The 135440-nt window shown below is 43.2% G+C and overlaps 3 protein-coding genes and 1 long non-coding RNA gene across 8 annotated transcripts; 3 read left to right on the top strand and 1 right to left on the bottom strand.

The window, feature by feature from the left end:
* Positions 1 to 27582: 27582 nt before the first annotated feature.
* On the top strand, positions 27583 to 34627 carry PVALB (parvalbumin). Its single transcript, XM_013947213.2, has 5 exons — positions 27583 to 27622; positions 27930 to 27997; positions 29968 to 30100; positions 30510 to 30619; positions 34461 to 34627. Exons 2-5 carry the CDS (start codon positions 27937 to 27939, stop codon positions 34487 to 34489), a joined length of 333 nt encoding a protein of 110 aa, XP_013802667.1. The 5' UTR covers positions 27583 to 27622; positions 27930 to 27936; the 3' UTR covers positions 34490 to 34627.
* Positions 34628 to 43153: 8526 nt separating this feature from the next.
* LOC106488853 (uncharacterized) lies at positions 43154 to 48300 on the bottom strand. 2 transcript variants are annotated; one of them, XR_010886157.1, is made up of 4 exons: positions 48279 to 48300; positions 46074 to 46241; positions 43632 to 43793; positions 43154 to 43284 (listed from the first exon to the last, which is right to left on the bottom strand). It is a non-coding gene; the product is annotated as an uncharacterized lncRNA (long non-coding RNA). The 2 variants fall into 2 exon arrangements; XR_001293300.2 differs by lacking the exon at positions 48279 to 48300 and adding an exon at positions 48006 to 48090.
* Positions 48159 to 62286, top strand: IFT27 (intraflagellar transport 27). Of its 4 annotated transcripts, none has more exons than XM_013947928.2 (7): positions 48159 to 48251; positions 51913 to 51992; positions 53089 to 53148; positions 53832 to 53891; positions 54846 to 54963; positions 56356 to 56559; positions 62056 to 62286. In XM_013947928.2, exons 2-7 carry the CDS (start codon positions 51948 to 51950, stop codon positions 62112 to 62114), a joined length of 546 nt encoding a protein of 181 aa, XP_013803382.1. In that variant the 5' UTR covers positions 48159 to 48251; positions 51913 to 51947; the 3' UTR covers positions 62115 to 62286. The 4 variants fall into 4 exon arrangements, with proteins under 4 accessions (XP_013803382.1, XP_067165450.1, XP_067165457.1 ...); XM_067309349.1 differs by lacking the exon at positions 48159 to 48251 and adding an exon at positions 48509 to 48660; XM_067309356.1 differs by lacking the exons at positions 48159 to 48251; positions 62056 to 62286 and adding exons at positions 48509 to 48660; positions 57153 to 57492.
* Positions 62287 to 74701: 12415 nt separating this feature from the next.
* CACNG2 (calcium voltage-gated channel auxiliary subunit gamma 2) lies at positions 74702 to 128162 on the top strand. The gene is made up of 4 exons (XM_013947372.2): positions 74702 to 74912; positions 122634 to 122717; positions 126842 to 126982; positions 127590 to 128162. Exons 1-4 carry the CDS (start codon positions 74702 to 74704, stop codon positions 128123 to 128125), a joined length of 972 nt encoding a protein of 323 aa, XP_013802826.1. The 3' UTR covers positions 128126 to 128162.
* Positions 128163 to 135440: the final 7278 nt, after the last annotated feature.

Here is a 135440-nt window from a genome sequence, read left to right as displayed (position 1 = left end):
AGCAACCTGTTCCAATGCTCAGTTACCCTCACACTAAAAGAAGTTTTTCAGTACCCATATTAAGAGATATGTGTGCACTAGGAAAGTATCCAACTCCCTCAGCTGAAATGGTCAGCTCTCAGTTTTGAGAAAACCCACCCATATACCATGTGTGGCAGGGTCATGGTCATTACAGCACCATGCACCAATTCTTATCCATATGCAAGAAAAAGCAGGCATCCAGGTGCAAAAAATGCTAATAATAAATAAATTAAATGAGACTACTAAAAAAAAAAACCCTCAGATGAATGTATGCTGATGTCATTACATACATTCTCCCACTATAGCACCTGCCATATTATTTTGGCTGCATATGCCTGTGAGTTCTGATGTTGCAGCCTTCTGTCTAATGCATATGTTGTTAGAAAATACTTGTAAATGTGTACCTAAGCACCTTGGAAAGCTGATAGTATCAGTAAAACCAAACAGCCAGAGCAAACATGGAATGTGAATGGAAAATGGGAATGTAGTCCCAGACCACTAAAGTTACACAAACCTCTAATAAAAGATAAATAAAAGGAACTTAGCAAAAATACTCAGCTGATTCAATTATGATGACAACACTACATACTATGTCTATTAGTGCAGTAGCTGCCATATCCTTTTGGCTGTGCATGCCTGTGAGCTCTAGAATAATGGCTTCTTTCTGATGCAACTGTTAGAAAAGTACTGTGTGGTTATTATATTCAATCACTGGCTATAGAATGAATGTGCAAAATGACAGAATAAAGTGAACAAAAATAATATTCCTAGAATATAACTAGTCTCATCATGGATTAATCTGTAATGGAAATAATATTTCAACAATCACTGCAGTGAATCTGAACACAAAATAGAAACACATACAGCCTATTTGGCTTGCAGAATATTTTCTTTCAACCTATTGTCTTCAAAGAATATGTAGAATATTTGTTTCTGTAGTATACACAGCACTAGCAGTTGAGTGTCTTTCCTTCTGCAACAGTAGTGACTTGAGGTTGAGCTGCAACTGATAAGCTCGTTTGGAAAAGTGATTTGGGCTGGCTATATTCCATTTTCCATTCATAATACATTCTTTCACAGATTTTGCTTTTATGGCTATTGTCAGCTTTAAAGAGTGTTTTGGTACATATTTACAATGTTTTTTCAAATATAGTCATACTTAGACTCATTATTATTATTATAGCACACGAACACTGAATTATGGCTCTGTAAAACTTCTGGACAGAAGCTGCATAAGACAAACTACTCATGTCTTCCCAGTAATTCTTTGTGAAATACTCAGTGAACTTTTGCATGTAGTGCTACAAAAGCTTAGGAGGCAGTTGGTCCAATGATAAGTACAAGACTCTCTTTCTTGGAAATATTCTTTGAGGATAGCTGAAAATAAATCCATGGGGGGAAAAAAAATCAATGCTTTTGAAGTTGCCCTATCTTTGGAACTTCTCAAAAATAAACAAAGAAGTGATAAGTTGATCTGACTTTTTTATTATTATTACTCATTATAAAATGGCTCAATCTATATTGGCTGAGTGCATAGACATTATCCCTGTCACACTTTGTGTTGGGGAGAGAATAAAAGGCACAGGAATACAGATAAAGAGAACTTTGGAAATTTGTTTTGATTCAAACCTGGGCACAGTTTACGTGACTTCTTGTTTGACTTTTCTCTTTAAAAGTAGGAATACTAGTAGGAATTTGTAGAAAAGGACTATGATCATGTTCTGCTGACATAACCACAACTAAACAATCCATCTTGAATGAAAGAAAATATAAAGGTCAGTATCTGTCACTGTTCCTGACAGTGAATCTGATGATATTATTTATAGAATAATATACTACTCAACATGAATAGGCTTTACAGAATCATATACTAAAGAAACAGTAGCATTTTTTTTTAATAGCACTATTGGAACAACAAACTAAATCACACCACTAAATATTGGCTTTTGCTGTTTTATTGCTTGAACAAAACAATTCATGAGGAGAACAATATTGCAGGAAAAATACCTCTAAAAGTGAGATTCAGGTTTTTCTTTAGTCATTATCAACTATTTTGAAAATTTGCATATTGCATCATCATTCTGTGTTTTGTTAGTTCAGAGTTTTACAGACAGATTTTACCAGCTTTTCTCAGCTTGCCAGCTGAACAACATCATAAGCAGTATTATGATCCTCCTTTTTGTGGAAAACAATTCTGCCTTTACAATATATCTGCCCTCCTTTAAAAACTTAAGAAAGATACAGGATTTCTATCTGATATAGTAGGATTGTTCAAGATAGGAAGATAAAGAAGTCCTACCATAAGAATAGTAACTTCTACTCAATGAGCAATGGTTTTTGGTTTTGTTCTTGCAGAGCTCAGATGGGTACTTATGCCCAAGACTAGGCTAAGTGAGAAAAACGGAAGCACAAAAACAGCAGCAGAAAATTTCTTTAACCAGATAGCCTATCACTTCCAGAATAAAAGAGGCAAATAGGGAAGAAGTGGTGATATAGGCAGGTAGCTGATGGAAAGTAGCTCAAAAACAGGGAAGCGTTTTGAAATACCCTAACAAGGAAGCAAACAACAACTAATATTATTGATTTACTTAGGTCAGTCCTGTCAGAAAGTAGTGCAGAGCCTGCTACTGCTATTGCATATGACTGAGTTGTCGGCTGGATGAGTACCCAAATACTCCAGTCAAATACCAATGTCAAAATCTGGCCGTTGCAGTAACAGAAGTAGGACATCTCCATCAAAGAACTCATGAGAGAGCTATATGCCTACAACCATTCCTCCAGAAACTTAAAAATCTAGTTCCAAGTGCATAGCAGCATGACCCTTTGTGGCAGGAGATCCTCTGTATTTCAGTCTCCTAATCATCTCTTGAGAGATGAAAATCTGTCAGTCACAGTTTACTATTCAAGACAAAGACAATTGTGCTTCATCTGTTTCACAGGTTTACAGACCTGACAAAATGACTCAAAAAGTGTTCACTGAACTTTTCCAAATCTCGAAACAGGGTTGGGATTTGCTAAAATTTGTGCAGTGCTGCATTCAAATTATCCTATGCTGTTCCTAATAGTTTAATTTCCCCATCTATTTGATAAAAGCCTGTGTTGAAATTTCTTCCACTTAAATTAAGGCATTTATCTGTAGCTCCTATATTAACTGGAAGTTCTCTGAACCAGCAGTGAAGAAAGACAAGCACTTCCAGTCAGTAATTCAGACATCAAGTGAGCTGACTTCCCCACTGAAGGTTTTATGTGTCTCCTTGCACTCTACATGAAATATAAAGTATCTGTGTTCCCATATTTGTCACCTCAGGTTCCTAAAGTTAGGGGAATAAATCTGTGCCTTACTGTGGACCTAGTTATTACTGGTATAAATGCACCTTCCCATTTGGGATGTAGCTATATTCGGATATGCACTTTTACACTGGTATAATTGTCTTTACCATAGGGGAGTTGTACTACTTTAGCTACTCTGCTATAGTCAAAGAAGCACAATTTTCTGGTGCAGACACACCCTGTCTGTTCATCACAAAGACTTTATGGTTCATTTTCTAGCGGTTCGTAAATTGGGACAATCTTCCCCAATAAGACTAGGAGGCAAGGGGATTTGAGATTAGGATAGGAAGGCAAGTGGCATATGTAGAGATGATAAGCATCAACCTCCCATAAATTTCAAAGTTCTGTTCCATCAGTGTTCCTCTTAGTTTACACTTACAGCCTGCCTAACCAACTGTTTTTTCATTACTCCAGTCTTTAGTCTTTAAAAGATAAAACTGTGGATTGAGCCAGCCAATGAATATACCAATAAGCAATCTGATCCCAAGCCAGCTGCTAGTCTGTCCATTCCAAGTGTACTAGGTGGCAGGCTAGAGTTTGTTTGTGTCACCTGTGTCTCAGCAGGCAGAAGGCTGCCTTCTTATGTGAGGCCTGGTCTAAATAAGAGATGTCTCAATCAGCTGCACTCAGTTCAGCCACTGGCTTGCTATGTGATTCCTTATGCCTCAGCTTTACCATCTATAAAATGGGTCTGACAGTAATACTTTTTTCATGAGGGCAGAATGAGGATAAAAGACTTAGAGGTACAGTTATTTGGGAATATCAAGTGAAAAATGAGAAACTACAATGATCATCCTTAGGAATCCACCTGCACTCAAAATCATCTAGGGCATGAACTGAAAACAATATAAAACCTTAGCTCTTTAAAAATGTGGCAGTCATGCATGCTCTGATAACAAGTCTTAGAACTGATTCCCAATCCCTTAGAAAAGGGTGCGATTACTAAATTACCAAGTATGTTAAACAGCAGTGGACAATGAGCCTGCTATACTACAGAATAGGAGAACAGGGAAATTAGATGAAGAACAGCTTTCTGTCTAGAAGCACTAATCTGGGAATATAACACCCTGCTTCTGGATGGCATCAGTAAAGTGAACCCAACAAAAGTGCTGGGATACTCTGAAGCTGCGGTTTCATGAAACAAGTATATAGTGACAATATCAGCTTAGAAATTTCCTCTTCTCATATACTGCTGCTCTTTCCTGCCTCACACTAATGCATGCACATGAGGCTGTGCTGCAAAACAGATCAGTTAACTCAGTGTAAAGAACACCCCAAAAACTTTTTTAAGTCATGGATCAATTTCTCAGGCCAGTTCACAGCACAGACACCAATCTGGAGAACAAATGGGGAGGAATACATTAAACTGCCATTGCTGACAGATACTTTGTCTTATGAAACCACAGTCTGACTATGGAGCAAATGTATGTACATATACATCCCCAAACAATTCAGACACATGTACATTTATGTCTCTTGGCAATCCATCTCTACATACAGATGCTAATGCAGTCTTTCTCTCACACATATGCTTCAGGGCAATGTAACACTGGCACTCGAAGGATTTTACTGCTTTTATGATGTAAGGAAGGAGCCAACACCTAACCTCAAACCGTGATTGTTTTGTAATAGTTTTTGTGAATGAGATATCTGCTACTGAGACAGTATCTGAAGAATCCAGACCCTGAATAGCTGCTTCTATCTGCTTCAGTGCCTTTGTCCTGTTTCCCAGTGCTTTACTTAGTTTTCCAAATTTCACCACAGACAGCTTGTAGAATCTATTGTAGAATCTGAATGTAGTGCCACTGTAATGGGTTTCTCACTAGGAATTAGAACATAATAGGGTGGAAAGGAATTAAGAACAATGTGTGTTAAAAGCCCTTCTTCATGAGTAAAGAGGGATTTCCTTGTGAGAAGGCAGGAAGCAAGAAATTTTCAGAATGAAGGAAAAAGAGTAAGTGAAGGAATAAATGAAAGAAAGAAATCACACAATCCTATTTCCAAGACGTATGATAAAATTCCTCTACTGCCAAAACAATCTTTATTCCAAGCCGGGTGGTTAAGACACCCTCAGATATGTCTGCCGCAAAACAGTCAGAAGTGGAGGGGGCAGGACTAACGTCCCGTTCCAGTTCTTTCTGTTCCACCTCTTGCCTTAGAGTTCTGCTGAATGTGACATTTTTCCCTGGTGCCGAATACACAGAACTCCGCTGCTAATTTTATGCACAGAGTTCTCATGCTGTGTAATTTGAGGCCAGAGACTTCTCCAACAGCCTGCCAGCCACAGAGTACACACCCTCCAACACTGCTTCTGCGGTGGAGAAGTGGGGGAAGGGAGAAGGAAATAAGCCAAACAAGAAACAACCTTCTAAACTTGTAGGAGATGTCTGGCTGATTTTTGGCTCTCAGATCTACTGGGGATCTTTCTCTATCTCTCCTTGCCCTGTTTGTCAACAGACTGGTCCAATAGATCTGCCAGCAGTTACACAGACACAGACAACTTCTCTCCTTTTTTGCATATTAAATTCTATCTGGCTGCTGTAATACTAAATCAGGCTGTTGGTCACAATTTCTGCAAAATTATAGTCAGGGATTAAAAGACAGGCTGGCATCTCTTTTTCCCCACCTTAGTTGATATCTATGCACCTCAGAGAGATAGCCTGCACTGTATTAGTTTCTACTAGAATAAGAATGGTCAAGTAACTTTCAAAACCTGGCCAGATTATACTCAAAAGAGGATTGGACTAGCTGTACACCCATTTAACTGATAAGAAAAACTTTTGTGTCAAATACCCTCTTCGCTACCAGCTAAGTGGACCAATTTTTCTTGAAGCTTTTTAGTGGAATCATCACTTTCCACAGCAGTGGAGAAAGTATGGAATTTAACCCATTTTATATAGTAGTTACTTCTACCCAAGTGATGATTATGTCAAAAGGAGACCATTCCATACTACTATCTTCTTCCAACGCCATATTTTCTTTCTCTTGACTGTGTCAACCTACACACAGGTGAGGGAACTACAAGTTAAAAGAAAGAAAAAAAAAAGAACCTTGATAACAGATTTATATCAATAACTTCTTCTGGTACAAACAGTTTATACCAAAACAAAATAAGCTATATTGCCCAAAGACTTCTTTGGACAGTACAACTACATCCTAACTAATGTGTCTTCTGGTATAATTATGTTGACCAGTATTATTAAGTATAGACGTGGTTTTAGAAAATGGATCTCAGACCTTGCTGTACAGCAGGTGATATTATAGCCCAGAGGCCTAACTGTGACTAAATAAAAATCTCTCTTGAGAATTTGGAAAGAAAGAGCTGGGGCATTTATTAGTGTTCAGCTGCAACAAAAGATAATGACTTTTGATGTTCAGGGAAATTTCTCTGCATTTCCTCTCATCACGAAATATGTGCCTATGTAAAGAGAAAAGGGAGGAAAGGCCACACAGAGGAGCGTGGTCCTTTAGTCCTTATCTCGGGTGTAGGATAAACAAAAGATTAGGCATAAAAGTCAGATAAGTTCACATAATGACCTGGTATTGTCATTACCATGTTCACTGGAGAAAAAAAAGAGAATTAGAGGAAAGTTAGGGACAAGGGACAGTGGACAAAAAGAGGAACATAAATTAGTGACATAAAGGGGAGAAACAGGGATGTGTGGGAAGAACCAAAGATACAGAAGGACTGGAAGAATCCATGCCTCCTCCAAAGACATGTATTGCATTTCCAAACTTGACCCACATATGTCTGGCTTTCTAATTTATGAGAGACGTGAAGCTGACCAGCCAGTAAGCTGCCCATAAATTATTTCTCTTGGCTAAGCCAGTATGATTCACATTAGGAGAGAGGAAGGGAAAACTGAGGAATAAGAATCTAGCCCTTGCCCTTCCTCGATGATCACTGCCTCGATGATCACTGCCCTGATGGCACCTAAAAAACTTCAGGTATCCTGAGGTGACAATACTCCTTGCCAAGACCTCTCAGATGTAAGAGCTTAGAGACCAAAGCCTTTTTCTATTGCCTGACTATGTGGCTGCCTAGCACAATTACACTTTCAACTCCCTGATACTTGCAATTTTGCTGACCAAAGCTTTGCTCAGAACATTGTTTTTTTTTCCTTCTCTTTCATTTACTTCCATTGTTTACCTTCTTTATTTCTCTCTTTCTATACTTCTTTTTTTCCTCTTTTTTTTCTCTTTAGAGAAATTGTATCATAAGACTAGCAGACATTAGAACTTCACCTTGCAAAACCTACTGCAAACACAGTACAGTACAGGACAATGCCTGCCCTAAACAGCAGAGAGTCTAAAAACAATGTTGAATTACTTAATCTCTGTCCTTCTCCATATGTTTGCTGCCATTCTTCTCACTATTCTACACTTTTCTTTCCTGCATTTTTTTTCATATTCTTCATTGGAGAAAGGCTATTTGAAAATGCTAAGAGGAGTATTGCTAGGAAAAAAAGAATTATTATGAGGGAATTTGATCAGCTGACAAAAAAGTATTTGCCAGGACAAGAGGATGTCAGAGATGACTGCAGAGATTGTACGTTTATATGCCTGCCCTTGTGTTTGGTTGGTTTAATGTTTCTCCAAGTTATTAAAATAGATTCAATAGCTTGTTGCCTGCCTGGGTGGAAGTAGCTTTTGACAGTATCTAATTGATCTACTGGAGGGTAGGGCTGCCATTCAAAGAGATCTTGGCAAGCTGGAGAAATAGGCCTACAGGAAAATCATGGAATTCAGCAAATCTAAACGCGAAGTCCTGCACCTGGGATAGAACGCAGGTTAGGGGATTGATAACTACATAGGAGCTCTGCAAAACAGGACCTGTGGGGGGGGTCCTGATGTACAACAGGTTGAACATAAGTCAGCAGTGCACCTTTGAGGTGATGAAGGCTAACAATAAGCTGAACTGTATTAGCAAGAGAGTAGCCAGAAAGTCAAGAGAAGTGATTCTTCTCCTCTACTGAGCACTTGTGAGACTGCATCTAGAATACAGTCTCCAGCTTTGGAGCCCCCAAAACATGAGAAATATTGACTACCTGGAGAGAGTTCAATGGAAAACAAGTAAATCAGATACAAGGCTGGAGCATATGACATATGAAGAAAATTAGGGAAATGGGTTTGTTTAGCTTGGAGAAGAGAAGGCTAGGATGGAGATCCCAGCTAATTCCACTAAATAAAGTGGGTTTAAAGAGAAGAGAGAACTAGACTCTTCTCCTAGGTGCTCAGTGAAAAGACAAGAGGCAACAACCACAGGTAGCAACAAGGGAAAAATCTCATTGTACATAAGGAAAAAATTATTCAATGCGACACTGGAACAAGGGCTAAGAGAGACTGTGAGATCTCCATCCTGGGAGATTTTCAAATCTGGACTAGATGGAGCTTGATCTAACTTGGACGTTATCCCTGCTTTGAGCAAAGCGTCGGACTAGATGACATCAAGAGACACCTTCCAATCTAAATTATTCTCTTCAGATATCAGATGCTCTCTTCAGCTAACCAAAGTCTCCACTGGAGTGTACTGGCCACCTTATCCATAACAATCTGCTTGACCTAAATTAAAATCTCACATTTATTTGGGATATGTAGAGATTTCAGACCAAGTCTGCAGCACAGTGCTAGAAAGTCAAATTTCCTACACAAAAAGAAGAATAGAAGGGAACAGGAGGAAACACAAGTAAAGTTCTAAAAGCAAAACTTTAAAAAGCATTACCTTTAATAACTTCATAGCAAAACATTGATGGATATTTTGGGATTGGATTTCCAGTAAGAAACACTCAACTGACTTCTGTGCTTTGCTTATATCACCTCATGCATCTGTAAATTCTTTCCTCTTCCAAGACCAATTTTTCCCTCTTCACCATTTCCCCTTGTGCCACTCAGCCTTCTCCCAGCCCACCTGCTTCCTCAGCTTACTTTCCTCTCCCCATTACATTTTTTTTTTATCCTCTCCTCTGCTCCCCAACTCCCCTTTGTTCGTCTACTCCTAAATCTCTGATCCTGAGACAGAACAGAATTCCTCAAGGCACCTCCCACAATACCAACTAATTATTTGGCTTTGGGCCAGGTTCTACCTTGTCAGCTCTTCCCTGTGAAATTCGTATATGGATTGTGGGAGGAAGTTTTGGAACGAGGATCAAGAAATCCATACACTGATGCGGTAATCCCAGGAAAAGCTAAGGCTGCATTACTGATTCTTGTAAAATAAATAGGAGTTTAATGCCTAAAGCACCTTGGAGCAGCCTTCCTGAAATGTTACCTGACAGATCAAGCAATCAGTACTTGAAATGGGGGGAGAAGAGGAAAATAACCACCATGAATGTTAATATAGACACTAAACTTACGTGCCACACAAGCTCTAGACCTGCACTAATTTTATTAGCAATAAATGTAGTTCTTTAGGTTTTGTTTTGTCTTAGTAGCTTGGCTCACCTTATACTCAGTCTCTATTTATACTTGCTAGTGACATGGCCTTTAGACATCAAGAGTCTCATTATAAGAAATAAAATGGTTTATAGAAGCTTAGTATGTCCAGCTATAGGTCTGATACAGAAGGAAAAAAAAAAAGATGATGAAAAATTTACACACTTTGAAATTGGACTCTTATGGCTGGTGACTAGTGAGCAACTAGAGAGGGTGCAGAGGTTTACATATACAGCTGGTTCAGCAAACAAGAATCACAAGAGATTAACACATTCACCACATAGCTACCTGAGTATTGATGTTGGTATTGAAATTGGTATTTTGGAGATATTATTTGAAAATTCAGTGTAATTTTGTTCTCAGTTACAGAGAAGTCACTGTTCACATACATTAAACAGCAGAGATAATGATGACCAGTGCACCTATGTCATGATGTAATTATACAAAGAGTTTATAAACATCAGAAATTTTCATATTGGAAAATGTTTTTGTTTCTTTTTCCCTTGAATCCATCTTTTTGATTCATCAGAGCAGGCCTGTAATCCCAGTCTAAATACTTTATTTCCAATAGTGCTTTAATCTATATGTTTCAGCAAAAATTGAACACTAAACACATTTGTGTGCTTCAGAAATACAGTTCAAATTCTTACCCCTATTGATGATTGCCTTGTGCTTTCAAAGGCTAACAGATTTAGCCAGAATAACAGCAGATATTCTGCTTTTACATATAATCCTTCTTCAAATCTCAATAAACTATTTGCTGAAGTAATAGCATGCAGCTGTGAAACCCACAAGATAATTAATCACTGTGTGAAGGGACATTTCTTTCTAAGCAGATTTAAATTTTATCAAATGATTAGTCTATCTTAATTTGAATAATAATTATTCAAGGTTTTTTTAGCCTTTTCTCACCTAAGGCCTTTCCTGGGCTCTTAGGCAACAGAGAAACTCAAAATTTAACTGTAAGTTAGCAGAAGAAGAAAAAAATCACAGCATGAAATAGTTCTTGATTTCTTATTTGAGTCACAAGTCTGCCTTCAGAAAGATTATTCATGGTTAAAAAGCTAAGCATATGCATAAGTCTGTGCAAGAGTGTCTTTGGCACAAAAATTGTCTCTCACTATGTGAGACACAGAAGTGCAAAACTTATTATGAAAGGTCCCAGTTAATGGTTAGTTCTACAAAAAATTGATGCAGTATGAAAACGTGCGAAAGAAAACTCTAGGAAAAGAACTTCTAATCATTTCTAATAAGTCTATTCTCCAAACAAATATCTGTCTGAGTTTCCTTCTGTTGATTTGGTTTGAGTCTTTATGTTTGATTGCACATACAAAACACTGGTCAACACTCAACACCTCTTCTTTACTATTCACATGAACTGTTAAGGAGACATGGTAGCCATGCCTAAGAATTCACACTTGAATTAATGCTGCCACAGAAGTGCAAAGACTTTACTTAAACATGACAGTCTGTATAAAAGATGCGATGGGCAAAAACAGAAAGATCAGTCCAGACAGAAGTTAACAATAGCTACTTTTGCTGTTATAGCAGACTTTCTAGAACTACAGGACAAGGGTATTTGCTACATGCTATTGATTCCAATCAGAATACCCTTTGGTTATCTTCGTAAAGAAACTACGGTTTTAAATACATCTGTGGGCATCTTCTTCAGAGTTTTCATCTACAAAAATCACTATCCCTCACAAAACAACCTATTTATTTCTGCAAGCTACAGCTGTACAGTGTACCACCATCCCAGGGGAGGTTTTTAGCAGATGATTGTGTTTTGCTCTCTCATCTTCAGGGTCCTTTAAGGAGCTACTATTCTTCCAGGTTTCCCGATCCCCCAACTAAATTCATCAGCTGTTGATTGCAGCTAAGAGTTAAGCTAAATTAAACTTTGAAACTCCCTGTACAATGCATCAGATGTACTTCTGGTAGCAGAGGTGGAGCAGCAAGCCTCAAATGTTCTACTTTCCAACAATTAGGAGAACCATGCTTTTCTCTAAAGTTTTCTCAGAGCTTCTTTTTTTTTTTTCTAGACCACCACAATTTCACTGATTTTATGGCAGCAAAAGCTGAACTATTGAAACAACTTTTCATTTGACTCCCTATCAGGTGTGTGCATGCGTGTATGTGTGTAAATCGGCACACATGTACATGCATACCTCTGCAGCTGTGTACATTATATATGGAGAAGGTACACATACATGCACACATAAGTTTAGGATGCATGTGTGCTTAAGACATCTGTTTCAACCTATGCACACATCATGGAAAGATATATGTCTACATTTATATGTCTGTTTCCCAGTCCTTGTCCTCAGCCAATCAGTCATTCCCTTGCTTGCTCCTTCTTTCACTCATACTATCTCTCAATACTGATACCCCTCCTGCTCTCATCCTTGCTCTTAGTTGAGTAGTAAAACACAAAGTCTTAAACAATTTGCATGGCAACATCAACAGTTGGTTAGCTTTGATGAAAATATATCGTATTCCCCTATTATTCCAGGACTGTGCACTTCTACGCTATTTCTATGTCAGAAAAGAGAAAATTATGTATCTTTATATGGAAAAACAAAACAAAACAAAACATAAAGGAGTAAGTCCTGGATTGTCCCTTTCTAAAAAGCACATGGAAAAAAATATGTATGCTTAAAAGGAGATGGCATAGGATACAGGTTTTTCACCTGTAGGCCAGGAATTGTCATCTAAACCATCAGCTTTTGAAAGTGACTGGTAACTAACACATGATCAACACCCATATAGACTGATGGTCTCAATTAAATTCCTAACAGACAGGTTTTCTCTCCACAAAATGATTATTCAGTGGTACTAATTGATTTCTACCTCTTGGCAATTTCTGCAAAAAACTCTAGAACAGAGGCCTTGCCAAATTTCCATTAAAAACAACAGAAAGAGTCCCAGTGATATCCATGGAAGATGGCTCAGGTTCTAAAAAGGCAACTGAGTTCACTCAACTCTCTGATGTAAAAGAGGTTTTGCAAACCAGGTTATAATACACCGGCGAAATAAAGACAAACTTCCTCTCCCCAAACTACATAGCATTTACTCTGAGAGATCAGAGTAAATCAGAGATCTCTCTCAGAGATCTCTCTTTCCAAAATCATTTGTCTATCATTTTCACCAGCATTTTTTCAGTAGAGAAAGAAAAGGGAAGGTGTGAGAAGTGTGATTTTTGCTGTCTGTATTCCCATGGCTACTAGAAATAACTAGAAAGGGAATGGGGCACATCACAGCATACAAAGTATTGGGTTAACAAATTCCAGCATAACAACTCAGAGAAACATGCTAGCTTTCTCTCACCTTCATCCTCCCCTAACACACCAAAAGAGGAAAAAAAAAAAAAAACAGAAAACCAGCCAAAGGCATGTAAGAGGATCAAATATGTCCTTCAGAAATGTAAACCTCACTAGAAATAGGATGAACAGCTAAGGAAGTTTTTGTTTTGTTTTGTTTTTTGTTTTTTTACTCATAGAAATAATAAAGGATCTTTATAAAGGATTCACACAAGCTCTGTGCTGTTCCAGTGGAATCTATTGCCCCATTACAGAATCACAGAATCACAGAATTGCTGAGGTTGGAAGGGACCTCTGGAAATCATCTAGTCCAACCCCCCTGCTCAAGCAGGGTCACCTAGAGCACATTGCACAGGATTGCATCCAGGTGGCTTTTGAATATCTCCAGAGAAGGAGACTCCACAACCTCTCTGGGCAACCTGTTCCAGTGCTCTGTCACCCTCACAGTGAAAAAGTTTTTCCTCATGTTCAGATGGAAGTGTCTGTGTTTCAGTTTGTGCCCATTGCCTCGCGTCCTGTCGCTGGGCACCACTGAAAAGAGTCTGGCTCCATCCTCTTGACACCCTCCCTTCAGATACTTGTACACATTGATAAGATCTCCTCTCAGCCTTCTCTTCTCCAGGCTAAACAGGCCCAGCTCTCTCAGCCTTTCCTCATAAGAGAGATGCTCCAGTCCCCTAATCATCTTTGTAGCCCTTCGCTGGACTTGTTCCAGTAGTGCCATATCCCTCTTGTACTGGGGAGCCCAGAACTGGACACAGTACTCCAGATGTGGCCTCACCAGGGCTGAGTAGAGGGGGAGGATCACCTCCCTCGACCTGCTGGCAACACTCTTCCTGATGCACCCCAGGATACCATTGGCCTTCTTGGCCACAAGGGCACATTGCTGCCTCATGCTTAACTTGGTGTCCACCAGCACTCCCAGGTCCTTCTCAGCAGAGCTGCTTTCCAGCAGGTCAACCCCCAACCTGTACTGGCACATGGGGTTATTCCTCCCTAGGTGCAGGACCCTGCACTTGCTTTTGTTGAACATCATGAGGTTCCTCTCCGCCCACCTCTCCAGCCTGTCCAGGTCTCTCTGAATGGCAGCACAGCCCTCTGGTGTATCAGCCACTCCTCCCAGTTTTGTATCAGCAGCAAACTTGCTGAGGGTGCGCTCTGTCCCTTCATCCAGCTCATTGATGAAGAAGTTGAACAAGACTGGACCCAGTACTGACCCCTGGGGGACACCGCTAGCTACAGGCCTCCAACTAGACTCTGCACCGCTGATCACAACCCTCTGAGCTCTGCCATTCAGCCAGTTCTCAATCCACCTCACTGTCCACTGATCTAGCCCACACTTCCTGAGCTTGTCTATGAGGATGCTATGGGAGACAGTGTCAAAAGCCTTGCTGAAGTCAAGGTAGACAACATCCACTGCTCTCCCCTCATCTACCCAGCCAGTCATTCCATCATAGAAGGCTATCAGATTGGTTAGGCATGATTTCCCCTTGGTGAAGCCATGCTGACTACTCCTGATCACCTTCTTGTCCTCCACATGCTTGGAGATGGCCTCCAGGATGAGTTGCTCCATCACCTTTCCAGGGATGCAGGTGAGGCTGACTGGCCGGTAGTTTGCCGGGTCCTCCTTCTTGCCCTTTTTGAAGACTGGAGTGACATTGGCTTTCTTCCAGGTCTCAGGCATCTCTCCTGTTCTCCATGACCTTTCAAAGATGATGGAGAGTGGCCTAGCAATGACATCCACCAGCTCCCTCAGCACTCGTGGGTGCATCCCATCAGGGCCCATGGATTTGTGGGTGTCAAGTTTGCTTAAATGATCTCTAACCCACTCCTCCTCCACCAAGGGAAAGTCTTCCTTTCTCCAGACTTTCTCTCTTGCCTCCAGGGTCTGGGGTTCCTGAGGGCTGGCCTGAGCAGTAAAGATTGAAGCAAAGAAGGCATTCAGTAACTCTGCCTTCTCTGCATCCTTCATCACCAGGGCACCCACCCCATTCAGCAAAGGGCCCACATTTTCCCTAGTCTTCCTCTTGCTACTGATGTATTTGAAGAAGCCCTTCTTGCTGTCCTTGACATCTCTAGCCAGATTTAATTCCAAACGGGCCTTAGCCTTCCTCGTCGCATCCCTGCATACTCTAACAACGTTCCTATATTCCTCCCAAGTTGCCTGTCCCCCTTTCCACATTCTGTATACTTCCTTCTTCTGTTTGAGTTTTGCCAGGAGCTGCTTGCTCATCCATGCAGGTCTCCTACCTCCTTTGCTTGACTTCCTACTCATAGGGATGCACTGATCTTGAGCCTGGAGGAGGTGATGTTTGAATATTAACCAGCTCTCTTGAATGCCCCTTCCTTCTAGGGCCCTAACCCATGGGATTCCTCCAAGTAGGTCCCTGAAGAGGCCAAAGTTTGCTCTCCTGAAGTCCAGGGTTGCGATCCTACTTGGTGCCCTGCTGCCTCCTCGCAGGATCCTGAATTTCACCATCTCATGGTCACTGCAGCCAAGGCTGCCCCCGACCTTCACATTTTCAACCAGTCCTTCTTTGTTTGTTAGTACAAGGTCCAGCAGCACACCTCTCCTTGTTGGCTCCTCCACCACCTGTGTCAAGAAGTTGTCACCAATGCTCTGCAGGAACCTCCAGGACTGTTTGTGCCTAGCTGTGTTGTCTTTCCAGCAGATATCAGGGTGGTTGAAGTCCCCCATGAGAACCAGGGCCTGGGATCGTGAGGCTACTTCCAGCTGTCTGTAGAAGGCCTCATCGACTTCCTCTTCCTGATCAGGTGGCCTGTAGTAAACACCCACAACAGTGTCACCCATGCTAGCCTGCCCTTTGATCCTTACCCATAAGCTCTCGACTCGCTCTTCATCCACCCCTAGGCACAGCTCAATACATTCCAGTTGCTCTCTCACATAAAGAGCAACTCCACCACCTCGCTTTCCTGGCCTGTCTTTCCTAAAAAGCACATAGCCATCCATGACAGCACTCCAGTCATGCGCACTATCCCACGATGTCTCTGTAATGGCAATGAGATCGTGGCCCTGCGACCGCACACAGATCTCTAGTTCTTCCTGTTTGTTCCCCATGCTGCGTGCATTGGTGTACAGGCATTTCAGGGAGGTGATCGAGCATGCAGGTTTCCCAGGAGGGATACAAGAGGGTCCTCCATAGCCACATCCCATGCGCACTTCCCTGGCCGCATTCACCTGCTGGAGGCATCCCGACTTGAGCTGTCTTTTGCCAACTACCCTGGCACTATAACTCTCCCCTTCCCCTGTCTTTCCTAGTTTAAAGCCCTCCTTACCAGGTTGGCCAACCTGTTGGCAAAGACCCACGTGCTCCGCCTCGTGAGGTGGATCCCATCTCTCTCCATCAGTTGTCGATCTTCAAACAGGGTCCCATGGTCATAGAAACCAAAACCCTGTTGCCAACACCAGTGGCGCAGCCAGTCGTTAACTTGGAAAGTCCGTCTCCTCCTCCTCTCATCCATCCCCCTCACTGGCAGGATTGAGGAGAAGATGACCTGGGCTCCCAGACCCTTGCTGAAAAGGAAGGGTGAAGAGGATTTAGAGTGTACCTGAAAGAGAAATCATGTATCATTCCCTCACAAGGCATTAGCAAACTTTCTCCCTTCTGAGACAAGAAAGAACCACTCTCCTTCCCCTGTCTCTTGTCATTACAGTTTTGGGCAGTATTATAATATACACGCTTATGAATATAATTAATAATTAGGAAAAAAAAATCTAGCTCTATTAAGAAAAGGCAAGAAAAACCCAACTGAAAAGAGACCATATTCTGTGCAATACACAGGATGAACTTGGTAGCACAGAAGCGGTCAAGTAGTGAACAGATCCTCTCTGTGAAAAGGAGGATCCCCTTCCTTCACCCAGGTGAAACTTCTATCACAGGCTGTACTTATCAGAAGTAAACTCTAGAGCAACAGAAAAGGATGGTACATTGTTGAATATATTTTGCCTGGACAGGATGCAACATGCAATTTCTTGCATCACTACATCACATGGTCTCATGCAAATCATTGAATCTGTTCGTGTTTCAGTTCTCTGCCCTTTAACAGGAGTTAAGTGCTGTTGGAAAGATAAATTCCAAAACAATTAGACAACAGAATGGAGGATATGGATGTACGCTCAGGGAGCTCAGAGATCAACAAGCTTTCTTGTATGGCCTGCTACATTGTTTTTTCTTTCCAAAATTAGAGGTTAAGACATTAGAAACATCAACAGAAGCACAGAAAGATAGCAGAGATGATACATTTCAGTGAGGCAGAATGCTGCAAATCAGCATGGCACTTGTGTATTGTGAGTCTCTGCTTCATACAAAAGCAAGATAATAACAATCATTTTTCTGAAAGTATCTCACTCTTCTTTAAGACATCAGCTTCTGTGTCCCACTGATATCAAAACTCAAGGGGCCTGGGAGCTACTGCCTCTTACAAATAACTGTCAAAATACTATAACACCAAGCTCCAAGTGTTGTTGCGTATCATTCAGATCTGTATCACACGCTACGTTTGATGCTCCACTTCTAGGTTATATTTCCACTACCTAGACATGGGATATTCACAAAGTTTTGAAAGGAAAAGTACAAAAAGGCCCTGCAATAAGATCATTTATGTAAGAGATATGGTCACAATGAAACTTTCTGGGAATGGGAAACATCCAAGAGAAAATGTAGGTCTATCCAGAACAACAGTTCAAATGGGCAGAATCCAAAAAATGTATGTAAATATCTCTGAGATTGCTTAGTCTAGTAATACTATTTCAAATATTGCAAATAACGTTGTAAATCTTTGGAGCAAAAGTGAACTACTTCCCAGTTGCCTGGGAAAAAATGAAATCCCCATACACAAGGTTATGAATGAGGTGATAAAATGATTATAAAAAGGAATGTTTAAAATGGAATTGTAAGTGAAAGTTGTGGTACACTGGTAATGACAGGGAAGATTTACTTCTCCTAGGAGGATAACAGTGAGTCCCTCTTTAATAAACTTTCTCCACAGAAGAGCAGAGGATGAGGTTGTTACAGAAGATAAACTCAAATTTCCCATATGAGATTTACCTGAGGGAATCACAGATGCAGCCAAAGACAATGCTGCTGGACATCCAATGCTGGAATTTGGGTCCATTCTCATTACAAGAGGTTTAATATAGCTAGCAATAGTATAGATTTCCTTCCTGCAGTCCTTCTTCTACACTACCTAAAGAGATAAAGGAGAGAAAGCACAGGACAATTCAGTGTATGGGTCTGATTCCATCCATGAACCCTACAGAGACTCTCTTTTAGTACCAGCCAGTTTATGTTTTGTGTGGATCTGCCTATCAATAACTGGACTGGGGCCCTTCAACTCATTTTGCTGGGGTGACTGAAATAATACTACAGAATAAAGACTAAGATTTGTTAGCTAATGGATTACCAATAAATTAACAGTTGACACAATGCCGCTCCTTTTCTGATGCTAGTTACAGACCTTCTTAGCCAGCACTTTCCATTTGGGATATTGACAGGGAAAGACCCAACTCGCCATTTCAGCATCACAACTATGGAATTCTTCCCACTCTCTGTTTACTCAGAAACATATGATTCCTGTACAAACCTCTGACTATTGAATTCATCTGACTGTGCACTAACAGCTCTGAGATAAATTGCAAAACCTTAAGAAAAAAAAACAGATTTGTGAAAGAATAACTATCAAAATTTGGGTTAGCACAAGACTCCAATTGCTAAAAATGAAGCCAAGTTTCCCCAAAAAGCTGTTTATGCTGATCTAAATGCTATGAATCCTCTCCTACCACCAGCCTTGTATAAATAGGAATAAGCAATGAAACCACTCTTCTGTTGTGCTGGTTTATCCTGAAATATAACTCCTGTGGTAATAACTATATAGGCTTGTCCATCCCAGTGTGAATAACACCAGAGTGGCAAATGAGACAAATGTTTGATATCCACAAGTGTCTGTTGTAAAGAAAATGACTGTTTCCATTCCCTTAACCTAGTGTCAGGGATTCCCACTGGGCCTAACAGCTTTTCATCCTGCTGTTAGTATCCATTTGAGAGTGGCTAGGAGGTGTTATGATACATAGATCTACTCTTTCAGGACTACCTTCTTCCTTGTTTGGCAATCAGAGCCAAACTCTCACCAGGAATTTATACAGAAACACCTATCACTGTTTTCATTTGTATTATCTGCTTTGGGTGATATTGCTCAAGACATTTCACTTACTTTTCCACATCATTTACAATGCAAGCCGGAGAGTCTCAAAAACCCACTGGTGGAATGGACTATTAGTGACCTACTTCTAGCCTCTTGGGTATCTCTTGCAGCCATTTGCTATTTACAGCTTTTGAGTCAATCATCAGAAGAGTCTTATGTAAAAATGGAACACCTAAACTTTGATTCAAGAAATACAGACCTCCCAGGCAAATCAAATAAACTATTTCATGGACTATTAATAAGTAACAGAACCTAAAAAGCCTTATTCAATCTGATATATTCCATCTGGCAAGAAGAAAATAATTAGTATACACAAAACAACTGACATTTTCAGTTACTAGTGTGTAAAATGTACACGTAGCTGAATAAGTATGCTCATTTGCAGCTTAATGAAAGCATATATAAACTCAAGAACAGCATATCAGCAAAGAGTCACAGTAAACAAGAACTAATTTTTTCTGATTTGTGTTAGGGAGAAAAAGAATTTTCCCCTGTGGGTATTATGAGCCATTCCTCTTAATCGAAATATCTTTCACATACATTCTGCCCATTTGATCCTTCCACTTTTCACACACACATAGTATCATAAACTACACTGAAGAAAATAAGAAATTAAGAACTGCCACACTGGATCAAAGAAAAGTTCCCTCTAGCCCAGTACCCTGTCTCTAACAGTGGTCATAGACAAAATGCCGTAGAAGTAATGTAAGAGCAAGGCAAGCATATATGATACTTTCTTCTAATCTCATCTCAAATCCCAACCACTTCAGCTCAGGAACTTCCTAAGCTGGATGTGGCCCATACAAATTTGGTAACCCTCCGTGAATCTCTCTTCCATGAATTTGCCCATTCTCCTCTCCAACCCACAAAAGCTCTCAGTATCACAACATACCTTGGCAAAGAGTTTGGCAGGCTAAATTTGATAGGTGCTACATTCTATATTATGTAAATGTATCTTTTGAAAAAGATACAAATTGCGCTCACCAACAGGAAAGGTTTAGCTGTACTTTTTCCAGGAAAGGTCTGCCATAAAATTCTAGCCAACTTCTAATGTATTTACATTTGATCTTCATACTTATACTCATATTTGCTCCCACTACTCCAAAAGACTTTTGGTACAGGGTTTCTGGAATCCTGAATCCCAGTATTGTATGGTTTATGGTTATATGGGACACCTCTTTGTAAGGCAGCTCATTTCAGTTAAGAAGAATAGTAATATGATATTTCTTCAGGTTTTTTGGAAGTAATATGGAAGAGGACAATATAACTAGGACCTTGTGAGAAGGGGTATGTTTGTTAGCTTCACTAGAGGCAGGAAGAAGAAACAAACACTTAGTTCATAATTCACATGAAAAACACCAAAGGAAAAAATGTTCTTGTAAGGATTTCTATCCTGCTTCTAAACATACGTGAGACCAGCACTGAGCTTTGCCCTAAATGAAAGTGAATGGGTCCCTATGTAATGTATGTGGTCTATAAAATGCTTCAGAATGTTTTTAACTGAAATATGCTGCAGGCATACAAGATATTTTTTAAAGTTTTAGAATTTCTGTGGGAACTGTTTCCAAATCTAAATGCAATGTGGATGGGCACTAGTTCCTATAAAAGACTCGTACTGCGGTAACTTCAGCCTGATTTATCTTTCTTGGCTTATATTCTAGGAACAGGTTGGAGGCTATCACAGATACTTTAGGATATTCTACAAGCTCAAGTAGCAAAGTAACTCTATACTATGCTGGACACCACAAAACCATTAAGATGCCAACAAAATTGGAGGAACATCAAAAACAAGCAAGAAGAAAATGATTAGAGGTCTAGAGAGGCTGATTCATGAGGAAGATTTAAAATAAATAATTCTGTATAGCTTGGCTAACCAAGGCCTGGAGGATATTATAACAGTAAAACCAAACAAAAGGCATAAACGTCACAGAAACAGCAAAAAAGAAGGCTGATAGAAGGAGTTATATGTGAAAGTAATGAGATAAAAATATATAACAGAAATGTAAACTGGCAACCAAGAAACATATTAACGAAACCTCTACATTTTAGAGTATGTTTCCAAATAAAGGAAGTCATATTATTTATTCAACAAATGAGTAAGAAAAGAAAGGCAGGGTGGGTGAAAGTTGTCAGGCTGGTATCCCTGAAGACTGTAGTTTCTTGTTAAACACACACACTAGACAAAAGGCAGCAGCAGGACAGGCTTCCTTAAAGTGCTAGTTATACATTATGATCCTAACATCAAATATTTCAGGTACATTGGCTTGTATGGACTTGGAGCAGCTTATGACTCGGGTTATAGTTGTTTATGTGTAGCAAGAAAGTGAACAAGGAGTGAAAATGGATGAGAACCCCAATTAACTCTACAATGGATGTATAATTTAAAGGGGAAGCCCGGTCCTAATCTTTTCTTGAATGAATCTGAGATGATAGTTTCAGTAATGTGGTTATATATTTACTGATGAGTGCAGTAACACAAACTTCCTACCCAAATTCTATCATTTCACACAGATGAAATCTCAGTGATCAGATGCCATGTTGCCACAACTCTCCATGTCTTTCAGCTCCAGCCAGACTTGTATTAATGACCTAGAAGGGTCAGAATTTGTATTGTATTCCTCTTACCACCAAAAAAAATCCCTCTTAGTTAATGAAATAACTGACAAGCAACAAAGACCTCACTCTCTGCCTGGTGAGGTCATAAATCTGCTTCTCTCTTTGTAAATAAGCCTTATTAAGAACCAGGTAAAAGGATAAGAAAAGATTTCCACTAATCAGGATGGCTTTCACATCACACAGAGAAATGATAATGACCAGCCCTCCACTTGCTCTTCTTTCACCAGTGCACAAATGCACTCATTCCTATGCATCAGACATGAATGAAGTCACACTCCAGTAGCCAAAAACACAGTCTTACAATTCTTATCCTCTCTAAACTTTCAAAAAAAGGTAAGAGGTAAAAGCTGTCCTGCCAGCTACCAAATGGAAATAGAGGCTCCAGCTAACAACCACAAGATGCTGATATCTCTAAACCAGAATCTAATCGTGGTACTTCATCAAGGGTATACAGTATGTGAAAGTATAATGCAAACTCCACATCAGTCAATTTAGCAAATGACATACTATGAATCATACTGCTCCAAAGGCAACCCACCGGTTGGTTGAAACACTTGGACCCACAAAAGTCAGCTACCTCACAACATAATTAAATACAAAGTCTCACCTGTTCTGAGCTACTGCAGAGAGTCAGTGCTTGTCAAAGCGAGGAATAAAGGAGGCTGCCTAAAATGCAATATTGCTTCCCCTACTACTGTAGAACACAGAAAACTCAAAGACCACTACAGGAAATGTAATGCAAATAAATAAGACAGAGAACATTAAACTGATTGAATTAATCTTTGTCATATTTGATTCAATAAAGCTTCCACTTTTGAAATTACCTCAAGTTGCTGGAGAATTTCCAATTTATCACAGAACTTGGCATCAAAATGATACCGACAACAGAGAAACATAGTTAAATGTTCTTACCCCATCTATACCTCAATTGTCTTTCCTCCTTTCTAGGATCAATTAATCAAGGTAGAAAAATCAAATCTCACTTTTGCAGCACCTGCCTTTCCCAAAGGATAATTTCAGATGCATTACAAATGTGTATTACCATTTCATTACAGTCTGGGTTGCTTTTTAACATAAGAACTGTTCATTCTGAGCCCTGAAACAGGGAAGATTTTTTACTAACAAATATACTTCAGATAGATGTGACTTACAGTCCTTTATAAAATATTTCCCTTTCCCAGAAAAACATTAAAGATCAAGAGAAGTGTTCCCAGTCAGATTGCAGAATAGAAGTGGGTCTCAGTGGCATTGTTGTTGTTGTTGTTATTGCTTGATAGAGTAAAAATGAAGGTGTGTTCAAAGGTGTCTTCATCCTGAACAAACAACTTTGTAGTAGATTGACATGAGAATTCATAACTGAAAAGGTTACAGTCAATATATTATGACTGCACATTTTGTAGCTCTCCATTTACAACCTTCCACCTCTCTTAAGTAAGCTCAGGTTTAAAATTTTTTAGACTTCTACAGCACCTTACCCAGTGGAACCCCAACTGGCGATTTTGGATGCCGCTTTAAGTAAGAACAGACATAATCACACAATTTGGGTTTGCTGTTGCCCGCAGAGAGCACCTTCCTGAGTATCTGTGTTAAAGATGACCACATCTAGACTGTGGTCTGTATGAAAATGTATTTCTGCCTTCCTTCAAGACCAACAGATAAACCAAGTGTTGCAGCTTTAAGTGCAGGAATACGGCTTAGGGCTGTTCCCTCTTGTTTCGAGTAGTATCTTCCAGGGCTAAAGAGATGAAAAGACGGATTCTGACCGTAAGCCTTTGCTTTCCCTCACTCTGCTGAGGAGGTTGCATCTTCCTGTTCCCTTCCTTCCCAACATCCTGCTTCATCGTGACAGATCTCTCCAATGCCACCTTTATCTGATGGAGGATGAAGCACCCATTTGCCCCCAGATAGTTAATTCATACTCCTCTGCTCTTCCCCTTACCAATAAAACATCAAGCAGACCATCAGTTTGCCTATGTAATCGGCTTTTACAGCTAAGGGAAGGTGGGTGCCAAGGATTATTAATAGTGTTCCTTGATTAGTTAAGGGAAAGATAAATGTGACACCACCACCAAAATCCCTGAATATCTGATACCAGTGAGGAGTGGGTATCACCTGCCGAAAATAGAAAGAGCAAGAGAGATTATATAAGTGGGGTTCCTACCCCGAGTTCCACCTTTCTTTAGCTGCCTCCAAAACTAACCCTTTCCAGCGTGCTTGAGAGAGATCCAAAAGGTAAGTAGCAAGAAATGTTAACACTTCCACAGCAAGCGTGGATTCACCCGCTCCCAGAAGAAACTCAGGACCTTCGTCTGAGGAAAAGTAGATGCGAGATTCTTCTAACACTCCGACCCGTCCCTCTTCCCACAAATAAAAGTCAAGAGAGACAAAGAGGTGCAAATCTTCAAAACACAGAGGAAAGGCTTCCCGCAGAGACGACTTCAAGAGAGAAGAAAGGGCCATGTAAAAGGAGGAAATAGCTGAACATATTGAGAGAGAATGAGGAGAAAAAAGGGGGGGAAAGTGAGAAAATGGAAATGAGAAGATAGGGGAGGAGAGAAAGTGAAAAAAGCCGCGAGCAAAGACTTGGTAAACAGAATTTACTGAAGTGCTTGGTAGTAAACCAAAACAAAACAAAAACTGTCTCAGGAATTAAATGCGTGTTTATGCACAGATGATGGTAAGCGATGAGATCTAGTTGTTCTCCTTGGCGTGGTCATTAGGAATATACAGGAAATGTGTCTCCCTTTTTGCAAAGGTCTCCCAGTTTCTGCTTGTCTGCAACTGCAGCTTGAATGTTTGGTGTGGGGGCTTCTTGCTGTTCATTAGGTTCTCCCTAAATCGTTTGCTTTTGACAGCGGTGGTTTGATTTCTATTTAATTTATTTAATCGTTTACTTAGTAAGAATATCATCATTCTGTCGCTAACCGAAGGAAGAGTTGATCTACACGAAAGCTTCTTTGCAGTAAACTTGGAAATCCACGATATAGATTTTGCAAAGAGTTCGGGCAGTAAAATTGGCAAAATCTCAGAAATAAAGAAAAACACGTCATCCTTCTCTGAGAGACGATGAGAAAAGGGTGAAGGGCCGAGTGTGAAACTGCCAGTTCGTGAAACGCCTTTTTTTATTAGAATAACATAACATTTTTAACTAAAGTTTGGTGGCTAAAAGCTTCTAGAATTTTGCTAGCTGTCCTTAAAACGGAGGTACTGCTGAGATTACAGATGGGCCTCAGCAATCTATCCACTTTTGATCCAAATTGCCTGTTTCGCAAACCTACATCTCGTTGCTTTCAGTTTCCTGATTATAATCGGTACGGCCTCTCGATTTCTGAATCTGGGACGTGAAACTAGGGGAAATGTTATTTATACCATACAAATGACTCCACCTAATCTGAAGCCTCATTCGCAACTATTTCCTATCACTTTATATCTTCACAGCAAGTTTAGGCCTTAGCGGCCTGATAGATGCGATTAAGAAGGAAAGTGTGGGGGAGATGGCGGGAGAGGCGATGCGAGGGAGACATCGTTAGGGATTCGAGGGAGCTCCTGGGCTCCCATTCCTGAGACACGAGCAGTGAATGAGCCTGAAACGCCAGCTAACTACGCGCATCTGTCTGGTTTGCTTGGCATGAGGCTGTTTAACTCGATTCACGCCTGCCAGCAGAGCGGGCAATGCTGTGCATCACCTCTGCCAGCTACCGGGCTTGAGTTACGCGCGAGGGCAGCCCTCCAAATGCGCTCCTGCGCTGTCAGCAGAGTGGAGCTGACACCGAAATACGAGTCATCTGCAACAAGAGCATCTTCACTGGCTGATGGTCAGGAACTTTCCTGTTTGTAGGGACATAAAAAGAGGCTCTTTGACTCGAAGTGTGAGTAAAGCTCAGCAATGAGTTTGCAAAGGTTTGTAAGAAAGAAAAGAAACTGTGGTGAATGAGGCCCAGCTCCTTTGCGGATTGCACCACTGCTGCATTTAGCGAAGAAGGAAAGTAGATGAATGTCATTTTAGACTGGTGACTTCTCCATTGGAAACAAGAAGGGACTTTTCCCTCTTCGCCCACTTAAGAAAAAATAAGGAGACACCAATTACAGAAGATTATGCAATAGGCACATTGATTTTTCTTGTAAGTAGTTGTATATCGACGGGACTACATTTCAACTAAGTGTAAAATGGACTAAAAATTGATGGATTTTAACCTGTGCTACATGAGGCAACGTTAGTGAGTACTTTTTCAGCTCCATTCTCCAAACTGAACTCCGCTGAAGCAAGGGACCTGAGTACTGTCTTCGTTGCACCCTCTCACCTACCCTCTCCGAAAAAGCTGTGGGGAACAGCGGGGAGAAGCTGAGCGAGAGCTATCTATGTTGGAGAGCGAGCGAAGCTCTTTTGTGGGGTTGCAGTTTATCTTGGGCAAACACCCTACTGCACAGCTCCTCTTTTGCTATAGATCAGGGAAAGTACGTTCAAACTGGAGAGATGGAGTGGGCTCCCGTATCCGTCACCGTTGTTTGTCCTTGGAGAAAACAAATCCTCTCCCGTATTTCAGGAAATACGGAAACATGGAGAAAAAGTTCCAACGGGAGAAAAACGGCAGTCCCTCCCACAGCGAAGAGTCGCAAAGAAAAAAGAAAAGAAAAGGACCCCAATGTCACCTCCTCCTCCGTCCTTCTGCGCTCAGTGGCACACTAATGACTCAACCGTTAGAGCTGAACTTGGGCCGCGGGGAAGAAGGGGGGAGGAGGGGAGGGTCGTACTTTTAAGAAACGCTGAAGAATTACCGAAAGAGCGAATTGAGTTTTTTTGCGCATCCTCCTCCTTTTCTAAGGCCGCTCTCCCACAGTCTCTCTCAGGACAACGGTGCAATTGCGTCAGCGGGAAGGAGCGGCGGCATCGGATTGCATCTGCTGATACTAGTGTAGGGATTCTGCAGCCACCGCGCTTCCCTCCCCCGCCTTTCTTTACCTGGAGATGCCAATATTCCTGCAGAGATTTGCCCTACTACTGGGCCCTAACGTTGGCTATCTCAACCTAATGGCTCCTGCCCAAACTCTGAAAATAAGTTGGACTATTTGCCGTATTTTATGTGAAAAATGGGCACAGCTTATTAGAGAAAACAAACCTAGAAAATACATTAGAATTCCTAAATGTTTTAGCGGCTCTTTTGACAATTTCGGAAAGTGCCCAGTCCCGGCTAAGAACCCTACCATTGCACAAGAACTACATCTAAGCGTGCTATCACCTCGCATCTCGTTCACCATATTATATCATGAAATATTCTGCAGCATATTGTGCATTACAAATGGGATCTGTAGGATTCGCAGGGATGTGTTAATTAATTCAGCGAGGATGATGCTTAATATGGACTGGCCCAAAAGAAATGAGGTCTAAAAGGAATGTGTGTGAAGGGGAGGGGGGAGGAAGAAGGGGGAGATGTTTGAAGTGTTTGAATGTTAAGGCAAATGTTCAAAAACTACATTTGCTTCCTGACCTCAAGAGCTTCTTGAAGCTTGGCATATGCTGCAGTTCCTTACTCATCACCGAATATAACTGGTAAAGCTCATCCTGACTCACTAAACGAAAAGGATCTGCTCTGCATCGCTAGTCCTTCCACTGCACCTGAAAACTTGACCTTGGCACAACTCTTTCTCCAGTCGGTATTACAACAGACTCTGGCACTGCTCCAGTAAGGCTTAGGCTCCAGTCTTTCCGTGGCTGACCCCCACTTGCATCCTCCCCCCAACCCGGTCCCCACAAATACATCCCCGCACCCTCTCTTCAGCAGAACGCCTGCTTCTGTGGACTGATTGGTGCTTTGCAAAACGGAGAGCGAAAGTCCATGGCACGCATCCACACAGAGCTATATAGCTGGCACAGGTCCAGCCTTTCCCGGTGTGCCATCCCCACACAGCACTGCAGCTTTGGTCATATGAGCAGAAATGATGAGGAAAGCACTTTTTAATCTTTTCGCACTTGCTTCCCTGTTCAAACAGTTGCAGGATGGCTATGACTGACGTGCTCAGCGCTGAGGATATCAAGAAGGCTGTGGGAGCCTTTTCAGGTGAGTGCTTTCCCCCCACCCCCTTCCTCTCCTCAGCATAGGACAGTAGTGCATTTGTTTCAGCTGAGGGAAGATTAGAGGACCTAGCTAGATAAAATATCAAATGAGGATGTGTACAGAAGTGCAGCGAAAGCATGATGGGATTATCAAGTGCAGGGCTGCATCCTCTGCAAAGTTGCCCTGTACATTAGAGAGATTAAATGCTCATTCATTTTAAAGGAAAGCAAGCGGTAACTGCAGACAGACTTTGCTTCTAGCAAGGGGATACGTACAAAGGGAGAAAAGCCCTAGGCAACCCAGGGTGGGTTATGTCCTGATGTGAAATAGAGTAATCAGCCGTGGACGTCGGCAGCTTCCCAGTCTCCCGAAATTCAGTTTCAAGTATTACATAACTACTATTTCTCGTTTCAAGGAAGTAAGAAACAGCTCTTATCTTTCTTCCTATGGGGAACCCCCAAGTGGTTTTTGTTTTTCGGAATGGAGTAGGGGGCAACAGTAAAGCAAGTTAGTGCACTGCTCGACTACAGAAGCTTTCTGCAGGTCAAATGGCTGCAGTAGTCACTAACAGACTCTTCCAGGTTTCAGATATTTCTTACCCTTCTTCATTCGCGACCCCCAAACTGACGGAAACCCCTCTCCATGCTGAGAGATTCAAATAATTATTAAGGTTGCTCTCAGAGAAATGTCAGAAATTGTGCTCTGTTGCACACTCCCCGCTCCCCAAACCCCAACCCACACCCCGCTAAAACTACCTGGCTGGTCACACCACCCGGGATAGTAGCCTCTTTCTCTCCTTGTCTGTGCGATGACCTTCCCAAACAGACAAAAGCGCAAAGTCAGCTGAGCCCGAAGAAACTCAGCAGCCCGAGAGTCAAAGGGACCAACAAACTGCTCTGCTCGATCCAGCAGCTTTTTTCCTCATTAGCTTCCATTGTTCTAGGGCCATCTCGAAGTCCCGGAGCAGATGCAATTAGCAGCAGCTAATGACAGAACTCAGTCAAGCAGATCCCGAATGACTGAGTCGTCTTAGTTTTATGTAATAGGAAAAGCTACGGCGGGAATAAGGAGGTATCGAGAAAAAAAAAAAAAAAAAGTCCACAGCACGTCTTGGAGGTCACTGCACTGGATTTCGCTAACACCTTTCCAAATCTACATCACAGTCGTTAACAAGCCTAGGTGGGTGGGGACAAAAGCGGGTGCGATTAAAGGACAGGAGAGGTGGAGCAGGTAAACTAATTTATCTCCCCTCCAGTTTCAAGGGCTCTTGTTTCTCCCCGGTAATTGTGCCTCACAAGGTCTTACAGGCAGCATACAGCACTCCATTGCAGTGTCCGAGCTTACAAACCACTATTGCACATACCTTTAGCGGTAGAAATGCAATACTGATTTCTAGTAAGCCTTCAGGAAAAACGGAACAGAACTGAAATACCCATGTGCTCCAAAACAGTTCTCGTCAACGTTAGGCTCCGTGGTCGAGCAAGAGTGTTTTTTTTTCACGAGTGGAAATGTCAGGAAATGTTACATATAATCTAATAGCTAGGGTTCACCTTTAGAAGAATGTTTTAGCATAAAAAACATTTCATTAACTTGGCAAAAAAAAAAAAAAAAAAGTCTTGCAGTTAAGGCACTGCAATGAGATGGTGGAGGTTAAACTTTAGTTCCCAACTCTGTCACAGACTTCCTGTGTGACCTTGGGCAAGTGCCCTCATCCCTCTGTAGCTCAGCTCTTCATCCGCAAAAGGGAGACAGTACCTCTCTCATCATTTGTTCATTTAAATTACAGTGTCTTTGGGGCACGGGCTATTACAGTGTGGACGTCTAGCTCCTACCACAGCTAAGCTTCAGAATGTGGTTTTGCCTTTCAGGGTAGGACATGCAGCAATAAGGAAGAAAACTATGGGTACGTGTGTTTATGTATATATGTTTCAATAATTTTTCTAAACAGTTGTCTGCATTTTCATTTCTTGTAGCTGCTGAATCTTTCAACTACAAGAAGTTTTTTGAGATGGTGGGATTGAAAAACAAGAGCCCAGAAGATGTGAAGAAGGTTTTCCGCATTCTTGATAAGGATCGAAGTGGCTTCATCGAAGAGGACGAATTAAAGTAAGTAAAGATAAATCCTTCTCAAATAATCTTACCTTGAGAGTCTAATTTCCTATTTTCTTTTTATAAAAGGCTGTAGATAATAGCACACAATTCAGTCTTCTGACTGGTATTTTTGTGCTATAATCAGTTGTTTGCTGGTTGTATAACCTAAAGTGTGTTGGAGGTAACTAGGTGTAGCTTTTATGGCAGGATGCCTGAAACACACGAATGATCTATACTTTACTGATAGTACTTCAGTCAAATGAAGTTTCAGAGTAGACCACTCTTCCTGAATGTTAAAGAAGGTCAACAACAGAGGAGAGGATCAACCCTAGATTCCATTTCAAACATCAAAACAGTGGTACAAATAAATACAAAGTGAAACTGTTCTGAACAAACCTTTCCTTTTTCCACACCTTTTCTCTAGGTTTGTACTGAAGGGCTTTAATCCAAATGGCAGAGACTTATCAGACAAAGAAACGAAGGCTCTTATGGCCGCAGGAGATAAGGATGGTGATGGTAAAATTGGCGTTGATGGTATGTAACTAAAGGAAAAAAGCTTTGATAGTAAAAATCTAATGTTATTCTTACATGCAAGAATAGAGTGAACCTAAGACTCTCACTGAGGGCTGTGACCTTCTGAAGGGCACAATTTGGACTTAATGAAATGTCAAGTCTTGCTGCGTTTCCTGTACCTTACAAACTTCATGGGAAACAGGAGCCGAGTTCCGACACTAGAGGGGGCAAGAGTTTACAAAACCCCAAACCTAGTTAAGGCACACTACAGCATAGGAGGAAGTACCCAATCCCACTTATATTTAAATCAGTTAAATTGATCTATTGATTTCAGTAGAGTGAGGATCAGGGCACTGGGAGTTCATGGACGCCAAGATTTACTATAAATCCCAATAGGGAAAAAAAGGGGAAAAAAAAAAAAAAAGCTGAGTACCAGCATTTCTCCTTGATTGTTAAATAGGAAAATAATGCAAGACTTCAGATGACTTAGCAAGCAAGTTCTTAAAATTCAAAGTACAGCCAGTCTGCTAAGGAACCTCTCTACAACAACTGTGTATCCAGCTTCTGCTAGTGTTTATACAGGTCATAGCATCACTCATAGCATTGCTAAAAAAATATTGCTGTTTTCTATTATCCCTTAGGATGAATCAAATTAGCCCACATACAGGGAAAAAAGAGGGAAAGGGAGAAATGTATCACTGAAACACACTGGAAGAGACACCAAGAGATGCATTTCTGAATTCAATCTTTCCCCATTGCAGGAGATAGTAGCAGACATTTGTGGCCGGAGTACAAAATCAGCTAGACATCATTAAACAATGACAGATTCCTAAGTTTCCACCATATTGAAAGGCCATATGGTAGGTTAAAATCTAAAAACATCTAAAAATCCCAGAGATCAGGCAACACAGAGATATGAGATTTATAAAAATGTCTCCAAATAAAGGGAATAAAAGGCAAAATGAGGTTAAGTAACAGTCTCCTAGTTTAGAAGCTGAAGAAATGATATACCAAATCATCCATTGACATATTAGTCAGGCGATACATTAGCTAAATTGCCTGTTTATAGCACACTGGCATACCAGTTACTATGATCCTATTTCTAATCTAAAGCTTCTTAAGTTCTCAGAACATGATGATATAGCAGTGGCAGATGAGAAATTGTGAAGCATCCAGGGAAGTTCCTGCTGAACTTTAGCAGCATTATTGAACCTAGGAGGGTGTCTTTATTTGAGATACTTTCACATGCTTTATTGTATTGGTCCTTCTTATTCCCATTAAAATTAGTGGAATATTAATGGGCAAGATTTTTGGAAGAAAACTTGATTCAGGTAAGTAAGCTTACGGCAGCCAACATGACATCAGATACTTTTTCAGTAATCCCCTAGAGGATGCAAAATGAGTAAAAGTCATGATAAAAATGAAAAATCTTTTGGAAGTCCTTCTTCTCTTATCCCTCTTTTTGCTTTTGTATCTTATAAAATAGATTAGTGTAAATCATTATTTACAAAGTTTCCAAAATAGATTTGCTATTGTAGGAGATAACGTAGAAAACAAAATCTGATGAGAGAAATCACTAGCCTACAACATATTCTTTGTAATTATATTTGGCGTTTCAGTAAAATACTACAAGGTATGCATTAGGCTGAAATATGCTAGTAAGCTATACTAAGCACAATGAAATAATCCTCTCCTTTTAAGTCAGAGCTTTGATGTAAGACAGCTAGTAAATTATTTCGGATGCCAAAACAGCCCAAATCCTTGTAACTGGAAACTATAGTTTGTGCAAAGGAAGATGTAACTTAGTTTAGTTTGGAAGGGGAATTACAACTGAAAAAAAGGATGCAATCAATCAAAAGGATTATTTCACTAACAGGTGATTCAGAGGCAATAAACATTTATAAGAATGACCAATAGACAGGCAGTAATATAGTGTTTTTTATATCAGAAGCTTTTCATATATCAGTAAAGTTTGTAACAATATTCCCACAAGCCATCTGCAGTTGGGCTTACCTTTATATGAAGACAAACAGCGAACAAATTTTACAAAGCTATTCACTTCATACGTATTTGAAATATCTAAATCTGTCATGCACATTGAAAATACTGGAAAAAGTATAATGTGTATAGCGGTTATTCATGACAGGCCATTTTATAGTTTGTCTGATATCAGGAAGTACCCCTGAAATATATTGCCAATACAGTAATAATATCACTATCATAATATATAATATTATGGCTGCAAATATGAATAACCTTTCCCAAGTATATTTCACAGACAAAACTTGTTATAAAAAGGATTCAGTTAAGCTGAAGCAAGTATAACAACATGTTCTAACAGAATATGCAGAGTTGTTTTTCACTTTTAGAAAGGTTTTATCCATTTGGCATTTGAGTTTCTGCTCTGTAGGATTTATTCACAGTCATTTGATAATCATAGTCTTTTTCCTTCTCTGCCCAGAATACTCTTGATTCCTAACACAAGTGCTTTACTTCATCTCTTAAATTCAGTTTGCAACACGTTCAATTTATGTACTCACCATGTCCAGGATTTACACATGTTTTGTGTTAAGTATTCTGCATCACTAATCCTGATTTGGATTTACATCTTTCAAAATGATGAACAAACATGGTTTTAATTTAAACCCTCTGGAATTTTTATTTCTCAGTCTGGTTTGTCAGGGTTTGGCAAAATGTTTTTTGCACACATCTACCATATTAGTCAGTAGGGTAACAATCTCACTTTTTTGAGTCAAGCATTTTTCAGTTGAACATCAGAATTCTCTTACAAATGCCTGATTTATAGCTACTGGGTTTTTTTGGTTGCAAGACATTACTCCTCTTTATGTCAAACTTCAATAATTTTCTCAAGTCTTTACAGATGACTACGTCCTCCTTTTGTCATTTTCCTGTCAGCTGATTATGTTAAACCCATAAACCACTCTCTCTATTCATCCTCTAATCCTTTTATCATTTTTGTTGCCCTTCTTGGGAATCCCTCCAGTTTTGTCATTTTTAATGCTCTGAGGCACACACAACTGTGGAAGGTATTCTCACGGGTGACTACTCCAAGACTAGACAGAGTTAGGAATTATAACTTCCTTGGGCAATGTAGTATTCAGAGTGCAGTATGCCAAGCAGCTACTCACTGAGATACAGATGTGCCTTCCCTACGCTTTATCATCCTGCTGAAAGACACACTATATACCAAAGCACAGAGTAACCCCAAACTGCAAATACATATGTTTATGTAAGTATTATGGATGTAGCACTAATAAAAGTTAGAAGGTAAAATCCTGGCCCTCTGAAATCAAAGGAATTTTTGTCATTACCATCAATATGGTCAAGATTGCTGTGCAGATTTTTACAGCAGAGAGAGTATCAACCTTCTGTTTTTGTAATCTGTCATTTTCAGTCAATTTGCCTTTATAAAATCAAGTTTAAATGCAATATATTCATAATATAAGGACACAGATACTCTGAGAGACTCATTAATGAGTCTCTTCACCAAACTCTAATGTAAAGGAAATCCTATTTCACTACAAAATTTAATTTCTAGTTCTTGAGTTCATCCCATTGAGATTTAAAAAGGAAAAACAGGGAACTAATCAAGTTCTTCAGATGAACAATGGTGGACAGTCTTGATGGTCTGCCATGTATAGAATTTCTTCTTTAACCTCAAAAAATCCTTTCACTCCAGTGTAAGATTTCCTAAATCATACTTTCCCTTTAACTTGGATTTCTTTGTTGTTCTGCTACTGTGATGTTCCTGCTACATCAGTGACTCTGTAATCATTATAATATGCTTGCTCCTTGTTTACTTTTATTTTTAATATTTTAAAATAATTTTTCTCTTCTCCAGAATTTGCAACTATGGTGGCTGAATCATAAAGGCTTTGACCAATGCAAACCCTTCATCCATCCTTCACTGCCCAATTCCAACCACCTCCTGCTGACTGCTTGGCTCCTGTTCTATTTAATCATGTTATTTTATACTCTAGCTCTGTTCTCTGCAATCCTGTAACTCTGCAACTGTGCTGAAAGATACTGAAAAAATAATAAAGGTCACATCAATCTGAGCTTTATTCTCTCTCACTATGACTGGTTTCTTCTTTCATATAGTCTTGGCACACGTTAAGAGAAAAGGAAATCCGTTTTACTCATTTTTGCTGACACTCCTGCTTCTTTTCCCTATTTAAGGTAAAGTTGGAAGAAATTTTAAAAAGCATTTGGTATAAAACATGCATATAATAAGTCATTCAGTCCAAATTCTGAATTGTGCCAAAACTGACCCTGCTAAATGGATGCATACTCATACCCTGGAAAATCTCTAGTAATGGCAATTACCCAATTTCATTTGACAGTTTGTTCTTTTGTCTTAATCACTGTTATAGCTATGAAGTATTTCCTAATACTTAACCTACATCTTTCCTGCTGCATTTTGGTGATCAGTGAATTGATCCTTGTTTTTATCAAAATTTGTTAAATTTGTCTAGTGCAGTGGGATTTTTGGATAAAAGGTTTGATAGGAATATCAGTTGGTGCCAAGAATGCATGGAGATAACCTCAAACTATTGAAATGCAATCACTTTTAAAATGCAGGATATGTTTACTAGTGACATTAAACAAGTATCTAGGAAAGGAATAATGGATGTTTCAAAAGAAACAACATGATGAATTTCAGAGAAGGAAGCATTTGGCATCAGCACCAAAAATCAGCACTGATGCTACTGTTGACATTCCCACTGTTAAAACAGTGTATCAAAAAATTCCATGACAAAGCATAACTCTCTTAAAACTTCACAAAAAAGGTGAATATCTTTTTTTTAAGCTACATATGAGAAACTGAGACTCAAGCCGAAAAAGTGATTAGCCAACAGTAAGCCTATGGCAGAGCCAAGAACTAAAACCTTGCTGCCCAAATCCTAGTTCAGTAACCTTGACACTAAGCTACTCCTTTCCATCTTCTTTGTTTGTTTAAGCAAAGGTTGAAGGGGGAAAAAAATCACTTTTGAGCAACATCTTCCCCACATCCTGACAGAGCATTGATTACTGTTGCAAACAAAAGGAAGGAAATCTGCCATTTGTGGATTCCAAACTACTCCCTGCAGCAAATTGTTCCATTCTGATTTATTCTCACTAATTTATCATTAACACAAAGATAAAAGACTGAAACCCTGTCACCATCACTCTGAACAAAAGCCCATTCTTTGCAACAATGATTACCAGCGCTACTTGGGAAGCCAATAAACACACCTAAAGCTATTCACACTACAATAACTCACAAGGAATACTTTTTGCTGCAGCTGCTGTTCATTCAAAAGAAATCCTCTGGTTTTGCAAAAGGTATGTATGGGTATGAAGAATGTATTCATTTTTAAATATTCTAAATAAAATAAGTGAAAATGGATTGCAATAAGGCAAGACTGTTTACGTCTTCCTTTTCTCGGCAGCTGCTGACCTCAAGTGGTAAAAAAGATGTAATTGCAACAGCATATGGTGCAAACAAAAGATTACAATCCCAATTATTAGAATATCACAAATAAGAACCATGTAATCACAAAATCGACAAAAAGATGGCGACACAAGCAAGGTATGATTCCAGCCCTTTATATTCTCTTTCTTTTCTTTGAATCTGCAAGGATTTATATTATAAAGCATTTCTATGTGACATGCAATCTCAAATTTTATCCAGAACTTTACCAAAAAATAACAAATAAGTCAACACAGCCATTAATGAGTCTGAAAAATTATTTATAGTAAATTGTATGTAATAAATTACATTAATCCAATATTAATAGAGGTAGTTTACAGGCATAAAAGTTTGAAGACTTTTGAAGAATCATGATTCCTACATCAATTTGTGTTCATATTATTCTCTCATTCACTCCTGAACAAGCAACACTAAGCAAGCATAAGACTTGATTTGGCCTGAAAATTTTCTATTATGTAATGATAGATAAGATGAAAAGAAATATCCTTTTACTTTCAAACTGAAAAAATAATTACAATATGGATACCACTTACAATGAATAGAGAGATCTCCAAAATATCACTTTCCTGTTTCATGGTAGACTGCACATGATACTCTAAACAAGAATTAATATTTCTCTATCCACGCATTTGTTCAGTTTATTCAAATATGCTACCAGTATACGCAGGACCTATGTAAGCAGAAGTCTCATAAAATCTGTTTTAAAACACATCTTTTCTTAACTGCATTTTAAATTCAAAGTTTAAATTTCAATGTTTCACACCTGTATCACTAAAACAAAAAAGTCCCAAGCAGGCGTTTAGCATAAATCAATTTCTGCCTGAACCTAAAATCATTGTTTTATGCATTATCCAGCTCAGTACTTAGATTCCTGCTTTTCCAACACAAATTGCTTCCATACTTTACCCAAATCTGGAATTGTTCCATTTCCATTGATAAAAATTCTCAGAATTTTCCTGACTGATTCTGCTACGAAGAAGTTATGTAGCCGTGGCTCAAAATTTTGCAGCAAACTTGAATGCAAAATTTTAAGTTATAATAAAATAAATAATATATTATATATACAAAACATTAAATTATTCATTCTCATATAACCCTCATTTTAATGTATTCAAGACTCTCAAAGAATCTAACATGAAGATTGGAGAAAAAGTTTTGCCACAAAATTAAATCAAGCTTTCATCATAGGCTGTGGATCACAGTACACTTAACATACACAGAAAATCCACATTACTCTGCATTGCACTATTTCATACAGAAAGACGCTTTATTTTCACAGGCATAAGCAAAGAAGCAAAATTAAATTTCTCCAAGAAACATTTATCTTGAATTTCTTAATTGGCATATTACATCTTCTCCGCTGTCCTGAGCAGTAAATGTTCTGTAATTTTCTCCACTCTTGTAATAAAGGAAAAGTTATAAAACACCAAATCCAGCCAGCATGTTGAAGATAAAACCTTAGACAAGTACTCATCCTTTTCTTAGATACAGAGACAGTATTTTGAAACAAGACAAAAACACAAAATTTAAGATTTGTAAATTATCTTTACTCATACAAAAAAAGACACTACTTATTCACACTGATATTATGTATTGCCAGGAAAGAAATGCAGCACTCTTTCAACTACAACTCAAAAGGAAGAAGAGCCAAAAATCCACAAGTCTTAAACAAATAATAATTTTCTGACAAATGACAAATTAAGATCTAATAAAAAAGCTTTGCACCAACCAAACACCACCAATCCTTAACACATCTCAGATCACCAATACCAAACTTTTTACTAACAAATTCATAATTCTTTATGTTTTACATGGTCCTTTAGAGCTCTTAATGGAGTTTCACAGATCAGCAATTTTCCACATGTCTTATTTTGGGAACCAATGGACTGGAGACCTGTTCATTTTGCCAGAGCTGAGATAAGATTTATATTTACAGTCTATCCATCAGTCCTGAGCTCATCACTGTAAACCTAAGGTCTGATGATTGCTTCTACCCTTTGTTCACTTCATCAAAGCAAAGTTTGCTTATTTGCTTCTTTTGCCTTCTTTTACTTCACAACTTTTGTGGGGGAAGTAAGGACACTTTTCCCTGTTTCTAAATACTTTCAAACACTGGGAACACATTTCACACTCTTCCTTCTAGCAACAAACAGTTTTATCAAAGCCTTTGTGCTATAGGTGTCTATACATGGATATATTCTATCCAGAACAGAGTTAACATTGTTATTGCTATGGAATTAAAATGTGCAGCTGTGCAAAATATTTTAAATAAGCTCTGCCTCCACAAAATAACTCAATGTTGAAAATTATGAATTTATACAAGGTTCAGCAAGGACACAAATTAGTCCACAAAACCTTTATTAGTGAGCAGAAAGCACAAAAGAACTCCATTTGACTGTAAAGTCCCAGGCTGAGATTAAGTGGTCAGCAGAGAGAGAATACATTATTTTATTTATAAATCAATTGCAAATGATAGAGAAATTATATGGCATACAATAACACATCAAAATTAAGCTGTGATTAAAGCATGTGCTAACATTCTTGTGTTAACTATACCCAGAAACCAGGGGTAACAAAGATACAAGAGCATAGGCTTTAGCATATGTCGGTGATTAGAACACCTCCTCTAGGACCTGGACTCTGCTCTTGATAATACATGATTAAACCTGATCTGCTGCACAATCACACCTTCATTTTGAGAAAGTATGTTGGCAGATGCTCTTATCCAGAGACCTACACTTTAGAAATTTGGAAACTCTCTAGAGCACCAACATTTAAAACAACTTTTTTCCTAAAAAAATGAGAGAAGCAAAATGTGTCTTAAGGGGGTATATATGCACATGAGAGATCAACTGTCAAAAATTTCCCAGACAGTGAGATTCCTAATGTGGACTTACGTATTTCACAAAGGAGGAAGTACATTTCTGACTAGTGCACTTCTAGTTAATAAAGTAACAAAGCTTAACAAAGCTTATCGAAGGTTGATACAGTTTTAAAGACAGAAGTAATATAAATGCAAATATCAGAATCCCTTCTCCAGCCACCAGACAGAGGAAACTGCAGTAGCTACAACAATAAAAGGATTGGGATATCCAGAAGAAAATATTGGGGGGCATTTAATCACAGAATCACAGAATGGTTGAGGTTGGAAGGGACCTCTGGAAATCATCTAGTCCAACCTCTCTATTCAAGCAGGGTCACCTAGAGCACATTGCCCAGGATCGTGTCCAATCTGCTTTTGAATATCTCAATGGATGGAGACTCAACAACCTCTCTGGGCAACCTGTTCCAGTGCTCTGTCACCCTCACAGTCAAGAAGTTTTTCCTCATGTTCAAACGGAACTTCCTGTGTTTCAGTTTGTGCCCATTGCCTCTCATCCTATTGCTGGGCACCACTGAAAAGAGTCTGGTCCCATCCTTTTGACACCCTCCCTTAAGATATTTGTATACATTGATAAGATCCCCTCTCAGTCTTCTCTTCTCCAGGCTAAACAGGCCCAGATCTCTCAGCCTTTCCTCATAGCAGAGATGCTCCACTCCCTTCATCATCTTCGTAGCCCTACACTGGACTCTCTCCAGTAGTTCCATATCTCTCTTGTACTGGGGAGCCCAGAACCGGACACAGTACTCCAGATGTGGCCTCACCAGGGCTGAGTAGAGGGGGAGGATCACCTTCCTCAGCCTGCTGGCAACACTCTTCCTGATGCACCCCAGGATACCAGTGGCCTTCTTGGCCACAAGGGCACATTACTGGCTCACAGTCAAATTGTTGTCCACCAGCATTCCCAGGTCCTTCTCCGCAGAGCTGCTTTCCAGCAGGTCAACCCCCAACCTGTACTGGCGCATGGGGGTTATTCCTCCCTAGGTGCAGGACCCTGCACTTGCCTTTGTTGAACATCATGAGGTTCCTCTCCGCCCACCTCTCCAGCCTGTCCAGGTCTCTTTGAATGGCAGCACAGCCCTCTGGCGTATCAGCCACTCCTCCCAGTTTTGTATCAGCAGCAAACTTGCTGAGGGTGCACTCTGTCCCTTCATCCAGCTCATTGATGAAGAAGTTGAACAAGACTGGACCCAGTACTGACCCCTGGGGGACACCGCTAGCTACAGGCCTCCAACTAGACTCTGCACCGCTGATCACAACCCTCTGAGCTCTGCCATTCAGCCAGTTCTCAATCCACCTCACTGTCCACTGATCTAGCCCACACTTCCTGAGCTTGTCTATGAGGATGTTATGGGAGACAGTGTCAAAAGCCTTGCTGAAGTCAAGGTAGACAACATCCACTGCTCTCCCCTCATCTACCCAGCCAGTCATTCCATCATAGAAGGCTATCAGATTGGTTAGGCATGATTTCCCCTTGGTGAAGCCATGCTGACTACTCCTGATCACCTTCTTGTCCTCCACATGCTTGGAGATGGCCTCCAGGATGAGCTGCTCCATCACCTTTCCAGGGATGCAGGTGAGGCTGACTGGCCGGTAGTTTGCCGGGTCCTCCTTCTTGCCCTTTTTGAAGACTGGAGTGACATTGGCTTTCTTCCAGGTCTCAGGCATCTCTCCTGTTCTCCATGACCTTTCAAAGATGATGGAGAGTGGCCTAGCAATGACATCCGCCAGCTCCCTCAGCACTCGTGGGTGCATCCCATCAGGGCCCATGGATTTGTGGGTGTCAAGTTTGCTTAAATGATCTCTAACCCACTCCTCCTCCACCAAGGGAAAGTCTTCCTCTCTCCAGACTTTCTCTCTTGTCTCCAGGGTCTGGGGTTCCTGAGGGCTGGCCTGAGCAGTAAAGATTGAAGCAAAGAAGGCATTCAGTAACTCTGCCTTCTCTGCATCCTTCATCACCAGGGCACCCACCCCATTCAGCAAAGGGCCCACATTTTCCCTAGTCTTCCTCTTGCTGCTGATGTATTTGAAGAAGCCCTTCTTGCTGTCCTTGACATCTCTAGCCAGATTTAATTCCAAACGGGCCTTAGCCTTCCTCGTCGCATCCCTGCATACTCTAACAACGTTCCTATATTCCTCCCAAGTTGCCTGTCCCCCTTTCCACATTCTGTATACTTCCTTCTTCTGTTTGAGTTTTGCCAGGAGCTGCTTGCTCATCCATGCAGGTCTCCTGCCCCCTTTGCTTGACTTCTTACTCATAGGGATGCACCAATCTTGAGCTTGGAGGAAGTGATCCTTGAATATTAACCAGCTCTCTTGACCCCCCCTTCCTTCTAGGGCCCTAACCTACGGGATTCTTCCAAGAAGGTCCCTGAAGAGGCCAAAGTTTGCTCTCCTGAAATAAGCTTACCGAACATGCAGCTAGAAAAGATGTTTCTTCATAAACTCATTTGGTCTTCCGTGTAGGAAAACCTAAAGGAATGGATCTTGGCAATGCCTAAATCAGAATATCCAACCTTTACAACAACAACAACAAAAATTCTACGAGATAGTAGTCTGAACAATTAATGGTTTGTGTACAAGAACACAGTTGGTTTCAGTGGTGTTACAGTGGTACAACACTGGCATTAACGAATGGAAACTTAGGCCTTCAGGTGGTAAGAATATGGTAAACTTCAACATTAACTGCAATTTCTTCATTGTGGAACTTCTACACAGGTAGAAAGGGACCAAGGAACAGAGGTCAAATGCCTAACAGATTACTATTGGAGGGAAGGGTCATGGCTTACTGAAGAGACAAATTGACCACTGAAAAAAGAACACTGAAAAAGTGGCATTTTCAGGTTTTGGAAACATTGCCTCGGAGGATTTTCTTAGTTTAATTTTTTAATTGTTAAACTTCACTTTCAGTAACTTTAATGCCATGCAGTTTAGCAAAAGTATCACTAAAAAGATACTGAAATATATAGGTAATGTCAAATTATCAAGTACTCTTATTACTGCTTTAATATAAAGAAGAATCACAATTATGTGGCTGTGCTAATTTATGCTTCCTTCTGTAGATGAATGAAGATTTTCTATCTTAAAACATTTGCATTCCTCCTGTCCCCCCAAAGTAATTTTCAATTTTGCTGGATACAGCACAACTGCATCTACTCCTTCAGCTACAATGGGTTGTTGAAATAAAGCTATTGTGCAGCACCTGCTCTTAGTCAGAGCTCAAATCAGAGGTTAGGGGGAAAAAATAAAGATTTTATGTCATTGTAATGCAAGTCTCCTTTTAACTTTGCTGCAGTCAGTGTTCAATTATGTTCTGCAACAATCTCCATTACTAGAGCCAGTATTTTTCTGTTCCTCCCTGCATGCATTAAGTTTCTTGTTCACATATGATAGCCTTCTTAGCAAAGTAGAGGAGCGTTAAAAGAAATCTGCCAATAGATTTAATGAGCCTACATCTTTTTTTGCCTGTTGAGGATCCTAAAATTCAAGTGCATTCTCAATTTGAATGCTCCAAAGGAATATAACCGATACAATATAACTTATTATAAATTAACTTACAAATTACTTTCTCTGGAGGTTTGATAGGTCAAAATTAACCTGAAATTTAATCTATTCTTTTGAATACAAAACACAAAGCAGGTAGTAAAGGAGGGACCTCATGCAATTTTTTTCTGGATGTTCCCTATTTTTACAGGCTTGGGATTCTTCTCATTCAGAATTTTTATTAGTTCAGTCTGCAGCCAGAATGTGTAAGACTTCATCAGAAGCAGGAACAAGGGCTCTGCTTTTGTAGAAATAAAGAGGCAGAGTTGGTCTAGCTAGGCACAACAGCAAATGGGAAGGAATTAGCTAGTGTGAACAGCTACTGTGAATGTGGGAGGGCTGTCTTGCTTTTGAAGTACGAGAACAGCAATACATGGGCAAAGAGCTCTGAGATGGAGGCCAGAAGGTGAAGAACACTGAAGTTCAGGGTCTGGGACTTGAGAAGGGAATCTGGAGCTGGAAGGACTGGAGATGCCTACAGGGAGGATTTGGAAAGCTTAGAGCAGGAAAGGTTTTATTATAATATGGACACACTGTAATAAACTGACCTTGAAAAGAAAGGACATGGATAAGGTAGAAGAATTTGTGTCTAAAAATCAACCTTTGAGATAGCGCAGATGATAGAAAGCAAATGGTGTTTGGAACTCTTGAAGTTTTATTAGCAGTCTCAAGCATTTCTCTTCTCCTTCCCCCATTAAAGCTGCAGGTCCTGGAGTCACATGACTGACTCAGTTTTCATCAAGGGGAAAAAAATTCTAGCTGTCATGCCTGCAGGGGAAAAAAAAAAAAAAAACTTGAAAACACAAAGCCTAAAAATGTACACAGAATATAAAACAAAACATTACTATTTGTTTTGCAATAAATCTCATGACTTGAGTGTAGTTTGTCTTATGTTTAAATATTTTAAATAGCATTAATGTAAACCTAGCAGTTGCTTTCTAAGCACTGGCAGCAGCTAGAGATCCAAAAAAAGATTCCCAGCTGATATCATAATCATCATCACCAGTACATAATGACTGGCATACTGGAATTACGGGTAGTTCATATATTTACTTCTGTATTCTACAGATTAACCCCTTCTTCATGATGCAGAAGCATACTTAGAGCTCACTTACCAGTGTTGAAAGACCCCATGCACAACACTGTGCTGAACAGCATGACAATGATTGCTCCAAGAATACATCCAAGAATAGTCTATTCATTGCTGAGAAAGGTTCAGTTCACACGCAAGGTCACAGTCAGTCCTGAGTCTGTCACTGATAATCCCATGGAGACATCTATACAACATTAAGACTTTTTGTATGATGCGACAGAGCCCAGATCAATTATTCCTGTCTAAAGCTTTGGGGTATATTGCTAAAAATTAAACAGAGCTTTTAATTTTCATCACAGCACTTTCTATAGCTATCAGTGTGTCCTGAAGCTGAACCGTGATTCGTGATTTTCCTCTTATCACATGCAAGAACAAACAAATAAGGAAGATTCAAGTTGGATTTTTTCCAGACATATCCAAAACAAATATTCTCCAACAATTCTCCTTACCTTTGTTACTGTGGATTTGAATACATCCTTGAAAAACCTGTCCCTCATTCTATATTCATCAAAAGAGAGGACATACTAGTTTCAGTCAGCATACCTGAACCAAGTTCATAGCCTTGTAAAGGTACCTACCCTAGGCCTAATAGTTGCCATTTTTCATTGACACCACAGCCATCATTCATTTCTAACTTTCACTTTCCCAACTTAGTACATTAGAAACAAATGACAGGTATGCCAGATCAGTCAGAAGTGCTGTTACAACTGTCAAAAAATCCTTTGGCTGATTCCACCATTTTATAATCATCCTACAATCCAGTGCGCCGAGTCCCAGCCAGAAAGCCTTCACATCCATGTCTGAGTCCCTACCAGATGCTGATTAAGTAATTCTACAAAATGGCGAGATCAGAACACCCAGAACTATAGTGCTGTTATCAACAGGGAATAGAAAGCATCCAAATTCATTCTTCTGTTCCAAGAGCCCCACTTTGAAAAGAAGAAACAAAAGGCAATTTTGGGGGATGCCACATAAAGTAGCCCTCAAAATAGATGAAGTTTCTATTTCTCCTACTATTTAAGTAAAGCATAAAAGAAGGAAATCAACAATAAAAATATACACACTAGTTCTTGACATTCTCAAAGCTCTCCAGACACATCAGTAAATATTCAGACTCAGTGTTGTAAGAATCTATACATATTAATAAAGCTCCATGAATTCTGAATATTCAGACATCTTGAAGATTTCTAATGTTGTTCTACCACATATTGTTTTTATTAATAGATGAGTTAAAAAAAGAACTGAAAAAGTGACCTGTATTTAAGAGATTTCTTACACAAAGGTCTACTAATTCTTTTACTCAACATTAATGCCCTCTTGAGAAGCACTGATAACTTCAAGGATAGCTACATTAGCTAGCTCCTCAATAGTTTTTATTAGACAGCACATTCAAGTTACAGGTTGTAACCTGCTCATCCCACAGTATACCCAGAACCTTCACATCTATACATGAATAAATATAAAAAAGAAACATTAGAAATACTAGTGAATTTAGCCTCACAAAAAAAAAAAAAAAATCCCTTTTTAATGGGTATATATTGTGAAGGAGACAATAAAGTGATTTGTTCAGTGCCTGACAGAATGAGGAGTACAAGCCATATCTCATAATCTAAAAGACCATATGACCTTGGTTTATTCTTCAGTGTAAAGCCTTACCTTGCTTCTGCCATTCCTTACCACTTCTACTGAAGCTGCAGTTCTACCATCAACACTTTCTGTTGCCTAATGAAATGTGAGCCACGCATGGACATGTGCAGTCCACCTGCTGTTTTATGACCACTGCATGAAGGAATGTGACTTCAAATTTCAGGGTTCTATGGCTGTCAGGCTAACTTACCCTGTTCATATTATAAAAGGGGCACTTCCTACTCACAGGGAATCTTGCTTTATTTGAGGAAGAAATGAAACTTGGGGAATAAAGAGTGCTCTGTTTCTCCTTAGCTGATAAGTACAGGATTTAAACACATCAACACTTCTTTGGGGCAGGGATCTCATCCATTTTTTTTTTTCTAATCCCTTCAAGGTATCTTTTCCCGCTCTTCCTCACATATTCAAGATGAGAAGAGCTTCAGTGAGCGCAGTAACCAGTATTCCAATTTATTCAGCAGCAACCCCTATGGGCTGTTAACAGCAGACTGTGATTCTGCTTGGATTACAAGATCTGGATAAGTAATTCCATCCTTAATCCATCACTGTCAACAGAGGTAATGGAACAACTTCTACCTATGAAAAGTCAGGAAGAGGAAAAGATTGAAATTGTAAAAAGAGAGTGGGGCAAAAGGAGAGCAGAAATAAAAAATAAACAGAGGACACAAGTCCATTGAGAGTTGTATGCACAAGTGTATGCAAACATAAGTAGGAAACAAGGAAGTGGGACACACTGTGCTAATAGAAAAGTAGCAAATAGAAGAAGAGATAACCAGGTTCCAAAGCAGAGTTTTTCAATAGCAATGAAAAATCTCACCTCCAACATAATTTACGCCTTCTGTTACACTGATCCCAGTGTAAAGTCGGTAGAGATGTTTGAGATTTCAGTAAATGCTGATGAATACCACACTACAGCCATGATCAATAAATCTCAAGTACTTCATAATGAAGCCTCGAAGCCTTCATACACAAACCTGTCAGTAAACTGGGACAATATTACAAATAGACAAAGGATAATGCAAAGATTGCAAAAATGTAACAACACAGAGACAAGTAAATTTCTCAGATGATACAGTGGAAGTGAGAAAAGCTGAAAAAGGAGATATACTATTTAGATGCAAGTGATGGAAGAAAACAGCATCTGGACATCTGTTTTATGTGATGGAGGATTAAGGGATGGACAAGAAAACAGTGAAAGCAATAATCAGACTGGGGATTAATACTTCTTTTCCTCTTAAAGGATTTCATAATAATGACTCCATTACTATGCTTCACTAGAGATCACCATCTACAATGAAGGTCACTCTCCACCATAGGCTAGAGAACCCCTCTTTCATAATCTATCACAGATAAAAAAATCCTCATTTGCATATAAAAGATTCCTTTGATTTTGCTACAGATACTTATTATTTTTAGGTTATTTGCTTGTCTGGCTAGATGTCTGACGGCTATGTCACATAGTCCCAAATATGTAAAATGGGTAATTCATGCTAGAAAAGACCAAACAAGCTGCCTTCTAAAAAAGCACTATTTGAGGCAAAAATCTGGAAAACTGTATTTTCAACCAACTCTACTCTTTGAAAGGCCAATATAAAGCCCAAATACTGGTGCAGTATTGATATTCTCTTCTTCCCAAGATTACTTACTTCTTTTCATAGTGAGCAGATTCCTTGCTCTGCAGTAAACATCCTAGAGTGTAGCCAAGCAAAGTTTATACATTGAGCAAATATTGTCTGTTTTTGATAACATGCTATCTAAAAGCATAAGACCTTTCAAGGAGATTGAAAGGAGTGAAGAAAAAGGAGGCTTCACATTCAGCTTTTTCATCTCTAACACAAAAATAGTAAGCTTGGTTTGAACTGCTTAAGGAAGAAGACAGGAAACCAGTTTAGAGATCAAGAACGATAAGTGGAGAAACAGTTAAAGAGCAGTCAAAGGACATCTTGATAACATTATCTGAAAACGAAGAAAAGCAAATAATGGAAGAAACCAAGCTACAGTAACTGGTGTGAAAGATTACAAAAATAACAAGAGGAAAATAGAACAATATTTGAGATGCTAAAAAGATAGCAACAAAGAAAGTCAGGGGCAAGAAGAGAAGTAACTAAAGTACTTTTGAGGAGAATAGTATTGTCAAAACAAGTAAAAACAGTAACTCAGGAAAAGGATAGATCAAAAATTGATCGAGGGTAAGAAGCAACTTTATTACTTTACCCAATTTGCACTCTGGATATATTGGCCTTGTAAGCTAGGTATTTAACATGCTGACACTGACAGCTGACACCGCAACTGACACTGTGGAATTCAAGACATTCGTGGCTGACATAAAAACAGTGAGATGTAAGAATGGGGTGGAGATGGGGTCAGAGCAATTCTGACTCTAGCTCCAGTCTGATCCCCGCCCCAAGCCCTGAGGGAAGTGACCCATGTCACAGGACTCAATTAGCGTGTAACAGGAAACAAACATTCACCTACCCTCTCCCTGCCTCGGCCCTATACTTTCTCCCCCAACGGCCAGCCCCTACTCCCCTGCCTGCGGCACCCGCAGCCACACATGCACAAAAGCCGGACGCCGCGCCTAACGCACGGCCGTTAAACGTCAGCGACAGCTCCCGCGCACGCGCACCGCAGCTAGAGCGGGGGCGAGGCACAGAGCGCATCCCCCTGCTCCGGGCCGGAAAGACGAAGGCGGGAAGGGAAACGGGGGAGGGTGGGTGCAGATCAAGCGCATGCGCGGGAAGTAAATTACCCAGGCGCTCAACCGAAGCGAGCAGAGGAAGATTCCTCAGGGAAGATCCCATTCCGTTGTAAGGCTGTAGGCGGAAGTAGAGGCGTCACCCCCTCCCTCTCACTTGTCTTTTTGTTCCCTGGTGCTGCTGAAGCCCTATTCTGTAGCTGTTTGCTCGTAACTTAATTGTAGTCTCCCCTCTCCCCAGTGAGTTAATTTGGGGCACCTGGTGCCAATCTACCCAATAACAAACAGGAGCCTAATAACGTAAGTAGTTACTGGGCAGAACCACACCGTTACACGCGTAAAAGCACGGCATCGCCCGCTGATGGCTCTCATCGCCCAGAAGGGGCGGGGCCTAGGTTTGAGTGCCAATAAGCTTGGTGGGCGGGAGAAAGAAGGAGAGCCAATAATCACTCCGGCTAACATTGATGAACAGAGCTTGGAGCCAATCGAGTTGGGCAGGCGGTTGCATTTCAAAGAAAGTGGAGGTGGTGGCGGGGGGGGGGGGGGGTTGTTCCGTTGCTAGGGCCGCGCTGTTGCTAGGGCCGCGGCAAACCGCGGCGGCAGCGGCTCCCGCTGCCTTCCCGGTCCGTCGCCGCCGGACCCGGTGTCCGGCTGGGTTTCTCCGGGGCCGAGGCGATGGTGAGGCTCGCTGCCAAGTGCCTCCTGGCAGGTGAGTCCGCCCCCCTTCCCGGCGGCAGGGGCCTAAAGCGAGCTCGTGGCGCTGTCCGTGTGGTTGGGGGCTGGGACGCGGGGTGGTGGTGGCGGGTCGCACTGGGTGGCAGCCGCTTCCCTGCTGCTGTCGCGGCCCCTCGCCGGGGGTCACCCCGCCGGCAAAGCCCGTGGGGGAGAGGTGACAAGAGAGGCGGGGGGCCGTTGTTCTCTCGGGACCGAAACGGTGGAAATCACGTTTTTATTATCTCCCCGATTCACCGCGACGTGCGGATAGTCGCGAGCTGTGTTGCGGGAGGGTGTAAAATGTAATCTTAACCACCCGAAAAGCAAGGGCAGGAACCGAAATAAAGAGTGGAAACGTGGCCTCAAGGTGGGGAAAGAATAAAGGGGTCAGGCTGAGTCCTGCCTAGTCCTGGGGGATCCCTGTGTGCTGGCGGAAAGATTCGTGGCAGAAATTAGGATGATTCTGAGAATGTGACTGAAAAAGCCTTAGGAGAGGATAGAAGGAAAAAGCATGTACCCTTCACAAAGGCTTCTCTTTCCACAAGCAAACTGTAGGTTAACATGGAAAAAAAAGTGAGGTGAAGACACCAGTTTGTTTAGCCATGATGAATTATGGGGGTGAGGAAAGTAAATACAGTTGACTGTTAACACTATGGGAAGAAAACTCCCCCCCCCCCCACTTAAGCTCTGTGCAGCCTCAACCACAAGCACAAAATCATAAAACATTTGTATGTGGACAACTCTCAGCTTTAACTACTTGCTCCAAACCTGTTTACTTTCATCAAGAATAAAATCTTTTTGCCTCAGAAATAGCTAACCAACTTGCACAAAGCCCAAGTGCAATCTTTGGCAAAGGCAAAAGAGTTAGTATCCTTCAGCATCTCCCTGATGCCTCTGTTGACAGTTACTGTGGACAACATGAGTATCTTGCCCGTCTTCTAGGTCTGCTATTTATGCATCATTTTCAATTTGGAAGTCTCTAGTCCCAGTATCCAGGCTTTGCTGAAGTCTTTCAAGTTTTGTTGTTTAGTGTTAGTAAGGCTAATTCCATGATCATTTTAAGTTAACATAGGTTTTCTGTGGATGACCCAGTTACATGCTTAATCCTAATTGGGTTGGGAGATGCCTTTTCAATTCTGTGCAGCGTTCCTAACTACTAGGATAATATCAATATATCATTAAAAATAAGAAATAACTTCTCTCTCTTCTAAAAGAGACCAATATAGTGAAAGGGACATAACAGATGAGTAACTACAACAAACTAAAGGGAACAGGAGAATGTAATTACATAGGTAGGAGCAAAAACATCCAGAGGTGGAACAAGGAACTCTTGTGTACCTAAGGAAATGATTATGAAGGGTAGAGTGGCTTACAGTATTGGGAGCTGCACAAAGGTCAAGAAGAACAATGGAAAAAAAGAGCTTGGATTAGCAAAAGAGAGATTAATAACTTGACAATAGAAAGCAATTCCTATGTTATTTTGAGGGTAATATACAGATACATAGTCAAAGATACTGTCGCTTGAGCTTACTGTGGAGACATTGTGAAAGGGTTTGCATTATAAAAAGATAGTTGGCAGTAGTAGGCATTTTTGAGTCATATTACAGTCTCTGGCAGAATAGCAGAACTATGGATGCAGTAAATACTGTGGGATGCAGTTTTGGCAGATGAGATCAAATGAAGTGAAAAGAGCAAAGAAACTTATTTTCAGAGAGAAGTGTAGTAAAGTAAGGGGCTAAGATGATGGCTAAGAATAAGAAAAGAAGAACAACTGGGGCTGTCAGACTGTAAAAAGACGACACATTAGATAGGAATTTGCACTGGATGATGGAAATAAAAGAACCTCGCATAGTTTGGAGCAGTATATGCTTCTCTTATCTCATCTTAGAAAGACAGATCTAATTGTCTGTTGAAATACAGAGTAGCTTCCTCTCAGAACAGAGTGTTGTCTTCAGCACAAACTTGAACTGATCAAGGAACAAACAAGCTGACTTACCAGATTGTCCTGTCTAAATATTATGAGCCCAACTCAGCTTAAAGGAAGAAAGCACACCAAAAAATGTTTAAAAAACATTTTTAGTTTTGCGTTGATGCATCTAGGAGCAATTGTCACTAACCTAAGTACTCTTCTTCCTCTATAACATCGTGTGAGAAGAAAAATTTCCCAATCTGCTTCAAAACACAGTCTAGGAAACTGGAATAGGGTCACAATATGCCCATATGTTGCTTTGTTTATTAATGATGTAGGATAAATACTTGTATTCCAGGTTTGGCTGTCATGAATATTCCTTCAAGGTTCAAGCTATAACTTTGAGAGATTTAATTCCTGATGCCTGCCCATTTGAACTATCTAGGCCAGTAAAAGGAGATATGAAGCAAGGATAACCCCTTTGGGAGCATTACATTAACTCTGTTTTTCAACGATTATGATGTACAGTATGTTTCATGAAGTGATTTCGGCACACACAAACTCTGCAATTCTCTGCCACTGCATTGGCTCTTAGGGAGTATTGTAACAGTGGGCCAAGGTAGGGCAGCTTTCAAGTTTGCTCAAACTGTTGTGCAAACCAAACCAGTAAGTCTTGGCTCTAAAAGAGCAAACACTAAAGCCTCCTGATTTTGCTCCCATGTGGGGATGAATCAGGAGGACCTTTCTCTCCAGCCAATGACATTTTCTTCTGTTATGTCCAGGATGCAACTAATGAGACAACAGCAGCACTGAGTCAGCAAGAGTTGCTGTCTTAGCAAGGTCAGCAAGAAGAGTTCATGGAGGAATGTTACCAGCTTAAGAAGCTTTGCAGAATAAAAATGATCTGTCTCTTCCATGAACTCAGTGTATAACAATAATTTGAATTTGAGGAAAACATGTAATCTAAGGAGAGGAAATAGCCTCCTATGCAGCCCAGTACCTCTTATCCCATGTCCGGGAAATGTTAATCTTTAGGTAAAGGCTATAGGCTGGATATGAATTTTAGAACAAATGGCAATTCTGCTCTGATCTGGGGACCCTTTATTGTTGCTGATAGAGCAGAAATCTGAAATCAGTCCACTATGCATAATGACAATATTCATTTCACCATGTAGGTAGGTCTTTTTGATTGTTTTGTGCTTCTTGTGGGAGTTATATTACCTGTATTCAGGTTATAATTTCAAAACTAGCTCTTATGGCATTCGATAGGAACAGAACTGAGGGAAAATAAGATTCTATAAGATGAAACAAAAATCTTTTCTATTTTTGGTTTCACAGGTGATCCAGCTGTGGGGAAGAGTGCTTTAGCCCAGATGTTCCGCAATGATGGGGCCCATTTTCAGAAGAATTACACACTGGTGAGCATAAATGAGACAACAGGCTATCCAGCAATTTTTCTGAATTGGATGAGAGAAAAATAAGAAACTCTAGAGCAAAATGAATAATGTCACTTTAAGTTCAGGCATTGAAGGTGGGGTCTTGTTGTAGGCTTTTCTCTCTCTCGCACACTACATTCTGAAGAGAAATGGCTTAGCGTTTTAAACATCTTTGCATTATGTAGGGGCTGACTTCAAAGCTTATTTCAGAGTCAACCAGTTAATTTTATATTTTTCCTGCTGAATCAATGTTTTCACAAGCTTTTATGGTCTTGGAGAGCTTCCCCCTTTAGGGAGCGCTCCATGAAAAAGCATCGCTGAAGGAGAAAACTGTTCATTGCAACTATTAAATGTGTGTGGACAGTGTGCTTATCACTATGCAAACATGAAGGTGTGCTGCATAGCCCCAAGATAATTATAATCTGCAGAAACTGTTCACTGATGAAGAGGATACAGTTTGCAGTCTTTCAGTGCAGGAATCAATGGTGATGACTAATCAGAAGCAGGATAAAAATAAAAGTAAATATAAGTAAAGTTAAAAAAAAAAAAGAAAGGAAAATATGAGAGTGTGTGTGTGTGGTGGTGGTGGGGGAACTGGCATATGTTTATTCATTGAAATAAAGATGTAAACCTCATGCAGAAGTTAGGGACAGAAATAGAACAAACAAATGAGCTACAAAACAGAATGAGATAAAAGGTGGAAGAGGGACAAATCATCACAGTCCCATATGTTAGCTGATCACATGGTTGGTGCAAAAAGTTCTAAGGCATGTTTTAGAGCATCAGTGCGATAGTGAACCTAGCCCTGCAGATTTCAGCTGACACCCATATATATAACCAAATTTGTGGATGTTGTTTCTTTTCTGTCTTTTTTCCCTATTTGAGCAAATCTACATGGGTTTGACATATGAGTATGTTACCTGAGCTTTGAGGAGTATTGTTGAGTTCCCAGCAGTATATATTTGATGGAATTGTAATGATTCACAAGAATTGCCTCAATCCAATGCACAGTTGGTATGCAGTTAGACAAGCTCTTAAAAACTCTTCTGATCCTTGTTTTCCTGATTCTTCTTGACAGACAATGGGCACAGAACTGTTGGTGAAGGCCGTATCGGTTCCAGAGACAAGTGATAGTGTGGTGAGTCTTTCTGTGACATAAATTGGGTCAGAAAGAGATGTCCAGAGCTCAGACCTCACTTTTTGTCCCATTCTGGTGGAAGATCCTTCTGCATGTTCATAAGGCCGTTAAGTTGCATTAAGGAAATGAGGCTGATCTTGTAAGATTATTGGTTCTCCAGGGATATTTTAATCTTAGAAAGTAAGTTTTACATACTTGTGTACAACATGACATCTTACACCAAAGCTGCTGCCAGCTTTGTAAAGGCTGTGTACTGTCCTTTAGGACACTCAGGCTTAGTTGGTGTTTCTTAGAACAAATAAGCCCCAAACTTCTGTAATTCTTTTTTCTTAATGCCCTATACTCCCACTAATGGGATGTGTATGTGTGTATAAATTTATATAAATAATAGAGGTTAGCTTCTTACTATCCCACTCCACATACTCTGTTTCCAGTAGGGACGTAAACCAGGCTCAGTGCCCCAAAGGTAACCCTTTTATTGTTTATACAGGAAAAATAGCTATTTCTTTTCTCATGCTGTCTGAACTGGCAGTATTCTTGGTGTGAGGAGCTTGTCCCTTAGGGACATGGTACTGCTGTACTGAACAAAATTCAGAAGTGACGGGTTCCCGTATTTACTTTCTAAACCTTTCCCTACGCTGCAGTTTTCCTGGCAAATGCCTTCTTTCTCCTTCTGCTTTCAGGAGCTCTTCATTTTTGACTCTGCAGGCAAAGATCTATTTTCTGAGATGCTGGAGAAACTGGTAAGTATTATGTAACAGCTGCCTTCTTCCAAAGAAGTGCTTTTGCTTTGAAGAGCTGAACTCCCCAGTCAGGCAGATGTAGCAAACTTTGTCTTTAGCATAAATGGGAGCAACTACCTCAGTTGCCAATGCCTCCTGTTCTATCTCTCTGAAACTTGTAAAAAATACTAGAAGAATCTTTTCTGGAGGAAGGAATGCAGGTGATCCTTCAATTTCTTACAAAAGAAATAGGGATATTTAACTGAGAACAGCCGTGTGCTGTTCGTTAAATTTACTTTTATTTCTTAGAAAAACATCCATTTTGCTACTACTCCAGCGGTGGGATTTTTGCCATTATAGTGATTGCTTTGATCCAACAGGACTCTTTCATGTCCATGGGCATAATACTGCCCTTGATTTTTTTCCTCACTCTGTTCCTGTCCTTACCTATACAATTCTCCATTGTATTATGTCATTTCGAAAGGTAGGATCAATTAATTGATGTGAGATGAGACTTCACAAGATGGCTGAGTCAATGTAATGATTCATTGCACTATAAGGGGCAATTCCACTGTTGCCCTTACACCAGGTTGGGTTTGCAAGGGAGCTCTCAGGAAGCTGCTTCAGCTTCTCAAACTGGCAAAAAAGCATTCTACTTATTTCTCCTGGATTAGTTTTGTGCTGATTCAGCATGCAGAATCAGCTTCGCAGGGATCAGGAATGAATGCCGGAGCTGGTACAAATAAAGGAGTGCAACTGTGCAGACAGGAATGGAGGGAGAGAGCAAAACTCTCAGTGGCAGCTTTTCATTTAATCAGCTCAACAGAAATATGAAACCCCAGCCTGGGCATAGGGTTCTTGTATGTTAGGCTTTTTATTTTTGTCTTAGCATCTGTGTTTACTGTGCAGATGCAGACTGGCTGTTGACCACATCAGTTTCATTAGAGCTGACAACGCTCCTTTCTTGCTGTGCAGTGGGAGCAACCCAACGTCCTGTGCCTTGTGTATGATGTCACTAACGAGCAGTCTTTCAACAACTGTGCCAAATGGCTGGAGAAGCTGAGGGCTCAGGCAGTTGGGATGCATCTTCCAGGTAAGGAATGGATGAGATTCTTTTTATCTGCTCCCCTCTTGTATGGCAGCAGCTGTTCCCATTGAGATGTGGCATAGAGTATTTTAAGCCGAGCCCAAGCATGGCTTCCTCCAACTCATCTGCTTTTATTGCAAAGCAGACACGGCACAAATATGTTTCAGGTGATTCCTTTGTGGAATCTTTTCTAGGTAGTTGTAGCCTGTTCTCCCCACCCCCAACATTTTCAGCTCCTTCTACAAATGTTCTGGCATTTATTGCTAATAAATCCGCATTTCTTGGTTGGGTGTTTTGGGGGTTTTCTTGTTTGCTTGTTTGTTTGTTTTCCTGTAGGTGTCTTAGTGGGGAATAAAACAGACCTGGCTGGTCGTCGAGTTGTGGAGCAGAAACAAGCACAGGAGTGGGCTGAGAAACACGGCCTGGAATACTGCGAGATGTCAGTGGTGAGTGTCTACTCCTTTCGACATCTGTGGAAGTGGGTGTCTGTAAAGGTATCCTCTCTTTCAGATGAGGAGGGATAACTGGGGGCTCTGTTTCACTTGTTTGTCTTCTAACTCGCCCTCAGTTTAAATCTGTCTTTTATGAAGTAGCTAGAGTAGAAATAGTCAAATGCTTATTCCATCTGTCATTCATAACTTTCTTATTTCTTTACAGAAGGAGATGAAAAACTTTGAGGCCCCTTTCCACATCCTGGCAAAGTCATTCCACCAACTGTACAGAGAGAAAGTGGAATCTTTTCACTCACTAGTTTGAGGAACGTGACTAGGATGACTTATTTAGCCCTTGAGCTTCTTCTAGTGCCCAGAATCCTGCAAGCTGGAATACAGAGAGAAGATAAAAGATGAGATTTTTGTTTTTTCATGGTCGTCTTCTGGTATTTCAAAATAAACTAGAAATAAGCATGTGGAAAGACAGTCTTCTAGAGTTGCTACCTCAGCATTCCTTCCATGTCCCCTAACTTGGTTCTCTGCTCACTGAAAGTCTGCTTGGTTGGAGGAGGCGGGGAGAAAAAGGGGGAGGGCAGAATGGAAATTGCTAGCTTTTTGCTTTGATATTGCCATACCTCTTGTCTGAACAGACTTCCTGCTGCTACAAGGAAGGATTTGGAGGTTTTGAGGAGAGAAGAAGCTGACAGGATATTTTTCAACTTAAGCAACCTAGCCCCAGTACATATGTTGCAGGGCAGGACTGATCTGGCCCTGCCACTTGAAATGCACTTTCAGTAGGAGGCCTGTGCTCCAAAATTGACACATGGAAACTGAGATGTGTAGGGACCGATCTGGATTTAGGTGTGCTTCTGGGAGTACCCAGAGTTTGAGGCCTGTTTTAATGGTGTTATCTGTATCGGTTGTAGGACTGTTATGCTGATGACTAATAACTGTATCTGATTTCTAGAACTGGTTCTTTTCTCCGGTGTGGCTCACTTCCTCTGCCTGGTAGTAGCTGTCTGTCTTGCATCTGTACCACTGTCACTTGGTAACGCAGTGCCCTCTGCTGGTCCCAGATCACATGCTTTCTCAAGAAGCTACCTTCTGTTGAAGCAAACAGGACTCCATCCAGTCATGTCCAAATTGCCTTATCTGCAAAATGATGTCATAAGTAAGAAAACCTCTTTTATTCTAGAGACAAATCCAACATTTAAAAGCAAATTATCTTTTCTTTTTTTTCCTGCACTTATGTGTTTTGGTTTTTTGTTTGTTTGTCAACTGAACTTGGCAATGCCTTATTCTCACTAGGTTCAGTTCGCAGTCCCTCACTAGAATCAGTCATCTGTGTTATTAAACTGTCCCTGCCTATCCTTCTGACATGACTAGTGGAAACAGGATTCAGGAAGCAGAAGACAACCTGGCTAGGTTATTCTGATTCAGGAAAGGGGGAATGTCTGGCTGGAAGTTTGGTGTCAGACAGGGTAAAAGCTCAGAAAGAACTTCTCTTTTATGGGGAGTACTGATGTTGCATGCCTAAGAATCTGTTTGCTAATATAGTATGTGAAAGCAACCATGATACTGTATTGCAGCTGGGCCTGAGGAGTTCAAAACTGTAACCTTTCTCTTCTCCCAAGATTATGTTAACCTCCCTCAGGCAAGGAAAGATGAAATTTGTGGAGAGTAAGCAGTGAGTGATTTTTCAGGAATCTCTGTTTCAAGACTTACATATATATTTTTGTAATCATTTTTTATATCCATTGCTAGGACAAGAACTTTGGACTGAACATAAGAAATGTCACTTGCAGATATTGTAGCAGAGTTTATGAAGTGCTTTAGGAATCTGGAAAACCAGCTGAGCTTATTTTATTGGCAGCAGTATGTTCATGCTGGGGATTAGCTAAGGAGCATGAATCCCAACAAAAGGGGTTAAATAGACACTGGGCCCACAAGAAAAGGAATGGGTCCTTTTGCAGGAAGCCGTCTGAATAAATGACAGAACACGCAGGGAAAGCTCTTACTTGCTCCAAAGAAGAGAGGACTCCTCCATTGGCTTAGGGTATTTAAAAGACTCTCCCTTTTTTGACTTGGATTAGCATTACTGTGTGTGGGGGGGGGGGGGTTGTTTGGTTGTTTGTTTTTTAATCTTACATGGGTTGCCTTGTTAATCCTGGGGGTGTCTGTTTATTTATATGGGCTGAGTGCAGACTTGGCTGCAGATGCTAGCCACCTCTGACTAGTAAGAATAAGAGTTATTTGGGGTGCTGTGCTAATCTAGTTAAAGAACTTCTCTGCTAAAGTTTTGTTTTGATTTGTCAGCTCTTTTCCCCCAAATTCCACTCATAAGATGATCACAACATGAGAATGATATTTTTTCATATTGAAAATAGCATGTCAGGTGTGTCTGCCACCTGTGACATGGTGCATGGGGAATATGAATGCCTGGGGAATAGGTGATAAAGTGAATCCTGTGTGATCTTTAACTGGGGAGTTCAGTCTCCCTGCACCGGAAGGACCTCCCATAACTTTGAATAAACAGTCTAAACCCACCAGTAAGATGAAGATGGGTGAACAATGTTTATTAAATGAATGTAAAAGCTGGAGGATCTCATTAAGGGAATGCTTGCAGTAGTGATTTGTGATTTATAGGGAAGCTGCTTTTGAGAGGTTAGTGAAGAAAAATGCATCCCATGCAGGGAAAGATATATTGCCTGAGAGAGGAAAGCATTATCTAATTAGCTAGCAGTAGGGATTCACCCACTGCCCCTTTCCTTCTTTCCTCAGGCCATTACAAGAATTACAAAAGAGGTTGTGTCTAAAGCATGTTGGCAAACTTGCTTTTTTCACAACTATTTCAAGCATTAATGTAGACATAATTTAATGTCTTTCAAAATGGTATGTTTGACCATAACAATCTCTGTCCTTCCCAATGCATTTTTAAAGGCATAATATATTGTCCTTCCTGGCGAATGTGTTGTGTAATACTAATATGGTGCCGGCGATGCTTGTTGCTGTTTTCCTAGTCTATGTGTGACCTTGGTTGTAGATGCTGATGGTGAAGATGGTGGGGACTATGGGAGCCAGGTATGGGTAGGCTGTGGAAAATAGTTTTGTGTCTGTGTGAAGGACCTTGGGGTAGTAGTGGTTAAGTGAGCTGGACAAGCAGGATGAATAAGAGTCTGAAGCATCATTAAGTTCCTCTTACTATATCCACTAATTGTTGTCATTGCATCTATAAGGTTGAGGATGCTTGTTTGCTGCTTATAGCCATTGAATCTCTCTGACTTACAGAGAACAGTGTGAGGAAGGCAGAAAGCTGAGCAGAAGCTTGTTGTCTTTTTATAGCTCTTCTGCTTTGTCCAGCTGTGCAGTGCTGCAGGTGCCCAGCATGGATGTTTACAACCTTGAAGAGCCCCAGCCCCACCACAACAACTGAAATTTTACAAGGAGGGAGAGGAAACAAACAGGCCTTTAACTGTCTTTCAGGGATTCCTAGTCCTTCAGTCTTTTCTTTCCTGCCTGTTTGTATGACTGGCAAGAACATGCTTTCCTCCTCAGAGCCTCTCTTTCTTATCTTTTCTTTGGTCCTCATGATTCTGCTCCACAGAATCCCTGTTCCCTGCCCTGCTTTACTTAGTTTGATATATCAGAAACTGGGTTTTCTTTTTGTTTTGATTTGTTTTTATGTTTTTTAGATCCTTCTAATTTCTCCACTAATAACTCCTAAGGCTGCAAGACATTTCTTCTTAGGGAGATTAATAAAAGAAAACAGAAGTGGAATTTTTAGTCAGATTGTTTTGGAAGAATGAACTATAAAAAGCTGACTTTCTGAAATTTTATTGGAAACTCATTTTTGTAAAGCTGTAATATTAAAGATGCTTTAATGATTTTTTTTTTTTTTTGTTCTGTCTTGTCAAACATGCAAGATGCGTTTCACTCCACAGTAGAATGTAGGATGTAAAATTCCAGAAACATCAGGGTTTGCTGTAGGAGTAAGTAAAAGTATCAAAGCTGACCTTACTGTGATAAGATATGTTCAATCTTAACAATGAAGTGGTCACTGCTGTTCATAATAAAGCATTAAATATACTGAAATGGGGCTGTCAGAACAGTTTCTTCTAGAGATTGTTCATTTTAGAGACTTAAAAGTTAAAGGACATCTTTTGGAAAACTGATCTGATAAATGATACTGTTTGGTCCAGGGTTATTTCTGATATAGCTTCACTGACTTAAAGGGCTGGATTTAGTCTTTTATGCCAATTGACTCCCTTGGGTAAGCTTCATTTCTTTACCCGCTGTACATCTTGGACCGATCTAACCTGATAGCAAAAGACACATGATGTTGTTGAAAATGAAATACTGCCTTGGGGCAGAAGGATAAACTGTGTGGCCTCCTGAGGTCCTCCCAGCAATACTTTCTATAATTCTATTAGATTAAGTGGGGAAAGAAGTAGCATTGAAAGCACAAAACAGGCTAAGTCATAAGCTAGCAATTAAACTGGGTGCTGGGCTGGGCTACAGTAGAAAATGTACAATCTATCCCAATTAAGAACTATATCTCAGGAGAAACCAGGTGCCTGACGCAGGTGCTGACAGCAGGGAAAACACTGTGTTTCTGTTCTGTAGGCAGCAACTGCTTTCTCCTGCTGCTTACACAGATCCATGGGGGTCCTGCTTGAGACTGTGCTCTGCTTTTAATAAATACTCCATCTAGAATGTCCAGGTGGCAACTGCTTGCAGTTGTCCTGTCTGCCTGTGTGAAGCCAGCAGTGTGAAGGCAGATCTCTGCTAGAAGCAGGAAGACATGCCTATTCTTCACAGCATCCATGATAGGACCCCCCTCTTCCCATGCATTTTCAGTCCCTCTCTTCCTATCTCATATCCACTTCTTGATGGGGAGTCGCCATCTCTGCTTGTTCTTAGCAAGTAATTTTTCCATCTTGCAGATGGTACTCTTGGGGCTAAAGGACTACCAGGACCTTCAGCAGCAGAGGTAGAGTCTGCACAGAGGCTCTTCAAGGGTCATGTTTGCCTCCCCCACCCTCTCCCTTAGCTTAAGGGCACATCATCTCTCTCCTTCTCACATCCTATTTCCTCCTCCTGCTGTTGTCTTGCCTTGAGAACAATGTCTTCTGTGCCAGTTGCCCTTGGCTCTGTTGACCCGGAGCAACAACAATGTTTTGGGGGGTTTTTTTGAGGGGGGGGGGGGAGGGAGAAAGAAGAGGGCTACTCAATCTCTAATCCTTTCAGTACTTTTATGTGATATGACTCCCCATCAAAGTCACCTGAGAAGCGGATGTTGCTCATTCTCTGGTATAATTTCCTGGCAGGAGACCCCCAGCTGAGTCCTGGCAGCTTAATTTTGGCTCTTCAGAGCTTGCTGCAATGTAACTTTCACGGACACTGGCTGTTCTCATTCTGACTTGGAGTTATTGGACTTTTTTTTTTTCTCCTCCTTGCAGAGGGGCTTTCTCTCATTCTTCTGTCACAGCTTCACATATCTCCTCCACTAGAGCTGTTTGTCAAGAGAAGCCTGGAACTGCTCTCTTTCCTGGTCTGTGAAATCAAATCCGAATCTGGCAATGTTTAAAAGGGAAAGGTGACAGACCCTGCATGTCAAGTTGGGGTCGGTTTGATGAGTTTCCCTCCAGCCAGGCATTCATCAGCTGGAGATATGTGGAGCCTGTAATCTTTCTGCACAAGAACTGGAAAAATATACAATGTGAGGACTTCAAGTTAGCAAGCAGAACAGGTATATGGGCAGGACTGATCAGCTGCTGTGTCCCACATAGGGGAAATGCAAGAGCAGCTGGAGAATAATAATATGGTGTAAAGAGTGGGATCTACTTCCCTGCATGAAGGCCCCAAAGGAGTTGCTGAGGCAAAGTGGGAAGAGGGGAAATATGGGTGGAAAGACCAAAGGCTTTTCTTGGCTTGTGGAATTATATATGGAAAAAAGGTGGGAAGGGAAGTAATATCTTCTTGAGCCATTGAGGAAAAGTGAGGAAACAGGTAGTGCTGGATGACGCTGCAGGCTGAAGAGTGGCTGACAAGAATAAACAACTGTTTAGAGATTTTCAAGGCCAGTATCTTTGAGTCAAGGTCGTTTGGGGAATTCACAGCTGTGATGAGTAGGGTCAAAGGTAGCCATCAGTTTATGTTCAAGTCGTAGGGCCTGCATCAGAACAAGGCATGGTGATTTCAAAGTCTGCATGAGAGGGTTAAAGCTATGGTTTGATAGGGCAATAATGAGAATCCAGAATGATAAACCTAGGAGTAGTGTGGGAAGATGAGAACAGCAAGCTGTGGTGCTGTGAGGAGCAGTGGCTGGAATAGGTATGTCCAGGTGAGATCAGAAAAAATTGAGTAGGTGGGCTAGAGACACTATTGGACTAAGAGGGTGGGAGAGTGTGAAGAGATGTTGGAGATATATATTGAGTAAAATTATTCATCGGCATATTGAAGTGGAGGGGAACAGATACCTGCAATTATTACCCACAAATCTTTGTATCAATTAAAACACAAATTAATTCCAGTCCTTTCTGTATTTTCTTTTACTAGAGATTGGAGTGATCTATTTGCTTAAACATTTCTGTGGGGGAAAAACAACACATACACTTATGCATAATTGTACTGCAGTATCCTGAATGTATTATGTTCATCCATTCAGGAAATGGAAAGAGAACCCGGATGTCGCCTGACCGAGCAGAAGTGACCACTACAACCTGAGCACTGACCTATCAAAAACTGTTCATGAACACTCATAAAGCAGAATACCACCACAAAATATCAATATGTAGCTTCAAAGCATGGAAAAATGCAATGTGTATGAGGTCAGCGTAAAGCAGGTAGAAATCACCCTGTTTATGAATAAAGTTACTTACAATAAATAATTCCTTCAGCTCTGTGTGCGATGAATCTATTTTCTGCACTGTTTTCCCTTCTTTGGTTTTGCTAATCTGTTTTGACTTCTGTGAAGCATCACTTTCTTTTCAACAGCTTTGTGTGGCCATTGTGCGCTATTTCTAGGTATGTTTGTGCACTTTTTCAGTTTTGTTATGTTGGGTGGCTTCAGTCTGGGGACTGTGAAACTGGAAGTATTGGAATTCAGCGTGCAATTGAAGCATTGAACATAAAATCAGCTTGTAAGGATAACAACAGTGTCTAGGAAAGATGTCTTATAATGTTAAGAATGCTTTTCAGTGCTATTGTCAACTTAGAAATATCAGGCTGCAATGAATATGAAAATGTTAAATTGGGAAGGAACAGCTAGTGGGTTTGGCAAAGGAAACAACTGTGGATTTCTTGAGATTGATGTAAATGTACAGGAAAGGATGCTGTAAGTCTCTGGATGCAGATATCTGGAGAGGTAGTGGAGGGAACAGTTTCTTGGGCAATGTCATGAAGCTGAGTAAGGGCAGGAGGACATTTCTAATAAGGGCAGAAGCACAGTAATGCAGCTCTTCTGTCCTCTCTAGTTTCTGCACCCACTGAGACCTCAGAATAGTTCTTTTAAGTTGACTGAGTCATTACTGTTGATGGCCCTCCCCACTGAGACTGCCAGCAGGGTGGTTTTCCCTCTTCACCAAGACAGGAGAAGCCCTGAACGCCTTCTAAGTACACAACCGTTTTGATATCTTATTCCTCCGCGCTGTTCATGCCTCTCACCTTTCTCTTCCTAAATGTCCCCGCACATGGAGGTCTTATTGCTGCTTGTAACCATACATACACACAGTTCTGCTACGCCTCCTGTGCCAACAACTTCCCCTATTACCTTAAGACTGCTTGGATCCTCCCATGTACTTACCTTTCTGGGGTTCTAAGCTGCTGTCAGGAAAAAACACTAATCTTTCTATCCATTAACACCCTCTCCTACTCCTCTCCTCTCTATCTGGTATTAGGGTAGTGCTTATGCCTTGCTCAATTGGCTAGTTCTGGCAGGAAACTGGACTGGTAGAGGAGCAAGAGAGCTGTGCTGATGTTGGATGTGTGTCTCTGTGCAGGCAAGGGGCATCCAAGGCAGGCACCCTTTCCTTTTATCAGACTGTGCTCATTTATTATACCATCTGTTTTCCCAGTGCCGGAGATGATGCTGGGGATATGTGACTTGGGGCACTCAGGCAGAAACTGGCCTGCACAAGGCCGGCCATGTGTTTGCCTCCTAGCAATGCAGCGGTCAGCAGCAAATTCTTTGCTGCCGCCTCCTCTCAGTATGGGAGAGAGCAAGCGTGGTCCTGGGTGTGTAGGAGACACAAAGAGATGAAATGTGTTTAAAGGGGGGAGGGGGGGAAGGGGAGAGAGATGGACTGGGGTGCATGTGTATCATCTAGAGAGAACTGTAGGAAGGAGGGACAGGCAGATGGGCAGAGTGTGGGAGAAGGGAAAGGAGATGGATTGTATAGAGAGAAAGACAGACAGATGAATAGGTGGGGGGAGACAAAGAAATGGACTGGCTGGGGGACAAAGTGAGAGAAAGACTTTGAAGGAAGGAGAGACAGGCAGATTTGGCAGGTGTATGGCAGGGAGAAAGAGGGATTGTCTGTGGGAGAGAGATGGGTGTCAGCTAGGTACAACAGTAATGGGTAACTGGATAGCTACAGAAATGAAGATAAAGAGATCGTGTGTGTGTGTGTGTGTGTGTGTGTGTGTGTGTGTGTGTGTGTTTATGTATGTATGTGTAAAGGGGAGCTGAGTGAATGACAGTGAGGGAGAACAGCCATAAGGAAAGAGGAGAGAGATAAAGCAGAGCTAAAGAAGGAGCAAAAGATCATGGCTAGAGATGAACTGTGGGAAAAAGAGAGATGTGGGAAGGAAATGCAGCCCTCAGAGTGCAAATAAGAACTGGGATTTTTGTGCAGGGAGAGGAAAGGGGTTCACATGAGAAGAAGGAAGACTAACAGTGCTACCACTCAGGTGTTTGAGGGTTGAGGTTCTCTTACTGTGACCTGAGAGAGAATGCAAGGCAGAGATCAGAGCGCAACTTCCTGATACTAAAAAGAAGCATTTTCACATATGCAGGGCTCACTGCCAGTGCAAAGAGAGAGACCCACTGGACCTGGGAGTATAAACACCACTGTGCTAGTGAAGAATGCTTCCTGCCTGCTGGACTGCAAAGTGTGCCTGAGCTTTCACAATCTGTGGACTATCTACTTACAGTGTACCTGCTTGACTGCTAGGAGGTGTTTAAGATGGCAGCTCAGACATATATTTATCATTTTCTTTCCCCCACTCCTTTTCTTCCCAGTGTATTCTCAATGGAAAAGGAGATGTGAAAAAACAGTGCCCAAATTTACAGGCACCTTCTTAGTTCTTCCCCCTCATCTCACAGTCACCATTCCTTTCTTTGTTGCTTAATTCTACCTGTCCCCCTCTCCCTTGGACCATTTTTCCTCTTTTCTGTTCTTGCCTATGTCTTTTTTCATCTCCTTCTTTATGTCTTTGTTCAACTTCCTATCATTTAAAATTTTCTGTAACTCCACTCCCCTTTCTCTATTCTGTGTTCTAGACTACCAGTTTACATACCTTTCTCTTATTGTTTCAGCTTATTCTTTCCGGTTGCCCTGTTTCTTTTCTTTAGCTCCTTTTTTATCTCTCCCTGGTTCCTCTACCCCTTCTGACTGTGCCTGTCTGCCTGCTTTCTCTCACTCACTGTCTGTCTCTTTTGAACTGGGTTGTGAATTCTGTTAGCATCAGAGCAGGACAAACTGTAAAACTGAGGTTCCCGGAGGGCCAGGTTGTGATCATTTTATTTTTACAATGTCCTTGGATGTATAAAGGTGTTTGTTTGAGGGGGAGGAGCAGTACGTGTGCTCCATGTGGGAGAAGAGAGGGGAGTGCAGGCCAGAACAAATGAAGCTTAAAGCTAATATAGGTCAATTGCAGAGAAGAGTCCCAATGGTCTGTGAAACAGAGGAGTGGTTAGTGGCTTCAGACTGGCTACTGGAAAGATAGCAACTAAATAGTTTTATCCAAGTGATGTAAGCAACCTGGAAAAGTGTCCTGTCCAAGAATGCAGTAGTTGTGAGCATGGCAGGAGAATCCAGCTCTGCACAAGGGACAGCCAGCCACCTCCTTAACCCAGGGAATAACCAGCCTGAAATTCCCCCTTCCTGTCTCTGAGTTGCCTTCTCCAGTGCATGTTCCTCTGCCCTGAGACAGAGGAGGGAGCACGGCTGAGAAATGTTTCCTCTGCTAGACTTGTTCATTATGTCAAAGCAGACAAAAATGAGTGAACAAGTTGGTGAAGCACAAAAGAGAATGTACCCCCACAGTCTTGGAGGTGGTGATGAACAGGCTGAGATGTTCAGCCAGCCCCTGATGGGGTCAGCGCTACCAAGAAGGCCCACACAGCCAGTGGAGAGATGTTATCAAGGCCCTGGACCTGATCTTGTGGAGCTGGAAGAGCCAAGTGCTGTCCCTGGCACTGCTGGGAATTGCTTTGCTTTGCAAAGCAATTGCATGAGAGGTGATTTGCCACAGTATGTGTAAACTCTGCTTCCAAACCGTTCCCCAGAAATTTACACAAGCAGCCAGTAGATGCAGTGAGCGACTGAAAGTGACACCTCCTGATGAGCCCAGAATTTAGCCTTGGGACTTCTGATTGCATTTCTATTAAAAATTCTGTTGTTATAAGAGGTCAGAGTTAATCTGCTAAAATGATATTTAGATATCAAAACAGACATCCAGATTTTCAGAGATATTTGGAACCACTGCATCTGTGTAAAATCAATGGGAGATGCTGATTGCTCAGCACAACTGAAAATCAGGACAGTTCTTCAATGTCTAAACATGTAGTTAAAAGCCTAAATAAAAATGTGTTTTATTTTCTTTTTAAAGTTGGCCTCCATTTCCAAGGCAAGGAATGCCACCTATCTGTAACTTCTGTCCGTGGTATACTCTTCTACGGATCACCATAATATCTGAGGTTCTGCCCAGCATCTGACTGGCTTAATCCGATGACTTTAACCTGCTGCTTCTATAGGAATTCATACTAGGGATCCTAAGCCATTATGATGGTAATCTAAGACTGGTTCCTAGGAATGATATGATGGCTCTGTGGCTACAATACACCAACTGGCTTTCTTTGAAACTGTTTATAAAGTACAACTACATCTTACTGGATACCTGCCTGATCGTGTGGAACTACAGAAAGAAACTCTAAACATTAAAATCCGTAGCATGTTCTCACTGATTTCAGTGGGACCTGGTGACTTTGATTCTTCTAAGCTTCCCCACTCAACTGAGCTCCTGATCAGATATTAGGATACACACTTTTCTTGATTTGTCCCGCTGAAAAGTCAGAAGCACAGCTGCTAGCCTATTCCAGAGACTGATCTTTTGTCTTTCAATCTTCCACCAAAACTGTCTCCTTGTTTTGCTTAGGCTGTTTCTTCAAGAGTCTCCTTTAACTCTGGTCTATTCCTGAGCATCGAAGAAATGAAAGGTTCAATATTGCATCCCTGATACCATAAGCTATCTGTCAGAAGAAGAGTTAGGGGTGTCTTAAAGAGGACAAAAGGCTTGCAGAAGGGTTACCTGCATCAGTCCCACTGGACCTAGAAGAATAAGTCTGCCCCACAGAGAAAGCCCTAGTGATGCCTCTGTGGCTATTCAGGACAGCAGAAGCTCATGTTAAGGCTGGATTGTGGCTTTAGCCCATGACAGTGAATAGGTGATGCTGCACAGGATGCTCTTCTCTGTCCCCATCTGTGCCCTTTACCATAGATGAAAGTCTGATACCAAGAAATATTGATCAGTATTAACATGAACCATCCTCACTGTAGACCTTGCCTTTCCTTTAGCATCTGTCATTCTGATGCTTCTAGGAAGACTCTGAAAACCTTCAGTTCAGAGACAATAGAATCTTTCTCTTTCTTGGCTTATTCTTGGCAACTCTCTTCTCTGCTTGATTACTGCTACGTTTATACGAAAAAAGTCATTTTTATTCTTTAAGACACAGTCCATGTCCGCTGCATATTTCCTCACCAGAGTTTCATAAACCTGTTTGCCATAAAATGATGGCTTTTTTAACAAGTGGATTCTGAAGCTGACCAAGAGAGACCATCCCTGAGACCATGAAAGGGAGATCTGGGGTGAGACTCTATTCTAGTTGCAGTCAGTGGATGAATGGACAAAAGCTTTTTGGGAGCAAAATGGAGTTATCACTGTCCATATTTCATACAGTTCCAGCGAGATCTATTGCTCCTCTGCTCTGTTCTGGGGGACCCACTCCTTGTGCGCTGACCTTAGAGGAGATTCTGATCACAAAATTTGTGCCATACTCATTTCACCATTTTTTTGCAAGTAATGGGTGACTCATTTGAGGTTCTTTTTCCTCTTCTTTGTTTTCTTTAGCTCTGCATTTCAGGCATTTACTCATCCATGTCTCCAGTTGCTGTACCTCTCTGCCCTGTTTCCTGGAATATGCTTCCAGGGGTGGATGTATATGGATGTCCATGGAAACTATCTGTGCCTTATTTTGGATATGGATGTGAAGAAAAAGGAGGATATTCATTAAAGGTTTGGGGAGACAGAAAAGGAGTAGGAAGGGCTATATGCTTGGGAATAAGTGAATCTCAAAGCGGATTTCTATGGGGTATGGTTTATGGAGGAGTGAGGGTATGTAGAGGCATGTATTTATATTCAGGACAGTCTGACATGAAGGTAGCCTAGGACTGTAATGAACTGCAGAAGCATGTGTGCTCTGGAGTGTAAACGTATGAGGGATAGTATCTAGGTGGCGGGGGGGCGGGGTAATGTCTTTTGTTGAATATAGTTATGCAAATATGTGGAGATAGACATGCTGGTGGGATAGAGGGGAGGTGATCACAGCCGATTTTCTCTGCTATTCTCATTCAGTAATAATGTGTGTGTATGTATATATATATATCCTCACTTACAATACTTTACCAAATACTGTAATTCTGGCAAAAGTGACTTGTTAGCAGCCTGCCCTCTGTTAGAGCTAATGGGTTGCAGGTATTGATTTTTTTTTTTCTATTCCTATTGATTAGGAGGTTGCTGTACATACAAACCCCAGCACAGCATGGAAAGAGGAAGACAGGCAAAACAGTTCACATTCCAGCAATTCATCATGGTGGAAAATTTGTGCTGGGAACCCCAATCTTCTACCACTATCTGCTTCAAGTAAAGCAGAAAGCCTTTCCCTCTTTGAAGAAATCAACCCACAGGGCTCATGAGAGGACACTTAGCAGCACATGATTTTTAAAAAGGTTGTAATCAATATAGCACAGAGGGGACAACTGGGGGCAATGTGTGTACACTTTGGGAAATCCTAGATCTGAGACACCATTTGCATTCTTTTTTTTTTAAATCATCTTCAAATAACAAACATTTCAAAGGTCACCATAGAATGGAAAAAAAGGTTGCATGAGAAAAGGGAATCTTGCACTGAAAGCACAGAAATTCTAGCTTCAAGACTCACTCTGCAACAGATCACTCTGGTAACTCAATGGGTAACTTATTTGTGACAGCACCCAGATCACAATAAAATGAGTACAAAGACTTTGGCTTTTGTGGGCTTTGGGATTAGGAATTTTTTTCAGTGCCTCAGTGCCTTTGCAAACCAGTGAACATATTACTTTCCAAGATTGTTATGAGGCTAAATGGATTCTTTGCACAATTTTTAGCTGTGAGGAGGATGTAGGTCAGAAACAGAGTTATGTTTTGCAGCCTTATAACCTCATACTTGGTCCCCTCCTGTCAGGGTTCCACTGTTAATGAACACAAGTTTTCTGTGCACTCTCAAGATGGCTCCAGCACCACTTCTGCACAGAAAACTACTCACTTTAATTGATAGACCTCTGTACCTTGTATCTCCCTTCTTCCTTCCTTTCTGGTCACAACATTACACTAGAAATGAATCTCCTATAGTATTTGAATGCTTGAAGTTTAAACTCCCTTTTATATTGATTCTCAAATTACTAGACCTGAAGATAAGGACTGAGGGCCACTGAGGCTTTTTCCATCTGTATCTGTATCGCTATTGCTATTGCTACTGCTGTATCTCTATCATTATCTTTATCCCTATCTCTCTCTCTGTCTCTATCTCAATCATCTCTACCTGTGATTCTCTGTCAAAAACACAAAATTTCTTATTACCTCCAGTTTGCTAATTCATTAAACAGGTGTAAGAAAACCATCATCATGCAGATGCTATGTGACTAGTATTTCTAAAGTGCTTCGAGAGCCTCAGCTTTAGATGCTAGAGATGACTTCTCTGATCATCTCTTCCACTTGTCTCACCATAAAAATATGTGGCTTTTTCCAATCTTCTCCAGTGAAATCTCTTAAATATTAATCATCTTTCTGGACTCATATCTCACTTCTGTCTTCTCTGCCCCATTGGCTTCCATTTCTACGATCATCACCCTCACCCCAATTTCTTTCTCCTAACATCTCCTATGCTGGTGAGTCTGACTATTAACACCTCAGCACTGCCTACGAATACAGCTGCATCAACTCCATTGCTTTTACATTTCATTACAGCAGCTCCTCCCTAGCTGGCCTCCCCAGGACAAAGATTCCTAGATACCAGTTTTCATATAGTATCACTATCTGATTTCTCCTATGTGCCAAAAAGCTCCACTGCAGCACTCAACTCTCAAATACTCTTTTCAGTTCCATTACCATCCTATGGAGTTGCTTCTTACTTCATGCCCTTCATCTCCCTTCTTGCATCTTTCTCATGCCCCTTTCCTTCCTGCAGCACTGCCCTTTGTCTCCACAAATAGCAGCACTCTTGGTTTGCCATTGGAAGCAGACTTCCTGCGGCTCCCTGTCTCATCAGCTTCTCATTTCATGTAATTTAAAATGTAATTTAAATCTCTCTATTTCCTCCAGCCTATTAATTTCTCTCTCCTTACTCTTCTATAGGTGTCATTTTGTGTTGTGCTATTCAGTAACATGCTACTGTTGTAAAAATCTGCCACAGTGTTTTTATTCTGTATTCTTGTTTTGTATAATCATTTTTAATGATTCTTTGTAGGAAAGATGAAAACTCAACACAGCATCTAGCCACAGTACAAGCAGTCACACAGGACATTCTGGCATTTGCATTGCCTTTGTTCCATTCTTCTCCTGTGGCATTTAGAATTGTAGAGGGATTATTGTGAATGGTCTAAGAGCATATAAGTAGGGTAACAGGAAAAGAATTATTTCTGGAAATTGGGAAGTGTGAGGCAGGAAGCCATGTTTAGTCCTGATTCTGAGAAGTGCTGAGTCCTTGTAGGTCCCACTCCACTTAGCCAGAGATTAAAGAACTCACCATACTGCAGAGCTGGCCTTCTTACATTGACAGTTTCTCTTGGGAGAATGTGCCACTGTTCTGTTGCTGGACTAACCTGAAATCAGACTTGTCAAAGCAGTAGAAATATGTAATAAAGGCAACAGTCCTGTACTGGTTTGAGGGTGTTTGTTTTGGCCCAACTGCTGCTTTGTCCTCTGAATCTGACAGGATTAGTCTAATATAAAGATACATAATCCTGCTATTTCTGCAGCATTTGCCTTGTTGCAGATTGAATCTGTAATTTATCACCTTGTAGGAGTGCCCTGCAAGCCCAAATCTACAGCCTCAGTAGTGTCTGCTTACTCACCCTACCAGTCCCACTACACTCAGATAGCAGCAGAAGCAAGCTCCTCAACCAGACACCACCCCTATTTGTACAGACCAGCACACCCTGTGCTGAAGCAGCACTTCTAGTTGTTGCAGTAATACAAACACTTAACCACATAGGCTACACAGGTGAGCCCTAAGTAAAAAAAAAAACATAGCATCACCCTTTCTCTCCCTCTCCTCTTTGTATGACTGCTGTGTAAGGATAGGTGAGCTTTCAGAGGGCCTGAGCCTTTCATGTCTCCATTCACTTCAGTCAGACTGCTCGTGTGGCATTACTAGAAGTTCTGGGCTAGAATTTTTGGAAAGCACAGACTAACTGAAGAGCCCACCTTCTATGGAGCTATGAGCTCCACAGACTTCCAGAGTTCCTCTTCCTTCCATGCATGCAGTGTTGGTGCCTGATGGATTTTAGTGCCAGAATATTCAGCCAAAGCTTTCTTCCTCTTCAGAGCCTTTCAGGCTCCTGGACCAGTTTTTCTACCCTTCTTTGAAGAACGAGAAGATTTGGAAGCTATGGTGAGGTAGGAAAAGTACAACCACCAACAGAAGAAGAAAATGGCTCCAAGCCACCAGAGTGACTCATTTCTCCCTTACTCTTTTCCTCTCCAAGACCCCTTCCATCTCTCAGGGGAAACCTCTCAGAGGGGGAAGAGAGGTCCTAGGATGATCTTCATTAACTTCCCCAGCTACAAGCCACACAGAGCCCCCTCCTCACTGCAACCCCTGTAGAGCCATCATCTACCACCAGCTTGGGGCGGGGAGGGGGGGGTGTTGTCTGCAGCTCTCAGCCTTTCAAAATACTTTGAACTAAGGACACCAGTTCAAAGAGACAACTTGTCACTGATCTCCTCCTGCCCTTGCAGAAGCCTGTACACAGAGTGCTAAAGGGACCTCCTGCCCTGTCCATACTCAGCTGTTTGGCAAGCCCATGAGTCCAGAAAGAACACACACACACACACACACACACACACACACACACAGAGCTCCTGTAGAAGAGGTCAAGGGCAGGATTCCCCCAGATGAGGCTAGGGACTGTGGTTGTTGGCCGAGGAGATGGCAGGGACCCCCAACAATGCCTCACTGGGGCTCAGCTTGCACTGCCCCCTGTTCACCTTCCTCCATCTCTCCTCCTGCTTCTGCCAGACCCTTTCCTGCATGCTGGGGAGGATCTGCATATGGTGGGTGCCAGACAACAGCCAATGCTTGCTGGTGAACACCCTTCTCTAGTTCTCGCCTGCCAGGGCAGCCTGGTCTGAGCTCTCCAAGTTGGGGAAATGCTCAGTAGTCTGTAGGGTATCCAGTGGACCTCCTGCTGCTTGCTTTAGAGTCTGCCATGTCCAACAGACCTGGGGGAAATTGTCCTGGAAGGACAAGCCCAGTCTGCACCCGGAGAGGGAGAAGGGAGGACAGAGAAATGGAGTTATGAAATTGCAGTGTGGCTGAAGCCCTCCAGCTGAAGCCCTCAACTTCCCAGCACCCCCCTCCCCTGACTCCTACCCCCCACTCCTGCAGAACAGTGGACCTAAAGCAGCCCTTCTGGTCTCTTGTTCACTCAACTATGAGTCTGATCAGAAAGCAACAAAATCAGTAGTGTCAAGAACTAGATGATTTTTTTTTCTTTATGGTTGTTGCATTAATGAGCAGCTACATGTATAGAATTAGGAGGTGACTAATGTAATTAACCTGGTGTAATGATACTGCTTAGGAAGGGAGAGAGAATTATGACATACTTAGATGTCAGTACTGCACAATTTTCTACATGTTCCTGGTACTATTGGGTTATGTCTGACACGGGAAACTTAAGCATCACAGGCAGTGGTAGATTTCAGTTTGTATCCATTCTGCTTATGCATCTTTTTGTGTAAAACAAAGATGTGAAAGGTGGATTGCTTTATGGAGAGTGAGAGTTGGGAGAAAGGGATTCAGTTTGCTGTGGTTCCTTTTCTTAGCAAAATAACAGTAATAGTAATAAATCATCCTTTTCATGATGAATCTTCCCAAAATGTCTGCTTCTTGGAGCAGGCTTGGGGATTTCACAGAAAGCTACAAAGAGAAAGTCAGAACACAGGGATTCACACAGCACTGGTCAGGGGGAGAGAGAGGCATGGAAAATGAGCAACACCAAAACATATGCAACTTGCAGCGACCCTGAGAAGAGTGAAGATCAAGCACTTAAAAATAATAATAACGACAATAATAAATGCTTATTTTTGAATTACCCTTCCACGTTACATTTCACCCGTCTCCTGGGGAGAGAAACGTCTGACTGAAGTTTCGTTCAGGTCTAACTGCGATGTGATGTGCGGGGTGCACTTGCAGCTCTGAGCACGTAAGGCTGGGATGTGAAGGAGGCTGAGCTGGGGGGTGGGGAGGGTGGGGAGAAAGACAGAAAGAGGGAGAGCCCCAGCTACGCCTTCCTCTGGGCTCCGGCAGCTTGAGGGAGCAACCCTTCCCGGGGCTGGCAACGGCGGGATAGGAGCAGGGAGGGGGAAGGCTGCCCCCTCCGCCCCTCCCTGCCTGCCTGCCTGCCTGCCTGCCCGCGCAGAGCGGAGGAGGGCGGCTGCCGGCCGCGGATGCTGGGGCGCGGGCGGCGCGGGCAGGGCGGGCGGCGCGGGCAGGGGAGCTGTCCTTCAGCACCAGGGCCCGGGGAGCGCTCCTTCGGCAGCGCCGGCCGGGGAGCTGTCCTTCAGCACCAGGGCCCGGGGAGCGCTCCTTCGGCAGCGCCGGCCGGGGAGCTGTCCTTCAGCAGCAGGGGCCGCCGTCGCCGCCGCCGGCCCCGCGCCGCCGCGTTGATGCAGTAGGGGGGCCCGGGAGCCGCCGGGGGCCGCCGCGGGGCAGAAGGGGCCTCAGCCGGTAGCTGTTTTGCGCCCCCCGCCCGGGAGGGGCGCCGCGCCTGTCCCCCAGGAGCCCCCCTCTCTCCTCGCCCACCTCTGCCAGGAGCGAGCACCGCGGCTGTGCAGAAAAGCCATGGGAGGCGAGACCTCGGCACCTGTTCAGCTGAAATCAAGGGCTTACAGTATACTGGGCAGTCTGGCTTGGTGGTAGGAGCGAACGAAAGGAAAGGAGAAGCAAGCAAGAAAAAGTGAGGGAAGATTGGAGCGACCGCCACTGCCGGGAAAAAAAAATAAAAACCCAAGGAAGATAACTGGGAAGGAAAAGGATTTTCATGGCGCAGGCTGCAGAGCTAAGCAAGAAGACTGAAGGTTGCATCTCTGCTCTTACAGTCTCTAACTGTCTAGGTCCAGATAATGAGAGATTGTGTTGAGGATGCTGCTGCTGCTCCCCCGTTCACTGTGGAAGCCATCTCCAAATTAGCCATTACATATGGAAACTGGAGACCAGAATTTTAGAAAAAGGGATTAAGGCGTCTCGTTTTGGGGGGGGTTCTCTATTTATTTGTTTGTTTTTTCTTGGTTATTTTCTCTCTTTTTTTTTCTTTTTCCTTTTTCCTTTTTTTATATTTCAACCAGAACGTTTCCGATTTAAAAGGCAAGCCTCTTCCCGTGTGATCTTTCTAATTTACACTCTTTTCCGTGGGCTTTCTTACCTCCCTTTTTTGATATCTATCTCTCTAAAAATACACATTATATTATTAGTCGGAATTATTATTCTTTTATTTTATTAAACACACACACCCCAAGAATCAGAAGGCGGTTGGGTATTTGTATAATGAAGAATTATGGGGCTCTTTGACAGAGGTGTTCAGATGCTTTTAACCACCGTTGGTGCTTTCGCTGCCTTCAGCCTGATGACCATAGCTGTGGGGACCGACTACTGGCTTTACTCCAGAGGGGTTTGCAAGACTAAAACTGTCAGTGAGAACGAAACCAGCAAAAAGAATGAGGAAGTCATGACCCATTCTGGATTATGGAGAACCTGCTGCCTGGAAGGTATTTGATTCTGGATATGCCCCCTCCCTTTCATCTCCCACTACCCCATGTTCCCCCCACACACCCCCAATAAACCCCTCCACATTCCACCATTTTCTCACTTCATTCCTTCCACCACAGAGCAAGAGTGGTGGGCTCAGTTACTCAGGGCAGAGAGGCAAGAAGATAGGTGAAACACTTTCTGCTCTGTTCCCTTCTCCCTTCCTCTTCCCCACCCTCCCCCATGACCCCCCAAAATTCACTCCCCCCCCCAAGGGGATTAATTTGTGTATTACAAAAACACCAATAGATCCTTTCAAAAAGCAACTGTGCAGTCCGCCTGTCTTCAGATTGTTTGTATTGCCTGGAAAAGAAATGCCCAAATGCTGTATTATTACTGTGCTCCAGCTGTAACCAGAGTGAAATAATTGTTTTCTTTGCAAATGGCTTATTTGCAAAGACAAGACAGGAGTGAGGGGCAATATGGGGAGAGGGTAACAACAACACACTCCAGCTACAAATATCAGTTCACTTCAGGAGGGAAAAAGAGAGAAAGGGAAGCAACCCTGTTATGTCTAAAATGCCTTGTATGATATATCTAACGGTTTCAGTCATCTCAGTCAGCAGAGTTCAGAGCATTTAGTAATGTCTGTGAGCAACCACATCTCACCAGTTGGGTGCAGAGGGGTCTATTTGGTGGCTAATTGGTTTGTTTGGGGGTTAAGATTTTCCCCCCACTGGATTGTTGTTGGGGGAGGTGGTTGTTTGGTTTGGGCTTTGTTTTTAAGGTTTATGGTAAATGCTAAAAATAAACGAGTCTCTGAATGGAAAATCAGCCTAAGTCTGATGTGGTGAAACTGAACAGCAACTCAGTGATATGTCTGATGGCAGAAGAGACACCACAGCAGCCAACTTCTGGAATCAGACTTCCTAAGGGAGGGGAGAAAGAAGAGAGGGGCCAGTGATTCGCTTTTAAATATGTGTTGTTCAGTACTGCTATTGGCGTACATGTGGGCTGGGGAAGTGGTCTTCAGCCTGTGCTGGAGGGAGAGGGGCAACTGATGTAAATGCATGGTTTATGTTATATACATAGCAAGGAGAGAGTGAGAGCAAGAGAGTGCACATTACAGTCCATTGTAAAACCCCTGCTTATGAATCAGCTCCCAGCTGGAGGGTGGGTTGCCAAGGGTTTATGGACATCCACAGATAATGTATGTGTCTGTCAGTGTCCAGCAGAGCAGGGTGTGCCTTGATCTCCCTGATGGGAGAGAATGGGAAGTGGGTACCGCAGAACTGATTTTCTAAGACTGGCACTGGGAGATGGAATGTTGCGGGGAGGGAGGAATAAACTATGTATGTCCTAATGTCTCTCACCAAACCAAGCTAAAGCTGCTGTTTGGAAATGGTTGTGTCTGGGAAGAAGCGCGAATTTCCCCCCCCCCCCCCATTCTTGGTGCAAACGGTTGAGTGATGGCTGGACATGTTTTGAATAGCTAAGTGACTTCATTGAGCGATGGTCTATTTGACGCATACTGCATTTAGTGCCCTTTGTCAACCCAAACTGCTGCCTTTTAACATATCCTGCAGAGGAGCTCTATGCTGAATACTATATGCTGTCTCTAGGCCAGAAAATCAATACCAGTAAATTAATGGGGGATGTTTTAAACACACTCACGCACACACATGCACACATTTTCTCCAAGCAGACAAATATACAGAGATATATATTAATAAAGAATGAAAAGCCTTTCACACAGCTATTCATTACAACCAGAGAGAGAGACATCTCCTTAATTAAAAATTAATGAGAGAAGAAAAAAAGGCAAACCCAAATGCAAAGCCATGCAGGGAGGGAGGCTTCAGGGAAAAATTCCCTTCCTGAGCTGTGTCCCCAAGCCAGAGGGCGGAGGGAGGCTGGGGTGGAGACAAGAGGTATGAGGACCCCGGCCAGGAGAAGCAGTGAATTCAGATCATGTCTATCTGCCCATAGAGCTGTATCCAGAAGGACGCAGTCTGAGGGGGTGGAGGAAGGGGCGGGTGAGGTTTGTCAGATCAGAGAAGCTCGGGGCTCCTTCTCCTTTACATGTGACAGGAGCCCACAGGCACTGTGGAGAAGTGACTTGCATGACAAGGGAAAGTGCCAGGGTGCTTCCAACTAAAAGCTCTTAAGTTCCCCGTCCCATTCCCCCCTCTCCATGCTGCACTGCCAGCCCATTCCCTCTGCCCTCCCTGTCCATGATCTCCTGTGGGCTCAAACTGCAGTCCAGCACAAGGGATGTGAAATGCAGCCTGAGAGCAAGCTGCGTGGCCCTGGCAGGATGCTCTTGCTTGTCCCCAGCCATGTGAGGGTTAGGGCTGGCCCGTTCCCCTGGTCACTGGGCAACACAGGGTAGATGTGTCAAGCAGGGCAGGAGGATGCAATGCACCACTCAGGAGTGAGCCCAGCTCTGATCTGGGGCCTTCCACGGGTTGTGGGCACAGGTTGCACCAAAACTTTGATGAGGGCAAGGAAGCAAGAGAAACATGGCACAAGGCAAAAACAGCCCCATAGCTGCATGCTGAGCAGGGCCTGGACACAGGTTTGCCTCGTGGGGTGGCATGGCACAGGTCTGGCACTGGCACTGCTGAGATGGCTCCACTTGGCTTCCCACAGTTCAGCAGCCTGCACAGGGGCCAGCGACTGGCACCTCCTCCCTCCCAGAACAGCACAGCCAAATACCCTCATCAGGCAGCTGTGAGCAGACCCCGGATGGCAGGCCTCTTACCGTCATGTCTGATCAGCTGGGGAGGGCATTATCTTCCTTCTTGGCAGAAGGAATCAGAAAGGTGTCCGTGGTTCCACCACTCTCCCTAACAAAAGCTGCCTGCTGGAGAGCAGGAGGGAGAAAGGCACAGCAGAGACTCCTTTTCCCCATCATGGAGAGGGTGGACAGACTTGTGGAAGGGCTCAATCCCAGGAGGCTACAAAAAGGGCGAAATCCTCTGACCGTTCCCATATACACCCTGCCCATGGTGTGCCAAAGGTGCTTGCCAAAGGGTCTGGGGCAGAAATGCTTCTGCTGCCTGGAGTGGGTGTCAAGGCAAGCCTATAGGGTGAGGAGAGGTAGGGCAGGAAGTTTCGTAATGAGAAAGTAACCAAAGAAGTTGTGGTTACAGTCTTCTGTCGCTGGTAGGAAGCCTCTGAAGAGGTTGCCTTCATCTTTGGGTATGTGGGGGAACTCTGACACTAGTCAACACTGTAGGCTATCAGTGATGGACGACTTTTTGTGTTCAAAATACTTTGGTAAATTGTCTTTTCTATACACAGGCCCAGTGTAACTGTGATGCTTATGCCTGCCTCTCTACAGGGCTCCTGCCATTTTATGTGTTAATCCCCATTAATGGCCACAGCCTAATCCACTGTTCCTCTCCCTCATCTAGCAGCAGTGTTGCATGGTCCAGCTGCCATACTGCCAGTCTCTCCATCCTTCCAGTGCCTTTTCTGCTCCCTGCAGTGGTACAGCTTCCTCCTGCCCAGATCTCATCTTGGCCAAGATATCCAATAGCAAAAAAAGGACATTGGGACTCAGTCTCAGGCTGTACATCTAGACAAGCTGCATTGAAAATTGTTATTATGTCTTGAAGAATTTGGTTCCCAGGCTTTCAATTTTAGGGTTCCCCTCTCTTCAGTCATTCTGTTGCCCACAGTGGACTTTCAGTGAGTATTTTCAGATCTTTGTATTGATCAGAGCAGAGGTGTCATTTTGGATGTCCCTCCTCTAGCAGGTTTCCTTTCCCCTCTGTCCTGTGTCCTATAGAGAAGCCCTGTTCAATAGTGGGGCTAGAGCATAAATTTGGTGTTTGTTCGTATTACTGCAGCTCACACTTCTGATTCTGTTCTTAATCTTCATTGAGATAATTCTTTTTCAGACTTTGGGATTGTCCAAATATGTCCCTGAGCCATTCAGAAAGTTTTGCCCTTCAAGAAAGATGACAGAGTAACTGTCTTTCTCAGATCTTTAACTGCATATGCACAAAACATGCACATACACCAAGCAATTGAGATCCACAAGCTCATGTCACAGATGGATCCAGACTGCACCTCTTATAACTTTGAAATGGCTGAAGATCTTCCAAACTAATTCCTTTTTGGCACACAATTTTTTTAAAACACTTACTATTATGAGTGATGCCATGTTGAATTTTTTCATTAGCTCCTGTAGATCTCCTACAGGATCTTAAAAAGTGAGTGATGATGCCTTATCAGGGTCTTATGAAATGAGCAAATGAAATGTATTTTATATCTGTAGGTTATTGGTTTTGTCATGCTGTCATTACTACTAGGAAAGGGATAGGTCTTGGAGGTTTTTATACCAAGAAGGAGGGAGAGCAGAGTCCAGGGCAGGCAGGCATGAGTGATGCACATGGGGTTAGACATCCCTGTAGATCTGACTGGTGTGAAGGCAAGTAATTGAATGGATGTTGGTGCAGAAAATAATTCCTGCCTAGAGACCCTTCCCAAGGAAAATTAACGAGCTGGTCTGTTCCCTTTCCAGCTTGTTATATCTGAACGATGCATGAGAGTTAAGTGCAGTTTCAGTGTTTGCAAAAACGAAGAGCTGACAACAAGTGAGGCAGGGCACAGGCAAGCTTCTGCCACACAATTCTGGCATTGCTTCTCTTCCTTACACTGCCTTCTCCCACTGTTGTTTGCCTCTGGGTCATTTCTTACCTTTCATATGCATCTTACAAGTGTTTTTTCCTTATCTTCCCTCCTTTCTTTCCCAGCTTTCTTTCTTTAACACTCCGGTTCTGCCAGTTTCCCTAGTTTTGCTCTGCAGAATTGCCTAACATCCTAGTTCTAAGGATTCACAATTCTGCCAGGGCCCTTGCCCATGCTGTCCTAATTCAGAGGCTCTTCTGAATACACAGTGAAAATATCAGTAGATTAAGCAAGGGTCTCTGTGTCTTTGTGGTCCAGGATCAGGATCAGCCTATAGCATAGCTCTGAGCTGCAGCAGGAGGCAATGGCCCAGCACGTGGCTGATTGCTGCTGGCATTGCATCTACCAGGGAAAAGGAGGATGCAGAGCTGGAGAGGCCTTAGGATGAAGAAGAACACCAAGAATTTCAAAAAGCAGGGAGATAGATGGTGAGGGAGATACTTGGGATCCTAGACCTTGGTGGGTTTGGTTCTACTCTCAACTTAAATTCACATCTGACTATAAGTCACTGAGAAGCTAGGTATTTGATGGGATGAGACCTGCAAATTCAATTAATTTGTAAAATTTGACAAGCAAATGCTGGTCTACACCAGTGAGTTGCTAGAACTGACTTTTAAATTTCTTTTAAATTATGAAGCTTTTTACTGACAGAAAAAGTGGAATGGGTTAATATTGTCCTGAAATGCACCAGAAATTGCCTTGCTGAAGAGAGTGAGAGCGAAATGCAGTGGGAGGGACATGGAGATGCACTGTGGCAGCAGTAATGTATAAAGAAATTACACAGAGATAGAACAAATGTCTCTTTGCAAGGGAGACCAGGAGCTATTCCTATCTAATGTTTCCATTTTAACCCATCCATTTCCCTGTGCAGGTCCCTGAGCCCCATTTTCACTTCACTTTGGTGTGTTATAATCTAATCAAGAGTTTGGGGGAGGAGGACTGCTGAAGTTTGACATCAGAATCTCCATATTTATTTATTTTAAAAGCAATAGTGAGGAGATTGTCGGGGGGAACAGAAAACATTTCAGGTTCTCAGATGACTCTGCCCCTTGCCCCTGTTTTAAGAGCAGATTCCCAATCAAGCATGTCTTTTTTATCCCAGGGGGAGCCCTCACTGCTCCATTCTGTGCTGCTTCTCCTTTCCATATTGAACTAGTTGTCAGGGGACGTGCTGCTGCCTTTCACAGGCATGAAACCTTTCCCCTTTTAGAAGGCTCACGGGGGAGGGAAAAAGCATCTCCTGCCATAGGAATAGGTTGGGGGGGGGGGGGGAACCTCTCTCCCCTTCCTCCTCTATGCAGCTCCCATCCCAGAGATACAGCTACCTAGAAGGGGAAACACAGAGCATAGAACAAATCAGGGATACACAGAACATACTCTAAGTACAATTCACCGAAAAATTATTTTTCCCTTGCTCATATGGCCCCAACTTTTTCCGTGGCCTCCATCTTTGACTCATTCTATCCCTCTCCATTTTAATTTGTTCTTGTTTCCCTCCCCTGTTTTTCCTTTTTATTTTTCTCTTTCATCTTTGTGTCTCTTCTATGCTTTCTTGCAAGAGCAGCTTCTCCTTCATTATTTCTCCTTGATTCACTCCAAGTTCTCTGAGGCCCATCTCCCTTGCCATCTTCTCTGTTACATTATCTTGTCCTTGCTTTCTTCTGTCCCCTTTGCTCCTGCCATCTCATCTGTCTGTCCTCTTTCTTCTTCTCGGTGACACCATTTCACTCTGGTTTTCCCCCATCTCACTTTCAGTCGTTTATCCCCCAGATGAAGGACCCCATCCCGTTGGAGCTGTTCTGCCTCTCCTTTCTAAAGCAACTCCTTCACAATCCCTCACTGTGGCTCTCACCCCTCCTTTCTCTGTCCAGTGTCTGCACCTGCTTGGCACAGTGTGAAACTAGTTGCTTTTGCTGTATTCTCTTTCCCTCAGGGCAGCCCAGCTACCTCTGAGGGGGGTGTGACGCAGGTCGCTCCTTCTGCTCCCCTGTGCTCATTGCCTGTGGTTAAGTAAACATCCCTCCACTTTGATGCCTCCAACCTCCCATGGCCAGAGGGCTCACTGGCAGCTCAGCTGATGAGCAGGCTTATCTGCATGAAGTCAGCAACTGGGTTGGAAGGAGCTCATGGCAGTTCTAAATACCCTCCCTGGCAACTCTCAGACATGAATCAGGCCTGTATCCAAATAGAAAATAAGGGTCTCTTTAGCCATAATCCTGGGGCAGTTGTTGTGCAGTACAGTGAAGGATCTCCAGTTGTCAGGAAGAAGTGTCTCAGCAGTCATCCTTTTCAAGCTGTTTATAGGGGGATAATTTTCTTTGTAATCAAGAAATGAAAGCTGAGATTCTCAGGAATGCTTACAGGAATGAGAAGAATGGGCAGGGGTCTCCAGGCCCAGTGGGTCTTAGTGAATTGTGAGTTCTGGGTAACCTTGGCTGGTGGAAGAAGGAGGATCATATACATTGCAGTGATCTAAATGAACCATAGCAGCTTGCTGGATCCCAGAAACAGGGATAGTGCTATTAGTGGCCCAGTGCAGTACAGAAAACCCACCACCACAAAGTCCTTAGGCATGAGAAAAGGAGCAGGCGGGATAATAGAGAGCACTACTCTTACAGGTGGGAGGGCCTTCCAACAGGGGATATTGCAAAGCCAGAAGAGGATTTGTAGAAAGGAGACAGGGACAATGAGGAGTGAGAAATGTGTGTATGAAGAGAGCCTGAATGAAGATATGTTTGCCTGGAAAAGGAGATGAATGAGAGAGAAAGTCATTGGATTATACTGAATAATGAATGGGCTAAGGAAGGTGGATCAAGAGCTCTTGATTTCCCCATTTTGTAACACACAGACAAGAGGACCTGATGTGAGTCACCGGAGACCCAGTTAAAGCTTTCTTGTTCGATGTGTATCAGGGCTGTGGAACTCACTGCCGCTGGAGCTCCTGGGGCCAAGGTTTTAACAACTTTTGGTAAGCAAGTGGGCATTTACTACAGAGTTCGTGAAAATTAAGCATCCTCATAATGGATCTGAACAGCATTTGGGGTGTTTTGTAATTCAGCAATTAAACCAGTCTCCATGAAAACTAGGATAACATTTCACAAGGGCAGTCTATCCCCTATCTGACTGCCATGTGGTTCTTGCCTCTTCCCTGAAATGTTTGTCAGGGATTAAATGGAGCTCAGATTTACTTAGTCTGGCATTTCTTTTGTTTCTAGATGCTATGCTCTGCAGTTGCAACGTAAGAGGCAAACTAGGCCTGTGTTTCTGCTGGTGTCAATGACTGCCCTAATTTGACAGATTAACAGTGAGTTTAGATATTTCTATCATATTTCACTAGGAAGGATCTGGGATAAAGAGCAATTAGGAGCATATGGAATTAAGTGGAGTCCTTTTTCTTCATACGCCAGGGTATAAAATAAGTAGTTAGCAATGAAGGTGCTATATAAGTGCAAAGAATTATTATTGTTGAAGTACTGCTTCCCAGGAAGCAATAGGCTTTGGGTGTCTCCGATGCTATCATGACTAAATTAGAAACGAGGTGGTCTCTTTTCTCTTATATCTGTGGAAATGATTACTGAACTGGCATTTGAAGACATACAATACTGTAGTGTTTCTATGCACAAGAGATGAAGACCCGATTCTCCCCTCACTTGCACTGGTGTAACCTCACTAATTTGGATGGAGCCATGCTGCTTTCACAGTTCATGTAGGCACGGGGGCAATTAGGCAGGGGCAGGACCATGCATGCTTTAAACAGCCATGCCCCCAAGGGCACTGTGTGTCTCTGCTTCACCAGTGCCAGACCTGACACACTAAGGGCTAAATTTACTTCCAGTGTGAGTGGGTGCAACAGCTCTGAAGTTAGTGAGGTTCTGCACCTACTTGTACTAGCAGGTCACCCAATCCCACAGTCACTTTTTTAACTATTCCCATTTTCATCAGCTTCACCCCCATTAGAGAAATTCTGCAGTTTTTAACAAGCTGGTCTCCCTCCCTGTAGGGCAAAAATCCTCCTAAGTGTTCTTCACCTTGGATTGGTAAAAGTGTAAAATGGCTGAGATGACCATGAACCCTCCCCACCCCCGGATTTTGCTTTCTCTTTTTCTTCTTTCTGCACTTCTGTTTTTCATTCAATCTCTTTTATATACTGACAGCTTTCTGTCTCTCAGATCCATTTATCCTCTTTGTGTTACAAAAAACATCTCCCATAAAATTCCAAACTACACAATCAGAGTTTTCACAACAAGCCCTGTAGGACAGGTGAAATCCACTTCTGTTTCTGTGGCACAGGCTGTTGAAGTTTTTATACTAGCTTCCTATCAAATCTATAACTCCCCAGAGAAGCGTATGAGCTTTATCCTGCACCTCCTGTCCCCCAAAGCATATACTCCTACCTGCCAGCCTTGAAAAAAAACAGAAAATGGAGGTGGTATACAGAAACTTGAGAATGCTGTGCCATCCTATCCATGGGTAGGAATTTTTCTGATGTGTGTTTTTGCTAGAAGCAAAACAACTTTAAATTCCTGATTTAGCCTGTTGTATAAAGTACACATTCTGTCAAATAAAGAATAACACTATCCACCTCCGTCCCCTGGATTTTCTATCCATTTCTGCTTTTTTTCTTTCTATTTCTCAGTTTTCATTCTCCTCCTGAATATGATTTTTTTTAGTATCTGTTTTATTTTTCTCCTCCCACTGCTTCATAAATACATTTCATTCTTAAATTTGCTATCACTCAGAGAACTTCTCTCTTTCTTCAGCTCTTGTTTATATCAGTAGCGTAGCTGCAATGGGATGGATTACATTTGAACACTGAATATTTCCAAGGTTTATGGTCATGCTCATTCAGTATCATAGGTCAAGTGCTGCAACACAACCACTTTTGATCTGATTGCATCTGCTGATTCCTGTAACCTAACTGTGGCCTGTCCACTGTAACATAAATTTCTAAAATCAGGTTTCTGCAGCTATACTTCCTCCTGAATATGTTGCCTAATACTTTTCTTTCTTGGTTTCAATTTTTATTCACTCCTTCCACTAGTCCCCTTCCAAGTTCACTGTTTCCTCCCTTTTCACCATTTTTCTCCACTTCATCTTTCATGTCTGACATTTTCTCCTCTGACTCTCACCCTTGATGACACTGCTTCTCTTGCCCTTACATTTCTAGCCCTCAGTCCTCCTGGGTAGGAACCTCCTCCATCCTGTTCAGCCTGTATGGATAATTGGTAAAAATAGATGGACAACTAAGTGAGTGTGTGCATGTTTCCTTTCAGATGCAGTCAGTGGTGGGTCATTGCACCCACTTGGTGGTTGCAGGGAAGTGGCCTGGCTCTGACTTTTGCCTTTCAGACAGCCAGGAGGAAGCAATTCCAAATGCAGAGTGTCCCTCAGATCTGCTTTCAGAGTATGGGATCCCAAGGTATCAATTATCAAGAATTTCTGCTGCTTCCTTTTAGATTCAAGCATTGCCCTTTTTCTTAGGCTGAGGGTCACGGCTTTCTGAAGGGCAGTGCCAGAATCATGAAAGAAGACATTTTTTGCTTGCTCATTTTTGAGTGAGGGAGTGAATGAACTGTGATAAATATTTTTCTGTATATAGCTAGAGCTGTCTCAGAGAAGTGGCAGAGGAAACAGATGGCAGAGACCCTTTATAGGCAGCTGCTGTTGTCTCTTAAGGTGTCACCAGCACAAGAAAAGTGGTTGTAATTGGGGAGCTTCAAGATCAGCAGCTCCTGAAAGGACTTGAGTGGAAGAGAATGTCATGATGTGCGGGGGGAGAGGGGGGAGAAAAAAATCAATATTCAGAGACTGGGAAGTGGTGCTTCAGAGGTGAAGTAAAGTAGAGGGAATAGGCTGAATCAACTATGAAGTTTTATTAAATAGCATAACTGGAGGACAGACAGTTTCCCAGCATTTGGGAGTTCATGCTTGGCCATAGAGAGCAGGAATATTGTCAGGAGGACAAAGAAGGTGACCCAGAGTGTTCTGGGGCAGTGAGAGGAGCTGGTGTCCAGAGGAAAGAGAGAGAGAGAGCCCTAAAGCGCTGTGGAAATGCAGCCTGGGGAAGAGGAGACACCCAGGAATAACTATCACCTGGCCCCTATCTCTTCCAATTTTCTTCAGACCACCCCTGCACAGTGTACTTTTCGGATGAGGGGTTGTCACAGCTTGGTGTAGGAGCCTCCGTCCCAGCTAGTGCCCAAGTGATCTGTCTGCCTGGAGCCCAAAGAGTTCACTCTACACAGCATGAAGAGAAATTATAAACTGATCTGTGAAACAACAGAAGTGGAGATGTGTGCCTGCTCCCTCAATAACTAACCAGAGCCAGGATCTTTTATATCTTCCAGGCTGGGAGGCATTTAACATCAGGCTATACCCCTAAGTCTGTCAGTCACAGAGATGTTTAAATCTCTCCTGTTCCCTTGGTGTCTCCAAAGTAGGAGCCATTTGTTACTTTCAACAAAGAAGAAATTTCACAGAAAGGATCAGTGGGAAACTTGGAAGGAAACCAGAGACAATGTCTTGAAGCACAAAGGTTTGTGGTAACATAACAGCAACTGTGGACAGGCTTTGAGTTGGAGATAAACGGAGCCAAAAGTTGCACAGTTTCTTCTAGCTGAGACACCTCCATTGCAGCAGTACTTGAGCAGCTCGTAGTCTTGAAGGAAACATCTGCTGAAAGCAGAGAAGCATAGCTGTTTTGCTGTTGGGAAAGGGAGGACCAGAGAAACTAATATGTCTACCCTGCAGAGTGAACTGCAATGCAAAGAGCAGCACAGCACACAGGAAGCATGGGACTGACAATTCCCCTAAATTTCAGGTGACTGCCTAACTATTGTACCATTCTTCTTCTCTTCAGTTATTACTTTGCCCATGTATATGCAGAAAAACATAATAAGGCTAAAAATGGATTTCCAGGAATTGATTCCAGGGGCTGTCTGAGATCACAGGAGAAAGGTGTTCTGTGTGCTGCATCATTACAGCTTGGCCCACATTTACAGGACTAGTGAGGGAGAAAGCTTTCAGAGAGAAGACAGACTGAACTGTGAGTATAGAGAGGCACCAGGGCCAGGGAGGTTTTACACTCTTCTGCAGAAACTGGGGGGATGCATTGTTACTGGGAGCAGATCAACACACCTGTGGAGGGAAGCATCTCCGTATACTGAAACAGATGAAAGGTTGGGGCTGAGATGGTCTGTGGCAGCCAGAAAGCACAGCTGGATAGAGTCCACTACACAAGGTGCAACCAAGGGCTCAGCCCTGGTGTGAGATAGGGAGGTGTCAATGGGAAGGCAGGACAAGGGCTGGAAGGAAGTGCCTTAAAGGTAATTGAGAAATGTGGTACGAGAGAGGAGAGTGAGTCAGGCAAAATCCAGGGACATGGAGGAAGGAGAGACCTGAATTGTTCCGGCCCGAGGGAAGCAGAAATATCAGCTGGAGCAGCCCAAAGGATGGAGAGACAGAATCCCTTGTCCGCCTTCTCTGTCCTGTGGAATGGGAATGATTTCTTCTCCCTTTCTGGTGACAGCATCTGCCACCCTGGAGGCCTTTTCTCCCTCTTCTGCTCCAGCCCATGGGAGAAAGAAAGCTTTAGACACACATAGACAGAGCAGGATCAATCACATTAAGCAACCATGGACCTCCACCAATTTGGGAAGTGTGATCCAATGTTCATGGCTCCATGCAGTAGGAGTCTGACAAAAGACAGCTGGGGAGAGAAAAAGTTGGACATGGAATTTAAAATTTTTGTCCTGACCTGTTGTTGGTGAGGCCAAGAAATTTATCCATGTAAGCAACTTAAGACAGTCATGGCCACCTCCTGCTCTGAGTTTCTCTTTCCTGGCCTCACAGTTGTGAATATATGATTTTTTCATTCTCCTGGGGGCCTGGAATACAGTTTTAGTGTCAGGGACTTCCCATTTTGGCCAGATTGTCTGTGGTAAAGCAGGGGAAATCAAATCTTAGTACTCCACTCTGCCTGCTGCCTCTTCAGGCACTGGAGGGTTCCTGCATATTTTACCTTATATTGCCATTGTGGCTGCACCAAGATGTCCCGCATGGAGTTGAAATATCTTATGCTAGACACTATGCAAACACAAAAGGAGGTGTCTTCCCTACACCAAAGAAGTGACAATCTAAGATGACAAATGACGTATGAAAGGTGACAAGGCAGAATACAGCTAACACACATAAAACTTGTGTCTGTCTTTTTTTTTGACATTAATAATAGGGTATTACACCTATAACCGACCTCTTCTCCTTCTCCAGGGTAGAGAGAGCAGAATGCAGAGCAGGGTATGTCTGCCCAGAACCAGGCAGTGCCATAAAGAGATAGCTGAATAACTCTAAGCAAGTTAGCTTAGGTACTAGAAGCCCTAATGGCTACTCAAGCGTGTTGTTCTGCACACACAAATTATCAGCATGTCTGAGCACTGTCAGGATGCTGCGCTTACTCAGGTGTGCTGCTTCCAAGGCCCTGCAAGGTCACATTGCATTGTGCCATGGAGACTTACAGTAAGAGACTCTCAGCTTTCAGTCTAATCTAATTCCCATATCCCCAAACTGGCATGCTTACACTGCCTTTTTCATTTCTTGTTTTCTCTTTCCACATTTGGTAACCACTAGTAGTCTGAAGGAAATGAATGGATAGATCTTATTTCCTATGGGAGAGATATCATATTTGGGGTCCTGAAAGGGAGCTTGGAGGATGTAGCCCCAGATGTGTGTTTGAGTTCTTCAGAAATCTGCAGCCAGAAGATACCATCACAGCTGGATTTCTCCTTTACAGTTTTAGCAGACAGGGCTGAAGGACATAGAGACTAATCTCCATGTGACCTGCAGATCCTGTCCTTTCACATGAGGGCTGAAGCTTGCTGAAGAGGCAATGTTGGAATGCTTTTGTCCATGTAGTAGCAGCCCTGGGAGTACACAGCCACTACTTCCCCTGGGGTTGTCATTTACCAGTGAAAATGCATTGGATTCTTGACAACACTGCAGGATCTACCAGCAAAGAAATAGTTTGTTCTGAAAATAAATAAAAATCTGATCTGGAGGTGGTAGTTTACTCAGATACCCATGAGATCACTTATTTTGAGTATCTTGTTTAATTCTCACTGAGACTGCTAGCTTTTTGTCATTCTTGATGTTAGTTTTCTTGGAGAGAGGTGTAATATGTTACATGGCTTCTTCCCCATAAAAAAAAAAAAAAACAAGGAGAGGAAAACTCCTTCACCATCGCTTCACTGAGCTCCATTAGAACAGGGATGAAGGTTGAACTCACATGCAAATAAATATTTTAAGGCCTATATGAAGCCCTGCTCTTCTTTGGGATCCACATGAAGAATTAGGTCTCTGCAACAGATACACAGTTGGTAGATTTTCCTAAATAATGTACTAATCAGAAATACTAAAAATAGGCTGCATTGGAACATCAGCTCAGCCATTTGGAATGTAGAGCAAACGGCACTGAATGTGTTCAATGAAGTGAAAGAGCTTTGTTTTTAATCACAGAGCTATTGATAAATTGTTGATAAGTGACCAAATGAGGAGTTTGCTTTCAAATCTTGTGACTTTCTGCACCTGCCAGGACTCCCTTGAGCTACCCTCATGCCTGTCATTGATAATGTAGTAGGACTTCCTGGCCTTTTCAGGACCTAATATAAGAATAATCGTAATATCATCTTTTTTTCCAGAAAACAAATTTTTGTCTTCTGGGTCAGTGATCAATTTTCAAGAATAAATGTCCATAGTCCTACAAAATCAGACCCTACCAACTGGGTAGGATATGTGAGAGAAGATGACAAGATGGGAGGCAGATCAATTCACATCTCTGCATGTTGTTATGAAAATAACATCAGGGCATTAGATTAGGAGGGTGGGACCAGATGAAGGAGAATCTAGATTTAGACCATAGAGCAGCAAAACAGTGGCAAATTGGAATAGAGTCTAGAGCCGAGGGGAGATTTGATGTTCATGTGGGGAAGGAAATGAGCTGGGACCTCATGGATATTTGACTGAGGAACATGCAAAGGAGTAAGGGAAACTGAGGCTCTAAGAAGAAAAATTAGATCTATTATCAGGGTTGGAACAACATATTGAGCCATGTTTGGTCATGGCAGACCCTACTGGTTGTCCTTCAAATGTGGGTTAGATCTTCTGGCCTGTCTGGATGACACACAATCCAGAATGACAGAGGAGGAGAAAAGAGTTTTAAGCTACATTCACATTCACATGTCCCTGAACTTATTTCATCCAGGATTTCCCCTATATTCAAAATGTCTTCAAAAGGAAATATTTTTTTTTCCCCCTGTTTTGTGCTATTAAGTGGGGTGAAGCAACTGGAATGAACCTGAGCCTGGAGCCCTATATCTGCGCTCTGGCTGACGTGCTAATGCGTTAGTGAATTTAGCAGATAGTTTGCAATTCACCTTGAAGCTATCTATACTTACCTTTTCAGTGGGGAAGAGGCAGCATGTCTTTCTCATCGCCTGCAGGAATCTCAAACTATATTTGAGATACAGTTTACACACTTTACAGCAATGTTTTAACACTGGTTCTTAGTAGACAGAGTTCTGTCTTAATGTTACTGGGATGGGGGGAACATCTAAGCTGTGCTGAGCCAGCATAGCAATTAATTAGCTGACTTACCATATATATTCTGATTATAAATTCACAAATTATACAATTCTATCCTATCAGGAACCAGGTTTTCCCTTTAACCTCAATCCCAAACCAGCCTGTCCATCAAGTATGATGTACTCATACATTAGAGTGATGAGAGTAGCAGGAAAGCTTAAATGGCTTGCTAGAAGATGCTACAAGTAAAATATAGATGTATTTCATTAGTGTTTGGAGGACTGGCTGCTCATTAATTAGATGAATCACCCAATGGGTGTGTTCCCTAAGCCAATCAAAGCATGCCAGTTCAGTAGAGCCACAGTGAGCAACGCTGTGCTGCGTCATTCAGCATTCTCTGGTGAGTGATTAAATCCATGTCATTTGTAATAAATCAAATGTTGTCACAGGGTCAATTTAGTGGGTCATGCTAGGTTATCTTGGTGATTTTGCATGTGTTACATCAGGTACTGCTGTGTCATACAGCTTTTTGCTGGGTCATGAGGTCATGCTGGGTTACTTAGATACCACCTCTTGAACTTGTCAAGAACCCTACCGGGATATGTCAGGGGAATGATGAGAATGGTATGTTGTGTAGCCTTTTAGTGCATCTGCTTACTGCTTCTTATCATGGATGAAGTATTTCTTCCCAGGAAAATGTGCATTTGTCTCATTTACTAGTTTAAACAGCCGCTGCAATTTTTGTGATGATTCTGTCTGTCCCCTCCAAAATGACACCTGCCCAAGGCCCAGCACAGGTGAGTCTAGTCACTGAGCCAGTGACCTCTTTTTCAGAACAGAAAATATCATGCCATTCCAGTTAATTATATTGCTGTCTGACTCCATAGAGCCAGAAAGAGATCCTGACCTCCACGAATACTGCTGCACATTGCTGGTTTAAGTGGCTACTTGGGGATTGCCCTATCGTAGGGAAATCCCCATGTAGCCAAGAAATGCATAAATCTCCCCTAATTAGGGGATGTGGCCAAGGGAAGAATAATACAAGTAACATGACATTATGTTACAGTAATCCCCTGCTTCAGTGGTATCTTTTTTTGAGTTATGATTTGGCCAGGTACAAATGAGAACAACCCTGAGGTAACTCTAACTTGCATCAGAGACTAAGCCAATCTCGTTTGGTCTGATGGTCAGAAAAATACAAAGGCAGTATAAAGCAACCTTTAACCTCCACACCATCCATCCTGTTTCAGATACCATTGAGAAAGCCAGAAATTCCCAGCTTCACTACAGCACTCACTTCAGATAACAAGAGTTTAAATCTTGACATTTTAATGCATAGAAAGAAAATTCTGGGATTCTTTTAAGATCATTATGCCCTTCTGTAAGGTCTGTGTGGTTAGTTTAATAGTAATTGACACTTGCTTTCACAGAGAAGGAATAAAAGAATGGTCTCAATAACATTTTTAAACCTCTCAAAATAAATGTATTTTCTATGACACACATGACACCTCTAGAACAGAGAGTGGCAGATTGTCATAAAAAGTTTTACTAGTACCGATCAGGATGACATGCCCAGCCCAGTGGTGCCATCACAGTCAGGAAAACAAAAACCAACATATGATTTACTGAAGGAAACATCCCATTTTCATCAGCAAAACCAATGTTACTGTTGAGATTCCAACTTGTTCTTTCTATGCATGACACTGCTGTCCCCTGTTCATGCCAGCTGAAGGCATTCTGCTAGTGCATTATTTCTCACTCTTTAATGCACTCCATGTCCCACTGTCCCTGAAGCACAAGGAAATGCTCCCATACCCATTCTATACATGGAAAATTTGGGACACAGAAAGGTTAAGTGGTTTGCTAAATACACACAAAGTCTGTGTCACAGCTGAACTCACTTTTCTGCAAGACAGGTCCCTGTCCATATTACTCCACCATCCTTCCACAGCACTATTTACCTGTCCCCACTGCCTATCACACAACTGCTGTGCATTGCTTATTTTCCAAGTGTGAAGTACACACATGATCTCAGAAGCACCACGGAAATGTCATGGATTGAAATCAAAAATGTATTAGAGCTGATTCAAGCTTTACAGCACTTCTTGCAAGCTCCTGGATTCTCTAAACACAGGAGGTCTCCGTAGGAGCCTCATCAGATCTTGCTGGTCTTCTACTGGAGTCAGTGAGTGAGCCAGAAAAAAAGTTATTCCCTCTGCAATTGAAATCAAACTCGTATTTTCCTCAGCAGGGCTATTTTAAGTCATTCATTATTATCTTTTTTCTCTCCAAAGAAAAGCCCGCTTGATACTCAGAGGTTGTTAGAACCAAAGGGGAAAGACAGAACTCTGGGGTATTCTTCTTGCTGCAACTGCAGGCATACTTGGTACCAAGAAAAAAATTATTAAAAAACAAACCAACTCTACAATGCTTTGTGTTAGGAGAAGGAAAAAAAAGAGGGTAAAAAAGAAAAAGAAAATCCATGCCATTGAAGTCTGGGACAGTGTGGCTCTTAGGGAGGTTAGGTCTGCAGTTGACTTATTGGGTCAAATCCATAGCTACTATAAATCAGCATAAACCACTGATTATTATATATTCATTCATTATGCATGTAAGGCTAAGATGCATTTTATCTCATTTAACCTTTGCGATGCAAGAAGGATCCAATACCAAGTTCCTGGGTATATCTGTGACAGATGGTGTTTAACAGCAACAACAGTCACAGTGGGTGTGCCTTTCCAGGTCTTGCCGGAATCCAGCTTCCTCCTCAGGCTTTCCATGTCAGTTGTAAACCTCCTGGAGAAACTTTCAGCTGTGCTCTTCCACTGCAAAAGCAAGACATTGAAATGCATCCACATCAACTTGCAACAGTGGTGCATCCCCATGTGTGCCATGTAATGCAGGCAAAGACACAGCTAGGCATCTCTCATTGTTTGCTTTCTTCCACACACGAGCCCAGCGAATCATCTCACCATCATCTGTACATTCCTCTCTCCATTTGCTTGTCTTTCTTTTCCTTATTCATGCTCAGCAGGTGCGTTCAGTTCCCAAGCATGTCCCCAGTTCTTTCCAATATCAGCTGTGGAGCTAAAAAGGAATTTTCTGAATTTGACTGATCAGGTTGTCACAAACCTGCCTGGGAGCCATTTGTTGGATGCTCATCAGATTGCTACCACAGAACCCAGCTGCTGAGTTTCCCATGTGCTTTAAGCCTCTGGAGTGTGAAGAGAAAAAAGCACTACACCTGACTGAGAATCTCCAGAGGTGTGCTGGGGGCACAGAGACTCTATCAGCCAGCTCCTCCCAAGAGCCTGACCTCCTACTGCAGTTGCCTGTCATTGTGGGCTCATTCAGCTTCCCCAGGTGGCTTAAATACAGCCTTTCACAGAATGCTATCATAAGGCATGAGCCTTCTGGCTTACACTTTAATTTATCAGGCACTGCTAGATGTAACAAACGTGCAATAAAGATGAATTTTGCACATAGCATCTGAACCCGACATCTCTTCAGACTTCTCAGAAAATACAGATCATGAACAAATAACAAACACAATACTCCTACCCACAGCTCCCTCTCCCTTTGACTCTATGGGAGATCTTCTACCTTCAGGCTGCAAGCTCATGATTTGTCTTTTCTGAATATTGTTATTCCCTTCAGTAACTTATGTTTCACTTTTTAAAAAGCTGTTCACTCTCCTTTTCACCACTTATTTTCTCCTGTCTCTTGATGCAGTTTCCTGTTTTGTTCTTCATGCAAGTCCTTCTTTAATCCTTTCCATCCTTACCTGGCTTATTTGTTCAGCTTTTTGTAATGCACCTGGGTCTCAGCCATCCCACCATCCCCGTCTTTGACCTCAGTCATCACCCATCAGAATTTAAGGCCCAGCTATTGTCAGTGATGTGTGAAGGACTCCACAATCTCTTCTACCTAATAGTGAGCACACATCCACACTGAAACTATTCCCAGAGTAACAGCAATGTAATAACACCGTAACATCAAGGAGAATGCATAACTCATACAGAGATCCCACATCACCATGAGGATCAGGACCAGCTGTTCAAAAGCTGGCACACAGGGAGAAGATATTTAAATCCACTGCTATTGTAGCAGTGCTAAAGGCTTGATAGGTACAATGACCTCAAAAGAGACACACATTTATCTCAACAAGCAATTGCGGCCCTCAGCTGCTCACCTGGCGAGAGATCAGAGCCACTGGTTCTGGCGGACACCTGCTTACCTGGATCTCCTCCACCCATTTGTGTTCTTTGCACAGAAGTTTAGAGCATGAAGACACAGATTATCTAGCAGTTGCACAGGTCACAAACACCAGCAACTACATAGCCTGCACATTTTTGCAGACTGAAATAGGTGGAAGTATCACGTAATCTGTGACTATAGCTCAGCCAGTTTTCCATTTGCACACTACAATTTATAAGCTGCGCTGAGGTATGATTTAGAGGGAAGAGGACAGAGTGCTTTGATTTCATCAGGGACATGGAAGTAAAGGAAAGCTTCCCATGAACATGCGGAGAATAAAACTTAGGGTATGAGACAGAATCTTCTTACACTGACATGCCCACACACAGACCAATGCACAGATCATCCTTGGCTCGATGGGCTTTTGTTATAAATGATCCTTGGCTAACAACATAGGCAAAGTAATTTATGGCTCTTCCTGCACTTCTGAATAATCTTTAGTAGGTTGAATTGTCCATAAATCTATTGCTGTTCTTTGGATACAGATGTGAATCCAAGGACTCTCTGACTCTTAAAATGATGAAGTTTGGCAAGCAGAAATCACTTTCTAAATCAAGAATTTACTCTTTCTTCATTTAAATATTGCAGGAAGTGATGGCACACTTACAGGAAGTAAGCTCTGATTGTGGTAAACAGAGCTGAAATAACTTGCCATTTTCAGAGCTAGGTCAAACACATGGCAATTATAATGCAAGAAGCTGTATGAGAATGTGGCTGTTTAAGAGCTCATTAGGAAAAGAGTGACTTGGCATCCAATCTGGAAGCATAGTGGAGGGAGGGATGGCTGCATGGCAGGACTCCTGTTGGTGTATGAATGTTTGCTCCATGGTGGCATTGTTATCCCTTTCTGGTCCTGACAATACACAGTCAATGGCACTTCAGGAGGTGGGTGGGGGACATCTGGTTAATGAGGAACAGATGGACAGCATCGGACATGCACTATACCTGCTCTTTCCTCCACTGTTCCCTCCCTCACTCTCTGATTTCTCTGTCCTCCCCTGCAGCTGAGCTCTTCCTTCTCCTTCCTTTTAATGGGAGGGAGTATTTCTGTGCTAGCAAGACAGAGCAACAGATGTCTCTGACCAGAGCAGGCCTAATATCAGCAAATACAGCTAGGAAATTTCTCAGCTGTAGCATGTACCTCTGCCTGGGAGCCCTCTATGCTCTGCTGGCAGCTCCTAGTCACCACTTACCACGAACCCTTCCCACCCCAGTTCCTGGACCCTTACACCGTCATGACAAACCATCGAGTTTCTGCTCCATAGATCCCCCTCTGGGAACAGCAGAAACACAGGTGTGGAGGGCACTGTTAGTGAGGTGCCTAAAACTGATGCCTCAGCATGAGAGAAGCAAGCAATGGACAACAGAGGTTGCTTTCTTGGGTGCCATTCATTTGATTTGACCTGTTTAATCATTTCAGAAGGACTTTCTTGAAGTCATCTTTTGGGATTTGGCAATTTACACCACTGTGAGAATTTCTATGTTTATCCTTCCTGCCTCCCCTCTCTCTAGCTCATGGAGGTTATTTTTAAAAGAGGTGTAGTGATTAGAACTATCAGCCTGAATTTCCCTTCTGTTCTTCTGGTTTCCTCACAACATGTAGGCAGATCTGTGTCTGTGCTCGTGTTCTTGACCAGTTAATGGGTTCCAGCAAAGTGTGTTTGCTGGTCTCCCATAAAAATCTGAAAAGTTAAACACAAACCAGATCCTGAAAGAAACACAAACTCCCAAAGACGTGTGCATCTCATAGCTCAGAGGAGACAGTGCTGTGCTCCTAGATGTGCTTCTACATAAGAAATCTTCCTAAATCCCTATGTTCCAACCAACACTGACAAAATAGCAAAATAATTCCTATCAAGTTCCAGTGGGCTTTCATTAATAATGGTGGCTTTTACTGAGCTTCTCTCCCTGAGAGATATGACAGAAAATCAGTCTCTAAACGCTTTCTCATTCATTCTTATAACAATTTTACTTCACTATGGCTATGCTTTCTCACAGTTACAGAGTTGAACTGATCGCCCAGTTTACATTACACAAAGAATGTGCTCGTGTAGCATCAGGAAAAGGTTTTCCACCTTCCTGTAACTCTCTGAGCATTCCATTAAGGGTGAGCAGAGTCACCTGAATCAGTCCCTTTCAAGGGCAGCAAGCAAAGATATAGCCAACACTCCATCCATCCTACCTTCTTCTGTCTTTCTAATCTGAAAGTTGTTACAAAGTCCCAAAAGGGGATTAACTTTCTGTGTAAGTCCGTTTTGAATAAAAGGCCTCAGTGTCCCTTCTGTGGTTTCTATGCCAGTTGCCTTTGAGACACACTGGATTTTATACATATAGGTCACAGACAGCATGAATGAAGAAGGAGAGCTTCAAAGGAGGATGATTTAGGTGGGATAAGGGGGAAATGAAGTTAATTCATTTTATTGGAGCTGAAAATTTCAAAAAGAGAAACGGACCGAGTGCCTGCGATATTCTCGCCATAGCACACAAATGCTGAGTTAGCATGCAGATCCATCCTCTGCCAGGATGTTGACTTTACAGATAACACAGAAGCATTATTCAACATGCATCTGAGCTGAAGCATCCTGCCTAAACTCGACTGTCCTTGGTTTTCCCTCCAGGATCTTCTCTGTACTCCCTCTCTTTCTGTCTTTTCCCAGAAGACCCCTCACTCTTCTTTTATATACAGGGGAGTTAGCAAGCACTGTCTACCACAGTGACTTAGTAGTATTTCAGCAGCCTTACAGAGTCCAATGCCTACAGGCAGGACAGGGCAACAAGAGAAAAAGTGTGTTACATCTCTGTTCTTTGCCATTCATTACAAGCTGGAGCATGCCCATCTTAGCTTTATCCTGTATGATCCCCCCGGGACTCTGCTTGCTGCCTAGGACATTTCCTTGGTTACAGCAGAGGAGTGAAGTCCCTGGCCCCCCAGAGTAACATCCGAAGTCCAAAATGGCAAGATTGTCTTTTCATTACTATCCTCTCACAAGCTAGTGAGCATGGCAACCCAGTCTGGAATTGATGTACACTTCCTTGAGTTCACAGGGAGATCCTGTGAGGATCTTAAGGACCCATACAGAAGTCCTCAGGGACAGAATGTGCTTGGCCATCCCTGGCAGCTCATCTCCAGTCTCTGCCTTACACATGCAAACAAATTTGTCAGGCCAGTCAGCACTACCACTTTCCATCTTCTTGGATGGCTGTACGCTCCTTGTTTCATCTTAGATTCTTTCCTCAGACACACTTAATATCTCTCCTTGGCCACATTCTGTGGGGATAGCCCAAGGTCACCAATCATTCATTCCTCCTGCTGCAAAGGAGTTATTGTGGTCTGGGAGTTTCTTACCAGTGTAACCTCTCTGTTTGACAGTTCCCTTCCCCTCAACTTCAGGGTACAAGTCTTGGCAATAACACCATCTTCAGTGTTCCACCTCCAAATAGTCCTCCATCTGCTGAAGAGTGAAAATTGGTGTCAGGGCACCTGAACCTGTTCCCTTGCAGGAAGATTTTCTATGTATTGCCCCAGATTTGTCAAGTCCATCATGAAGAATCCTGTTGTGCAGAACTTCAGTTCAAGACACACTGCTTTGTAAGATAAATGCAGGTTGAAAGTGTGCAGCTGCATTCTTAGAGACAAGAGCTACACTTCCCCAGAGACCCTTGAAGGTCCAAGGTAGCTGCAGTCATGACCTCATTGCCTGTACTAATCTCATCATTGCAATAATGGAGTGAAATGGTACAAGCCCCGCTGGAGAAGAGACAAAACTAATAGTCCCGATCCATTCATCTACAGCAAGTGCGTGTTCGGAAATGACCTGGTATGCCTCTGAAGAAATCTTTGGCCCAAGGCTGAAGAGGGAGGGAACTGGGGTCTACTGGTGGCTATGTGAGTCGATGGGTTTTGGACACTTGCTGCCATTCCTTGTGAACTACAAACTGAGTTTTTACTTTCCACCAAATTGCAACAAGATCCAGTGAAACATACTGCATTCCAGCTGTTGAGACTGTTTTACCAAGATCCCCCAAATCTCTTTTTCCTGCTTTACACACAGCACTTCTAAATTGTGGTGACACCCATGGTTACCCCAAGCTGAATAAAGCATCCATGGATGCCTGAGTCAGAGTCCAGTCTCAGTTCTGTCCTCTGATTTGGCTTCATTGATCAGTTTGAAACAATAATGCATCATAAATCTTAGTTTAAGCTTGGGTTTCCATCCCAAAATGTTCTCAGAGTCTTAACAATTATGAATAACACCATGGCCCCAGTGGGATGAATCAGCCAGAGCACTCATCTTTTTCCTATGTACATACTGGCACAGAATAATCTTTTTTTAAGTACATGATGCACTTACAGAAGTCTGTCAATACGTTGCTAGTTAGGGAAAGTCTCTACTTCTCTATATATGTTTTTCAATCTGATTACCTCTTGCATTGTCAGTTCTAGTTAAAACACAAATTCAGGAGCTGGATCCTGTGACAGAATAAATTTTTAAGGTTCTGTAGGTATTTATAGTCTGATCATTATCATGCTGTGTATGTATTTTAGTACTGAGTTTACAAACTTTATGATAGTATAACACTGACTTTCAACTCCATTTGTGCTTGTCCACCCTTCAGTCATAGGGAAGTTGGTGTTGAGAGAGAAAAGATCAAGCAGACAGTTGTGTTAGTAAAGTTTGAATCATAGGATCATTGAATCATTCAGGTTGGAGATGACCTCATGAGGTCTCTAGTCCAACTCCCTCCTCAAAGCAGGATCAGCTCTGTGGTCAGGCCAGGTTGCTCAGGGCATTATCCAACAGGGGCCAGGTTTGATAACCTATCCTAGCAGAAGTACAAATGAACGTTGTATGTCACTGAAGAGCAGCGATGCCCAAACTTCCAGTGGCAGACAACATATTCAAAATTAATACTTCAGTCTTACTGGTTTGTGCATCACACCTTTGAAACTTATCCCAGCTCCTCACTCTAGCAGTCCTCTTCAGGTTCTGATCCAGGACTGAAAATAGCCGGTCTCAGATCTCAAACCAATATAAGCTATAAGCCCTGCTTACGTCATATATTTGTAAAAAAAAAAGTCAAAGGAAGCACTTTGTATCACTGTTTTTGTAGGTGGTACACACAAGTAGGGAGAAGGTGACATATGTCCAGACAGATCCTTGTCATGTCTGGTGGTGGAGAGGTGAACACCCAATCCTAAGTTTTCAGATGAAAGAACAGGGAAATGCTTTGTCTACCTTGTTACCATAGAGAGTAGCCAGAGAGTAAGAAATGTAGAAAAATGTGATTTGCAGTACCAAGCTCTGTGGGAGCTCAGTGTATGCACATTGAAGGCTGTGAAACCATGGGAACATCTCTTGTGCCTCTGAAGGCCAGTGGGTGAAATCCTATGCACCCTATTTCTAGTTCCCACATCAGCTGCACATGGGAGTTAGTCACTTCTTAGAGGCCTGAGAGTATGTAACAGGCACTTGCATCTCTCTGTTAGTGAAAGTCTTCAGGGCTAGGCTGGAGGAATCACCACATCATAAATCATCAAGATCTTCCACAGTTGGAAGGACTGGGTCCTGGGAGCAAGGGCAGGTGTTTAAACTCAGTATAGCTGTCTCTGGTCAGCTTGGATACTACTGGGTTTGGATTCCTGCACCGGGTTGTAGTTGATGTCAGGAGGGACTAGGGGAAGGATATCCTTGTGAAGTCCCATTTGTGTCACTGTTTACTCAGGAAATCGTACAACAGTGCGTGGATTTTACTAGTCTCATTATACAGTGCGAAGTTATACAGAGATTCCAAACTAGGCAGGATAGTAGCAATATTTGCTTCACATACACAAACAAAAATTGCAAAGAGATAAATGAAAGTATTAGCTGTTGCTGGGCATAAAAGGAATAACAATAAGAGCAAGCAATTTAGCTGTTTCAGGTAAAAAGGATTTTTTTCCCCTAAATGTGACAAGGGATCGTAGTCCCCATGTGCTGAGTCTCTACTGCTGTAGGTTTCAGGGCTGTGGAACTGCGTCAGCCAGGGCTGCTCAATAGTTTAATGGCTCGCTGGTCAACTGAGAGGATGTAAAACACAGTAGAAAGCAATCTAAGATCACATGAGTTTCTGTCAGCCAATGCCATGGTTCTGGATAGCCCTGGGTCACAATTACAAACAATAAGTATTTCATAAAGCAGTATCTCTTCCTGTGATATGTTAGATAAACACAGAAACAGGCTTTAGATTGGCCTGCTGGATCGGGTTCAGTCAGTGTGGCCTCAAGCCAGAGGAGGCCTCCCGAACTCTGGACTCTTGAGGCTGCATCTCTGGTGCTATTGCCTGCTGATGCTCCAGAGCCACCGGCCATGGGGCTGCAAACAGCTTTTTGCAGATCCCTGGTAAAAGCCTGGGCCTCTTGTATAGTCAGAAGCCTTTCCATCTGTTATGTCAGTGGCTGTATTTGCTGTAGGCATCTCCTCTCTACTGTCACCTTCATTAATTCCTTGCATGGACACATATCAGTTACTACTAATCCCACTTTCCCGGAACTGAATGCCCAGGCTAGCTAGGAACTGGGGCTATAATAAAGAGAGATATTGTAGTCCCAACTTTATACTGTGCAGTCAGGGGAACCCAGTCATATGACTTTGCAGATGGCCTCAAATTTGCTTCTTCCTATTCATTAGTGCACCCTGTGCACAGAGTATCGCTGTGCTACATATGGTAGATGAGCACTTGGTGTTTTGTTGATTTTGAAATGTGTGTGATTCCAAGGGCTGCTTATTGGTTTTATAGCTAGCTTATAATCTATATATTAGGCATGTAATGGCATACAGTAGCATAATTGATCCAGAGCTAGATGTAGTAACAGTGTCATCTCTGACATCTCTTTTAAATAGTTCATCTGATGTTTGCAATATAAGTTTCCATACCACCTTTATTTACGTACAGCTCTTAGTCTGCACTGTAGCCATTTCACTACATGCAACATCTGGGATTTAATTTCAGGACTTCCCTACTCAGGAGCAAAGGCCTCACGTCCAGCAAGCTAAAAGAGCAGTTTCACTGGCTCAGATGGAGAAGGTGGAAGTTTATATCTAATAAAAATACCAGCAAATCTTTTATATTTGGCTGCATTCACAGCTTGAGCTAAGTGAATTGGAGGCAGAGCAAGCTGCTGTTAATGTGTCATTTTCTCTGTCCTGCCAGCACATAACTCACACAACTTAAACTATCTTAACTGCTGTTGGACTCCCCTGCATTTGTCCCCAGCCATCCAATAAAGAGGATAGTGATGTGGTACTCACAACAGCACCTGTAAGACTACCCTGTACTACAAGAGTAGCTTTCCTAGAGTAGCCAAGAAAAGAAACATAGCTGGGTATATCAGTAATTGAGAAAGCTGATATATTTCCACCAAGAGAAGGTAGTAATTCATACTGTCTACCCATCATTATCCTTAAGTATTGATTCTCTAGACACATTTTCTTTGTTAAATGGCTTATTTCATCAAGGAGGGATTCTGCAGTTGCAGTCAAACTGGGACAGAGTGTGTGCATACATTTGGAGTGAAAAGCATATGTGACTTGAATTTTGGAGTAGCCTCTGAGACTACTCTTTTAATGAAAACTTGACATGCTATATCTCCCACCGTTGATTAACTCCTACCATTTTAAGTGATGGGTTATGCTCTGATGGGCCCGTTGTTAGGATGTGGTATCTTACTTTGCAAAAATTATGCAGTGGTTATTTGATATGCAAGGAGACAGACTTTAGTAAGTATTACATAAAATATTTGTGTGTGATCATTCAATTTGCTTTTAAACAAATTTGCTTCAATTGTGTTCCCACTCCATTTGTGCTTGCCTTCTATGAATGTTCCAACAACATATTTACTGGCAGGCATTTTCACTCAAATAGCAACATTTAAGTGAATATGTTTGCAGAAAGCAAATGCTGAACCTATAATCAAAAAGTATTTGCTCTGCTGAGATGCTACTATTAATGAGTTAAAGCCACAACCAAATTGTCACTGGAAATTGTTGTCTGAAAGAAACTTAGATTTTACACAAAATGACAATAGTTGCAAAAGTGTCTGTTTTTCTGGGCACTTTTTGGAATGTTATTCCTTTTGCAGGGGAGCGGGGAGGGAAGCAATGGAAAATAAAACATTTTCAATTTCCAGTTAATGGCATAGGTCAAAGCAGTTTTTATATTTGGAGTTCCCCAACAAATGTCAGAATTTTCCAGGTAAGGATGAATATTTTTCTGACTTGTTCCAGTTAAAAGTCATTTGGTATATTTTTCCAGCCATAACAGAACTGAATTTCACATCTCAGATACTTGAAGTAATAGTGGCAGAAAAGGATTAGCAAACAAATCAGAGGTTGAACTGCCCTTGTGTTGTCAAAAAAATGTCAGTCAACAAACAAATTCAGGGTGATTGTGATTTTTCTCCAAGGACAACTTGAAAACAGATGGGTATGAGGATTAAATCTGATTAATAATCTGTGGGGAGTAAATATCTCCCAGACTTCTACCTGAGAATCTTCAAAGGAAAGCACGACTTTGCTTTTTGTTGATCGTGAACAGAATTGTGATATTACGTTGCTTTAAAATCCCATTTTTTGTAAAATTTTTACTGTGTGTTAGAAGAATACAATTTGGCCTGGGTTCACAGTAGGAGAATATAAGAACAAAGTTTATAGAACAACTGAAATTGAATCTGAGATCAATTTAAATCAAGACAGAGGGAAAAGAGAGAGTCAAAAAAGCAGAGAGATGGAAGTGCTAGTCCAGGCCAAAGAAGCACTTTTAGATCTGTCAACAGCTGAAGCTGTGGGACATTGAGGAAGCCAGTGCTAGCAGAGAAATATGAGTAATGAGACAGGCTGGAGCAAATCAATTCTGAAAACAAAGATGAGGAATGTTAAAATTTGCTTTGAAAAGAATGGGAAAACATGAGTTTGAGACAAGGAGGCAAAGATACAATACTGATCATGTTTTGCTGTAAAAAAAAAATTTGGAAAAGCACAAGGCAAGAAAGTTGCAAAAGCCAGACCATACTGCAGATGTGATGACTGACAGATTTTCAGATGTGACATATATCGCTAGAGAAGAAGAATTAAGAATCCCGGACAATGCCCAGGTTATGCCCAACATTGCAGAAGAAATCTCAAAGGACAATAGAAAAGAAATATGGATGTATCTGAGGCATTTTAGATTAAGAGGAACTATTCTGCCTGTGAAGGAGTTAACTGAGAAAAGCTGATACAAGTCCAGAAGCTTTTTTAGGCCAGAGAGGCTGCAGGTAAGCAGGGAAGGACCAGTGAATTAATAAAAGGTATGTGTATTTGAATATTATTGACATAAAAGTGGCTGGTAGACCTCACAAGAATATTCTACTGAAACACATTTTTTGTCTGTGAATGTCAGTTTGTTGAATCTGACAGTCTTTGCAGGATCATAATTTCCAGTCTCAGCAAGAAAGGTTGCTTAGATCTGAGATGGGATTGCTAGTCAAAACGAGAGAAAGAGAAGAGGCAATCAGAAGAACCAAATAATTAATTCACTCATCTGGAATATGAAAAATCCAGGATGAAGTCTTTGATGGGTGAGAACAAGAATTTTGTACCAATGTTTCCACCATTTCAAGGGTGAGTCCAGCCACTAGATCATTACTTTTTCTAGGACAGGGTTGTTTTCTCTCTTCCTTGGAGGAAAAACAACTGAGGAGGTCTGGATATATCACAGTGCAAACTGGAGATTTATTTTGAAACCTCTAAAATATCCTGATGCTTTGAACTATCCCCATCTCCCCACCACTTAAGGCAGAAGGAAGACCCTGAAGTAGCAGTATCCTAGTGAATGGAGCCTAAGAGGTCTCTGGCTCTGATGCCAGAAGTAATGGTGAGCTCTGTGTGGTCTTGATCAGGTGGTATACAACCACGTTTTCAGAGGTGTTCACTTCTGAGTGCCTCATCTGAGATATTTTGCCTCTACTGCTGTATTCTGTATTGCACAAAGGTGCTGAAGACCTATTGCTCCTTTCCAAGTCCTATGGCAAATCAATTAGGTTAAGTTATTTCAGATTGGGTTCCCAGAAATGAAGATGCATCAAATGAATGAACACATGAAAATATTGGCCCTAATATCTCTGTGACTCAGCTTTTCCGTCTCTACAATGGAGAAAATGATGCTTATCGATTTTGTAAAATGCTTTGAGCTCTACGGATGAAAAGCAGTATGAATGTTAAGTATGATTATCATTTTTACTAGAGAAATATTTAAAGGATCATTCATCCCTGGAGAAGGGATGCCAGCTCAGAGGAGGGATCCCTGTCCTAAGAACTGCCTGAAAGTTGAGTAGTTGCTAGGAAACCAGAGTACCTTCATCACTATGAATACCCCAGGATGGACAGAGCAGGCCACCATTTCACAAAGCTGCCACAAGGTAAAAAGAAATAGGACAAGGCGTCATTAGCAGAAGGAAGATCATTAGATTTCTGCAATACGGTCCACATGAACATACAGTGAAAACGGACAGGGATAGTCATGTAGGAGAGATAAGAGGGAGTGACTTTCTTAAGCACTCCATGAAGAATAAGGAGACTCTGGGTGCTTGTTAAGTAGGATGCCAGTGACAGTGGAGGAGCCTAAGGACACGGAAGATAATGGCTTATTTTCAAAGAGCTGAGCAGAGTACCACAAGCTAAGGAATTACTGGAAACAGGAGTAAAGTAAAAAGCAGGAGTAAGGAGACAGACCTAAATGATGAGAGGTACCAGGGTCAAGAGAAGTAGTTGTTTCCTTGCGCAACTGAATTATGTCAGATATTTTCAGGGCTACAAAGAGAGTAGGAGGAGAGGCATGAGAAAGGATCAGGAGAGGGAAGTGTTAGGTCTAGGCAAGATAAATCAGGGCAAACTGTGATTGAAAGTGGAAAAAAGTATCTTGTACTTGTCTGGAAAAGGGCTGGGAGGTGAGAACAATATGGGAACTGGGAAGAATACCAGTGCCAGAGAAATAGGGAGAAAGGGCTACTAGCAGCTTTAGAAATGAGGGAGGAATAGAAACAGAATTATCCATACTAAACTGTCATAAGTCTTCTGCTGGACTTGGAGGAAGGATTTGTACCATTGTTTCTGAAGGTATGACCCAAATGATTGAAAATCAGAGACTGAAGTATCCTGCAGAAGATCACATATGATGAATTTTTCTTTTTTAAACGCAGTCAGTGTTGGATGAAAGTGGAGAAATAAGATAGCACTGCAGGTATTGCTGTAATGGACTGAGGGAGGAAAGAAAGAAACCAGTCAAACTGCAGATGAGCACTAAAAAGTGCATAGAAAGAATGTTTGAAGGGAATCAAAGGTTTAGTGTAATCCTGAGATGAACAGACAAACAGGGAGGTGATGCAAATCAAAAAGGCAGCGCTGGATATGAATGGAAAAACTGGGCTCTTTAGGATGGAGTCACAGGGATAAAGAAACTGAAGGAGAGAAACTGCACACCAGTATTTGGGAAGGGGGGAGAAGAAAGAGGAAGGGCCATCATGAGGAAAGAGGAGTCAAACTTGGAATAATAAACCACAGATTGCAAGAAGTCTGAAAGATCTGGGGGGCTAAGAAAATATGAGAGATTCCTATGCAGAAAATTGCATCAGGAGTGAAAGGAAAGTTGAGCTGTTTAAAAAAATAAAAAGGGACACAAGACCCATGTAGAGTTTCTGAATCTGAATTCATCTCATTTCATAGCCTAATAGCTCAAATGTTGTCCTTGCTCTCACAATGAGCTAACTGATCTTAGAAATAAAACCTGGTACTCAGGTTAGGCACATCTTCCTGGGTGCCATGTAGAGATGAACGCTCCTCTGCTTCCCCCTTCCACGGTGCCCTTCCTTTAGCTTTTCTTTTCTATGTGTTTGGGGGAAAGGGACTTCCATTCAGTGACTGTTATGTAATTTCTGCTCCTTCTGTCCCAGCTGTTAATCTGTGCAGAAGATGGGAGATGGGGCTTCTCCTGAGAATGGAGCCACAGTAACAGGAAGGTTTGTTGCTCTTGCTGGCAGTCCTGTAATGCAGGAATCTCCCTTCATAGGACATAAGTGAGTGAAACTGCAATAAACAACAAAGACAATGGTATTGATCTCCTCGGGAACCCGCAGACTGCAGGAAATGTTCCGCTGCTGGGAACATCCCCTTAGTTGCCTTTTGGGAAAGTCCTGAGGTTGGAGGTGATCCCACCACTTCCTGCTCTGTGGAAAGGATCTGTGCCCTCCGACTTGCGGGCCAGTGTAGGAGATGCTCAGCCCCTCAGCGTAATGGTGTTATGCTGCTGCAATGGCACCCATCCCACAGCTCACAAACAGCCCTTTCCATATGACTGTCTTCTCTTTTAGACTAACATTCTTGATGTGTGGCTGTTTTATCAGGCAAGAGCAATCAGAGACGCTTTACTAAGCAACTTAGACCAGATAGAAAAGTGCAAACCCACTCAATTCTCAGAGATGGGGAGGCCCAGCAGGACTATAGGATAGGCTTAATACTCTAATACACCCAACGTGCAACAGCTACATTATCTTTTCCTTACCTGATGTTCCACTTGTGTCATTCTCTCTTCTTGAATACCCATGCTGACTTCCAGTTTCCTTCTACATCAAAGTTCAGTTCCTCATTTCATTTTTAAGGCCTCACATGGCTCTGTCAGAGCCTGTTCCCTCCTTCCTCCCCCATTCTATACTGTGCTAACTCAGCACATCTTCCCCTCCTCAGCCCTCCTCCATCTCACTGAAGCAATGACTTTGCTTCTCTCCTGCTGCCCTGTCTCTCCTGTTCACTGCACAACCTTATTCACCTCTCTCATGCCCACCCTCAGGATTCATTCACTGCAGCTAGTCTTCCTGTGTTAATGACTTCCACTTCTTCTGTACTCTTGGCAAGCTTTGCCCCTTCTGACTGATAACTTTGTTTACTATATTACAGCTTTAGGATGAGGAATGATTCAGAGATACCCAGATAAAGCCAGAAGCAAACAAGATGTGAACATGCAATAGTTCAGCTTGTGACCTTTCTCAGGCACTTCCTTTCCTTATCCCAGCCTGCACCTCTCAGACCTAGTCTTGTTCCCACAGTTTTCCCACAGACCTTAGCAGAAGCAGGATCTAGGCCTTGTATTTGCTGCCTGAGGGCCTGACTCTGCAAGCTGCTGAGAGCTTCTTGTTAAGAGCTGAGCACCTTCACTTGCTAGTGCCCCAAAGTGGTCTTTATATTGTGAAAACCTGGAGGCAAGACTCTGCCTTTTTAGCTGCCAGTAAAATGCCACATACACACGATGGCATGTGGAAATGCATAATAATGCTTAATGCTATGAGAAGACAGCATTAGCAGGGAAAGGCTTTCCCCTCCCACTCACCCTTTGTTTATCTGTTTCTTTCCCATTGTCAAAATTTAGCATCCTCCACTGAGAGGCTCAGTTTTGTTTTGACATTTGGAACATATCCAGTCCCAGTTCACTCGCTTTCTCTGCCAGTCTCCGCAGGTTTTCTGTACACAGGGCTTCCAGCTAGTCAAGAAATGCTCTCTCTTCTCCCCCCTGCAGGGGAATCTCCGAGTGCTGGGGTTGTTACAGAATCCTGGTGGTTAGGCAAAGTCATTCATTCTTGTTCTGATGTATTAACTGCTTACTCCACAGTGCACTGTGAAGCACACTACAGTAAAAGAGGAGGCCTTGCATATGAACAAAGGCCAGCCTGGAACAGGCATTTACACAGTCCACATCACAGAGGAAGCGAGGGGAAACTGGCATGGTTTCTCTTCTAGCTTGGCCAAGCTTCATTTCAATGTTTACTGCAAGTAGCTCCAGGAAACAGTTTGGACCAGAGGCTGATACATAGAGGGACGAGGCAGACTGAATCTTATGTTCGGATTTGAAATGACTCTAATGTTGGCTTGGCAAAATCAAAGGCCACTGCCCCTTGAGGCTGTGCTAATCCAGAGGGCAGGCCAGATCTCGGTGCAAGATGTATCTGGGAGGTCAGTTTTGAAGAAACAGACTGGTAGGCTGAGGAGCAGCAACAGTAGGTAGAGTTGAGTGGAAAACTAGTCTTTCAGGAGCATCTTGACAACTGGGACTTCAGCAACCACAGCTGTCCCAGCAGGCCTTAAAGAGGAGCTGTGAATGTATGCCAGGTAAGGTGGGAAAGGTACATGCCAGCTGACAGAGACACACAGATGAAGAGACAGGGCTAGAACAATGTAGGGAACTATTTTCCTGTCCCACAAAACTCTGAAATTATAAACCTTCCTGTTCTACACTGGGATGGAATGAAGACTTATTTAAAGATTGTTTTAGACCATAAGCATGAGTTAGACACACTGAAATTGTCAGTAACCTGCTAGTTCAGGTATTTGCCTTATTCACCTGGGATTTAGGAGATCAGGTTGAAGTCTCTGAATCACTCAGAGAAATTTTCATTGAAAAACTCTGACCAACTGTTTGAGAGAAAGGTTTTAGGCAGTGACTGTAGTGTGGGCAAAAAAGGGATTTGCTCACAGAAAGACAAACACAAAGTGAGACTGAAATGCTGCTGTTCTTTGATCTTGACACATTTCCTGGCTGGCAACTCCAGTGTGATGATAAGATAATGAGGTCAAGATCTAAGGTATAGCACAACATTTTAGGGCTCTGTTGCTTCATAGACTCCTTTAACTGAAGCAGTAAATTAGAAATTGAAAAACGGGATGGAATTTCAGATCAGTGATTCCAGTTGAGATCTGATACCTTTTTCAAGGAAAATTGCCCAGACCTGGAAGGATTTAGGTTTTGACAGTCTTTAACAGACAAGTTCTGGTTTGCAGACTTCAAAGTAGGGAAATTTCAGATTTGAGACCTATCTTACCCTATGTGTGGGATATGTAGAGGGTACAGTTTTGCATAAGAAGCTCTAATGGGCGTATCTCCTGGTAAAACCATCCCAGCTAAACAAGGTGGCTGGGAAAACAGTTTAGACATGATTCAAAGCCCCACAAAAGCCATTCAGGTTTCTAACTGAGGGTAACTGGGCCAGATCTTGTTAGAAATAATATTCCCTAGTCTAGTATAGTGAGTAAATTTAATCCCATTATGAGTAGCCTCCTCCCCATGATGCAAGAGTAATGTTATGTGTCAAGTGGCAGAAAACGCTTCAGAGATTAGCCCTAGTATGTAGCTCAAACCTTCAGACTCTTCTGTAATAAATTAGTGTGCTCAATGGATGAAAAAATATTGGTGCAGTAGCATGTTTTACAATCAAGCGTCAAAGGGATTTTTTGTGACTGAACAGCGGTACCTGCTCCCTCATATGCCTTTGCTAGCTGTGCAACAGGTAGTTTCACGCTTCTCCTTCACAGTCTCCCCTTCAAATTCTCCCTTCCAGATCAGCCTTCCCTCACAGACCTCTGCTCACCTTTCTTGCAGGCACCATCTCTAAGTCTAAGATACTGTTCCCCTCCATGGTTTTCTCTTTAAAACCTAGGGTAAGCTAACAGGATACACATATGCATACAACTGTAAATGTCTCATGATCTTGCACTGCTATAAACCTCCCTCTTCCAAATACCCTGCTGGCACAGTTTGCTTGTTAAATAAGCCCAATGCTGTGCTTAAGTCTAACTTTTGTTACAAGCACTTCAAGAGAGGGCCCAGTCACTTTGTTTCCCTATAAAGCACTGGGGTACCTGCAACTCAGTAAAGAAAACAATAATAAAAATATTAATGTTATAATAGCAGCCTCTAAAAGCTAACACTACTCACAAGGCTTGGCATTTGGTTTTGCTCAGCTGCATAAAAAGGGACCTGAAATTAAATCTGTGCAATATCTACTTTAACATCCAATGTTTGATGTGGATTATCAGTAAAGCAACAAGCTGGAACAGCAGCAGCTCATCAGGAGATACTGAGAGCTGCAGCATAACTGTGCTAACAACAGTTTGATCAAATTCACACAGGCCAGCTACCTTGTTTGGCCCCGTGAGATATAAACATTGTTTACCAACACTTTTTGAACTCCGATGACCCAAGCCAAAAATAAGTATGATGTTTGTTTTGTGCATAACAAAGCAAAATCTGTATCCCAGCCCTTTTAGCAAAGAGGGCACTGATTTCCTAGGGCTTTTGTAGACCCAGCACAGTCATTACTCCAGACATTTGGCCTGCCAGTGATAACAGTGAAATAACCTCAGGGAAGTATAAGGCTAAAACGGGTGGGGTCCTATACATGCAACCCCTGTGATTCTTCAGTTCCAGAATCCTGGCATAGTTGGGAAATGCAAGAAATACAATATTAAACCATGTTTGGATTCAGTGTTTTGTTTGATTAGGAAGGCAGCTGCAATGGGGGCTGTCCTTACCTTGGGGACACTGCCCAGGCAGGGAGCTCCCCACATGTGAGAGAGCTGGGGACACCAATGGTTTCCTCCCTGATTGTTTGTAAGAAGAAGTTTGCTGTACATCAGCTCTGCCTTCCACTCTTCTACCTCACTTGCCCCCCACCGTTTGCTGCAGGAGCATTTAGGAGGTCTTGGCTGGTTTCATGAGAGAGGCCTAGCTCAGGGATGGATTTACCAGGGGGGATATCCTAAAGGGGTTCAGCACACTCGTGTTCCCCTCATCCCATAACGTCTTCCACAGCAGAGCACCAGGTAGCCCTAGCCTGGCTCAGGAGCTTCTCTGGCCTTGGGTTCTCCCGCAACACCAGTGCCGCAGGACAAGACACAGGGGCTACTACAGGGAATTCCAGAATTAGAGAAAGTCCTGACCTTTTACTTGCGGGTTTCATTTTTTGTTTGTATGTGGTCCATCTCCAGGCATAAAGGGCACAGAACAGAAAAGCTCTCTGAGTGTAGGGCCCCGTGCTTTACAGTTCACCCCTATAAGTTGCGTTCGTCCTCAGTGTTGCAGTCAGCAGGGCTTTCTGCCAAGGAAATCCTAAACCAAGTTCCCTCCTGGCCATCTCTGGTGTGCTGCCTGAAGGGACGGCAAAAATCCCAGTGCACTTTTTGAATGAAATAAGGAATAACCAGTATTCCCTGTCTGGGTAAAACTGCCTCTGCTCTCTGAGGGCATGTGTGTGAAAGATCAATGAGCATGTAATGGCTGCCATGCTTGTCTGCAGAGTCACCACACTGGGGGATCTTTCTCAGTGTTGCATGAAGGGCTTTGGGGTCCCTGGGGTATAAAAAGTGCTATAGAAAACTCAACCTTTCTCTTGTTCTATTTCCTTGCCTAAAATAAACTTCACACTCAGATGTTCTGCGCTGGAATACCAAGATCAGTTTTTGTGTTGCTGGTGAGGCCACTCACCCCAATTTATGTGGATGCAGCTGGTCCCCCAATTCTCACCCAGAGATTGTTAAAGAAACCAAGTTGTGCCTACCTATTTCATCCCTGTCTCCAGGGTTGTGAGGGCAATGAGAAGAAAGGGCCAGGGGACCACTGGGATGGGGGCTCAGTTTTCCCACGGAAAGCAAAATGGGAATTCCAGTGCCCTGCTGTTCCCAAATATTTCCACTACTGGCTGCTAATTTTGTTACAGATTTGACAATTTCTGCCGCAGGTAGACAATGCTGTGTTGGAGAACATGTGAGACTTACTGATTGTGCCACCAAATTGCTAAATGCCCATGGTCGAGGTCTCTCCCTTCTCTCCATCTGTCTGAGCCTGGGAGGGGAAGGGGGAGGAGAGCTTAAGTGGCTAAGAAGAGGGAGGATGGATTGAAAGCTGCCTCTGTCATTGACTTGCTCCATTCTTTGTATTATTTCCCTAGGGTTGTCGGGTATTTTTATTATTAATAACTAATAATAACTTTTATACAGCACTTCGCATCCTGAAGGACCCTAAAGCACACCATGTACTTTATTAGCTAATTACCAGCTGTGAGCCTGATTCCTCTCTTGGTTCTGGCCTGTCATTCCGAAGAAGCAGCTCAGACCCATGCTAGATTTACACTAGTTTATCTGAGGACAGCCTCTCCCTATAGATCCAGCAGGATATGTCAGAGACAAATGCAGTTTGGGGCTGGAGATGAAGGTTTTTAACCATCTTTTCTCCTTCTTTGTAATTTAAAAATGACTAAGGAAATAGCATTCAAAAAGCTTTGCAAACACAGCATTACAATTGTGAGTTTCAAGATCTGGAACTTGGGAATCATCAGGCCCAAGTTCCTACTGGGGCAGGGGCTTAGCCCACATCTAAATGGAGGCACTGCACAGCTACTGGCTGAGTCCCAGGCTGTGTAAGTCACATTTCACAGTGTTAGGAGGGGTGTTTTTCCCTCTCTTCTTGCCTGGCAAATCCATGCCTGTTCACAGTAACTTCCAATCTCCCCTAGAGTTACAGTCTCACCACCCACCCAAAACATTACCTGCTGTACAAGGTAGGCCTGCTTCTGCCTTCTGATATACATTTACAGATCAGCAATATAGTTATATGTGAGGAGAAGACTCAGGCCAACAGGATGAGCTGAACTGTAAATTCCTTGGGACAAAGATTTTCTCTGGGCCCTTGACTTCAAGTTTGAGATTGCAAAATCCCTATGTCTTCATCCAAATAGGATGTTGTTTACATGCTCTGATTTCTGAGAGTTTGATGTTATAACCCTATATGCAAAACCTGTCCTAGTTACAATATTGTCACCATGACCGGAAAAAAAAGAAACAACAGATCTTAAATACTTCCCTCATCCCGTCCACCCCTTTCCCTCCAGGCTTACATTAGAATCTCCCTCTGACATCTGGATGTGCAGTCACAGACTGGGATTGCCTGTGGTAGCTATGGAGCAGCTCCTCTCCTCCCACATCTTATACACATCATTTTCTCTCACTGCAGATAATTGCATCACCCTTCCTGTCACTAGGCTCACAGTTGTAGTGTCACATTTGACTCGTTTTCCACACACACACAAATGTTCTTGCTACAATTTGCCAGGATTTTTTTTCCCTCTGTAATATCTTGATTTCTTTCACTTGCCCTTTCCTTTTTGCCAAGACTTCTCTCCATGCCCTTATCATCTTCGGCTTTCATTATTACATCCTCCAACCGAGCAGCTCCAGCTCTTACATTGTGCTCCTGGAGTTTAAAACCCAACATCATGCCACGTCATCTGAGTAGAGCTATCCATGAACCCTCTTCTCAATGCCTTTTTTGGTTCCCAGTTCATTTAAAGGTCAATTCTGCCTCTTCTTGCAAGGCAAAGGCAACAGATTTTACCAGCTCAACTGATGTACCTTGAAAGGCCTGCGACAGGGCTTGCATGCCTGAAAGTTCATGTTTTTCCTACCTGTATCTGACAATCCAACAACTATAGAAATAGTTACTAACCTCTTTGATGAGGAATCAGAGATGTAGTCAATGCTTTACGCTTCCATTGTATCATACAGGAAAATATCAGTATGGAAAAATGAATGATTTCATTTATATATGTGTGTGTGTGTGTGTGTGTGTGTACACATACACATATATATACACATACATATATATATATATATATGTATGAAATCATGATATGTATTTGTTATATATGTGTATGTAACACTATTTTCAATTCTAAAATCCCAGTGCAGCTTGGAAATGCAAGAAACACAATATTAAGAGCAGCAAAGTTATGGATAGCTTTAGGTGAGCCTACTACATTTTTGCAGTTTTGTACATTTTGTAGTGTTTTAGTACTATGTTCTCAGAAGGAATTCAGCTCAGGTTTGATTCTGGTAAAGCCTGGAAAATAAAGGCAATTGTTCAACAAGGGAAAATGTTTATACTGGATGTATGCAAAAAGGATTTTTTGAATGATTTTTATTATTTCTGCGTTGAGTTTTTTAATTTGTAACTTGGACAGATATCTAGCAGTCCCTGAAAACCAGCCACCTGCAATGTTTCGGCTTGTAAAGCTCAAATGTGCTGCATTTGTCTTTGCATCAAAATGCATTCAAGAGCTTTTGCCCAATTTTCCCAGCCAATCTCATTCTCTGTCTGTGACAAACCATGGGAAATTTCAAGCAACAGTGAGGATATTTTTGAAAGCTAAAACCCTGTAAAAAAAGGGTGTTTATAAATGGAAATTTTCATATATTCTTAATAATAGGTTTTGCTACCATTGCAACTCCATGCACATACATAGAACTATAGCCAGTTCTGAGGCAGAGTATATTGGCTACTTAACAGCACACAGCATCATTACAGGGCAGAATAGGAAGGAAAGGAGACTGCCTTCTCCAAGGAAAAATGCGAAGCAGTTCAAGGCTGACAGCACGCAAAGCGTCCGGCTGTAACACAGCAAGGTTCCCATTAGCAGCCACAGCTGCAGAGCCAGGCAGGCAGAGTGCTGCAGGGCAACTGTGCGGGTAAAGTGGGGCAAGGCTGGGGCTATTCTTCGCTCCATCACTTCCAAAGCTATACAGGGCAAACTAAAGCTGATACCAGGGGTGCATGTGGTATCTTCTATCATTAGCCCCTTCTCCTTCACTGAGTGACTGTCAGGGAGGACTGCAGAGAGCAATCAAGCAGTAAAGGCTGAAAAAGTCAAAATAGGAACCTGGTATTGGTTTGGATGGGACTTCTCTACCTGCTGCTCAGTGGCCACTCCATCTCACCCCCTCCACTTCATTGTCTCCTCCTTAGTGCTACCCCATACCTGCTACTCTCATCCTTTTCTTCCCTGCCAATCTATGTCTGCATTTCTTTTTCTATTTATTTATATACCTCCTGACTAAATTCACCTCCCCAAAATTGGTACTCTCAGGCATTTTACTGCTGTAGCTTTCGTCATTGCTAATGTGTTGTGCTATATCTCTTCCTTCATGCTCATTGTGGCAGGGATGGTCTACAAGGCAGTGTTTGTACCATTTTTACTGCAGTAAGACCCCTTTATTATCTGATTCTTAGCAACAGCTGTAGTAAACATGATTATTAATAATAAGATGAGGAGAGCTGGTATAATGGTTCTGCCTTGTAGGGAGGGGGGAATATTCTTTAATAACTATAAGATCAATCTCCATTTTTCATCAGCTCTTTTACTGTATTCTTCACCCCAGTCTTTGAATGGTTTCCAGTGGCACATAAAGTGATGGGGCTTAATATCAGTCATATGTGGTTTGTTCTTTTATCCTCTCCCCAGGGAGAGAATTATATATGCAACATACTGGTTATGTTGCTAGGGTTTTGTTTGTTTTTAACATATGCACTGCTGCATGTGTTGGAGAAGGCCACATCAAAGAAGGGGCATCACATTTGGATTGGAAGGTGATGAGATTTATGATGGTCCCTTGTTCCAATGGGATGTGTGCTATTGCCCCAGCTTAACCCTTGAAGACCCTGTTTGCTGCCTCAATGAGCTTTACCTTGTAGTAGAAAGCTCATGTGAGCCTGAGAAGAAGAGCTGTGGACGCTTTGGTCTTAAAATTACCCAATTGAGTCAGAAAGTACTGCCACTAGCAGAGCAACCCCTACCACTGTGCTGGGTCAGAGCTGCTACAATGGTACCTGCTGATGTACCAAAACAACTGTCCCCTGTGGCATGGTAGCCATGTTTGCTGGTATAACCCTACAGCCTGTAACCTCGGCCTTTAAATCTGTACTGAGGCATGTGAAAAGATGTGCTAATTTTCCTAAGGTGCTGTCTATGGAGAGATTCCCCTAGAGGAATAATGAGCACTTTTGAAAAGCCAGCCTTTCTTTAGGGCATGTCAACATGGGTGAGTAAAAGCAGATGCCTGTGAGTACTGCCTGTGCTCCCTGCTGCTGTATTCTTCGCCAGCACCAGATCCCCCCAAATCACCAGTGTATTTGCTCTTGGAAGGATAGAACTGATTCAAAATGCCTTCAAAAGGCCCTGTGCTACCCTGGGCAGCTCATGAAACTTCATTCCTTCCTCTTGAAGTCATCTCAGGTTTAACACTCAAAACCAGAGACACTCAGTATTACTGGTATCATTTTTTGAGAGTGATGGCAAACTTTCACGCCTGATTTGGAAAACCTTTAGCAATATGCATAAGTATGAAATACTAAGAGTTTACCACATAGCTCTGAAATTTTTCTTCCTAACCCAGACACTGGCTCTGAGCCTCACTTCATCACCTGGTACCAAATGGACTCAGCTCAGAAACAGGGACCTGGAGCAGAAAGAAATGTTCATGTCCGTGTCAGACCACAATTTATCCACCATTCACACTTCATTTCTCACAGTTTTTTCATGGATAAATAGCAAATACTAGTTTCACCTCCAGTCGGGTTTACTACTAATGCAGGAATCACAAGTGTGAGTTTGGGAGATCATTAACATTAACAGCTTTGTGCTTATCTGGGAGAAGGCCACATCAAAGGGCACTTTTCATTTGAAACAGAAGATGGGAAGACTTGTTTGACCCCAAATATGACTGAACACCATTGTATTTTTAATATGATATCCTCAGGTTATATTAAATATCCTAGGCTAAAATAAATATGCTGGGGTTAATAAAATATCCTAGGATAATATAAATATTCTTAGTTACAAAGAAGATGGAAACAGAATCTCCTCAGTGGTGCTCAGTGACAGGATGAGAGGCAATAGGCACAAATTCAAGCACAAAAAATCCTGTCTGAACATAAGAGAAAACTTTTTTACTATGAGATTGCTTGAACACTGGAACAGGTTGTCCAGTTAAGTTGTGGAATGTCCACTCTTAGAGATATTCTTAGAGATACTCTTAGAGATATTCCAACTCAGCATGGTCCTGGGCAACCTGCTCTATCTGATCCTGCTGGAGCAGGGGTATTGAACAAGATGATCTTCAGAGGTCCCTGCCAACCTCCACTATTCTGTCATTCTGTATTTTCCTGAGGCAGGGAAATACCACTATACCCATTTTCAATGGAAGAAGAAGGGGCTTAAGTGACTTGCCTAAAATCATGCAGGACATGTGTGGCAGAAGGAGATACTGAATCCTTGGCTAACATCAGACTTTCCTTCCAAGCTTTTAGAGTCAACAGCTATATCCAGCCACTTTCATTTATTTCTCTAGAAACGATCATGCCAAAACCTCTGCTAAATTAGAGAGTGAGACTAAAGGAGAGCTCTCAGTGGATTGCTTTTTTCCATAAATGGAAATATCACAAATCATTCTGGGAAAACAGGTCTTTCTGTTCTCTTCCCTCTTTGTCTGCTTCTTTCCTTCTGGACATCTCTTCCTCTACCTCTGGCTCCCTGTTTTCAGATGTACAGTCCTGACCATTTAAAAGTGTTCCTACTCTGCAGGAAGGGAGTAGCTTTTTATTCTTTGGAACTTACTATTATCTGATGAATTGCACTCTGCAGGCAAGCAAGTCTTCTAAAAAAGACAGGGCTGCACAAAGCGATACAAAAATAAACCATATCACCAACAATACTGAGCCAGATTCTCATCGGGGGTAACTCAGTCTGACTCTCACTGCAGCAGAGCTGACTGCTGCCAGCTGTCCTGGATAGACAGCATGTACCCAAATGATGACCTGGCCACATAGGAGGAGGACTCTTTGAGGGCTGAACATGCAGTTAACATTGATTTTCATATATCTTAGACATTTAGACCCTCTTGGCAGTCTGGCAGGTTACAGCCTAATGTGCTGTCTCTGCTCTTAATGTCCCAGCCGGGCAACTTCTGTCCTTGTCCAGGCATTGTGGGATGCCTGTTGTGCCAGTCCTAGATGCTCTGGATGGTATTTTCCAAAGCTTTGGCAGGCAACAAGCAGACAATGGGGATCTCATCCAGGGACTCACAAGAATACCCAGGGGGATTGGAGACTGCTCTGTGACTGTGCCATAGCGTTAGAAGGCTAAGCAAGGGGCAAGAAGGAGGAGGGGCCATGCAGGACAGGGGCTAGGAATATTTTTCATGGACCTCTCCAGCCTCTCTGTCCTGTGTCAAGCCAGACACTTGCTTTGCAGCCTGCGTGTCTAAAAGCAGACTGTACAAAGGATCCCCAAACAGACTTGTCAGGGAGAGTGAAGTGACTGAGATAAACAAGACTGAGAAACAGGAGGAAGATCTGGTGGATGAGCATGAAAAAGAGGGTGAGGGGAGAGCTGGAACTGCACTGGGAGCTGGAAGAAGGGGGAGAAGGTGAAAGTGCTCAGGGCTCCTGAAGAGGCTCACATGGGAAGTTTGAGAACTCAACACCTGCCCATTTGGGGGTTTGCTGCATAAAATGGCTCAAGTGAAGAATGGGAAGGGCAAAGGGACATGAGTACAGAGGAGACATTGGTCTTACCCCCCTAGCAGGGTCTCAAAGCCCTACATGTCCATCCAAATAACAATTTGCTCTTTCTCAGGCTTTCAGGAGTATTAGCAGTAGTGTGTGGCACATGTCTCTTCCTTCCCTGACTCTGCAAACTGCACGTGTGGAATGAGAAAAGGCTGTTTTATTCGTCCTTGTAAATGCTGCTGAGCTGTTCCATCCCCCTCCCCATGTGTAGCTGAGGCGCTTCCACCAGCGCAGGTGCCAGGGAGGCTGTTGAACCATCTCAGCAGGCCACAGATGTCCATGAGAGGATTGTTGAGTGACCCTGGAGCAAGAAGTGACATCTAGGCCTTCCCCACACTGAGCTGTTTTCTGAACCATTGCCATCCATCACTCACCTATTCCGTGCATTTTGTACAGCCTCTGATATTAGTGCACTGATACCATGTCCTCTTTAACACATCCCTGTACCGCGTAAGGCAGAGCAGTGCAGTTAACCCCATTTTGCAGAGTGAGACTCTAAGGCACAGAGATAAGTGGTTTTAATAGCATGCCTGTGGCAGAGCAGAAACTGAACCTTGTTCTATGTTCCCAGTTAGCAGGTTAATGACCTGAATGCTTCATCCTTTCTCCATCACCCAGATGAGCCAGGAGTCATTGAAGGAGAGAGTGGTAGCACAACTTAACAATCAGTGTCCAGAATCATGGTCTCCTGTACTGAGTACAGACAAAGCAGTGACTAAAGTGGGACCAACACTGACCACCTCCCTTCATGAACACCAACAGGGTTGAATCAGGGACAGGGATCAGTGTGGTGCAGTGTGGCAGTCTGCAGTGAAGGGCAGCTTCTCAAGGCTGTAGCACTTCAGTCAAGCCAGGGTTAGATACCCTGATGGCCAAGGACCCTGCTGAGCCAGATCAGTGACACCTTTGGAAACTGAGCACCAGAGGCAGGTTTTCAAAGAGCACATGCTGTCTGGACTCCCAGCACTGTCCCATCACCTTGTCTAAATGTCTGAACCCCAAGCTAGCCATCCCACACAAGTCCATATAAAAAACACACTGCACAAAACAGCATTTTTCCCAAGTATCTCGATTCTTCTCATAGGGATTAATCAGGCTAAAATACAGCAAGGAATCGGGCAGAGGAAGAGGGAGAAGAGAGAAAGCTGGTAAAACATGGCACAGAGCAAGGGGGGTTCCTTTCCCACAGGGCCAAATACAGCATCTCTTCCTTCCTTGCCTGATTCCATCCAGAGGGCTCTGGTTGTGCTCCATGTGCCTTGCTCAGGAGATACATGCTGGCTCTGCCTGTTCCCCCAGCATATGCTGGAAGGAACTCAGCACTCTGCACTCAGGGGGATAGCTTGAATCTGATGACCAGGGAGCTGAAATCTGAGACTTGAGGTTTTCCTGATAGCTGCGCTGAGATGCCTCAAAGGGCAGCAGTGTTCATGTGCTAGAGTGAGCTAGCAGGTTGTGATGGGCAGGCTGTTTAACACCAAGGTAAAGGCTGTAAAGGCTGCTGTGGGTCAGCACAGGAAAATAGTTTTCCACTGGCGGTGGGCTGAAAGTTGCTCTTCCAAAGTCTGAGAAAGCAGATGACTGTACAGCAGTGACCCACAGTCAAAAGAACAGGGTGATGAGATGCATATCTGTCATGGGCACCTAACCCCAGGCAGTCAAGGGTAAGGAAGAGAAAGGACCCCCTACATGTTATGTCTGCCTTCCTTGCAGGTATTTAAGTTGGCAAGTTGCAGGGTGGGAGTGTGGCAAGGGAATTTGCTCAGCTACAAAGCTTTCCTTCCAGAATAGTCATGACTGAGAAGCAGGCAGTTCTTGAACATGGTAACTGGATTGGGAAGGGTGTTTAATGACTTCCTTTCATATGCCACAGATTCAGTGGGGGAATAACACTTCAGAGGTACATAGAGAGACTTTGTTCCTACTTCCTCCTCCTATTACTTAACTCTTACATACACATGCACTCCTCTGTGCTGTATCTAGCCTCTTCATGGAAGCTCTTTGAACTACTAGTTAAAGATGACAAGTATCTCAGAAATATCCGTTGCAAGCAGACAGGATGCAGAAGGAGGAGAGCATGGGGGCTGATCCAGAGGAACTCAGCAACCGTTGTTCCACAGTCATCTGCTCAGCGCTGCCTCCAAAAGCATCCCAAACCTTCTCCAGCAAGGTTTGGCCTCAAGAAAAACTCAGGGAAAATCTTTTTTGCTCAGTTCTTCTTCCAGATGTCCCAAAATACCTGGAAGATAACTGGAATTCATCAGAATAAATCTTCCAAAACATTACTCAGGGACCTGATATAGTGCCTGAAAGTCTCAGCCTGGGAAGGGTTGGTCTGGAGGAGCTCTGGGTTCCTCACAATCAACCCTTCCTGGTGGCAATAGCTGCAACTGTGCTGGCTATGTTGTCCCCACACCCTGCTTGTCAGGCTGGTCCGGTGCCAGGGTCCAGGCCCAGGGTGGCAGCCTGATTTCCAGGTGGCCATAGCACTTGTCCCTCTCCGGACTCAGGCTGCAAACTCCCCTGCTGAGGGCTCAGTCAGCCTGGGACTGATGGGAGCAGGCCTGTCACGGAAAAGGCACAGTTCTTCAGAGGGAGAGCCTCTCTTCCCTAGTCTCTTGCTCAAATGCCACTTTGGTGACTGAGCTCCAGTTAGGGGACCCACAGGATAACCATGCCCAGCCACACACCTCATGAAGATCCTGCATCCCTCCTTTCCAGCCAGACTATGCCAATCGATTCTGTGCTAACAGCCTGTCAGTGCAAGAGTCAAGAGGGAAATGTAAGGAACAGTGGGAGAAAAAGGTTGGAGATTTCCCAGGAGGTATAATGAAGTTGCCTTCCACATGGCCACCCCTGTACCAGCATAAATGTTGTGATACCTCAAGATATTAGTCAACCAGGGACCATGATGTCTGGATGAGGCCCATGGATTACCCCTCTGGAGTGGCATTTCTGAATTCAAGGAGAGAGAGATATGAACAACAGAAAAAAGAGCCTGGTAAAAACCCAAGATAATGAGAGACTGAAAAGGTTTCTCTGACTTCCTGCTGGGATAGCTTTGCTGGTCATGGAGTGTGTGAAAGAGGGTACCCCAAGACTAAAGCAGAGACATGGGCAGAAGACATGCAAACCAGCCTGATGAAACAGAGATTTACCAGAGGAGCTTCTCTCACTCATGATGGATGATTTTGCTCCCACAGTGCAAAGGGGTGTTTTGCTGCAGAGCTGCATCCACACACTTGTGCCAAGCTTTGTGTAGACTTAGTATCTGAGAGGACACACGAGGAGGCCTGATAAAGGTGTATAAAACAAGCAGTTGTACAGAGAAAGTAGATTAGAAGCTTTTGTACTTCCCTCATAAAACCAGAACAATGGAATATATCTCAGCAGTGAAATGAATAGGTAGCAAATTCACAGCTGAGAATAACAAATACTTTCCCACACAAACATAATCAACCCACCATATACAGCACTGCTGGAACTCACTGAGGCCACATCAGGTGAAATTCAAGTGGAGAGTGGGTGTTTCTATAAATATACAAATATCCAAAGTTACTCCAGCAGATATTAACAGAAGGGATATTAAACCTCATGCTTTGTAGCTTAACCCAGTCTCTAACCACTGTTCTCATCCCAGCCTCCCTCAGAGGTGGACAGTGATCTCCTGTCTGCTGCAGAAGTCATATCTGCCAGCCGAAGCCTTTGGTGCTGTCCACTGTTGAACAAGGGACGCTGAACTAGGTGGATGTCAGGTTGGATCCAGATGGTGCTTCCCACGTTCCTGTGCAAAGGAGAGGTAGATGCATGTGCATATGAGGAGAGTACCAGGACATTTAATGGGCATCCATATGTGAGTGTGTGTGCTGCCTGGGAAAAAGGAAGGGAGGGCATAAAGAATGAAGCAGAGGGCAGTTGTTTCCTCAGGTTGGTTTCTGGTGTTCTCATTTGTTCTTTTTTCTCTTGTTCCATAGGGAATTTTAAAGGTCTGTGTAAGCAAATCGATCACTTCCCTGAAGATGCAGATTATGAAGCCGATACAGCAGAATATTTCCTCCGTAAGTCTGCAGGTTCTTTTCCTTGCCACTGCTCATAGGTGCTAGTGTCAGGTGCCTTTTGCTTTCTGAAGATGACAGAATTAAGATTCTGGGCCCCTTGAGGCTTAGCAGGCCAGAGAAGGCAACCACTGGGAGAGCTGGGAAGAGACCTTCCAGGGCTTCTGAACATCTGTCTCAGACCCTCTTTATCTCCCACAGATGACACCATTCTCACCTCTCTGAGACCATGTCCATGAGACAGTGCAAATTTCAAACTCATAGTGACAACAAATGGGCTTTTTAATGAATGGCAATTAATTGTTATATAAATCCAGAGTCTTTTAGCCCAAATCTGCTGGAGAGCTCCTGAGTGTAGCTCTGAACCTGACAAAGGTACTATCTAAAATCCCCTCTCTAAAGGGCAAGACACATGGGGACATGGGGTGAGTTGTAGGGTATTCCTCCTACTCTGGCACAGGTCATTGTTCCAGTCAGCTTTGCAGCCAGAGCCCTGGAAGCAGGACCACCACCATTCCCCTCCACACCACTGTATCAAATGCAGGTATCCTCTGGGTCCAGATCACCAGCCTCTGACACTGCCACCCCCAGACGGCAGGCCCAAGGTGTGAGCCTGTTCCTACAGCAGGCCAGCTCACTATAGTGGCAATGCTTAGCAGTCCTGTTGGCTGCCTTTGACAAAATAAGTGCAGGACTGGCGTAGCTGAAGCAGTGTGTGTGTGCATCTAGAACAGAAGAAATTTATACTTCCTTAGCTCATACTCTATAGTTGCATCAAATTTAAGAAATTAGCTGATAGAATGGGCTGTCTGAGGGGCACCTACCTCTGCATCCTGTCATCTTTCCCCAAACAACACTTGCCTACAGAGGTTGTGGATCTGAGGTTTAAAGCTTGGAGTGGTGGGAATGGGATGTAGAAGAAAAGACAGTCTGAGCCCTTTAGAGAAAAGACCAAATGCTTACCCAGGGCCCCTGGAAGACATGCTGTACCTCAAGCTTACTATGTCTCTATAAGGAAACCTAATCTGAGATCAGAGTTCAGCCTGGGACACGCGGGTGAAGACACTACGTGTGCATGGGGACAATGGAGGCAGTCTACTAGCAGGGCAGATCTATATTACATGTTACCCTAACTGGTCACCAGCGAGCATCTCCACCTGCCACAGAAGCAGGACCTTGCTCTTCCTTTAGCACAGCTAAACAGGAATCGCTTCTCCTCATAAGCCCCCACATTGCTATCCTTTGCTTCCTCCAAAAACATCTCTTTTGACATCATGAGAAGAGCTCTTTGCCCTTCAAGAGTCTGAGATAAGAGTTTTTGACTCCCCAAAGTTAAGAATCAGGGGTCTCCAGGGCCCAGAGACTTTCAGAATTGCTCCTTGTCATCTGGATGTGCTCAAAGCTGGATGTGGAGGGGCCCAGCCCTCCAGCAGAGAAGAGAGAGATAATTTAGGCTCTGTGAAGCTCATTTGTATGTGTAAAGAGGCAGACTTTACACAACTTCCTCTTGGTTTCTCAAACAGTTCCTCACCCACTGTTATTTTAAATAACCCCAGGGAGATTGTTTCTTTTAAATGCCTTTCTACAGAACTGGTCTCATAATCCTTATATGGCCCTTGAATGGCAGAGCTGAAAACTTGTGTTTGATCCATTTTGGCACAGGCTGCCTCTGAGGGCAAATAAGCTCTTGCACAATTGTTTGGGAGTGAGGAAGCCACTAGCATTAACTGAAATTCAGAAAGAAGGATTTTGCGGGGGAAAAACATGTCAAGAACTATGAATCTGTTCCCTCAGATGGAACAAGATCAGAAGATAAAATATGGCTCAATGTTAGGACCTGACAGTGTCCCCAGGGTAGAACCCCTTTTAAGAAAGAACTAGGTTTAATGGCAGATTGTCCAGCAATAAAGGACTACTTGGGTCCCTCACAAGGGAAGGAGGACTTCCGCTGGCTTAGATCTGACTGGAGAGGGACTCTACTGGACAGCTTCTTCCCAAGACTTTTGTCAAAGTGGAGTTCCTGGGAACTCTGTGTGGGTGACACCTGATGGTACTGGCAAGAGTGGTTAGGAAGTTGTTTATTCTTGTCAGATTAGGTGATTCCCTGGGCTAGGGAACCAAGATGACAGGATGCAGCAGTGTCCATAGCCTGGCCAGAAGGGCTCAAAGTTCATTTCTGCCAGTCTTTCACATACAAGGTCTTAGGTTTCTTGAAATCAAATAACTGGTGTCAAAGAAGAAGCAGAACCATCACTGTATTTCTTTGGTAGGAGACACTGAATTTAGAAGGTAGACAGATGATATAAAGGAGCATCCAAACAGCATAGTGAATGCCTTTTTCTTTAGATCAAAGGTTCTGGATCTCAGAAGACTAGATGAGATTCTGCAATGCCCCTCTCTTTCCCAGGAACATGCTTGCATGTTCCTTCTGAGAGGCAGAAGACAGGGGCTGAGCGAGGTTGCTGTCCTTACACTTCACATAATGCCTTTAGCTCCCCATGTCAACCTGCAAATTTGTATCCTCCCAACAGATGTGAATTACAGAATAAAGGCCTGGCCAAAAGTAGTGTGGTCAGGGTGGAGTTGTGGGACTGAGCATCCCTCTACAAACCCTTTGAACAGAGGACGTCTGCTTGATATTTACTTACTGCCATTTAGCTTCTTGTCAAATCCTCCTTTGCTTTCCAGAAGCTATTAAAATGGTTATTATCACTATTCCATTCCCTGAACCACAGCCAAGCAGAACTGGAAAGCAAGTGAGGTTTCACCCTACTTTTTGCATTACCCATGCACAGGCAGTGGGCTAGAGCCCCTCCTAAAGCACCAATTGCTTGTGCCTGGTAGCACCCCAGTGCCAGCAGGGCCTATGAAGCATGGTCTCAGCTTGCTTAGGGAAAAGCCCTGCATTTGCTTCAGTAGGGCTCATTCTTGTAGGAAAGGAGGGATTTGCTTTCATCCCTCTCCAAATCTTTGCTCCACAAGCAGAATTGTACCAGCCCATCTGATACCTTTCTTTATCAAGCAAGGCTTCATTTCACACTTTAATGGCTTATTTTCTCCCGGGAAGGGAGGAAGGAAGGCCTTCCTAGCAAAATATACAAATATTGGCAACACAGACTCATGCAGACCATTGGTATCTGCTGAACATCATGAGAGCAGTGTGTGTGTTTGTGTGTGTGTGTGTGTGTGTGCACGCATGTATGTGTGTCTGCACATATACACAATCACTGCCTTTCACTGCATAAATATGCGAGAGTTCCCCCAGAAGCTTTTGTGTATGTTTTGCATGCATGTATGAGCATATATGTGCATCTATGCCATTGCCCTCTGCTGGCTGAGCTCTTCCAGTATCAACTGATGCGGGTGTGTGAGCTGGCACATACAAACAGATCACTGTCCTCTGGAAGGAGCCGTCGTTTAATCACTAGGATAAGGCCTGTGTTTTTGGAGCTCAGGGCTAGGAGTTTTACTTCTCAGTCCTCACTGCAGTCACTGAGCAGTGCATTGCATGAGGAGCTGTTTCCCAGCCCTAAAAATCTCTCCTTGAGAGGCTAGTGTCCTTTCGGGATGATTCAAGATTGATCAGCTCAGCAGGAATCATTTGGGTTGCTGCTCTTTGAAGACTGGGCTCAAGTGGCGTTGCACTGCGGGAGGAGAGACCAGATTGTGTCTGGGCTATAGTCCCACCAAAAGTATGAGAAAAAGAAGAAGAGAGTGTGAGACAGACAGGTAGTGAGGGGAGGGTCCAAGCTTAGCCAGGTCTCCCACTGGTCCCTCAGCCCCCTCCATCTCCCCTGCTCCAGGTCACCAGCTTCATGATAGTTTCAGCACCTATCTAACGCGTGGGAGAGCTGCTTGTGACCGCTCTTTTTCTGACACACTTTATTTATCTCTCTTTCTCTCCGCCCCCCTCTGTCTCTTTATTCCTCCTTGAATTATTTTCTCCCCCCCTATGCTTCTCTCTGTCTCTCTCCTTCTCCCCCACCCACAAAACATGCTTTTGTTTCCTGGCCATCTCCCTTCCCTCCCCTGCTGTGCTCCCTCACTCTGGTGCTGTTGCCATGCCCCTGTTTCCTCTCTCTCACATGTGTGCTGTTATTTCTACCCCCTCCCTCTCTCCTTCACAGGGGCTGTTAGAGCCTCTAGTATTTTTCCGATCCTGAGCGTGATTCTGCTTTTCATGGGTGGACTCTGCATTGCAGCCAGCGAGTTCTACAAAACCCGACACAACATCATCCTTAGTGCCGGCATCTTCTTCGTGTCCGCAGGTAAAGGGACAAATGTGGCCCACAGATGCAGGAGAGGCAGAACCCAGGCAATGTGCTCCGGTGAAGAAGAGGGTGGCGGGCTGCCCAGTTCAGCTGCCCTATAGTGGCATGTCTGCATAGGCACAAGGTGTTTTTTTCCAACCTTGATGAGCCTTATTCCAGGTGAAAGCAACCCTGATGAGGAAGCCTCCTTCAGATAGGAAACCCAATGCCAGTCTGCCTGCTCTCCTGGCAGAGGCAGGCAGCAGTGTCCTGTAGGCAGGGGCTTTCCTTCTGGTTGGAGACTGCTGAGGGGAGCAGAGCAGAGCCTGAACCTCCTCCTGCACCGCTGGAGGGAGAGGGTTTCCCTGTGGCAGTGGACTTTGAGGGATCAGTGTGGGAGCGAGGTCCAGGGACACAGTGGGCATGGGAGGAGGGGCTTGCCTGGGGTTCCCAAGGACAGCTGTAGGAAAGCCAACCACACAGGGGGTGGGCTGGCAGCCCTCTTGTCGCCCCCCTCCTGGGGCTACTCCCACAAGCAGAGGGAGCAGGGGCTCAACCCCAGAGCTGCCGCAGTGCTTTCCCCTCCTGAGAGTGTCCTATCTCTCCCCCGCCACCCGTCTCGCAGGTCTGAGTAATATAATTGGCATCATCGTATACATATCAGCCAATGCTGGAGACCCCTCGAAGAGTGACTCCAAGAAGAACAGTTACTCCTATGGCTGGTCCTTCTATTTTGGGGCCCTGTCTTTCATTATAGCCGAGATGGTAGGAGTGCTGGCTGTCCACATGTTCATAGACCGGCACAAACAGCTGCGTGCCAATGCTCGTGCCACGGACTACCTCCAGTCCTCTGCCATCACCCGCATCCCCAGCTACCGGTACCGCTATCAGAGACGCAGCCGCTCTAGCTCCCGTTCTACTGAGCCTTCACACTCCAGGGATGCCTCTCCCGTCGGGATCAAAGGGTTCAACACCCTCCCATCAACAGAGATCTCGATGTACACCCTGACCAGGGACCCGCTGAAGGCTACCACCACTCCCACTGCTACCTACAACTCCGACAGGGATAACAGTTTCCTCCAGGTTCACAACTGTATCCAGAAAGAGAACAAGGACTCTATCCACACGAACACAGCCAACCGCCGGACCACCCCGGTATGAAGCCTTCGCCAGGAGCTGAAAATGGGGAAGGAACAGGCAGGAGGACGGGGGGCGGGCAGGGGTGGGAAGGGTGGAAGAGGGCAGGGGGCAGAGGAGGTGGGAAGGAGGAGGTGAAAGTGCCCCTGGGGAGGAACCTTCCAAACGCAAAAAAATAAAGCAACCAACAAACAAACAAGCAAACAAACAAGCAAACAAACAAAAACAAACAAACAAAGGAAACACAAGGAAAGATACTACAATGAAAAAATCTTTAAAAAAAAGAAAAAGAAAAAAGAAAAAAAAAGAAAAACTTTAAAACTGAGAGAGATTTAAAAATAGAAAATAAATTTAAAAGAAAATGCATGATTTCCCATGTACCATTATTTTAACATTTAATAAAAACAGATTTAAAAAAAAATAAAAGGGAACCAAGAAATAACAACAATAAATCAAGTGGGAGGAAGAGGAGGCAGCTCTTTGGATTTTGGGGGGTTTTATTCTTTAATTTTATGTTTTGTTTCCCACTTACTTTTAACCCAGCATAAACTCACAGACTCCTTGGGGGACAGGAGTTGGGGGTTTGATTAGCAGTGACTTCTGTGTCCTTGGGCAGTCCGAGGGTTAAAGAAGATCTCAGTGCCGGTGTTAATCATGACCTGCTCAGTTACCCCACATCCCAGGATCCATGGGGATTTGCTTGTCTCTTGTGAGTCCTTGGGGGTTAACAGTGACTCCTGTCCTTAGGGAGCTCAGGAGCTGATGCTGAGTCACTGGTCCACACTGTTCCCAGGGGGTTCCTGGTGACCCAGCCAGACTTCCCAGGCCATGGGGATCCTGGGGTTAACAGTGACAGTGCAAAAAGCAAACAAACAAATTAAAAAAAAACAGACAAAAAAAAGGTTTCTTTAAAAAGTAGCAATTTTTTAATAAAACAACAACTATAAATAAATGTAAATATAATAAGTGGATTTACTTGCAAGAAAAAAAGAGAGTATTTTTTCTTTTCATTTTTGTTTTCTCCAGCTTTAAACTGTGAAAAAAAGTGGGAAACGGGGTGGGAGGGAGGTGCATACAGATCCGCAAAGGGAGGGGGGGGCTTGTAAAGAGAAATCAGGACTTGAATCCATTCAGCAAAAACAAAAAAAGCACTAAGACCTCAGAGAGCATCTGCTTGGGAGGAGGGGAAATGCTCCCCTCAGCACCAAGGGCTTCGGGCTAGGCAAACATCTCTTCCTGAAAAGAGGAAGATGCTGCTACAGTGGGGATGGGAGACCAAAACCAAGGGTAGTCTGCTGATGAGGAGACTGGCACTCACACACACACATGCACACACACACACACACATATGCACACACACGCACACTCTCCTGTGAATGCTCTAGATGCTCCCTGGAGCAGCCACATCCTGACTGGTCCTGGCCCATCAGGGCGCTCCTTGGGCTGCCTCAGATTTGCCCGGTTCAGTCAGGTCTTGCCAGCCGGGCTGCAGCTACGCAGGGGGGCACGGCAAGGGCTCACCCGGCCGCCCCCTGATATCCGTCCTGTCCCCCCAGCAGGTACATGCAGCCTGCGCTGACGCAGACCCGCACGGGAGCCGGCCATCCACTGCTTTGCCTTTGCGTGTATTTACCTTCCCGGCCCCGGTCCTGAATAGCTGCAGCGAGCCCCCAGCTCTGCCTCCATCGCTGGCCCTTCGCACCCCCTTGGCCCGGGGCCGTGCCCAGCAGAGGCACGAAGCCGCCGGGCTCCTCCACATCCGCTCCGTTGCCTCCTCATCCCCGCCTGAGTCTCTCCTGCTGTGGGTTTAATCCCCTTAAGGCCTGATTTAAAGCAGCAAGGGGGAAGTCAGGCCCCTGCCATTGGGACCCCCAGCTGCAAACTTGCCCCGACACCCCGCTGTGAGCCCCCTCCCTCCGGCAATGCGGGGAGCCAGCCTGGCACCCAGCGCCGTTGCCTTGCCCGGGGGAAGGAGGTGTCGGGGTCCCAGAAACTACTGTTAATTCAGCTCTGTGTTGGATGCTGCTACAGGGACATGGAGAGGGCAATGGGGAGTGAACAGCAAAGGCAGGGGAGAGGGGTATCAGCGTGCCTCTGTGACACTCAGCAAGCCACCAGCTGGCACAGGGCAAGGACAGGCCCCCAGGGTAGCTCTCAGCAGTGCCACCATTGTCAGCCACGCACCTGGGCGGGTGTGAGGCTGAGGGTCTGCAGGATGAGGCCACCAAGCCGTTCAGCAGCTCAGACCCACTTTTTCAACTTTTTCCATTCCAGTTTCTGCTGTTCCAGTTTTATGAGCCTCGAAGTCCCACAGTTCGGGTCCCATTGGAGTTTCCGCTCTGTTCCTTAAAGCATCCTGACCCTTCCCACCCCCAAATATTGCTGCTCTAACCTGCTTTCCCCCTCAGGCACAGGCAAGCAAGTTCCCCTCCAGGGCAGGGCTGGGGAGAAGACGTGGGAGATCTGAAGGGCTGAAAGGGTTCCTTGGGCTCTAGGTGGGCACAGAGTTGAGCACTGGCATAGCAGCACAAGGAAAGATGAGATGGGGCGTCCAAGAGGCCTGGCTCAGCATGCATTGGCTGTCCAGACTCCCTGCTGATATCTCATTCCCTGCCCTCCTGCGAATCCCCCCTGCTCCAGTCCCCAACCCTTAAAAAAAAAAATCAAAGATTCAAAAGAAAATCTCCCAATCCCCAGGAATGAGTTAAAATTGGTTTCCCAAACTCCAGCATAGACAGAGCATGGTATTTTGGTTTAAATCCAAACCTGCTCTTGAGAATTCAACGTCTCGCGGAGCTCGTGAGCATTCACAGGGCGAAGTGCAAAGCCAAGTGAGCCCCCAAGTGTGATAGCGGGTATGTCAGAGAGGGAAGGAGAGAGCGCGAGAGAGTGCGCAAGAGACTAGGAGGACGAGGGCTGGCGGGGAAGCTTTTTTCCAAGGATATTGCTCATCTCCAGCTCAAACCAGTACAAGAAACCAACCTCCATTTTCTTTATTCTGTGTTTTTTTTCAGACTGTTAAAAAGAAAAAAATTTTAAAAACAGAAAATTACAAAAAAAAATCCTGGTACATGAAATAAAGATTTTTTTTTATAACTTGGTCCTTGTTTATGTGGACTTATTGGGGGATCTTAAAGAGATGAATGCCCCAAAGTGCTGGAGGAGTACCTGGAAAACCAACAACAAAGTAGAGTGTTGCAGACAGTTTTGTCTTTTTTGGAGATTCAGATGATGTTCTTGCTTCAGCTGCTCTTCTCAAGCCAATCTTTGCAATACAGAAAGGAAGGATGAGGCAAGAGTCTTAAGGAGATGGGTTTGCCGTACTGCTTTTGAACTAAATGCAGTTAAACTGGAGTCATGTACTCATCTGTCCTTGAAAAGCAGTCAGATGCATTGTGAGCTTTTCCTGCCTTCTTCCAAAACATCTGGTCCACTGGCTATTTAACTCACAGTATCACCCCTCCTGTGATGTTCCTTGCTTTTCTTAAGCTCCAGGTCCTGGAGTCTTGTAATCACAAGGGATTCCCAACTTTCATTTAAAGCTCAAAAGAACAGTAACTTCTGTGAAGGCAAACAAAAACAGCTGGAAGTGCTGAGTTAGTGCAGGCCAAAAGGCTCAAAGAGAAAATAAACTAAACCTAACTTTGTTTTATGGTTTCATGAATTTTCAGCCACTCCCAGGATTTCAAGGTGAAGAGAGACCTGTCTTGTGATTTTTTCAGTGGCTGAGTTGACAATATCTGCCTGGTGGAAGTATCCAGGCTTAAAATAGTCCAAACTCTGTTCTACAGCTGGATTCCAGAGTGGAAGAGTTACATACCCAGACACACACCTTTCACATGAGTACTACGGGGTCTGCTCTAACCTAGCACTCAAAAACATGGCTGGAAAACTCAGGGGGGAAGGGGAGGCACTCAGCCCCGTGGAAGATGGGTGCAGAGGACAGGGACCAACATGAACAGGATCATCTGCCTTTCTGTGAAGCCCTGCACAGCCAAAGCTCTGAGCCTGAAGCAAGTGAGAGAGAGCAAGAGGGATGGGCTGAATTAGCTGATGGCAGTATAACTGAGATCTCCAATCTTGGGCCGAGCATCAAGACTGCTGCTCTCTTGGAGTGTTGGTGCTAAACCCTGCAGGGAAAGGCTGCTTTCAAGGAGTCTCCAGCCTGGCTGAGACAGGATGTACAGAACAGAGGGATCCTCTTGCATGCTCTCCAGGCTGGGTGCAGGCAGAAGTGCCCTGAATGCTCCTAGATAAGCCCTGGGGCCTGCCAGCACCCAGCCTGTCTGTGGTGGCACCAGGAGAGCAAAGCTATGGTGGCACAGAAGGGAGGCAAGAGCTCTGCAGAGAGGACAAGGCTACTGAGCTGCTGGACCAGAGAGCATAGGCAAGCCCAAGAGGGATTTGAAACGTTGAGAGCAGGAAGAGTGAGAAGGTGCCTGCCCCCGTAGTCCTCCGCAGGGGTGGCAAGTAGCAGGAGGCCAGAGGTAAGTCTTGGCACTGGCCCAGACAGAGCAGGGGTGCCCGCAGGCAGGATGAGGGGTGACACTGGTGAATGCTGGGGCAAAGCAGCACCTCTGGAGTTGGTTGGTGCCCGTGGGGCAATGGTGGGAACGCCTAAGGTACAAGCAAAGGGCAAAGGGGAATGGGAGTGTATGGCAAAGGTATGGCAAGGCTCCTGCCATTTCTCCCATCCTTTCCACCTGAGGCTAATTCCCAAACTCAGATGCACTAGCCTATCTGTAAGTAGCAGCTCCCTGTTGTACAGAGAAATAACAGGTATGTAAGGGGGTGACTTGTCCAGAGTCCCACAGGCAGTGACTGGAAGACTGGACCCACAGCCCCACTCCTCCAACCATTCTGCCATCACCTGGCCCAGGAGGGACACCTGGAGCAGGAGGAGATGGTCCGACACCCTATCTTGGAGCCCACCCTCAGCTGGTAGCGAGGGGACTGTCATGCTGCCATGTCCTCTCATGTCCCACCTCATCACTGGCAGCAGGGATGTCACCAAAGCAATGAGATACCCTTCTCTTCTCCCAGTGTCCTTTTTTCCCTGTTTCCCTCCTCAGCTATGGCTTTCTGACTAGACCAGGACTCCCCACTGGACCCTGTCACTGCAAGCTCTGACCAGTGACAGGGAAGAGCGGGCACAGCCACTCCTTGTCCCCTTGGGAGTAGGCACTGGGGAGAAAGGCTGAGAGGGACACCTGGCTCCTCCACATGCTCGTATAGAGCTCACCTGGCTCCAGCTCCCACAGAGCCCAATGTGGCAAGAGGGCTGATCTGGGCAGCAAGGTGAGCAGCAAAGCCCATCTGAAGCCCAGGAAGATGGGAAGGATCCTACCAGCAAAGAGAGAGAGAGAGACCATGAGCTGAACCAGCACACAGGACTGGAAAGGTTAATTCGGCTGCACCATGGGGTAGAGGGCTGAAGGTAAAACCATTCTTCAGGAAGGGGAGGTAAAGTGGCAGGGTGACTCTCCCAGCAGACACTGATGAATTGCAGTGTGTCCTCCGTATGAATAGTACTGCAGTTCTCCCTGCTGCCTGCTGCACTTCTTGCAGATCAATACCAGAGCATGGCATCCCAATTCCCCAGTTGACTCCTGGGGCCACCTGTAGGCATCTTCTCTGACCCTCCTCTGTCACTCTCCGGCCTGACCCACTTTGGCTCCTTCAGCCTTCTCCTTTGGACCCCCACAGTCCCCCCAGTAGCACCTCTCAGCCACTCCAAGCCTCTCCCCACTCACCAGAGAAAATCAATGGCCATTAAAGTCAAAGGGTGGTGCGGGACCATAGATAAACACGTTACCTTGAACCCCCAAAGCAAGGCTGCAAGGTTGAACCATGTTTAGCCACTATGAGCTGTGAAAGCACTCTTCCCCTGCCCCACATCACATGGAGGGGCTGGGGTGCTGAACCTGGCTGGGCTGTGGGCTGTGACCCCTTAGGCCTCCAGTTTGGGATCTGAACTCCTCAGGGAGTTGAGCATCTCCTGGCATTCCCCTCAGTGCTCTGTATGGACTCAAACCCAGACTGTCCCTCCTCCCTCCCACTTTTTCCGTTTGCGTTCTTGGCTTGGCTGTCTCTCAGCACACACGAATCTTGTTCCTCCCCCTCTGAGTCCTTCCAGGGCTTGGTTCCCTGGGAAGCACCCCATGTGGCCTACGTGGCTTCTCATGGCAAGTGAGAAGCCAGGGGCCACATCCATCCTGCTGGGCCACTCCATCCACTGCAGCTAGCTGTGGCCTCAGTGTAGATGGAGCAGAGCTGCAGGCAGCCCATGGTGCCCAAGACAAAGCATCCCTTATTGTGCCTATTTTCTAGGACCATAAACAACTGCTGTGAGGTCTACATATGAAGACCTCCCAAGACCTCAACAGCCAGACTGGGATAAAGGCCCCATGGCTCCCCTGGGGCTAGGCTGCAGGCTGTGGCAGGGAGCTGGCACAGAGGTCTCCGATTCAACAGTACTGGCCAGGCATCATCTCTCCCTTTCCTCTCCCGCCAACCCTTGCCTGCTGCTCTTTGGCTCCTTGCTGGCTCAGCTCACGGCAGGAGCTGCTCCTCTGGGGGGCTGCTATCAAAGCCCACCATGGCCCTTTGATCTGCACATTAGCAGGCTGCCAGAGCCAGCCAGCGGGACTCTTCATCACAGAGATAATTGCAGGCACCCGCCGCTCCATTTCTGTTCCTCCTCTGGGGACCCTTTCCACGAGGAGCCTACATGGAGAACGAGGGCATGAGGAGGGGAGAGCAGCATCAAAGCAGGCCAGGCACTGACGCAGGGAGTCACGCAGGCAGCGAGGGCTGCGGCAGTGGCTGGGGGAGCTCCTTTCAGTGTTTGCTCCCCCTGAAAGTGGGACGCCAGGTAGGATATGCCCCTTAGGGCTGCTGAGATCTCCAAGGGAAGTCACGGCTCCAGCCCCACTTCCCAAGAGGCCCTGCCAAGAGCTGTTGGGGCACATGGCTCAGTTCCCCTGCCTCCATGAGGTGCTGCTTCCTTGCAAGACTCAGATGGTCTTATTTCTCCTCTCTGCTTCTTCCTTTCTTTTTCTCTCCTTTTTAGGTTCAGACAATAGAAGGAGAGAGGCAGGGAAAAGGCACAGTCCTGAAATTAGATGTGGTGAATTCTGCTCAGTGCTCCAGACAGGGCCAACCCTCCGTGTAAGAATAATTAATACTAATACTCAGCACTTATACAGCACTTTTCATGTTCAAAGCACTTTACAAACATTATCTAATTAATCTGTCATATTAAGTGATGTCTTAAAGGGGCAGCATTGAAAGCAAGGGGCTTGTATGTGGGCAGGAGCCCTCATTTCCCCCGTCTTCC

Source organism: Apteryx mantelli, chromosome 1, assembly GCF_036417845.1.
Source record: "Apteryx mantelli isolate bAptMan1 chromosome 1, bAptMan1.hap1, whole genome shotgun sequence".
Lineage (NCBI taxonomy): Eukaryota > Metazoa > Chordata > Aves > Apterygiformes > Apterygidae > Apteryx > Apteryx mantelli.
The sequence above is the reverse complement of the archived record's forward strand: the minus strand, read 5'-3'. Positions and strand labels throughout refer to the sequence as shown.

Excerpts from the sequence above, each read along its gene's own strand:
- PVALB (XM_013947213.2), top strand. The coding sequence starts at position 27,937 with ATGGCTATGACTGACGTGCTCAGCGCTGAGGATATCAAGAAGGCTGTG. Across the intron at positions 30,101-30,509 it reads ATCGAAGAGGACGAATTAAA|GTTTGTACTGAAGGGCTTTA; the intron begins GTAAGTAAAGAT and ends CCTTTTCTCTAG. Across the intron at positions 30,620-34,460 it reads TGGTAAAATTGGCGTTGATG|AATTTGCAACTATGGTGGCT; the intron begins GTATGTAACTAA and ends TCTCTTCTCCAG.
- IFT27 (XM_067309349.1), top strand. The coding sequence starts at position 48,627 with ATGGTGAGGCTCGCTGCCAAGTGCCTCCTGGCAG. Across the intron at positions 53,892-54,845 it reads CTGAGATGCTGGAGAAACTG|TGGGAGCAACCCAACGTCCT; the intron begins GTAAGTATTATG and ends CTTGCTGTGCAG. Across the intron at positions 56,560-62,055 it reads TCTGCAAAATGATGTCATAA|GAAATGGAAAGAGAACCCGG; the intron begins GTAAGAAAACCT and ends TCATCCATTCAG.
- CACNG2 (XM_013947372.2), top strand. The coding sequence starts at position 74,702 with ATGGGGCTCTTTGACAGAGGTGTTCAGATGCTTTTAACCACCGTTGGT. Across the intron at positions 74,913-122,633 it reads GAGAACCTGCTGCCTGGAAG|GGAATTTTAAAGGTCTGTGT; the intron begins GTATTTGATTCT and ends CTTGTTCCATAG. Across the intron at positions 122,718-126,841 it reads TACAGCAGAATATTTCCTCC|GGGCTGTTAGAGCCTCTAGT; the intron begins GTAAGTCTGCAG and ends TCTCCTTCACAG.